Source organism: Dasypus novemcinctus, chromosome 15 (genome assembly GCF_030445035.2).
Source record: "Dasypus novemcinctus isolate mDasNov1 chromosome 15, mDasNov1.1.hap2, whole genome shotgun sequence".
NCBI lineage: Eukaryota > Metazoa > Chordata > Mammalia > Cingulata > Dasypodidae > Dasypus > Dasypus novemcinctus.
The window spans coordinates 1,872,677-2,016,855 of record NC_080687.1 but is presented as its reverse complement, the minus strand read 5'-3'; the positions used below and the strand labels follow the sequence as shown (position 1 = coordinate 2,016,855).

General features: G+C 40.7%; 1 long non-coding RNA gene across 1 annotated transcript; it reads right to left on the bottom strand.

Moving 5' to 3' along the window:
• Positions 1-28,737: 28,737 nt before the first annotated feature.
• On the bottom strand, positions 28,738-101,083 carry LOC111764022 (uncharacterized). Its single transcript, XR_002796737.3, has 5 exons — positions 100,790-101,083; positions 53,021-53,115; positions 38,939-39,083; positions 31,908-32,031; positions 28,738-30,955 (listed from the first exon to the last, which is right to left on the bottom strand). It is a non-coding gene; the product is annotated as an uncharacterized lncRNA (long non-coding RNA).
• Between the last annotated feature and the right edge of the window lie 43,096 nt (positions 101,084-144,179).

The window sequence follows — 144,179 nt, the reverse complement described above, 5'->3', positions numbered from 1 at the left end:
AAATAAATGATGACAAAAAAAGTAAACACATGTATGGGGGCAACATACGTAAGAAAATAATGTATGCCATAACCTCAGGAAGGGGGTGAGGAAAACGAGGCACTGATCTAAGTGACCTTGGAAATGACTGGAAGCTCAGCTTTACAGCAATACAGAAGAATTCCAAGTAATTTCTCAAGGTGATGGAGCATAATTCCCACCTTCTAGGTGTGGGTTAAACTTAGTGGCTATCTTCCAAAGAATACAGTATTGAAAAGGAGTAGAAATAACCTGACAGGCAGAAACCTGGAGAGCACTGCCTGAGCTAGGTGACCAGGCCCAGTCCCATCAATTCTTTGTGGATGATGGCCAAGTGATGGGTGACATGGCGTGCCTCAGCTCTACTTCCCATAGGCTCTTCTGAGAGTGTGCGCACCTGTGCACTTTAACACAGAGCAACCCTTCCGGTATACACGTTTCCATGGTGTTTCTCAAGCTAAGGGATTTGGCTGGATTGGCTCGTTTCAAACCTTTCTTGCATCTTGGTGGTTCTCTGATCCATCTCCTGTGACGTCATCTGTAACCTTTACACACTTGGGGCTCTTGTTACAGAATTCTCACCTACCAGGGAGCTAATCCCAAAGCCTAGTAAATGGGAACACGGGATACTAGACACTGTCCACAACTAGGCCAAATGCTCTGTGTTTCGGCTCTGGTTCTACCACTGGCGAGCCACTGGCTTAAATGTCCTCACTAAGCAGAGATAATCTACTCCAGAGAACGTGGTAAATTACAAGAGAAAGATGTTAAATGTTAGGGAAATAGGACACAGTATCATTACCATAGCAAGGGCATTCTGTGCCACTGCATTTTCAGAAACTGGAGAATTGAATCTGTAAAAGGAAATGAGACTTTAAAGAAGGGTTTTATCCCCAGACAAAAATGGATTTGGTTTATCCCCAAACAAAATGCTAATAGAGCACTGAGAGAAATTCTGTAAAAAAAAAATCAAAATGATAAAGCTAATAACAGAGTAGGATCACTTAAAATACTAGAAAGGGGAAAAAAGAAAGTTTATCTACAATATTAATCGTCTCAGTTCAGATGGAAAGTAAAGCAATGTTTTCTCACACCCATAATAATTTATAAAATTTTGTTTTAAAACCTCCTTTCTGAAAGTAATTACTTCACTAAATGACATATAATGACATATAAAAAGCCCTGTGTTTCTAAAACAACCAAGAACATTGTATACTTAAAGTTACTAGATATACTGAAAAACGTAGGCACTCCCTCCTGTTTCCCTCAAGTTTCTGACTCAACTAATTACCTCAGCAGAGACGCCCAGCTCCCTCCTCAGAGGCACCTAAAGTCACTCCATGTCAGTCTAAGCTGCAGATCTGTTCCTTCTGCCCTTCCTACCCACCGCTAGTTCTTTCCCAAGCCATTTAGCTGCTCTTTTCCCTGTGAGGCCGAGTCTGGTGCCGCGGGAGGAACTGCTCTGCGAGGAGCGTGCCTGGCTCTTCCCATTTCCTCCCTTTTCTAGAAACTGAAGAAAGAAAATACCAGATGGCTTCTTTCTCACAGCCAAAATCCAAGACACCCTCTCATGCAGGCTCTATGGACTTAAAGCGAAATAGTTTGAAAAAGAAGCTTATCAAGCATAACTAACTCTAGAAGTTTGTAACACTGTGGAAATAATGCCTCAGCCTAATTAAATTCTACCCTGTACTTCCGTCAGGCGGAGGGGAAGGAAACCCATCTAGGAGCCTCCCTGGCCACCGTGGTGAGCAGGGGCTGTCACTTTCCTGAGGTCTGGATCACAGGAATTTGCCCAGTCAGTGCTGTGAGAACCTCAGGGGCAAAGCACTTGAATACATAGTTGAAAAACTAAGGTTCACACATTGCACTTCAGAACTACTGAACCAGGAATTCTGAAGACATGTTTGGGGCTTCAAATTTGTAAAAAGCAACTGTATTAGTCAGCCAAAGGCGTGCTGATGCAAAATACCAGAAATTGGTTGGTTTTTATAAAGGGTATTTATTTGGGGTAGGAGATTACAGATTCCAGGCCATAAAGCATAAGTTACTTCCCTCACCAAAGTCTATTTTCACATGTTGGAGCAAGACGGCTTCCCATGGCTGCAAGGGTTCAGGCTTCCTGGGTTCCTACGTTCCTGGGGCTTACTTTACTTGGGGTTCAAGGTTCCTTTCTTCCCAGGGCTTGCTTTTTCATGGGCTCAGGGTTCCTCTCTTCCAGGGTCTTGCTTCTTCCTGGGCTCAGGGTTCCTCCCTTCCTGGGGCTTGCTTCTTTTTTTTTTTTTTTTTTAAAGATTTATTTATTTATTTAATTTCCCCCCCTACCCTGGTTGTCTGTTCTTGGTGTCTATTTGCTGCGTCTTGTTTCTTTGTCGCTTCTTTGTCGCTTCTGTTGTCGTCAGCGGCACGGGAAGTGTGGGCGGCGCCATTCCTGGGCAGGCTGCACTTTCTTTTCACGCTGGGCGGCTCTCCTCACGGGCGCACTCCTTGCGCGTGGGGCTCCCCCACGCGGGGGACACCCTTGCGTGGCACGGCACTCCTTGCGCGCATCAGCACTGCGCACGGCCAGCTCCACACGGCTCAAGGAGGACCGGGGTTTGAACCGCGGACCTCCCATATGGTAGACGGACGCCCTAACTACTGGGCCAAAGTCCGTTTCCCGGGGCTTGCTTCTTTTCCTCTGTATGCTTACTTCCTGGAGCTCTTGCTTAAGGCCTCAGCATCAAACTCCAACATCAGGAACCCTCAACTCTGTCCTTTACCGTGCCTTTTATCTGTGGGTCCCCACCCACCAAGGGGCGGGGACTCAACACCCTAATCATAACTCAATCACGCCCAGGTACCGATCAGATTACAAGCATAATCCAAAATCTATTTTTGGAATTCATAACCAAATCAAACTGCTACAGCAGCCTCTGCCCCCTAAAGTGGGCCAGGAGTGCTGCTGGAGCACGGACCCCATGGGCTCTCAGTCCAGGGCCAGAGCAGCAGAGAGAGGTGCTCACCGCTGTTATTGTTCCAGACTCAGTGCAAAATACAGGAGGAAAACTGAGGCGATCAAAGTAACGTTTCCGGTGCCAGAGAGCCGGCGCAGCCTGACCTTGTTTTCATGAACAAGCGGTGACTTTACAACAGGCGAGTCTTCAGTGGAGCATGCACGACCGCCTGTCACCAACATCCGTGAATCGCAGAGACCACACGAAGGAGTCACCCTGGGTGAACCCGGCGGCCTTCACAGCGCCAGGCGCCGTGTGTTTACCTTGGGGTCAGGACTGGGGGGCGGGAGGCTGCGTGGCTCCCACGCTTTTCGGTTGTGGGGACCAGCACTTTCCTAACTGTAAACCCACGGGCATCAGCCTGAGTGGCCGCCCTCCTGCTCAGCGAGGCTCCAGCTAAGCGGGACTGGAGACCCCGGCGCGCGGGAGGCCGAGCCAGCGGCCCGGGTGCTCCTGCCCACGGGGTGCGGGAGCTGAGCCAGCGGCCTGGGTGCTCCTGCCCACGGGGCGCGGGAGGCCGAGCCAGCGGCCTGGGTGCTCCTGCCCAGGGGTGCGGGAGGCCGAGCCAGCGGCCTGGGTGCTCCTGCCCAGGGGTGCGGGAGGCCGAGCCAGCGGCCTGGGTGCTCCTGCCCGGGGCCTCCTGCCCACGGGGCACGGGGAGGCCGAGCCAGCGGCCTGGGAGCTCCTGCCCACGGGGCACGGGGAGGCCGAGCCAGCGGCCTGGGTGCTCCTGCCCGGGGCCTCCTGCCCACGGGGCATGGTGACAGGCTGTCTTCGGTCCTGCCATGCCTGCCCGCCTGGCCCCACGCAGCCCCTCCGGTCCGCTTTCCTCCGCGGGGGTCTGCTCTCAGTTGTCTCCCCCTTCCCCTCCCACCCCTGTGATGACCGTGGACTCCCAACTCCCCCTCAGCCTCTGCGTCCAAAACCCCACACAGCGGAGGAAGCGCACAAGCCGCTGTTCTCTAAGGCCCGTGGATGTGCTCCTTCCTCCCGCCAAGCCTTAAGGCACGCCTGCGCCACCACTGAGCACTGCCCTGTCTCCTGGAACACAGCGGCAAGCAAGCAGACCCTGGCTTCACAAAGCTCAACGTTTGGGCGGAGAGTCCCAAACGTGTGCTGTGACGCCAGGTAGCGACACGGCCACGGAGAGAAGCAGAGGCAGGTGTGGGCAGGGTGCTGGCTGAGGCAGGGGCAAGGAAGAGCCGTTACGTGAAGACCTGAACGAGGCAGGTGATTACTGGGAGACGACATTCCAGGCAGGAGCAGAACACGCAAAGAAGAGCGGAGTAATTAATTAAAAAGCAAATACTGTTAGTTGTTGAGGGTCTTATATGTGTCAGTCACTATGCTTGATATACTCTGCTTCATTTAAGCTTCCTAAAAGGTAAGCCTTATTATACCCATTTGCACATGAGATACATAGGATTCATAGTAGTCGTAATCCAGGATACAAATCCAAATTTTTCTTACTTGAAAATGTTCTCTCCCTAAACCCTACACCAACCTATTAGAAAATACAGAAATTAATGTGTATTAACTTGGAAACAGTAAGGGGAAACATTAACTTAGATTCGTATCTGATACCACAGAGTAAAAAGATAAAGAAATCCCACCTGGACTGAAGAATATCAAGAAATAAGCAAAATAGCTAAATTAATCATACCGGAGAGAAAAAGTATACATAAAAATTTCCAACCTCCAGAATAAGAGAGGTGACATCACTACAGAATCAAATGATATGAAAAGGTCACTAAGGGAATATTCTGTTTTCTTTTTACTAAGGGAATATCATGGCCAGCTTAATGCCAATAAATGTCATGAAGTTGATGAAACTGGGCAAATTCCTTGAAAAGCACACAGAAGCAGCACCCATTAAGAAAGACAGCAGGGCTGAAGTCCCCTGCCAGGCCAGCAGGTAGGCTCAAGTCTCACCTCAGACCCCCACCATGCCTGCGACCTAATAAACAGGAAGGGGAAGGGGAAAAGGGAAGGGGAGGGGAGGGGAGGGAGGGAAGGAGGGAGGAAGGAAGGAAAGGGGAGCCCGGCAGGTACAAAAGAAATGGAAGTGGGAGTTACAACCTCCCCACAAATCCAGACCCAGGTGTTTTCAGTGGAGAATTCTAACAAACATTTAAGTAAGAAACATACCAATTCCCAATAAAAATCCATCATGAAGAAAACAAGCAAGCCATTTTTTTAATGTGCAAAAGTTCTGAACAGATCTATCTTTACTAAAGAAGATACATGGATGACATATAAGCACAAGGAAAGATGTTCAATGTGATCTGTCATTAGGAAACCACAAATTAAAATTGGATATCATTGCCCCACTCTTACAATGGTGGATCTTAAGTTTTGGCAAGGATGTAGAGCAAATGCAACTTGCACGCGCTGCTGGAAGGAATAAAAAGTGGCGCGACTACTTTAAAAAGAGTTTGGCAGTTTTTTAAAAAGCTAAACACACACCAAGCACATGGTCCAGCGGTTCTACTCCTGGGTATTTACCCAAGGGAACGAAGCGCACACTCATGCAAGTGCTTTGTCTGGACTCTTCAGAGCAAATTGGTTTGCAAGAACCAAAACTTGGACACAGCCCAATTGAACATCCACAGGTGACTTGATAAACAAATTGTGGTTTATCCTTACAACGGAATTTTATGTGGTATTAAAAAGAAATGAGGTATTGATGCATGCAACCACAGGGATAAATATCAAAATACACTGAAGGAAGCAACATGAAAAAGTGTGCTATTATTTAATTCCATTTATGTAAAATCGTAGAAAATGCAAGCTAATCTACAGTGGCAGACAGTAGGTGAGTGGTTACCTAAAGATGAAGGCAGAAAGTGCTGGAGGAAGGAATCATGCCGGGGCACGGGGAGACATGGGGGTAACTGGTGTATTTGTTTTCTTGGTTGTAGTGATGTTTCCATATATCACACCTATATTGCACGTTTTAAATATGTACAGTTTGTTGGTGTATAAATTATATCTCAATACAGCCATTTATAAAGATGCATTTGAAGGAAAAGCAAGTAGTGTCTAAGGAAAAGTATAGATTGTGAGTTGAAGTAATAGCTACATATAGAAAAATTAAACAAAACAAAGGCAATAGCAGAATCTATCCTTTCACATGTTCCAGGAAATTTAATTGGAATTTTACATTCCTAGAAATTTAAATGAAAGAAGAAAAAAAAGCCTAGGAGTTTTCTGGAATTCAGGGGAAAGACCACAGTCATCTGAAGCAGATGGTCCTTGCCCGTCAGTATGAAGAGGAGAGGGATTAGACAGGCAGACATAGGCCAAGCCACATCATCTAACTGCGATTCTTATTTTGTTGTCGTTTCTTTTATATGTGACGCTTAGCAGTTTCCACTTAATATCTATTCTACTTGGTTCTTATAGGGCTGACAACCAAGACTTTTTTGTGTGACGCACCTCCTGGGATCCTCTAGAAATGAGTGTATCGCTAACAGATGTAAGTATAAGGTATTATTTCTGTCCAAAGCTAGGATGTTCAACCCATTATGCCTATGGTGTCTATTTATCATCCATCAATCCACCTTTCCACAGATCTGCCTATCAACCTACAGCTTTTTGTAAGATGCCAACTATATTTCAGACCTGAGCTAGTTGTTTTCAGCTATTTTTCATTCGAATCTCACAACAAGTTTACAAAACTGCAAAACTGTTACAAGTAAGCATTGCATGTGGCTTGGTGAAAGTTATAGGAAATTATAATATAAAGCAGTCTACAAAAATCATAAAAATTTGGACCCCTAAGAGACAAAGCAAAAAATTGAAAGTATCTAATCCTCCTTTCCTTGTTTACTGTCTTTACAAACTGAGCTCTCCTGGAGTTTAATGGTTGTCTGAAGTTGCACAGTCTGTTATTACCTGAGCCAAAGTTGTCTCTCAAGACCGAGAATTCCTCCCCAAGGCTCCTTCTGTTATATCATGTGCTCTTCCTCAAAGCAAATAAATGGCCCTCTACAAAAGAACTGTTCTAGAAGGTCAGAGGAAGGCGGCACTCCACGGCTGAAAGGAAGAGGCAGGGAACTCCGGTGTCCTCTAGTTACTCAGAGAGCAACCATTGTGAGTGCTGGACTTTGTTCACGTTTAGAAATACCCTAGAGATAAGAGGGCTTCCTTAATCTCTAGGGTCTGCATGGAACACTCCTATGGGGCTGTTCTGCAGTGCTCCCAAGGCCACTAGAATACATGGGGAAGTTGTCCCTTTTATTTTCCATTTTATTCACCACGCCCTCACACACTTGTCTTGAGTCCACTCTGCCCTCACACACTGTGCCTTGGGTCCACTCTGCCCTCACACACTTGTCTTGAGGCCACTCTGCCCTCACACACTGTGCCTTGGGTCCACTCTGCCCTCACACACTTGTCTTGAGGCCACAATGCCCGCACACACTGGCAAGTCACACCTGAAGGCCTTAGCAGGGCAGATGAAGAAGGGTCACTGTTAGTTTCCCACTGCTGCCATAACAAAATCACCACGAATTAGTGGCTGGATGCACAGATGTATTACCTTGTGATTCCCTAGGTCAGAAGTCCAAACACAGCACAGCTGGGCAGAAGTCCAGGGGCAGCAGAACGGCATTCCTCCTGGGGCTCAGCAGAGAGCCTTCCCTTTCCCCCTTTTCTAGCTTCCAGAGGCTCCCACCCTGGCTTGTGCCAGGCTGCTCCACAGCTGCTTGCACCGTTGCATCTCTTCCATCTCCAACCCGTTTCCTCCCTCTTTCAGGGACCCTTGTGGTCACCGTGGTCCTGTCTGGATGACCAGGGTCATCTCCCATCTCAGGGTCCTTAACTCCATCACCCCTGTAAAGTCCCTTCTGCCCAGAAGGTGACATATTCCCAGGCTCTGGGCACGAGAGCGTGGAAATCCTTGTTTCTGGCATGCACCATGTTTCTCAGCTCTGATAACTCCACATTTCTCCAGTTTGTCCTACACTGGGGAGGGCAACATGGCATCACACAGAAAAGACAAGAGGTGTTTTCACGTTGCAACAGCCTTGCTGAGAAGCGTGTTTAGGGTGCTGATGGCCATCCCCTCAAGGCGATGAGATCCTGGACCGCCGCTCTCACGGCCATCTGGTCCATCACAGTGGAAGTGGCCTTGAGGCCACAGGGCATGGACGCATCTGCTGCCTCTGGAGTCCTCTGGCATCACACCCACAAACTCCTAGTGCTCAGCAAGTGCCTCTACACAAAATTAAAGGTCAGTCTAAAAACTAGCCTGCATGTGGCTTTAAAAGGGAGAGCACGGTCAGTGGAAAAAGAAAAGGTAAAGGCGCCATTTATCTCACAGCTCTATTAAGACACAGTGTGTTTCCTATATTGAGATTTTTCCCAATTTATAGATTTTCCAAATATTAACTTTAATGAGACATTACCACTTGAAATATGAAAATGAATCTCACTTTATTTTTCAGCATCTAATGAGACATGCAGGTTTCAGAGATTATTTATAAAAATATCTGAGTACATCATGTAATAAAAGAAGATTTGGGTCTTATGGTGAATTAAGTCAATTTGGGACAGAGCTAAAGAGGGAGCACCAGTGAACATGCCACGTTCGAACAGGAGCGTGTTTGTCCACATACTCCTGGATTGGCACGTGGGGAACGCGGACACCCCAATACAGCGTGCGGAGTCGAGGAGCAGAGCCAGGGCCCGGGGCTCGTCCACTGCACTGGCTTTTGTCCCCTCCTTCCCTGGCCTCCCCCTGGCTGCCTTGTGAACTGTCACTTTCAGCGTCCTCTCCCAACAGCCCTCATAACAGCAATTCTGACCAACGTTTTCTGGCCAAGGACAGCACAGCACTGCTTTTTCAGTGTCACACCTAAGGGCCACTTTAGCCAGACTTCTGATAAGGTGACCCGAGCATCTCAGGTATCTAGACAAGAACCCTAAGAGTTCGCACACGGCCCAGGTTTCCTCTCCAACCCTGGACAAGGCAAAGCGTCACGTAATCGGCAAGGCTCCCTCTCCATGTGGCTGCCCCAGGAGACAAGGTGGATGTCCTTGGGCTCTTGTCACCCAAGGTGGGCTCTCTCATTTTCCCTAGGAGTGTGTGTGCACAGGTACACCTGGGTGGGTGTGTATCTGTGTGTATGTAGGGGTGTTGAGTGTGTACGTGTGTATGTATAGGTGTGTGTACATGTACACACATGGGTGAGTGTGTGTGTATGGGTGTGTGTGTACGTGTATGCATGGGCATGACTGTGTGGGGGTGTGCGGGTACGTATGTACATATAGGTGTGTGTCTGGATGGATGGATGAGTGTGAGTATATGTGTATGTGTAGATGTGTGTAAGTGTATGTGTGGGTGACTGCATGTATGTGTTTATGGGGGTGTTTGGGTGCTTGTGTGCATTCCAGTTGGTGAGTGCTGGGGAGAGGAAGGATTCCAGGGGTTTACAGTGCAAAGCCCCTCAATTTCTCCAAGAAGTCTCTGATTTCAGAAAGTGTCAGCACTCTCAGGGCCCCGTGAACCATCAGAGCACAGAAGCAGCTCTCTAAGTAAACCGCCAGGAATGGTCCAGTTCTCTCAGTTCGCCAGGACAAGTATTCAAATTTGCCTCTATTAATTTATGCAAATATGCATGCATGCATTCTAAAGAGGCCCTAACTATCAGCTGCCTAAAATGTCTGCTTAATATGTGCTTAAAATGAGAGTGAGCGTGGGTTATACAACTTCCTACTGCTATTTAAACATTGACATTAACCGCATCATTGGACAGCTGAGAGCTCACACCTGGAGGAGGGGATACTCTGCCCCTCCGCGCTCCCGGCCCTGCCACTCAAATCTCCTGCCGGCACCTCCCACTGGACAAACTCAACTTCAGGTCTTCAGGTAAAGAAACAAGCCCTCAAGGTCAGGCTCCCTGAGAGGCCAGAAGGACAGACAAGGACGGATGGGGCAGATGGGAGTGAAGTGAGGACCAAGGAGGCTCCTTGCCTTGCCTGCAGCCCACGTCGCTCCCCAGAGGCAACCTCGGGAAGCCCTTTACTGATTCTTTCCATAGGTACCTCCACGCTGCTATTAAACTCACTTAGCTTACTAGTCCTTAGTTCTCCAGTGTAGACAGTATTTCTTGACCTTCCAATTTTAACCTGCCCATCCAATCTCATACAAACACACAAGCAAACACACACATTTAATCTTTTTATTCACCCAACATTGTTACTGGTAAGTTTGGTTAAATCAATATTCTGTGTTTGCATTACAATGTGTATGTAAATGCTATTCACAGCAGAGCTATATATTGAACCATGATCAGTTATCCTTTCTTGGACAATTCCCCCTTCCCCCAGGTCTAATAATGTTGTTTTCCATTTTGCTCAGTTCACTAAAACTTCTTAGTTAATTCAAACCCTGACTTTCCACCACTCATCTAAGTTTCCTGTCAGGCATTCGGATGCATTAGGCATTGCTTCTGTTGTTGGGAACCTTTCCAGAGCTGCTGGCGTGCTCCAACTCTGTCTGCCGCTCTTGGAGTCAGGTGTGTAACTGCTTTCCTGGGATCTCCCTCCACCACGATCCACAATCAGCCCATAAACAGCCCTATTGTAACCCCTGTTGTGTATCTCTTAAGTCTTTTTCATTTTTTATTTACTCCCTTATTTTGGCAGAATATGAATTCCAGTAGATTTCCAAGAAGGAACATAAAGAAAGTAAAGTTTCTGAGACATTATATATATGAAATTCTCATCATTGTACCCCCACAAACTACTAGCATAGATTCATACAGTATTCTAGGTTGGAAATAATTTTGCCTCAGACTTTTGAAGACATGTCTCCCTCCCTTCAGTGACAGAAATGCTGCAGAAACAGAAATTTTTCTTCTGAAACTAGGAAAAAAATAGAACTTGTTTTATTTATAATTGTTCTTAAATAGTAAATCAAACATCAATGAAAAAGAGGTATGCCATCAAGAAGTCAAATTGGAAAAAACAGTTCCTTTGAACCAAAGTATAAGTTTAAGCTGACTTCTTATATTAGATCTGAAGATTCTTCTGGATGCTGCATGGATGTAGAATAACTGGTTGCTTGTTTTAATTCAAGTTTATCCTCTTCAACTTTGCTGCCCTTTTGAGATGCCCTATAAAAATGACAACTATCCCTTTCTGAGTGCCGTTCACATATTATTTCTTCCTGAATTAATTACTTCTGGATTGATAGTAAGCAGCTTCTACAAATCACGTGGAAACCCCAGCTGGAAAAGGGTTAGACATTAACGGATCATTCTCAGTGCAGGGCTCAATCATACCTCCCCTGACTTGGCACTTCCTATCGCTAATCTTCCTGTTGTCGACTAACTTCAATTAAATAATCTATCATGGGTAACCTTTTGCATACTGAAGCAGTTTGACATGGTCATGAATTTCAAAATAGATACTGGATTGTGTTTGTAATCTGGTCTGTCCCTGGACATGACTGAGTTATGATTAGGGCTTGATTGGGCCACATCATTAGGGCTTAGAGTCCCCGCCCCTTGGTGGGTGGGGACTCACAGATAAAAGGCAAAGGACAGAGTTGAGGGTTCTTAATATTGGAGTTTTGATGTTGGAGTTTGATGCTGAAGTCTTAAGCTGGAGCCCCAGGGAAAGAGACAGAACCATTTACCTGATAGTCTACAGCTGACCTTGTGGGAAAAACAGAGGAGCTGAGCCCAGAGGAACCCAGGAAGCCTGAACCCTCGCAGACGTCGGCAGCCATCTCGCTCCAACATGTGAAAACAGACTTTTGTGAGGAAAGTAACTTATGCTTTATGGCCTGGTATCTGTAAGCTCCTACCCCTTTATAAATACCATTTATAAAAACCAACCGATTTCTGGTATTTTGCATCAGCACCCCTTTGGCTGATTAATACAGAATTTGGTACTGAGGAGGGGGGAAGTGTTTTTGCAATTACCGAAATGCTGGAACCATTTTATAAATAGGTAAAGGGTATTTTTTGGAGGAATTGTGAGATGCTTGATGGAAAAGGCCTAGATTGCTTTGAAGAGACTGTTGATAGCAACAGAGATGCTAAAGAGACTTTTTATGATGCCTTAGAAGTAAATGATGAAATTATTATTGGAAACTGGAGGAAAGGTGATCCATGTTTTAAAGTTGCAGAGACCTTAGCAAGATTAACTCTTGGTATTATATGGAAGGCAGAATTTGAAAATGGTGAGCCTGGGCATTTAGCTAAAGACATTTCCAAGGTAAACCTGGAGAATGCAGCTTGGCTTCTGCTTGCAGCTTGTAGCAATATGCTAGACGAGAGAGATACTGAGGACTGAACTGTCAGGCACAAAGGAAACAGAAACTAACTCTGGAAATTCCAAGCCTTTGAAAATCAAGCTCCCAGATGAAAGTACCCCATTGGAGGACTTAACTAAACTTGGAACTTGTAAAACAGGATTGAAGATGTAGTTATCTTGGAAAGACTTGTGGTTTGGTATCGTAAGCTCCTACTCCAAATAAATACCCTTTATAAAAACCAACCAAATTCTGGTATTTTGCATCAGCACCCTTTTGGCTAATACACATACTAAACATTTTGTGTGCTAAAGTTATATCTTATTGTAATGGTTTTGAAAATATTTTAAGAAACAGTGATACAAATTTAAGCTAAAATTCAAGATGGTGCATTACTTGCAATGAATACAATTCAACAAAGGAAAGAGGGGATAAACAAAATACCTTCTATTCAACCTCAGTTTAAAGGCTTGGTTTCTTTCCCAAGTTTGGATTTCTAGATCTCATCCCCTCCAGTGGCCCATAAACCAATTTGTGAGAATTAGAAAAAGCCATTGCTTCCAGGCAACTGCAGCCCCAGGTACCCAGAGCACCATGCATGCTGCACAGGGTCTCCTCACACCCTCCATGAGGCACCTTGACAGGATACACCCTATACAACGGTGGCAGTAAATCTACTTGGAACCTGTATCTGTTCCAATCTGATGAAAGTCATTACAGTTACCACATTCAAAGGGAGGGCCAAAGCAACATCAGACCTTCAAGTGCTGTTTCTTCTGTGCTAGCATTGCTTAACTTTGGCCATGGTAACAATCAAAATAGAATGAAAGGGACTCAACACACCATAACTAGTAGAGATTAACTCAGTCATCAAAAACCTCCCAAAAAAAAGCCGCCCAGCGTGAAAAGAAAGAGCAGCCTGCCCAGGAATGGCGCCGCCCACACTTCCCGTGCCGCTGACGACAACAGAAGTGGACAAAGAAACAAGACGCAACAAATAGACACCAAGAACAGACAACCAGGGGAGGGGGGAAATTAAATAAATAAATAAATCTTTAAAAAAAAAACTCCCAAAAAGAAAAGCCCAGGACCAGATGGCTTCACAGGGGAATTCTGCCAAACATTCCAAGAAGTAACACATGTCCTGCTCAAACTTCTCCAAAACAGGAGGGAACCCTCCCTAATTCATTCTACGCAACCAACATCACCCTCATACCAAAGCCAGAAAACATGAGAAAAGAAAGTTACAGACCAATATCTCTTTTGAGTCCAGATGCAAATATCCTCAACAAAATACAGCACATTAAAAGAATTACATGCTATGATCAAGTAGGACTGACCCCAGGTATGGAAAGGTGGTTGAACATAAGAAAATCAATTCATGTAATACACCACATTAACAGAAGGAAACAAAAAAACAACAACATGAATATCTCAATTGATGCAGAAAAGGCATCTGACAAAGTCCAGCATCCTTTCCTGATAAAAACATTTAGAAAACTAGGAATAGAAAGAAACTTCCTCAAGGGTATATATGAAAAACCCACAGCTAACATCCAACTTAATGGTGAAAGATTGAAAGCTTTCCCTCTAAAATCAGGAGTAAGACAAGGATGCCCACTGTCACCACTGTTATTCAACATTGTACTAGAAGTTCTAGCCAGAGCAATTAGGCAAGACTAAGAAATAACAGGCATCCATACTGGAAAGGAAGAAGTAAAACCTTCCCTATCAACTGATAGCATGATCATATATCCAGAAAATCCTGAAAAATCCACAACAAAGCCCCAAGAACTAAAAATGAATTCAGCAAAATTTCAGGGTACAAGATCAACACCCAAAGATCAGTAGTGTTTCTATACAATTGGAAGAAGAAATTAAGAAAAAAAATTCATTCACAATAGCAACTAAAAGAATCATATATCTAGGAATAAATCTAACCAAGAATGTAGATAGCTTGTACACAGTAATCCACAAAGCACTGCCAAAATAAATAAAAGAAGATCCAAATAAATGAATGGACATTCTGTGTTCATAGGTTGGAAAACAAAGTATTATTGATGCCAATTTTACCCAAAGCAATTTACAGATTCAAAGTAATCACAATCAAAATTCCTACAGACTTCTTCGCATAAATGGAAAAGGCAATCACCAAATTTTTATGGAAGGGCATGGGGTTGCGAATAGCCAAAGCCACTGGAAGGGAAGAATGAGGTTGGAGGATCCATACTTTCCAATATTACAAAGTCACAGTAAACAAACAGCATGATATGGGCACACAGATAGACATATAAATCAATGGAATCAAATTGAGAGTTCAGAAATCAACTCTCATAATTATGGCCAACTGATTTTTGACACAGAGGCAGAGACCACTCAATTGTGAAAGAACAGTCTCTTCAATAAATGGTGTGGGGTAAATTGAATATTCATATGCAAAAGAATGCAGGATGACCCCCTACCTTACACCATGTACAAAAATCAACCAAAAATGAATTAAAAACCTAAATATAAGAGCCAGAACTATAAAACTCCTGGATGAAAAAGTAAGCAAGCATCTTCAGGACCTTGTGTTAGGCAAGGGTTTCTTAGACTTTATAGCCAAAGCCTAAGCAACAAAAAATAGATACATGGGACTTCATCAAAATTAAAAAATTTTCTGACACAAAGGATTTTATCATTAAAGTAATATAGCCTATACAATGGCTGAACATATTTGGAAACCACATATTCAGTAAGAGTTTAAAATTCAGAACATCTAAAGAGATACTTCAATAGCAAAAAGATAAACAACCTAATTAAAAAATGGGCAAAGATTTGAAAAGACATTTCTCCAAAGGAAATACACAAATGGCCAAATGAAAAGATGCAAGACATCATTAGCCATTAGGGAAATGCAAATCTAAACACACTAAGATACCATTTCACACCAACAAAATGGATACTATTTTTAAAAAACAAAAAACAGAAAATTACAAGTTGTAAGTGGTGCTGATGCAAAATACCAGAAATCAGTTGGTTTTCATAAAGAGTATTTATTAGGGTAGGAGCTTACAGATACCGGGCCATAAAGCATAAGTTACTTCCCTCACCAACATCTATCTTCACATGTTACAGCAAGATGGCTGCCGACATCTGACAGGGTTCAGGCTTTCTGGGTTCCTCTCTTCCCAGATCATCTTCTTTCTGGGCTTAGGGTTCCTCTCTTCCCAGGGTTCCAGCTTAAGACTTCAGCCATCAAACCCCAATATCAAAACTCCAACATTTAAAACCCTCAACTTGGGAGAGCTGAATTCCTAGCCAGGGGAGCTCTATCACATTCCCCAATGGAAAAGCAACAATCCCCTAAGGGCAATGGCAAAGACAAATAAAGAAGGATGGTTCAACAACGAGCCCTTGATACTGATGACTATGCTTATGAGCCTGTGTGCCTGAAATATGAACTAGGCCTAGAGCTGCAGGGTGCCTAAGAGCTACCTCCTGAGAGCCTCCATGTTGCTTATATGTGGCCACTCTCTAAGCCAAACTCAGCATGTAAATGAATTACCTTCCCCCCAGCATGGGACACGACTCCTGGGCATGAGCTTCCCTGGGGCTGAGGAATTACTACCGAACACCAGCTGATGATGTAACTAGAAAAAGACCTTGAATAAAAGAGTCAACTCAGACCAGCAGAATATCTCAGGCTACATGTAATATCAGGTGTTAAAAACTGCTTTTTGACCTTGAATAAAAGGGGGAAATGGAAAAGACAAATTAATTTATATGGCTATGAGTCTCCAAGAAAGAGTCGGTAGGTTATCAGAGGAGTTGCGCTTATGCACACCTCAGCAGGGTCTCAGAGACAGCCAAAGTAGATACAATTCCAGGTAGTGGTTCTCCTGAGGGCTACAGAGACCCACAGGTTCTATAGTCATAGCAGATGGCTCTGAAGTTCAGTGCCATGTCAGTTGGCCCTACTTTGGAGTTTGTGTTCCTCAGTGTGATGGAGTTGGACACTCAGTTGAGCACTCAGTTGTGCCTTTCTACACATGCCTCTTCTGTCATTTTACTGAACCTGTGGTTGGCGCTGGGGTTGGTGTATACTCAGACCTGAATCTCTGGATTGTACATGTGACAGCCAGGCCCTGAAGCTCAGCAGATTTGCAACTCCTACCCTCCAGTTTATTGGATTTACCCCGGCCAGCTAACAAGGAGGTGAAGAAGGTCAACCACACCAGGGAACCAAGAGTGCCTACAACTGCAAGCAGGAGAATTGCATCCATCATCCATGTGGAATCTAAGCCCCCTCTCGATATGGAGGTGGAGTAGACGTCACCATCCCAGGGTCCACAGGATGGAGGAATAGAGTATGGATTAGAGTAGACTTACTGATATTCTACTATGAAACTATTGTAATTAGTAATGGAAGAAATTGTGGCATTGATGTGGAGAAAGTTGCCACAGTAGCTGCTGATGGTAGGGAGAGGGAAGAAGAGATACGATGTGGGGACATTTTCAGTACTTAAAAGTTGTCCTGGGTGGTACTACAGGGACAGATGCTGGACATTGTATGTCCTGCCATGGCCCACTGGGTGGACTGGGGAAGAGTGTAAACTACAATGTAAACCATTATCCTATGGTGCAGCAGTGCTCCAAACTGTATTCACCAAATGCAATGAATATGCTACGATGATGAAAGAGCTTGTTGATGTGGGAGAAGTGGGGTGAGGGGGGTGGGGGATATATGGGGACCCCTTATATTTTCTAATGTAACATTTAAAAAATAAATAAATAGAGAAAAAACAAAACAAAACCCTCAACTCTGTCCTTCGCCATGCCTTTTGTCTGTGAGCCCCCACCCACCAAGGGTGGGGCTCAAGGCCCTACTGGCACAAGAGGTTTACCTGAGTACTTAATCAAGTAAAACTCTAAATCCAATATAATCTAATAATATGCCAGAGGAAAAGATCAGTGTATAAGCATAATCCAGTATTTCTTTTTGGAAAGTATCAATAATATCAAACTGCTACACAAGTGTTGGAGAGGATGTGGAGAAATTAGAACACTTATTTGCTGGTGGGAGTAAAATGGTACAGACACTGTGGAAGACAGGTGGTTCCTCACAAAGTAAAGTACAGAATTACCATATGACCTAGCAATCCCACTTCTAGACACATACCCAAAACAATTGAAAGAAGGGACTTGGACAAATATTTGTACACTGATGTTCATAGCAGCATTATTCCACGATTGCCAAAAGATAGAAGCAACCCAAGTGTCCATTAACCAGTCAGTAGATAAACAAAATGTGAGATATACAGATAAAGGACTGAAGGCTGGGACCTTACCTGGAAGGAACTGAGGGGTTCATGAAGAGATATGACAATATCAATGAACCTTGATGACTTCACCTTGAGAGGAATACCTCAGATACAAAAGGGCAGATACTGAATAAAATCACTAAGTACCTATAAGAAGCAAACTAGAGAGAGACAGTACTTTATAGGTTACCAGAGGTGAAAGGGTAGGGTAGGAAGAAAGAATTATAGTTTAATGGGTAAAGAGTTTCTATTGAGGTGATGAAAAAGTACAGGTAAAGGATAATGGTGATGGTAGCACAATACTGTGAATGTAATTAACAGCAAGAATTACATATTTGAATGTGATTTAAAGAGGAAATTTAGGGGTATATAAATGTCATTAGAATTATTTTTTTAAAAAAACAGAGACTTCAACAACACAATGAACCCTAATATAAACTATGCACTATAGTTAATAGTATAATTATAATAATATTGTTTCATTAATGGTAGCAAAGTTACCACAGTAATGTATACTGTAAAAAAATAGGGAAAACTATGTTGATGGAGGATATATGAGAACTCTGCATTTTCTGCATTTTTTTGGTAAACCTATACCTTCTCTTTAAAATATCTTTATATTATATATGACTTTAACAGGAGAGTAGACATGATAGAAGTCAGAATTAATAATGTGGAAAATACATCAATAGAAAATTTCAAAACTGAAATATAAAATGAATAAAGACTGAAAAATACTGAAAAAGGCAACAGAGGTATTCAGAACCCAATCAAAAGTTCTAATGGAAACGTAATGATAGCCCCATACTGAAAAGGGCAATAAAAAGGGGCAAAAGCAATCACTGGAGAAGCAATGGCTGGGAATTTTGTAAAAAGGTTGAAATGCATCAACCAAGTTTCAAGAAGGGCAAATCAGAATAAATATAAAGACAGTTGACCTAGGTAAGTCACAGTTAAAGTCTTGAAAAAAACCAATGAAAACAGAATAAAATCTTTTAAACTTGCTGGAACAAGATACATTACTTTCAAAGACCAACAATAAGACTGAAGTGGCTTTCTAACATCAGATGGAATCCAGAAAGTAGAAAGCAAGGGATGTAATCCTGGAAGTTCTGAAAGAGACCAGCTGCTCACCTCTAACTCTCCACCCAGCAAGTGTGTCCTCGTAAACGAAAGAAAAACTTTCTTCTCAGCCAGACAGAAGCTTGTTGCCAGCATATTTTCACCAAGAGAAATACAGTAAGGATTTTTTCATACCGAAGAAAAATGATTTCAGACAAAAATAGTACTGCAGAAAGGAACAAAGAGCATTAGAAAGAATAAATATGTGGGTACATATTAAAAAAACATGAATTGTACACAAGTGAATAATGTCTTATAAAGTTTAAAATACTTTTACAATTAAAAGACATGTAAAAAATGGTCTGAAAGAATAGATTGATTGACATATCCTAAATCCTAACATCAGAGGGAAATTGTGGAAGTGATCATTTTAATTATTAATATAATGTAATAAGTCAACAGTACATGTTGTAAACCCATTGTTAACTGCTTAAAACATAGTAAAAAATGTATATATTACAAGGTATATATAGCAGAATATATAACTTAGAAATATTAATATATATATAATAGAGAATAATTAGAAAAATAAGTTTAATAATATAAAATGTCCAAAAGGAAAGGGAAATGAACAAAAACATTAGGATAACTGTAAGCAAATTGTAAAACTGTCGTGTAAAATCAAGCTACATCTTTAATTACAACAAATGTAAAGGGAATTTCTTGATTAAAGACTGTTGTTTACATAGGTTTAAAATAATGCTGCTTTCCATGGGACTGTATAACACCAGGAATCTAGTGGTGGAAGACGGACTGTAGTTAACAACAACTACAAGAATGTTCCCTCACGAACTATAACAAATGTATACTGCTAATACAGGGTGTTAATAACTGGGTGGGTTATGTGAAAAATAAGTGTAAAGATATGGGCTACAGTTAGCAGTAATATTTTGACAATGCTCTTTCATAGGTTGTAACAAATGTTTCACAACAATGCAAGGTGGTGGTGGTGGGGTGATACGTGGGACTATGTATGATGATATGCATGTTTTGTAAGTTCACAGCTTTTACTATACACTTGTTTATGTATGTTCATGTTTGAATGATAACTTCAACGAAATTTTATTTTTAAATGCTGCTTTCACTATATACATTGAACTATAAGGAAAAGAGCATTTTATTTCTCATGCTTTCCATGACCCTCTCACTTTCCAGAACCCACCCTAATTTTCCTCTCTTCTGTGGACTTTGATCTCACTTTGCTATTACCTCAATCTGGAAAGGCTGCTCTTAATATTTTCTGCTTCTAGATTTTGGAGAGATGGAGAATGCTTTAAAGTTTTAATTTATTTTAAGCCACAAATGCTCATTCCCTACCCACCATGGATGCTGTATTTCAAGAGTAAACTACAGGTTAAACCAGGTTTTTGGTCAGTGCCTTCAAAGAGGTTTTATTTATTTATATCTAATCTTTTGTTTAGCTCCTTAATTGTCACCTGTGGGAATTATGTAATTGTATGTGTCAACTTGGCTATGTAATAGTGTCCAGTTGTTTGGTCAAGCAAAGCTGTGGGGTATTTTGTAGGTGGGTTTAACATCTACAATCTATTGTCTCTGAGAAAAGAGTGCCCTCGATGACGAGGGTGGGCTGGAGACCATACCTGGAAGGGGCTGAGGGTTCATGTAGAAGGAATTCTGCCTCAGCGCACGCTCCACTCCTTCCTGAGTCTCCAGCTAGCAGTTCACACTCAGGACTTAAATTCTCTGAATCCAGAATTTCCAGCCTCTTGTCCGCCCTCTGGAATTGGATTGCAAGCTCCTTGGGTCATGAGCCAATGCTTCCTAATAAATCTCTTATATTTATGCATATTTAGATATCCTATTGGTTCTGTTGCTTTAGATAACCCTGACTAGACAGGAGGTTCTCATGACAAGGATATGCCACCACCTTTACTCCATGTAGAGAATTCTGAATTAATAATTTTTAAAAATCTATTTTTTGAGAAAAAAAACTACTAAAACCCCTTACTTTAAGCTTTTCTTCATATACAACACTTTGTTCCTTCTGTGAATTGTCTAATATGCTCTCAGTTGCACTTTTAGATATGGTTTTCCTTATTTATTTCTAAGACATGGAAAATACTTAACCTTTGTCATATTTGTTTTGAATATTAATCTCCATTTAACCTCTATTTCACATTCAATTATTTTAATGAGAATAAATTTTATTTTTGGTTAAGTTGCATTAACAAATTTTACCATTATCTCCTCCATCTAATGCCTAAATTTTATAATCTACTGATTCAGCCCCAGAATAAGTGCATATTATGTTTTCTTTTGTTACAAATGGGTCAACATTTTAGCATTTAACAATCATATTAGTAATAATTTAGGATTTAAACTACATTTTTCTGGTGTGTTTTATCACTTCAATTTTTAAATGAAATTTTCTTTCTGTATTGAGTTATTTTAAATATCTTTGACTGACTAAGGTACTTTTTAAGTAATTTTTTTCAACACAGTATATATGTGAAAGAGCTGTTGTTGCATATCTGATTATTTTATTTTATTTTAATACCCATGCTACAAGCTCTTCCGGTAACACAGGCAATACCTCCCATCACGGGAGCTGCTTTGGCCGTGGGTCCACTCCCCGCCTGGGTTGCTCCCGCCTCGGGCTTGAGGGGTTTGGGACGATGTTGCTCTGCCTGCCTCAGCTGAGGGGACTCAGGCACTGAGGGGCAGGGGGAAGGAACGGTTTCTTGCAGTGCAGATGCTCCTGTTTGGGGTGGGGCTCGTCCACCTCGTCATTCTGGGTTATCCAGGGAAGCCCGAGGACGGAGGGCAGCGCTGCTGCAGCTTCGCTGGGGCTCAGGGCTGAACGTCACAGGAACAATCCAGGGAGTTGAGCCTCAGATATTTAAAGAGCACATTGAAAACTGTGGTTCAAATTGAAGGAGTAGAAGAATCATGACAGGGAGCTGTAAGCGAGCCCACCTCCGTTGTGGTGGGAGTGAGGTGTTCACCTATCCCCACGCGGCCTGCGCGGGTGCGGCTCCCGGAGGCCTGCGCCACGCCCGGGTGTCTGGATGGCCAGGCCCTGGGGAGCACCTCTGAGGCTCTGTTCACGGGGCAGCTGTGGAGGCCGCTGGGACCTGCAGCGCGTGACCTCCAGAACGACCTCCCAACTCACTTTGAAATCTTAATCATAACAACGGTTTTATTTAATATTTCCCCCTTTCGGTGAAGGTCTTTTTCCAAACGAATCACTGACGGACGCTTGGTAATAAGCCCTCAGTGCTAGGGAGGCTCACCTGGAGGCGCGTCCCGCGTCAGGGAGGGCGGTGAGCTGACTTAGAGCAGGGGCTCCCAACCTTTCTAGTTCCACGGACCCCTTTACCAGCCAGGTGAAACCACAGGCCCCTTCTCCAAACGCAGTGGCAAATAGTTTTATGACATTCAACTAGTGTCGGGTATAACAACTACCGTAATTTCAAAGTACAGAGGCACATAAGTGATTTTTCAAGATATGCAACAACTGTCATGTGATATGAAATGAACACTGCTGTGATTTATTACATACATTCAGAAATGAAAGAAATGCTAGATTTCAGTTAGAGGTCAGAAAAAATAAAGATAATAAGTTTTTTTTTTTCAATTCAAGCTCACAGACTTCCTGAAGTCTTTCCATGGACCCCTGCTTAAGAACCCCTGGCATAAAGAGGCCAATTTAGAGTAATGGGGTTTTCAGGAGGCAACGCTTAGGTATTATTTACAATTACACTTGGTTTCATTATTACAGGAATAAGATACATAAGTGCAAGCATTAAGATCAATGGCAACTTATATATAATAGAGATTTTTGCCATCTTATTTGAAAAAATAACAGGACTTCCCCAGGATAGAAGTTTAATATTTTGTTATCTACTATGTAGGCCTCCATCAATCCAGATAACATACCTATGACAACAATACATTTCTACCTCAACAATGTATGTTTTAGGTACATTTTCCCCATATACCACACCCTGTTATTTCCTGAAAGAACTTTCTTATATTTGTCTTATTAACCACAATCCTTGGTCACCCCAGAGTTCACTGTTACACAGTCCCCCATTTTTCCCTCTAGCTTTCCTTCTGGCAGCATGTAAAACCCAAAACTTCCCCTTTCAAACATGTTCACGCTCACTTCAGCACTGTTAGTTATACTCACCATCACAGCACCACCATCACCTCTGTCCATTTCCAAGTCATTACAATCAAACCAATTATAAACTGTGCACAGATTAGGCATCTCACCACTCTCTGCTCCCATTCTATCTCCTGGTACCCTATCTTCCAGACTCTGCCCACATGAGTCTACTCATTACCCTCACTTCACATCAGTGAGATCATGCGATATTTGTCTGGCTTACTTCACTCCACATAAGGCTGTCGAAGTTCACTCATGTTGCACGCATCAGTACTTCATTCTTTCTTACCGCTGAAAACATCCCATTGTTGGATATACCACATTTTGTTTATCCATTCATCTGTAGATGGACACTTGGGTTGTTTTCATTTTGGTAATGTGAATAATGCTACTATGAACACTGGTGTACATATATCTGTTTGTGTCCCTGCTTTCAGTTCTTCCGGGTATACATCTAGTAGTAGGAGTGCTGGAGCATATGGCAGTTCAGTACTTAGCTTCCTGAGGAAATGCCAAACTGTTCTCCACAGTGGCTGTACCAGTCTACATTCCCACCAGCAATGAACAAGTGTTCCAGTTTCTCCACATCCTCTCCAACACTTGAAGTTTTCTGTTTTTTCTTTTAATAGCAGCCAGTCTAGTAGTATGAAACATCACATGATAGTTTTGATTTGCATTTCTCTAATTGCTAGTGATGATGAACATCTTTTCATGTGCTTTTTAATTATTTGTATTTCCTCTTTGAAACAAAATGTCTTTTCAACTCTCTTCCCCATTTTTCAAATGGGTTGTTTTTTTTATTATCAAGTGGTAGGATTTTTTAAAAAATATATTCTGGATATTGGACCCTTATCAGATGTGTGGTTTCCAAATATTTTCTCCCATTGAGTAGGCTGCCTTTTCATATTCTTGACAAATGCCTTTGAAGCACAAAAGTTTTTAATTTTGAAGAGGTCCCTTTTGTCTATTTTTTTCTTTCATTTCTCATGCTTTGGGTGTAAAGTTTATGAAACCATTGCCTACCCCAAGATCTCATAGATGCTACATTATCTTCTAGGAGTTTTTTGGTCCTGGCTCTTATATTTAGGTCTTTGGTGCAACTTGAATTAATTTTTGTATAGGGTGTGAGACAGGGATCCTCTTTCATCTTTTGGATATGGATATCCAGTTGTCCCAACACCATTTGTTGAAGAAACTATTCTTTTCCAATTGAATGGAGGTGGTGGTTCTGCCAAATATGAGTTGGTCAGAGATGTGCAGATCTATTTTTAAACTCTCAATTCAGTTCCATTGGTCAATATGTCTATCTGTGTGCTAGTACCATCCAGTTTTAACCACTGTATCTTTGAAATATGATTTTAAGTCAGATATTCTGAGTACTTTAATTTTGTTTTTCCTTTCCAAAATGATTTTGCCTATTTGGAGCTCCTTAGTCTTCCAAAGAAATTTGATCATTGTTTTTTCCATTTCTGGAAAAAAATGCTGGCATAATTTTTATTGAGATTGCTTTGACTCTGTAAATCAATTTGGGTAGCACTGACATCTTAATGATATTTAGTCTTCCAATCCATGAACATGGAATGCCCTTTCATTTACTTAGGCCTTCTTTGATTCATTTTAGTAATGTTGTGTAGTTTTCTGTATACAAGTCCATTATATCTTCGGTTAAATTTATTCCTAGATATTTGATTATTTTAACTGCTATTGTAAATGAAATTTTTTCTTGATTTCCTTCCCAGATTGTTCATTATTAGTGTATAGGAACACTACTGATTTTTGTGTGTCAATCCCGTATCCCACCACTTTGCTGAATTCATTTATTACCTCTAGTAGCTTTGTTGTAGATTTTTCTAGATTTTCTATATATAGGCTCATGCTGTCTGCAAATAATGAGAGTTTTATATCTTACTTTCCTATTTGGCTGTCTTTTATTTCTTTTTCTTGCCTAATTTCTCTAGCAGGAACTTCTAACACAATGTTGAATAAGAGTGGTGACAGTGAGCATCTTTGTCTTCTGGATCTTTGCTTTTAGCCTTTCACCATTGAGTATGAGGTTAGCTATGAGTTTTCCAAATATGCCCTATATCGTGTTGAGGAAGTTTCCTTCTATTCCTATATTTCAGAGTGTTTTTTTCCAGGAAGTACCGGGGACTGAAACTGGGAATTTGTATATAAGAAGGAGGTGCTCAACCACTGAGCTACACCTGCTCCACTCAAAGTACTTTTAGCTAGAAAGGATGCTGAATTTTGTCAATTGTCTTTTCTGCATTGATAGAGATGATCGATAGATTTTTCTCCTTTGATCTATTAATGCAGTATATTACATTAATTGATTTTCTTATATTGACCCATCCTTGCATACCTGGGATAAAACCCACTTGATCATGGTGTATAATTCATTTGCTGTGTTTGTTGGATTTGATCTGCAAGTATTTCATTGAAAATTTTTGCAACTAAGTTCATTAGAGAGATTGGTCTGTAATTTTGTTTTCTTGTAGCTTTGGTATTAGGGTGATATTGGCTTCACAGAATAAGTTGAGAAATGGTCCCTCATCTTCAATGTTTTGGAAGAGTTTGAGTAGGATGGGTATGTCTTTTCAGTTTGATTTGTAAAATTCACCTGTGAAGCTATCTGATGCTGGACTTTTGTTTGTTGGGAGGTTTGTGATGACTGATTCAATCTCATTACTTGTACTTGGTCTGTTAAGTTATTCTATTCGGGAAGCAGACTTGGCCCAATGGATAGGGCATCCGCCTACCATATGGGAGGTCTATGGTTCAAACTCCGGGCCTCCTTGACCCATGTGCAGCTGGCCCATGTGCAGTGCTGATGTGCGCAAGGAGTGCCGTGCCACACAGGGGTATCCCCCACATAGGGGAGCCCCCCACACAAGGAATGCTTTCTGTGAGGCGAGTCGGCCAGCATGAAAGAAAGTGCAGCCAGCCCAAGAATGGCGCCGCACACATGGAGAGCTGACAGCAAGATGATGCAACAAAAAGAAACGCAGATTACCGGTGCTGCTAATAAGGATAGAAGTAGTCACAGAAGTACACACAGTGAATGGACACAAAGAGCAGACAACTCGGGGCGGGGGGGAAGGGGAGAGGAAAAAAAAAGTTATTCTATTCCTTCTTTCATCAGTATTGGTTGTTCATGTGATTCTAGAAATTTGTCCATTTCATCAAATTTACTAATTCTTTCCTCTGCCTGTTCAAATGTGTTGTGTGATTCTAGTTTATTTTTCTATTTTTTCTATTGTGCCTTTCATTACTATAAGATGTTATTTTTTATGTACATTTACAATTTTTCCTGTTCGTTCACCCAGTGTTTTCTTGATATCCTTTATCTCTTATTTCACCTCATTGAATTGATTTAGAAGATTTGTGTGGACTTCTCTGATTATTGTTTCAAATTCTGCATCTCCTCTGACTTTTTAGTTTGTTCATTTGACTGGGCCATACCTTCCTGTTTCCTGGAGTGGCTTATAATGATATGCTGATGTCTAAGCATCTGTTTATCATGATGTGTTTACTCCGATGGTCAGTTTCTTTCTCTTGCCTAGGGTTTTATTTTTATTTGGCTCTGTGTTAAGGCTTTTCTTTGACACTTGCTTCTACTTATTCTAAATCTTTAGAACGGCCCATGTTTAACTGAAAAAATAAAAAGACAAAAAGAGAGGAAAAAGAGAAAAGAAAAAAGAGGAAAAGGAACAAAAACAGGAAAAGGAGAAAAGAAAAAAAATGTGCCTCCCTCTCAGGCCACTAGCATCTGGCTAGGCTCTACCTCCTTGGCCACACGCACTTTTCTATCACCTGGCTATGCTGCTCCCCAAGAATTCTGAAGAGGAGATAAAAAAAAGACGGGCCTCCCTCTCAAGCCACCGGTTTTCCACTAGGCCCTCCTTGCTGGCCATCTATGCCAGCCACCCTTCAGACCCACTGCTCCCCTGTGCCCTGTGGGTCCCCCTTGCTGGCCACCCAAGCCAGCCGCCCCACAGCCCTGCTGCTTCCCCAGTGTTGGGCAAGCCAGTCCATCTTCCCACCACTTCCAGAGGATGAGCACAGCCTTCGGCTCCCTGCTCCACCATCTTGGATCTCAGTGACACACTTGTATATCTAAAAATGTTTCATTCAATTTCAGCATGAATGAAATACTTACCTAGAAATTAAATTCTGTAGCCACAATACTTTCCCCTCAGAAAGTCTCTTGACTTACTAACTTGCTATTTAAATTTACAAGGAAGATGTCTTTTTTTTTGTTTGAATGTTTGTCTTTCCTGTTCAATATTTCCAAGATTATTTTTTTAACTTTTTTCTTAAAAGGCAAATAAGTAGTCCAGCTATGTTCAGATTTCTGTGCATTTTTCATATTTAGTGAACTTTTTCAATGTACGTATTTGCCCACACCTAGTAAAAATTCAAAACAACCAAAAAAACCTCACTAATGACCTCTTAACATATAGAGATGAAAATAATCAGAAATGATGAGTAACACAGTTGAACAGGAAATGACAAGTAAATTGGTTTCAGAAAAATCAAGCCAGGTTTCACATCCTGTTAAAGAGGCAATTAGCACAAAACTGTGAACCTGTCAAAGGGAAGTCATATAATGGAGGTATTTATCACATAAAGGTCAACAAAGCAGAGCACAGCTCCAGTAACTAGCAGAACATTCGAAGACATGTAATAAATTTTTTTTCCATTCCCCCCTTTTGGTTATTTTCATTGAAATTTTGTGTTTAGAAACTCAAGGAATGTGCTGCTTAATAAAAAGCTTGAGCACATTCTTATAAGTAGTGGAATTTAGACTTGGGCTTTATTTGCAAACCACAATAGCACACAGAACTGAAAACATGATTGGTATATTCAATGATTTTATTCCATTGATTAAGTTTCCAATACCAGGAAATATTTTCCAGTTAAAATCCCAACTCAATAAGTTTAAGTGGCAGCTATTTCTTGTGAATTATGAATTTTTATTGTGCATATTTTGAATATTTACTTAATTTTATTAAAAAAGTGTTAATAAACTCATTCAAACTATCTCGTTGCTTAGTTAACAAATTCAAAACCATACAGTGCTGATGGTTTATAAACAAGAACATTGTTTATAACATAAATATGTAAACAAACACAATATAAACAAGAACATTGACTATTATTGGAGATGAGCACAGGAATGTGGGGCAGTTCTCCACGGCTGTTCAGGATTTTAGTTTACTACTCCATAGCAATGCATGGAGTCCAGATAGGGAGTCAAAAGGAAGTCTGTCTCCAGGAGGCTTTATCTGCAATACCTATTATGTGGGGTAGTCCTCCTTTCTCAACATGAGGAGAAAGAGGACATGGAGATCTAGCAGGATGAGCATGACTCTCTTACATATTCATGTATGTACAACCATCACCTGTGCTGGCTCTATCGCTGACAAAGAATCCACAGGTTCACCCAACACAAGGGAAGGGGTTCCCCAGGAACACCAGGAGGTGTGGAGCATGCAGCCTTCTAGAGTCGGTCACCACTGGTTCAAGCAGGAAATTATTCTAAGGATTCTATATCTTTGCTCTCCAAAGTTGGAGTCTGATTTCCACTATCACTGTTTCCATGAAATTAAAGAGATCTTTTGGAATACCGTGCCACTGAAAATATTTATTCTGGTTTGCATAATTATGTCTTACTTATTTAAAGATCAGCAAAGGAGCAACAAAAACTCTGAATAAAATGCCACGCAAAATAGTACACAGTTAAATGATAGAAACAACTTTTGTATTGATGTGGGCTATGGGTGGAAGGCTCTTTGTCTCTTCAGAGATAACCTAAGCTGAAGGCTGTGGGTGTGGAACAGTAAGAGGCTGCAGTCCTGCCCTTAGGGACAATGGCAACAGGCTCCAGTCCCAGGAAACAGTTTAACAATGCAAGGGCTATAAACTTTAAGTATTTAGGGGAAATGCAAAAACCAAATATGCTAAAAGCTTATCTAGAATGTCTGGAGTCCATGCTAAAAGCTTACCTAAGATGTGGAAGAGATATATGCTAATTGAAGCCTATTGAGAACTGAAACAAAGGGACCATTTGGCCTTTCCTCTCTGTATAAAAGACATTTGAAAATCTTGTTCAGGGCTCGGGATTCAAACAGAAAGCTGCCGAGTCCAGCCGGCCGTCAATAAACCATTTTTCCTTCTCAAAATCATTCCTGAGTCCTGGCCTCTCTATACTCAAATAATTGAACTTCTCTCAAATTCTACAACAGTATCTCATCATGGATTTTGATAATTTTCTGCTGGAAGCATATAAAACATGGAAATATGCTCCCAATAAAGGAAAAATATTTTCTGACCTCCACAGGGAATTGTTAAATTAGATAATATTAATAATTCAATCCATTAATAAATTATAAAATCCATTCAATCTAATTACAAATTAATTCTCTTTGGAGGTAAGTATATATCTTTCTTTTATCAGTATTATTTTCAAATTATTTTTAATTTAATAGAACAGTGGCTATGTTGTCCTTTAAAGGCAAAAAAATGATCTTTAACATTACTTATTACTGGGAATATTAAAGGTCATTTTAAATGACATTTGTCACATGTAATAGAAGTAATAATAACCTATCTGACCACTAAACTACTAAAGGAAAATTTCGAAGTTAAAATTTACAAGGCTTTCTATGAGAAAATTAATCCAAGTTTCACATAAACCGTGTTATGCTTGCATTATATTCCAGACCATGATAAAAACCAAGGGAAAATAGTATAACTGTCTTTTAAGCTAAACTGAATAAAGTAATCTAATTTGTTCAAGGATTCATCTTGATTTGGAATATTCACTAATTAGGATCTCTATTCTTCAGTATGCTATTAGTATTAAAACACTTCAAATCCTTTCATGTCTTTCTTGAAACTCTTTTACTGCCTTTTATGTATAGTATTTGCTAGCAGCTAGACTGAGAAGATTTGCATTTCTTTGCTCCTCATCATAAATCTAGCAAATGGCCTTAACCAATTCACAGCTTGATTCTCTAAGAGTTTTATCTATTGGCATAGGAGAGGTTTTCTTGAAAATTCCGTCTTATTTTGGATTGAATATTTTTGACAATGAAATATTATGCCTTTTGGAAGCATTTTAATTATACTCTCCTTGTTTTGTCTTTAATACAGATTGCTTTAGGGTATACAGTGGCCATCGTTAGTCAACTTGGACCGGTTTACCTTCAAGTACTATTATATCGCGCCACTTAAAACACAAGAACCATTCAACAGCATACTCCTATTTTCCTTTTCCCGGATTTTGCGCTTTTCTTGTTGGACATTTTTCTTCTAGGCATATTATTAATGTCATAGTGCATTTTATTATTTTTGCTTTAAAAAGTCAATTCTCTTTTAAAGAGATATTTTTTAAAAATATGAAAAGGAAGTATCTCTGCTCCACATATGCCATCTCCAGTGCATTTCCTCGCTGTGCCGGATGAATGCTTCCACCTGGGGTCGCTTCCTGGCCACTCCTCGCACGGGAGGTCGGCTGGCAGCAATTCTTTTCCTTTCTTTTTGTGCTGAAACTGCCTTCACTCCACCTTTGTTTTTGAAAGATATTTTCAATATACTGTGTATAAAAGTCTGCTGTCATCCTTAGCAATATTTCTCTGTACAAAGTGCCTTTTTTCTCTGATTTTAAGATTTTCTTTTGATTCCTAATTTTAAGCAATTTAATTATGATTTGCTTTAATGTCATTATCTTGTTATTTACTCTGCTTAGGATTATTGAGCTTCTTAGTTCTGTGTAGAGTTTTGATCAAATTTGAAAAAATCTTGGTCATTTTATTTCTTCAACTATCTCGTCTGTCTTTCCCTTCATTTCTCTCAATGATACTCTGTTCACTTTTTCCAGTCCTTATATTTTATTTTGAATAGTCTCTCTGTCTTCAAGATGTTAATCCCATTCAGTGTGTTTTTAATCCCAGATTTGTTTTTATTTTTAGAACTTCAGTTTGTTTCTTTTTTAAAGCAGTGTTTTCCATGCCTCTCTCCAGCTCATTAGAGGATGATGCTGACAAACAGCAGCGAAGTGGAAGGGTCTCCCTCCAGGGCGCTCTTTTCTTAGAACCTCACGGGAAGTCACCTGGCAATGGGAAATCGGTGGTTTTGAGAGTCCAGCCCCAGGGTCTCAAAGCAGGTGACCAGGGCGTCATGGGCTGCTGGGGACGCACTGTGCACTTCAGCAGCTGGGGTGCTGCCCCGGTCTCGGTCTGAGAGCTCCTTGGGGGCTTAGCAAGTGTGGGGGCCCAGTGGACCCTAAGAGAAGCAGCCCCTGCAGGCCGCCGCCTCAGGCCCTGGACGCAGGTCGAAAGGCAGCAGAGCTCCCCACAGGACACTGCGACGGCTTCTAGACTGTAGCTTTCTGTGGGCCGCCCCTCCTCCCTGCAGTGACATCACCACACCCCACTCGCGGGCCTGATGGACCTAGCAGAAGCTCCCTGGGAAAGGTCTTGTTCGGAGACCTCGTTTCCCACCTCACCATGGAGCGCCATCTCCCTTCTCCGGCCTGCAGCCCTGGAGAACCTGTCGGGAGTCCGGATAAAGCGCGGGCCTGAAGCTGTGCCGCGGGCTTGCGGCTGCGCTGACCAGGAACCGCGCTCTCCAGGAGCCGGGCTGGAGCAGCGAGGCCGCCAGGCTCTCGAGCCGCAGCCTGCTCCTCCAGGACACCCACAGCCCGGCCGTTACACCCCCATGGAACCACCCCATGGGCTGTGCCCACCCCAGAGCGCTGGTGGGACTGGGTGGCCCTGGTCAGTCCTGCATGTCAGGTTTTGCTGTCCACCTTCTCCTTGTGCCCACCTGCCCACCACCCTGCTTCCGGGACGAATGCCCTGCTCGCCTGCTCTGTTTCAGCGTCACCTGAAGCCCAGCTAGGGAGGTGGGTTTGCAGTAAGACAACTGCGTGTGCACAGCAGAGCCCACCACCCTTCCGACTGCTGAGCGCCCACCTAAACGCACTTGAAAGCCCTTGGGACAACACTTTCGACTAACAGATCCACCTCCCAACTGTCCTTTGGACAAATGGAAAAACTCACCTCTCCACACAAACGGGGCAGAATCCCGACAGCCCCTGCCTTCCCTCGTAGGTGCCGTTCCAGGGATACAAGCCTTGGAAGTGCTAATTACTCCCCACACTGTCCTACTTCAATGTTCTATAACCTAAAAATAAAATTATAAAGTTAGCTGCCACCAAAACCCCGATATATATGATAAATGACAGGAGAGAAAAAGGGAAATATTATGCAATATAAGCAATATATATACATAAAATAGAATAAAACATCCATAGCTGCCCCTCTCCTGATCACTCTAACTCGTCCTTAGTCGACAAGGGTTATACGCAACTTGCCACCCCACGTCTTCTCCAGTCTCAGTTAAGGACCTCGGCTTGTCTTGTGGGTAGCTCCAACCTTCCTTTTGAAATGTCTGACTCCACAGTAATCCTGCTTTATTTGATTGCCACAGCTTTCCATTAGCTCTCACCACTGAGCATGAAGGTCATAAGAGGCACCCTGAAAATACCCGAGGCTCTCGCATCTCAAGGGCAGCCCAATTTCTCCTTGTGTTTAGGATGACTCGCCCCAGCTGGTAGAATAAACCTCTTCTTTAGACACTGCCTCAGTGTCCTGAGAACAGCCGGGCAGGCAGTGAGCTCAGCTCTCAGTTCAGTAGAAACACTGCCGGGCCCCGTGGTGGGAACATTTCCTCTTGGTAAGTAAGAACCCCAAACCAAGAGAACTCAAATTGGTTGGGACAGAAACCAAAAATTCTGTGAAGAAGCGCCCCCACTTCCACTCCTTGATTCCAGTCCCACGTATTCCGGCTGTGGTGAAGGCCAACATGAATCTGCTCTGCAGGCCTGGGCCCCACCTGTGGAGCACCTCCGCGCCACTGTCACAGCTGCAGAGGCTCTTCTGTGGACGTGAAGGCATTTCCCACAGCGGTTTGAAAACTGCTGCTCTATGCGGCTCAGAAAGTGCACTCCACAGGACAGAAACCCTCGTTTCAAAGTCTGTCTCCAGACTAATGTCATAGCGGTGGTTTCCCAAGTCCATTCCACGGTACTGTCAGTCCAGCCCGCAGAGAAGAAACAGAATCCACGGAACACCATCCCTAGCCTTCTAAAGAAGAACGACGAGGAGGGGTTAGGAGCAGGAGAGCACAGCTTATTAGCAGGGCAGCACCCTGGCAGGAAAGCCCACGTGCCTACACAACAGCCCTGTGGGTCCCAGGAAGACCTGAACTTACTCTAAGTGTTATATGAGAAAATTTGAGTAGGGCAAGGGCACAATCCAATTTGCCTTGAGAAAGATCAGTCTGGTACTCTATGAGGAAGAGATGCTGTGTGTGTGTGTTGAGATGGAGAACGTGGCAGATGCTGGTGGTGAGGCACCACTAACCATCCAAGAGGAGATGTTGAGTACATGGTTGAATCGCGTGTGCTCAGTGAAGCGGCTGCATAACTCATAAATCTGGAAGTCATCGATGTAGAGAGGATATGAGTTGGGCCAGGGAAATGATTGCCCAGGGGTAAAGCATGGCAGGAGAAGCGGAATGAATCGAAGACTGAGGCCTGGAGTGGATAGGAATGGGGGCTTCTTGATTTGGTGGAGACCTTGGAGGCCAGCTGCTCTAGAACATTGCTCCCCAGAGCCTATACAAAATAGTCCCCAAACATGCCATCTGGTGAGGATGGTAGGCTGGCGCTTGGTGCCTGCCTCTGTGGCACTCATCTCACCACCAGCTCCCCTGACACTTAGGTAGACGAGCCATCTGCAGAAAGCTGTGTGAAAATGAGCATCTAAGAGAAGTGTACGTCCGACCCCTTGTGTGGAATGGGCACTGGTCTCACACAATAATCGTGATGGCATGAACACTACTCAGATCTCATCCATACATGTGGGAGCCCCAGAGTCACTCATTTTAAGGACTTTTGCCTGTTCCCCTCCCTCTTTCCTTCAAATATTCCAAAATGGCATATAATTTAAGCTGAGATAAGAAGCAAATTATTAGGAGATGAAATTTCCCTCTGAGGATCAATGAAGCAGAGTAATTAAAGATATCAGGTCATAAGGAATCTTTCATTTGCAGCATATTCTGGCAAATTCTAATGATCATCTGAATAAAAAAACTGTTCTCTGAGAGTTTTTGCAGTTGGTTCTGATTCAGAGCAGCTGGAGCAGCGCCAGGAATTAGTGTTTTTCAGAAACGCCACAGATGATTCTGGAGATGCGCCACATTTGCCAACAACAAATCTAAATTTCCCTAAAAAGGACCTTAATGGCAGCGTATGACAGTGCCTTCCAGTTGAATTATTGGGCCACTGGAAGAGCTGGAGTGCAGGGTCACAGAGAAGGTAGCGCCATAATTATTTTCATGTTGAGGCTTTCCGTCAGACTAAAGATCAAAGCTAGAACCATTTAATTAGCACTGAAGCAGCCAGCTAGTCACGCCCACCACCCCCGGGCCCAGGGCACCGAGAAAGCTCTTCCCTTCTCAGCCAGAGCAGCCGGGTCCCTCCAAGGTCCCCATCCGGAATGCCCGAGTGTTTGGGACCGACTGAGGGCAGATTCTTACGACTTCTGAGATGAGAGGCTGAATCTGCAGGAGCTTTCAGGGTGAGGAGTGCAGCACAATCCTTTCCCGGGACCTGTATCATTCCCCCTTAGCACCTAGACAACTCATTATAAACAAAACCTCAGGATGGTTCTTATGGAAATTTAACTAACAAGATACTTGGTAAACGTTTCCATGTAGACCCCCACCCCGCTGTGAGCAATTCAGCTAAATGAAGAAAGAGGTTCCACAAACGCAAGTTCCCACAGGTATATGCACCTGTTATTTAAATCCAACAGGTGCCCATTTAGCTTGCATCCATGTTTCCGCATGAAGCTACCCTCTCTGGAAGAGCAGATGTTCTAAGCCCACCCACTGCTTGGGTGCTGATGAATGAAACCGGGATGCACCAGCACCCCTGCAGAGGGGCCAGTGCCCCTGCGAATCCTCAGAATAGACAGATCTGGTGATGCCACATTAGAAGGGCATCAGAGTGACGAGTGACGATACAGGAAATTACTAGTTATAGAGCACCTCCCCAAGCGGCCCCGTGGCCCTCAAACATGCCTCTCCCACCCCCGAAACCCCCGAGGAAGGACAGTGTGACACGCTGCAGGTCTTACTGATGTTAACACATGCAGACCAGGCTGGGGCGTCCACGTCCCTCTCGGTCGGGATGAAGTTCTGGGGAACGGGGGAGCAGGAATCTGACTCTCAAAAAACGACGGCAAAAGCCACATCAAGATGACAGCAATAACGTCGCCACCGTCAGTGGCAGCGGCATTCATCCCCAGAATGTCAGGCAGTGTGACGCTTGCAGTCCTCTCCAGGTTGTAAATGGCATTGAATTATTCCACCGACGCCGCGAAGCGGGTGACGGCGCCCGTTTAACTGAGGGCGCTGGACGTGGAACGGGCCGTGTGCCTGAGGCCACACGCAAGGAGGGGAGGGGTCCAGGCCCGCCCCACAGAGGGCCAGCTGGGGGCGACCACGGGCTTTCACCTGGATGTGTTTAGGAAGCACTCATCTCTCAGTCTGCTCCCCCCACGCCGTTTTCTTTTTCCGGGCTCCTTTTCTCCCTTAGGTCCTTTCCTCCATCTCTCTCATTCTGAAGCTGATTCTTCCTCAGCTTTCCCCTTTCCCTTTCCGATGGAGCATCGGGATAGATTTTCAACCGCTGAATTACATTTTATAGGAGGGAGAGAGGAAGTAATCGACCATAGTTTCACCTTTACTCTTTGGACACAGGCATATGTTGACTCCTACAGATGCCACTTAGGAATTAATCTCCATGTCTTGCAAGCCAGGGATGTGTCTGGAAACCTGACACAGTCCTGTACAATGCTCAGGCTGTCACTCCCCTCCTGGGGGACAGGCAGCTGGAGCACTTGGAGCGAAGTCTTCCAACTTGAGGTCCTCCTCTCCTCAGCCCTGGGCTGTTTATGTCATTGATGGCATCGAAGTTCTTTCCCTCGTTCTTTCTCAGGATGTGCTGCAGATACCAACTAGTCATTTTTAAATATGTGTTTAACAAAACTATTGAAGAACCGACCTTTTTAATTTATATTTTTTACTCCATGGGTTTGGTTTTCTTTCACCCTGCTCTTTGAGGAAACTGGGCCCCTCTGAATGTGGCTGAATGCACGTCATTGCGTCTTCTTGAACAGTATCTTCCCGTTATCTGCACTGCAGTTCTCACATTACTCACCAGCACCAATTCATAAGGATGCACATACACGTGCATGTGTCAGCTACACCCTCCCTGAAGTACTTTTTTTTCTTGGTTTCCATAACATTGTTCTCTTGAGTCTTTTCCTAACTTTTAAACACTTCTTCATCACCTTCTTTAGCATGTCCTTATAAACAGACATTTCCTCCAATCTCATTCTCAGTTCTTTTGTATTTAATAAACACTCAGTACACAAGAACCTATTCTGGGGAACATTCATTTACTTTGCAATACAACTTTACTCTTTAATCCCATACCCTAACCTCCATCCTACTTTGCCAAGCTCTGTGAGTGGAATTCTATAATGCCAGTGGAGGGTCTAAGCTTCCAGATCAATATTCAGACATGAAAACGAGGCAGACCAGAGACACCGCTGCCCTTCGGCCAGTGGCGGCTGTGGTCCCACTCCTGGAAACAGCCCGCCAGCACGCAATGTACTCTCCTACGTCTGGAATTCTTTTAGGTGCTTTCCTCATATTGTTTTAACTAATACTCTCACCAATACTACTGCTCTAGGCACTATTAAAATGATCATTTTTCAGAAAGAAAATAAAGGAAACTGACAAGAGTCACCTGCCTAAGTTCCACAGTAGAGTGCTAGTGTCAAGATTCTAACGCAAGCAGGACTGATACCAAAACTTTACATTTTAAACATGGCACCTCAGTAATATTTCTGAGAAGCATCTCCTTAATTTAGAGCAGTAGATACTGCCATACATTCACTTATAGAATCCCTAATGGTGTGTAAAAAGCGTCCACGTGGGAACCCCAGAGTGACTTTTCCCATGTTAGGGTAAGGGCAGAGGAGGCAGGTCAGGCAACAAATCTGCACCTCCTAGAGTTGGGCCAATGTCTCCCAGGATGTCTTCTCTGTTAGTATGGAATCCAACAGAAACAGTCCTTGAAGCATGTATTCTACAGAGAACACCAATAGGGAAGGGGACAATAAAAGGTGCTTCTGAAGTCAGCAATCCCATTGGGTAACTATAACTTAATTCCATGAGGGAAACTCTGAAAAACGGTATAAAACCTACACCTTAGAATGACCTCAGCCAAGGGTCAAGATTTGTAGGTTATTTACAAACCTCCTCCAAAGTGTCACTGACTAAGGACTGTTCTTGGCAGATGTTGTAGGTATTTAAGGCTCTTTGGGCATGTGTTACTATATATGCAGGGTATACTGGATAAAGTAAGGGCTAGCTGAAAGCCAAGACTTGCCGTTTTGTTTTTCAATTCTGCCTCAAGTCATTGAAGATCACAACCAACCTTTGCACGAGTTTCCACATCTAATGAACATAACAAACGGTCTCTTGACCAATTCAAAGAGTTCCTCCAAAGTTTTAGAAGACATATAGCAGGGGATATGAATGGTGCTTTCTTCCCCATAATTATCTACAAAAAAAATCTTTCAAACATCAACCAAGAGTCTTCTGTTAAAATTCCAGCTCCTCCCAAAACCAAACACGACTATCCAGAAATATCATAGCTCAACTGAGCTCTCGAAACCTAAGCAGATGTCCAGGCCACCCTCTAGCAGTTGAAAATCTGGTAAAAACAAACAGCAAGAGGATGTTTCAGCCTTCTCATAGATTCTATCGCACAGGCTAAATCTTTGAGGTTCTAATTTATATCTGACTTTCATGCCAGTTTCTGTGGCATTATCATTGTCTTCCTGGTAGTTGTATTCATCTGAGCTATTAGGCTAGTCATCGATCTACATTCTTGGTGAGTTACTCTCTCAAAGTAATAATTTCAATTTTGTATGGAAGTATCCTAGAAAGAATATATTTTGAAGCTAACTTTTACTTCTGATTTAACTCACCAGCCTGCTGGCAACACTGTATTATTCTACCCTGGGGTCCATTTGGTTACCGTCATCTCATCCCAGAGTGAGAGAGCTCTGCAAGTGGCTCCATACTACTGGCTACAGTCAAATTCTTGGAACATTTATACAAATGTCAGTGAAGTTTCTCTTACTCCACATCATTTGAAGTCTGACAGATTTGGGGGAATTCACCAGAACAGAGCAATCAATATAAAAAAGGCATCACAAACTCAAATGCCTACAAAGTCAAGGAAAGATGATAAGTGAAACTGACTAGGAGTAAAATAACAGGGAGTGACGGAACTAGACACTCACCTGCCAGCCAGTGGTTGTGATGTGGCTCCAGTGTCACCACATCTTCTGGGTATTCAAAAGAAACTAGAAATTCAGATTTTAACGGGACTTTATGAGTCTCTTTTTCATTTGGTTAATGTAGTAAATTGCACAGATTGTTTCTGAATGTAAACCAACTTTGCATTACTGAGGAAAAAACATGTTATTTGTAACAGATTATTTTGCTTTCAGAATTTTATTCTGAATCATTGTAGATTCACATGCAGTTGTAAGAAATAATGCAGAGACCCCATGTACCCTTCACCCAGCTTCCTTCGATGGTGGCATCTTGCATAACTAGAGCAACAAAGCACAACCAAGAAACTGATGTCAATACAATCCACTGACCGTCCTCAGCCCAAGTTTCATACGCACTCATTTGTATGTGTGTGTGTTTAGTTCTACATGTACACTTGTGTAAATTTACAGGAGTTCTACTAGTCAGGATAGATGAGATTTCCAGCATGAGGATCCCTCCTGCAACCCCTTTATAGAAATAATACCCTTCCTCCTTTCCCCATTTGCCTAACACCTGGAGACCACTAACCTGTCCTCCAGAGCTATCATTTCCAGAATGTCACACAAATGGGATCATACATTTTGGGGTTGGCTTTTTCACTTACCATATTACCTTTGAAATCCAGCCAAGTTGCTACGCTCATCAGTCCTCTCCTTTGTATTGCCCAGTAGTATTCCGTGTTATGTTGGAGACTATTTGTCCAACCATTCCCCATTCAAGGATGTATGCATTGTTTCCTGCATGGGTACCTTAAAAAAAAAAAAGCAACTATGGACATTTGCATACAGATACCTGTGTGATATTAATTTTCATTTCTCTGGGATAAACTAATGTCGAAGAGCAAAATTGCTGGATCATATGAGAACATGTTTTATAAGAAATGACCACACGTTTTTTTCACAGTGACTGTAATATTTTATATCCCCACTACCAATGTGGCAGTGATCCAGCTTCTCTGCATCCTTGCCAGGATTCAGCATTCTCACTATTTTAAATTTTAGCCATTTGGAATAGTTGTGTACAGATACCTCATTGTGGTTTTAAATTCCATTTCTCTATTAGCTAATGATATTGAACATCATTTTACGAGTTTATTTGTTATAAAAGTGTATCTCTTTGGTAAAACCATCTCTTAATATTCTTGCCTAATTTTTTTAATTAGATTGTTTTATTTTTGTTTTTAAGTTTGAGTTTTGAAAGTTCTTTATTATTCTTGATACGAGTTCTTTGTCAGATATGGGATTATAAATAGCTTCTTCCAGTCTATAACTTGACTTTTCAACTTAATAGTGTCAACTGCCGAGCAAACAATTTTAAATTTCACGAGGTCAAATTTTATCACCTTTTCATTCTATGGATCTTACTTTTGATGTCAAATGTAAGAATTGTTTGCCTAGCCCAAGATCCAGAAAATGTTCTCCTACATTATTTCTAAAAGTGGTAAAGCTTTACATTTTATACTAAGTCTGTAATCCATTTGGGGCTAATTCTGTGTATAAGGTGTGCAGTTTTGGCTGAAATTCGTCTTGCTATTGATTTCCAGTGGCTCCAGCACCATTTGTTGAAATGACTGTCCTTCCTCCATGGAATTACTTGTTCTCATTTGTCAAAATCAGTGGGGCACATCTGTGTGGGCTCTACTGACAGAGTCCCTGTCCTGTTCCATGTCTCTGCTCCTTGCCAACACCACACAGTCTCCATTACTGTAGTTCTGTAATAAGTTTGAAATCTGTTAGACTGATTCCACCTGCTTTATTCTTCTTTGTCAAATTATTTTAATACTCTAGGGTCTGTGTCTTTTCATATAAATTTTAAAATAAGTTTGTCTATGTCTGCAAAAACCACTGCTGGAATTTTTGTAGAAACTGCATTAAACCTACAGGTCATTTTGGGGAGAATTGACATCTTCCTTTTTTGTACCTTCCAATCCATGAGCATGATATATCTCTCCATTTGTTGTGGAATTTAAGAGAAGTTCAATTATTTGAGTATAGAGAGGCCAGGACTCAGGAATGATTTTGAGAAGGAAAAATGGTTTATTGACGGCTGGCCGGACTCGGGAGCTTTCAGTTTGAATCCCGAGCCCTCAACAAGATTTTCAAACAACTTTTATACAGAGAGGAAAGGCCAAATGGTCCCTTTGTTTCAGTTCTCAATAGGCTTCAATTAGCATATATCTTCCACATCTTAGGTAAGCTTTTAGCATGGACTCCAGACATTCTAGATAAGCCTTTAGCGTATTTGGTAAAGTTTATAGCCCTTGCATTGTTAAACATTTCCTGGGACTGGAGCCGCTGCCAGTCCCTAAGGGCAGGACTGCAGCCTCTTACCGTTCCACACCCACAAGTCAAACAACTTAGTTATCTCTGAAGAGACAAAGAGCCTTCCACCCATAGCCCACATCATTCCCCCCCTTTTGCCAAAGTTTACTTGCTAAGCTTTGGCATAATTATTGTTGGAGCTATGAGGTGGATGGCTGTTTGTTGTCTTGATTGATTATTTATCAGTCTTTAGTACAGCATCCAGGACTGTTTTTAGAAGTTTAGAACTTTTCATTCTGGACAGCAGAATCTTGGGCAGGGGCCTCCCGCAGTTATTCTGCTGCCACTGGCACTCACGTGGATTTCCAGTCAGGTTCCAGATCCATCTATTACTTTTATTTTACTCTTAAAGAGTTTACACCTTTAATTTAAAAAAGGGGTGCTGAAGGGAGATGATCTCTTTTCTGTAACTGCTTCCTGCTGGCCATGGGCTGTAGTCATTGCCTAATAAGGTGTAAAACTCTTTAATTTATTCTAACTGGAGGAAGATGGATCTGGCATTCTGTACGAAGTTGGATGAATTTTTCATATGGTTAATAAGATGTTCACTCTGAAAGAAACAAACTTAATTAAAAATTTGGAATACCTGTTTTTAAAAGAGGACACATTGGATTACAGAGGTAGACAAGGTTAGGTGCCTATAAAGATGGCATTCCTTAAAAGCTGGTGGAAACAGCATATATATTCTTTTTTTAAGTTATCCATCTTTAGAGAGAAATTGCAACAGACACTTAGCTTTGTCTGAAGACACATTCCAAGCTGTTCAATGATTGACACTCATTCGCTCTGTCAGATGCTCCTGGTGAACTAGCACTCCTTGGGCAACTGGCTTCACTCAGGATTAGAACACTAATTTGGAAATACTCTTAGTTTTCACCTGTGGGAGTGATCAGAACTACAGAATAAAGATTTTTACACCTTGGTTTTCATTGTACAATTTCTAGCAATTTTGACTTGTTCAATAGGTGACTCACCATCAGCAAGCAAGCCTCACTTTTGCTACACAGCAGAATACAGCAGAATATAGAAGTTGACTGAGACTGGCTGAGACTGCCACCTTATTCTATAGACATGTTATTAACTGTTTAGAAAATGATTTTACCAGGAATTTAACATGTCTAATATACTTCTGCACTTGATCCAAAATAGAAAAGATAACATTACAATTATTAGGCATATATTTAGTACAGGATAAAAGTGCAGCACTTAATATTAACTAATGTATTACTTAATGCATAAGGATTCAGAGTTGCAATTATTAGTTTTGAGTTTCAGGTTTGTAATACTTTACATATTATCTCTCCATGAGAGCAGGCCATAATGCCAATTGTGTTTAAGTTTTACTTACAGTATCCTGGTATCATGGCTCCACTTAGCATGTTCTTCAACGCAGTGAGCAAGTTGCAGCATCCTTCATCTTAGAGAGATTTTCCAGTATTCTACTAGCCTGGTGCATAGTGCTCTCTGGCACCATGGAACAGTGCCAGTCTGGAAGCGATATCCATTGTACACTTGGCTGTACCGAGTCATTATTGGCTGCAGGAGCTTGAAACTGCAATATAGTTTCCACCAACTTCAGGAGCAGAACCAGAGACTGATATAGCACATATTTTTAATTGAGGGGTCAGTGACCAGCCTAGCCAATAACTCACATGGAGAGGCCACCTGTAATGTATACAAGGCCTGGTTCGAATGCACAAGAGTTTGACAATGTTAAAGTTTATTCCTTGTTTTATATATATTTTAAACAACTTAACGCAATACATATATCAAATGACTATTTACTTACACAATTTTACTATGAAGATAACAGTAAGTACTTTACTTTAGTAATAGAGGAAAAATATTATTTTTCATTGTTAGAATGAAAACAGAATATTTCCAATAGAACCAAGACAACTTTTTATTACCATTTACTTAAATGTGTATTTTGCAGTGGCCTTCAGACAGGTTTATTATCATGAAGTTATTTCTGCTACCAATACCAATCTAAGTTTCTTTAGTTAACAATGACTTCTACAACTAGAACTATTTAAACATTTTCAGTTTGGAAGATGTTTTACAAACTCTTTATAATTGACTATAACCACATTGACTAGCCACCTCATGTTTAAATAAACTTACTAAATTACAATTACCAATGAAAGAAATTTACTCTTTATTTAAGAGAGCATATCTACAATCTTTTTCCTTTAGCCTAATTTCACCAATGTGAACTTACAATTTTCATTACTGTAAAGATTTTGTACATATAATGTTAATTTAGTTTATAAATTAACTATGGGAGATTACACTCAAGTTAAATAAAATTGAAACCATAATAGTTTATGCAAGGAATGTTCTCTTTTTCCCTTACAGGAAGCTAAAAACTTCTTTAAGTTATGAAAATTATTAAATTAAAAGCATACTGACTACCAGGTTTTAAAACACATGCATACTGACTACCAGGTTTTAAAACACATTACACAATTAATTTTTTTTAAATCATAACCCAGGAAAGATCTCTCCATAGTTTTTATGGACTTTCCTTTACTTACTGAAATTTGCTAATAGAGCCACTAGTTACCTTTATTTCGTTGGAAAGAAATCTTCTGGAAGAAATTAAGGCTCACCAGATTGTGGGGAAGAAAATAATTTATTCTCAATCTTGCAAGAAGGGGTGCAGAGCCAGATATGGCTGGTGCCACGAACAAAGAAAAATGACACAATTTATACCCCTAAGCCTAGCATGCAAGCTCTTCCTGTTTTTCCATAGATTGGATACTTCAGAAGTTACAGTTTATCTGAGATTTAACTTTCCCACGCAAAAGTTTGATTTAACTGCTTCCTCTATCACATTCCAACCATTTTAGTTTTTACCTGCTCCCCCCTTTTTCAAATAAGGAATAGAATTTAGTGCTGAAATGGCACCGACTTAGTTAGCTCCTTCTTGGGCATCCTTCCACTGCCCATAGGACTGGCCTAAACTGGTCTCCTCCACTGCTGTCCAACCCGGGAGTGGGAGACTGAGGCAGCAGGCCGCCAGGTTACATCAACATTTTTCTTATGTGAAAATTAACCTAATCTTTGTTTTTTTGTTTTTTTTTTGCAATTTATGGCTGACAAAGGTTTAAACTGGGAAATTACCAGGCAAACTGATTCTTAATTCCCTAGCCTAGTAGATAGGTTTAATCTGCCACACCTAGTCTTGCCTTAAAAGCTCTTGCAAAGAGGAGGCCCTTTCCCAATTGTTTCCATAATCAGATTTCTATGACTTTTTCATCCTGCTTAGTTCAATTTGGGCTTTAAGAATATTTATAAATATAACTGCATATTTAATTTTTAACAATTTGAATAGACCTCTTTTAAGAATTTTTATTTGTTAATTTGATATTATCCTGATGTATGAAGACATACATTGAGCTTTTTTTTTTAAATGGGCAGACACAAAGAGTTAGACACAAACACAACTCATTGATATTACTTGTAATTTGCATTATTTTATATACTGTTTAGCTTAATTAATTAGGGGTCCAGAAATGCATATTACTTATATAACTGCATATTTAACCTCAACAATTTGAGCAAATAGGCAGACATGAATAGTTTGACACAACAACATGACTTTAGTTACTTTAAACTTTTCAAAGACTTTTGAAACTCTTCTTAATTTGCACTATGACCATGCAGTTTACCACAAGAATTTTCTTTCTTACTTAATGGATTGTAATAACCAAAATGTTCTCAATGCCTTAGCACCATTTTGTTTTAGAACTTTATATTTTACTTTGAAATTAGCAGAATTTTGGATAAGCAACAAGATTAATTTTATATATATTTACTGAGGCTATTTGAAGCCTCAGGGAGACAGACTGCTTTCTCTCATGAATTGCCACTCTTAGGAACACTGACCGTCAAGGCAGGAGACTTCTCCCCCTCCACCCCCCTTTTTGATTTTGGAGATAATAAAACTCCAGTGGCCATTTAACCTTATTCTATCAGGCAGCAATTTATTTAGTTTACACTTGAATTCATGAGAGAAAGGGTTACTAATACCAGGAGAGGAGACAGTGATGTCCCATCTCTTCTCAATTATGAAATAACCATAGGCAAAGGCAAAGGGTGAGGTTAGGCTTGAAGTAACCATAAACAAAGTTAAGGTTAGTGTAGAATTTACACTTAAATAATAGTTTCAGGCTAAAGTCACCCAGCTATAATCTCAGTTATTGTCTTTCCACTGTTTTATAATATAAATGCATTTATAAATGATTTTAACTCTTAGTTACAGTTTTTATTAATTTTTTTAAAACCTATTAATTTTATAACACCTTTAAATACCTTTCATTCAACTTATAACATATTAAATGAACTTAACCATTACTTTAATTTTTCCTTTAAAGTAAAAGAATAAATCTCTTGCAGTTAGTTTGAAATAAAAGGCTACTTTTCAGGATTTGATTTCTAGAACATAAAATGTTCTTTTAAAAGAGGTAAGACTCTTCTTCAAACATTGAGGATATGATGAGGTTAAAGCACAAGAAGCTATTGATAAAAGATTTTCTTTGTATATTGATCTTACTCAATTTAATCATAAAAATTTTCCTTCCACAAACCTTCTACACTTTCAGTATTCATTCAGGTTCTGTCCCACACTCTACTCTTTCCAATAATCAATCATTTTATCTTAGGACAAAATCATCTTCTGTTTCCTTAACAATAACACACTCCATATATCCCACATACTAAGTTACCAGGCAAACTTCTTACAACATATAATTGCCATTAATACTAAACAAGTTTGTTAAAATAATGAACTTTTCTTCACTTTAAATACTTAGTAGCATGTAATACCAGAAACAGTTTTTTGGAAGCAAGTTGGCAGGTGAGATTGGCTGCCGAATAAGTTTGTTATAAAATTGCCTTTTATTATTATTATTATCAATTCAGTTTTGTTAAATAATGACTTTCTGCAATTAGCCACTTAAATACCTTAAACAATGCTTTGTAGAACTTTTATAATTATTTATACCCTTAAGACAGATTTTACCTTCACAGAACACATTCTCTTACTTAAGGTTACTACAATACTTTCTAAGAACCTGAGCAGAATGCAAATGTATTTTGGCTTTGACACCCTAAGGAGGGAACTTTACCGCATTTATTCTGATTCTGCTTTTCACCCTCTTCACTTCCCCCTCCTTCCAGGCAGTCAGGCGCACAACAAACAGGAATGCGGCTTATGAATAGAAGGGTGGACTCACTGGAAAGGGGCAAGCCGCTCCCCCCTTTCCAGCTTTCAGCCAAAATGGGCAGACAGAACCTACTCAAATTTGGCAACTCTCCCAGGGACCCAGCCACCCTGACTGGGACATCCCCAACAAACTTGGGTGCGTGGCGCGGACACAGATGGCCTCCAAGCCCCGGCAAAGGGCCAGAACAGAGACAAGACAGCAGAGCATGCACAAACATCTAGACTCCACAAACAGCCAGACTCCTCAGCTTTTGCCCCAGAATCATTTCACTCCCTTGCCAATGGCAAGGGAGGGCTCCAGCTCAGCTGTAATTCCACTTTACATAAGGACACAACTCCAACACTAGCCTTGAGCTGACACAGACAGAAGCACAAAGGTCACTAATCTGACCCACAAGTTTATATATTTATTTTCACCATGGCTGCCCCCACAGCCATCACAAACCTCAGAACACTTAACATTTGGTATAAAGCGAATTCATTCACAAATTAGCACCATAACAAAAGATTTCAGCTAGACTTTTCCACTGTTTAAACTTTACACCCAGACCAAGCTCCACCAGAAAAGCCGATCCATTTTCCTGTAACCAAGTTTTGTTTCCCTTAATCTAGACCAATTTCCAGGACATTAGGACTTGAACCTATAAATAGCCCTTCCTATTAAAATCGAGACTCCACTCCTTTAGTGGATATAAGACCAGTACCAGATTCTAACATGCAGTTAGACAAACCCAAAACACCAGGGCTTTTCCCCGGTTTTCCTCCAAGCCTAGAGAGAACGGCTTCCCCCCAGCCTTCTGGGGCTACTAGGGTTCTCTCGGGAGGTGATCAGCCTCCCCTTCCTAGCAATTAAAGCTAGGGCCTTCCAGACTGTGCTCACCCGGGGAGTCTTACCTTCTTCCATGTTCGGAGTTCTTTTTCGTTCCCAGAATCTTTCTCTTCAGACCTTCCATTGCCCTCGATTTTTGTCGGGAAGATTCTGGTGGAGCCCACATCTTTTCTGGATTAAATTTAATCCAGGGGCGCCCAGATTTGGGGTTCACCCGAGTCCTCCCGGCTTCCTCGGGGATTTGGAAGGGGCAGCAAAATGCTACCGTCTCTGGCCTTCATTTGTAGTCCCACCAGAGTAGCCAAAAAAGTTGTGGAATTTAAGAGAAGTTCAATTATTTGAGTATAGAGAGGCCAGGACTCAGGAATGATTTTGAGAAGGAAAAATGGTTTATTGACGGCCGGCCGGACTCAGGAGCTTTCAGTTTGAATCCCGAGCCCTGAACAAGATTTTCAAACGTCTTTTATACAGAGAGGAAAGGCCAAATGGTCCCTTTGTTTCAGTTCTCAATAGGCTTCAATTAGCATATATCTTCCACATCTTAGGTAAGCTTTTAGCATGGACTCCAGACATTCTAGATAAGCCTTTAGCGTATTTGGTTTTTGCATTTCCCTTAAATACTTAAAGTTTATAGCCCTTGCATTGTTAAACATTTCCTGGGACTGGAGCCGCTGCCAGTCCCTAAGGGCAGGACTGCAGCCTCTTACCGTTCCACACCCACAAGTCAAACAACTTAGTTATCTCTGAAGAGACAAAGAGCCTTCCACCCATAGCCCACATCACATTTATTTAAGTTGTCTTTGGTTTCTTTGATCTGCTTTTTAAATGTTCAGCATAGAGATTTAGCATATTTTATTAAATGTATTCTTAAGTACTTCATTTTCTTTCTATTTATTGTAAATGGTATTGTGGTTTTCTTTTCAGTTTCTGCATGTTTCTTTTTAGTATGTAAAAAATGCGTTTTTTTGTGTGTTGATCTTGAAGTCTACAAACTAACTTATTAGTTCAAGGAGATGTTTTTGCACTTAGATTAGCTGGGATTTGCATATGTGCCATCTGCAAATAGGGGCAGTTCTTTTTCTTCCTCTCCATTGTGTCTGTCCTTTACGTCTTTTACCTGCCTTACTGCAGTGACTAGAACTTCCACTATTATGTTGAGTGAGAGCGATGAGAGCAGACTTCCTCATGTTTTTTAGGGGGAAGCACTCCATTTTTCACCATATATGTGTGAAATTAGCTGTAGGTTTCCTGTATTTGCTTTTTTATCAATTTGAGGAAGTTCCCCTCTATTCCCAGTTTAAGATTTTAAATAATTATTCTGAGCAAATTTGAAATAGTAAGAACCTCCTTGCCTAATATTTATTAAAACCTGAAGCAAACAATAAGCTTAATGGCTAAAACACTCTCAGTTTCAATTTGTTCTGAAATCCTTGCTAATATATTAAGTCAAATAGAAATGAACAAAAAGTTCAGGATAGAACAACTTTTTCTATGAAGAATAAAACAAATTAATACAAATTCCTGACTTTCTTCTTTAGAATTTTGTGGGTTTTTTTAAAAAGAGTGAGCCAGCTTCTCTGAAAGCTTGACTACCTTAAAAGAATTACAAATAAAATGAATGAATGAATAAAACTCATTATTCAATGGTCAAAAAAAAAAAAGTTTAAAATTTTGTAAGGAAAAGAACAAATTGTCCTTATATGAAGATAGCAGCACTCTCTACAAAGAAAATCCAAGAGGTATGAAAGATGAATTCTTAGAACTAATAACAGAATGAGGTTTTCAAACAAGATCTTTATACAAAAATCAAAGGGAGCAGATGTGGCTCAAGCAGGTAGGTGCCTGCTTCCCACATGAGAGGTCCCGGGTTGCGTTTCCAGTGCCTCCTAGAAAAAACAAAAACAAGCAACAAATTAAAAAAATGAGGAAACCAACTCAGGGAAGCCAGCATGGCTCAGTGTTGAGTGCTGGCTTCCCTCAAATGAGGTCCTAGGTTCAATCCCCAGCCCCCAGTACCTAAAAAAAGAAAAAAAATCAACAGTATTCTTTTACACTAACAGCAATCAATAAGAATACAGAATTTTAAAAAGATATCATTTCCAACAGTAACAGAATTTGTTAGAAACCTAGGAAAATATCTTTTTAAGAAAATGAAATGTTATAGGAACAAAAGGAAAATAGAAATCCTATTCTAAAATACATTGGAAATTTTGCATGCACATGCAACAGACATATAAATCAGTTGAGAATATCTGTTCATTATTAAAGTACGGGCACTTATCAGCAACATGAGAAAAAGCAGATATTTTAGCTTACATTAACAGAAGTCCATTCCAAATATAAGAAGATATTAAGGTTATAAAGCAATCTTCAACACTTTCAGGGGAAAAATATTTTTAGGACAGTATTTTTAGGACAGTAGGAAATTTTTCTTGATCCAAATTTTAAAAGCAAGATAAGAGATGAAAAACAAAGCCACTATAACAAAAAGTTAATTGCTCAAGCTGATGCAGAACTTGTATGAATCTTAACTGTTTATCATCAATTCTATGGAGAAAATTAAGAAATACAAAGAAATAATTAGGGTAAAAATGATTTTAGTTCATTTGAAAATGCTGATATTTTTAAAAGGTTAACAATAATATCAGATGATTTCTTAACCTTCACAAGCCCTGATCACAAAATAATGTTGGTTGGCAGTTTTTACTAATTCTATGTGTAAATTTTTCTTTAAGAAATTAACACTAAGCATCACAAAAATAATTACCAATATTATTTTAGCATGAGTCACAAAATTCTTAATAGAACCATAGAATATTACAGAATAGATTATATATGCAAAATTTCAAAAATGTTTCAAATAGTTTAAGACCTATTTTTATTCTTAAAATAATAAGTAATATAACAAACACCATTTGATTCTACTATATTTTGTCCAACTGATTTGTTCCCTTAAAAAACAGAAAATGAGGCAATTATCCAGAAGAAAATGAAGCTTCTAAAACTGAGCATATATAACACAGAATAACTAAAAATGTACCCCTAGCTTTTACTCTGTAACTGAAGAGAGTAACAGAAAACACTGCTTACAAACTAATTACATACTTTTCTACGATACCATTTTTTTAAAAATGTAAGTCCCATCTGGCCTAACATCTGCAAAATCCCTATAATTAAAGGAGAAAGAAATAAACATAGTTGAAGTTATTCAAAGATTTTGCACGCGTCACTAAAAATGTTATAAGCTTCAAATCTGACTGTAACTGGGGAGTCTATAGGAATTATGCATTGTTGAAAATGGAGTTACAAAATTTTGTGGTTAAAATTATGCATACTTGATTTTTAGCTCACAAACAAAACTTTTGGTTTCTTTCATTGCTTATTATAAACTTGATTGTGTAACTATCGCCTGCATCTTTCTATTGGCCTGATGAGTCAAGCACGGCTAACATAAAATACTAGGTTTCTAACAACTGAACTGACAAAAGAAACTATTCAGCTAGCTGATGTGATGAAACGCATTCATTTTTTTCACACATTTTAAGTATATTTTATTTGGCACAACACATTTTTCAGGACTATTCTGGATTCTGGTGAGCAGCTGTGAAGAAGACATTAGGGTCCCTGCTTACGTGACGCTTATTGTTTATTTTAAAGTTTTAGCTCCAAGCTGTGAAAGAGTCAGACTCTAGGATCATGCCAACTAGCAGGTATCACAATCCCTTCCTTCTGTCCTGCAGTGAAAAGGAATATCATCCACCCCCAGGTTTCCATTTGCTTTAACCCCTCAAAGAGCTGAAATGGTTGGGACAGAGTGACACCACGTCCTCACTGACACAGGCATTAAAAGAATGAAGAGCAGGCCAAAGAAGTGTGTCTGATTCTGGCAAATTGTGTGGAAACCTGTGTGTGCAGTTTTGGGTCCCTCAATAACATTATTCCATTTTGTGTTTTAGGTAAAAATTCTCATGCATTTCCTATATAAGCTAAGCAAGAATCCCAGGCACATTGAAATCCTCTTGAAATTAGAGGGGAATTAAATAATTTAATCCTCTTTATTTTTTTTAAAGATTTATTTTTTATTTCTTTTCCTGCCCTCCCACCCCCCAGTTGTCTGCTCTCTGTGTCCATTCACTATGTGTTCATCTGTGTCCACTTGCATTCTTGTCAGCAGTACTGGGAATCTGTGTCTCTTTTTGTTGCATCATCTTGCTGCATCAGCTCTCCGTGTGTGCGGTGCCACTCCTGCGCAGACCACGCTTTTTTGCACAGGGCGGCTCTCCTCATGGGGCACACTCCTTGCAGGTGCGACTCCCGTACGTGGGGGACACCCCTGTTTGGCACGGCACTCCTTGTGCACATCAGCACTGCACATAGGCCAGCTCACCACACAGGCCAGGAGGCCCTGGGTTTGAACCCTGGACCTCCCATATGGTAAGTGGATGCTCTATCAGTTGATCCAAATCCACTTCCCCATTTAATCCTCTATAAAACACCACAAGGTGAATATGATTATTATCAGAACTTTGTATATAAAAAACTGAGGCAAAGAGAAGCTGGCATTTGGCTGAACCATGATTTGAATCTAGACTGTCACGCTCTAGAGCTCAAGGTCTCGACCACCAAACCCTCAGCCTTTCACAAACTCAAGGAGATGTGTGTCCTGGCACTTCAGTGGACTTCATGGGAGATACCAAAGACATTTCTTTTTTTTCTGCTCCTGGTAAAATTTTTTTAAAAACATAAAACTTTGTTATAATATTCAAACTTTGCTAAGCTTATGGTCAAACAATTTTTAGAAGTAATAGTGGGTGAGCAAAATAAATTCTGCAACTCTAGTTTCTAACTGAAAAAAAAACCTTGTGACTTTTTTCTTCTCCCAGTCATGGGAAATCTGTTTGATGGTTTACTGAGTTTCAAAATATCTTGAAGACTGTCAAATGCACATTTGACTTCCAGAAGGGTGGAGTGAGGAACTCATAAATAAGTCCCTACATAAAAGCAACAAAAACATCAGGAAAATTTGTCAATGTCTACTTTCTGGAACTCGAAATTAACCAAAGGCTTTCAACAGTCTGAAGAGCATTTATTCAAGAAAAACTGCTGGGCCTAGGTGAGAACAGTGGGGTATGGGGCATTATAATTTGATCTATTTCCATCCCCAACTCCTCACATCTAGAGTAGCCATGAAATCTGGCAGCCCTGCAACAACTAAGCTGTGAAAACAGCAGCCTTCCTGCCACACAGGGGAAATCAGTTTGGGCTCCTAAGAAAGCCCTATCCTCAGAACACTGCCACTGTTCAACCTTTCTCACAGTTCCCTGGGAAAGCCCTATTTACAGGACGTGGATGATATTTGACCTAACTTTCAGCTGACTCTATGGGGAAAACCCTAGCCTCAGGAAAACTGCTGGAAAAAATTCAAAGACAAATGTTTAATATCACAACTCAGTGTGGCTGTAATACCAGTTGGGGCAAACAAGAGACTGGCCTGGAAGATCTGGAGAACAAAATGTCCACAGGGGTCTCTGGAAAGCTCTGACATATTCCTAGTCACCCGGAGGACTGCATATATGTGCAGAGAGGGGGACATGCCAGGAAAGACTTGGGGAGGCCTCAATCTGCCACTGTTGGCTGATCTTGTGCCCCTTCACAAACTGGAAGGAAAGTCAAAGGCAGAGTTTTAAACTGCCTGAGTGTAGATGGTGTGGCCCAATACAAACACACAGAGCCTCTCAAGGAAAAGAGAAAGGCATATTGCCTCCCAGCATTCGGTGCAATCTCTGACCAATCATTACACGATCACTAAACTAGCTTGGCAGATACTTCAGCATCACACACTAGAGTAATACAGTTCTTACAGAATTGATCTAGGAAAGATCTAAGAGAGACCCTAAACGTATGGACAGGAACAGCAACAAAAATCACAACAAAAATGGCAAAAGACAATAATCCTGGGGAATGGGAGTGGGGAATCTGATTTTCAGTTTCCATACTCTATTATCAAAAAATATTTAGTTTTCAACAAAAAATTACAAGACAGCCAAAAGAAAAAGAAATTGTGGCCCCCCAATTTAAAAAAGTAGTTGATAGAAACTCTCCCTGACAGGGCCCAGATGTTGGGCTTACTAGACAAAAAACTTAAATCAATTATTACAGATATGTTCAAAACTAAAGGAAGTAATATCTGAAGTATTAAAGGCAAATATGACAATATGTCTTACCAAACAGATAATATCAATCAAGTGAAAGGAAATATGAAAAAAAAAAAAAAAATAACAACTCTGGAGTTAAAGAGTACAATACCTGAAATGGACTCAACATTGGCAGGACACAATGGCAGATTTCAGTGGGTAGAATGAAGAATCAGCAAACTTGAAGACAGGTCAATTGAAATGAGTCTAAGGAACAGAAAAGAAAAAATTAATGAGTAAATGAACAGAGCCTCAGAGACCTATGTGGCACCAGTAAGCATACCAATATCTATATATATTATGTGAATCCAAGAAAAAGAGGAGCAAGTGAAAAGATCAGGAAGAATATTTGAAGAAAATATGATTGAAAACATCCCAAATGTGATGAAAAATATTAACATACATGTCCAAGAATCTCAATGAACTCCAAGTAGGATTAATTCAAGGAAATATGCACTTAGGCACATTGTAGTCAAACTGTCAAAAGCCAAAGATAGAGAATCTGGAAAGCAGCAAGACAAAAATGCCTCATCATGTGCAAGCAGTCTTCAATAAAATAAACAGCAGACTTCTAATCAGAAGACAAGAAGGCCAGGAGACGGGGGGATGACAAATTCTAAGTGCTGAAAGAGAAGTTTATTAACCAATAATTCTATATCCAAAATGTATTTCCCAAAAATGAAAAAGAAATGAAGACATTCCCAGATAAGCAAAACCTAAGAAAATGCGATCACTAAGCTGACCTGTTCTAAAAGAAATACTATAAGGAGTTCTTCAGGCTGAAATGAAAGGATACTACATGGAAATTGAAATTCACAGTAAAAAACAAACAGCACAAGTAATTATAGCTATTAGTTTGGTGCAAAAGGAATTGCAGTTTTGGACCGTGAATTTTAAATCATTGTAACTAGGCTCAAACACATCTTTATTAATCAAAATAGGAACCATTACAATCAACACATTTTTGCCAATAAGAAATAAGTTTGTTAATTCCTATAGCATAAAAATTCATGCTTCAGAATTCAATGAACTCTTGGAAAGCATTTTCTGCATTCTGCTGGTTGTGGAAGTGTTTTCCCTGAGAAAAGTTTTCAAAATGCTTGAAGACGTGGTAGTTGGTTGGCAAGAAGTCAGGTGAATACGGCAGATAAAGCAAGACTTCGTAACCTAATTCGTTCAACTTTTGAAGTGTTAGTTGTGTGACATGCAGTCTGGCATTGCTGTGGAGAAGAATTGGACCATTACTGTTGACCAATGCACGTGCAGGCATTGCAGTTTTCAGTGCATCTTACTGATTTGCTGAGCATACTTCTCAGATGTAATGGTTTTGCCAGGATTCAGAAAGCTGTAGTGGATCAGACCAGCAGCAGACCACCAAACAGTGACCATGGCCATCTTTTGGTGCAAGTTTGGCTTTGGGGAGTGCTTGGAACTTCTTCTCAGTCCAATCACTGAGCTAGTCATCACTCGTTGTCATATAAAATCCACTTTTTGTCACACGTCACAACCTGATCAAGAAATGGTTCTGGGAAGCGGATATGGCTCAACTGACAGAGCGTCCATCTACCATATGGAGGGTCCAGGGTTCATTCCCCAGGGCCTCCTGACCCATGTGGTAAGCTGGCCCACGTGCAGTGCTGATGCGCACAAGGAGTGCCGTGCCATGCAGGGGCACGCCTGCGTAGGGGAGCCCCACACACAAGGAGTGCACCCCACAAAGAGAGCTGCCCCACGTGAAAAAAGCGCAGCCTGCCCTGGCACCGCGTACATGGAAAGCTGATGCAGCAAGATGACACAACAAAAAAAGAGACACAACTTTCCAGTGCTGACGGATAAAGCAAGTGCACACAGAAGAACACATGGCGAATGGACACAGAGAGCAGAAAACGGTAGGGGGGGGGCGGAGATAAATAAATAAATCTTAAGAAATGGTTCATTGTTGTTGCAGAGAATAAAAGATGACGACACTTCAAAACAATGATTTTTTAATTTTCAGTCAGCTCATGAGGCATCCACTTATTGAGCCTTTTTACCTTTCCAATTTGCTTCAAATGCTAAACAACCATAGAATGGTCAACATTGAGTTATTTGGCAACTTCTCATGTAGTTGTAACAGGATCAGTTTTGATGATTGCTCTTAATTGGTCATTGTCAACGTCAGATGGCTAGCCACTGTGCTCCTCAACTTCAACTCCTTTGAAAAATTCCTTTGCAAAAACTTCTTGAACCACCATCGCTTTGTATGTTTGTTAGCAGTTTCTGGCCAAATGCATTGTTGATGTGAATTGTCTCCACTGCTTTTCGACTGTTTTTGAACTCAAATAAGAAAATCACTAGAATTTGCTTTTTGTCTAACATCATTTCCATAGTCTAAAATAAATATAAAATAAACAGAAAGTAATGTCATTGCAAAAAAACATAAAGTGAGAAATGCACATTAAAATGATGTATAACATAACCACATTTATTTAAGAATGTATGTCAATACCAAATGGCAGATTTCAACAATGCAAAACCACAATTACATTTGCACCAACTTAAGGTATGTATAATACTAATACATTATAAATGCATTTTTATTTTTTTTCTCCTATCTGGTTTAAAAGGCAGCTGCCTAAAGTAATGGCAATTAACTATATTGATAGGCTTATTTGTATGGCAATAATAGCACAAAGGGGGGGGCAAAGATTAACTGGACCAAATTTGGTATACATCTGGTATTAAGTTTGGAATTAATCCAGACTTAGATTGTTTTAAGTTACCATGTTCATTCTAATTCCCAAAGTGGCCACTAAGAAAATAACTATATAGTAAAAGAAATAATAATATAGGCAGTAAAGTGGTACATTAAAAAATAGCTAATTAACACAACAGAAGAAAGAAATGGAAGAAGTATAAAGACATAATATAAATAAAGCAAGTAGCAAGATGGCAGATAGATATCACACTTTATTTGTAATTACATAAATATAACTGGATTAAACACACCAATTAAAAGGCAGAGATTTGCAGAATACATAAAAAATCAATGCAACTAACTGCTGTCTACAAGAGATATATTTTATATTGAAAGAAACCAAAAAACTGGATATAAATCAACTCAAATTATATGATAGACTTAAATGTGGAAGCTAAAATTATGCCCATTAAAGGAAAATATAGGAATAAATCTTCATGGCCTTTGATAAGGCAATAGTTTCTTATTTATGACATCAAAAGCACAAGCAAAAGAAAAAGAAAAGAAAAGCAGCAGAAAAAAAGAAATATTAAAAAAAGAAAAAGCACAAGCAACTAAAGAATAAATCAATAAATTGGACTTCATCAAAATTAAAAACTTCTGTGCTTCAAACAACATTATCAAGAAAGTGAATAGACAATGGACAGAATGGGAAAAAAATATTTGCAATCTTGCAATTGATAAGGAATTTGTTTCCAAAACATACAAAGAACACTTACAACTCAGTAACAAAAACACAAATAATCCAACTTTAAAAATGGTCAAAGCATTTGAATAGATATTACTCCAAAGTAGATATAGGAATGCCAATGAACACATTAAAAGATATACCACATTATTAGTCATTAGGGAAATTCAAATCTAAACCACATTGACATACCACTTTATACCATTCAGATTGCTGAAATCAATGAGACAGACAATAACAAGCATTGATAAGGATGTGCAATATTCAGGACCCTCATACATTGTTGGCAAGAATGTAAATTGGTGCACTCACTTGGGAAAAAATTTCACAGATCCTCAAAATGTAAATCACAGAGTTACCCTATGTTCCAGCAATTCTACTGATAAGTACATACCCAAGAGAATTGAAACTCATGTCCATGCAGAAATATATATGTGAATTTTCATAGCAGCAATATTTATTTATTTTTTTTTAAAGATTTATTTATTTACTTATCCCCCCCCCCACTCCGGTTGTCTGTTCTCTGTGTCTATTTGCTGCGTCTTCTTTGTCCACTTCTGTTGTTGTCAGTGGCATGGGAATCTGTGTCTCTTTTTGTTGCATCATCTTGTTGTGTCAGCTTTCCATGTGGGTGGTGCCATTCTTAGGCAGGCTGCACTTTCTTTTGCACTGGGCGGCTCTCCTTATGGGGCACACTCCTAGCACATGGGGCTCCCCTACGCGGGGGACACCCCTGCGTGGCAGGGCACTCCTTGCGCGCATCAGCACTGTGCATGGGCCAGCTCCACACAGGTCAAGGAGACCCGGGGTTTGAACCGCGGACCTTCCATGTGGTAGACGGACGCCCTAACCACTGGGCCAAGTCTGCTTTGCTGTAGCAGCAATATTTATAATAACCAAGAATAGAGTCCCAGAAAATAAACACACAGAGATGCAGATATGTGAGAAAGGAGAAAAGGCCCCATTAGACATGGCAGAGCCCTGGGAAGAGAGATGAGCCATTAGCCTGATCATCTACAGCTGGCCTTATGGAACGACTACAGTAGCTGAGCCCAGAGAGAAATAAGACCTGGGAGAGAGACGAGACTTATCCCAGCCTACAGTTGATATTGGAAAAAGCTGGCACCACAGAGCCTTAAGCGGAGGAGAAGCCTGAACCCTTAAAGACTTCAGCAGCCATCTTGCCCCAACAAGTGGTTAACAGACTGGTAAGGGGAGTAACTTATGCTTTATGGCCTGGTAACTGAAAGATTCCACCCCAAATAAATACCCTTCATAGAACTGAGCAGATTTCTAGTACTTTCCATTAGCGCCTCTTTGGCTGACTAATACAGAATTTGGTACCAGAGAGTGGAGTAGTGCTTGTGCAATTACCAAAATGCTGAACAGTTTTATAAATGAGAGGGAAATTTTTTGGAGGAATTGTGAGATGTTTGATAGAAAAGGCCTAGTGTGCTCTGAAGAGCTTTTTATGAGGACTTAGAAGTAAATGATGAAACTATTATTGGACACTGGAGGAAAGGCAAGCTGTGTTTTAAAGTTGCAGAGAACTTAGCAAGATTAACTCCTGATGTTGTATGAAAGATATAAAACTAAAAGGCCTTGGCATTTAGCTGAAGAACTTTCCAAAGTAAACTCAGAGAATACAGTCTGGCTTCTCCTTGCAGCTTATAGCAATATGCTAGACAAGAAAGATGAATGGAGGACTGAACTGCTGGGCACAAAGAAAACAAACTGATTCCAGAAATTCCGAGCCTCTGGGAATCCAGCTCCCAGATGATAGTGCCCCATTTGAGGACTTAACTAAACTTGGGCCTTGTAAATTGGGATTGAAATTACAGGTATGTTGGAAAGACTTGTGGAAAGTCTTACTCTCTGATGGCTTGGACCTCTGCTTCCTGCATGCTAAACCAACAAGTTTTTTGAGAGAGCCGTATGAACAAAACCACTGTCAGCGTGGACTAAAAGGAACATGAAAGGGAGAGACTGAAGGGGAAACAACTTTAAGAGAAAAACCATGGAAGCTGAGATCTGGAATTAAGACATCTCCTAGGGCCAAGAGAGGTAACGCCTTGTCCTTTTCTCTGTGAGTCCCCACCCACCAAGGGGGTGAAGACTCAACATCCTACTGAGTGGCCCAACCAAAGCCCTAGTCATAATTTAATCAAGTAAAAGTGATTTCCATACAATTTAAGGGTATCTGTAGCCCAGAGGAATGGACCAATATACAAACATAATCAGTATTTCTTTTTGGAATTCATCAATATCAAACTGCCACACTCCATCCTCTGAATTCTAAAAAGGCATTGCACTATTTAAAAAAAAAACAAACCCTAAATCAGTAACAGTGCTAAGTCCAAAATCATATCACAGTCAGTTTCAAGAAACAGTTTGTCTAGGGGCAAAGCCCCACCTGGCTGTAGACCTCTGAAACTTACAAAACCATTTATCTGCTTCCAGTACACAAATGGGCAGACAATGGATAAACATTTGCATTACCAAAGGAGAAACTGGGAGAGAAACATGAGCCATGGGTCCCCTGCAATTCCTTAAACCTGCAGGGCATACGTCAATAAATGTCATAATCTGAGAGTCATTCTTAAGATGATGGTTTCTTCTCCTTGGGGTCACATGGGGACCCACCCTTTCCACAGGCTTGCCTAAAGGCCATTTTCTTGGTTCCACCCTCATCAAGCATCTGGGTGGCAACCAAGCTCCAGACCTAACCTTCCAAGTGTTGGGGTGATGGCCACACTTTACCCAATCTTTGGGTTAGAGTTTTAAACCCCCTAGTACAGTGAAGTGAAGACAACATCCTCCCTAATCTTTGCTATACAGGTCCAACACCCTCAGAGCAATGAGTTGGTGACCTGGTCTTCCATAATCCGTGGGGGACAGGTCCACTCTTCTCAGTCCTTTGGGGTGGTGACCTTAACCTCCCTAATCCTTGGGAAACGTGCTCTACCCTCTCTGTACCCTGCAGCGGCAAAACTCTCCCTGCACAGTGGGCGGGAACACCCACCCTCTTCAGTTGCTGGGGCAAACTCTCCCTCTCTTTATGGCTGGTAACTGTAAGCTTACACTCCAAATAAATATCCTTTATAAAACCCAGCAGATTTCTGGTACTTTGTATCAGCACCCCTTTGACTTACTGATACACATATATTCTATGCTTTCTAAGTTTCTAAACTTTTTCTCTGCAATCTGCTAGGCTTAGCATGTTTTCTGTGGCTTCTGCAAACCACCCCCCCCCCCCCTCCGCCAGCCAATTCCCATTTAATTGCTTATGCCAACTCATGATTTATGAAAACTGCAATGGGGGAAAGTCGTGACATGGAAGGGATAACTATTTACATTATATGATCTTTGTTCAGGAAGAATTTATAAAGTCGCCATCTTTTTATAACCTTTCTCATAACTATTACAAATATTGACTTTTCCTTCCAAATTCAGCACAAAGTGTTTTCACCTCCTCTAAAACATCTATTTTAATCCTTTTCTTATATCAGAAAATTTTCACCAACTATTTTCTGGTTTGTCTTAGGTTGGAGACATACTACAAAATGCATTTCAGGGAGAACATGACAAATATTGAATATATTTTGAAATCTGCATTTTGTTTTATTTAGCCATAAAAAGGAATGAAGTCTAATACATGCTACCAAATGGATGAACCTTGAAGACATCACGGTGAGTGAAATAAACAAGACACAAAATAGCAAAGACCATATGATCCCACTCATATGAAATAAAAGGAATAAGCAAACTCAGAGTCGGGATCTAGAATAAAGTTCTCCAGGGGATGGGTTCGGGGTAGGGAATCAGGAGTTAAGGCTTAAAATGTAGACTTTCTATTTGGAATGAGAGGAAGTTTTAGAAATGGATGGTGGTGATGTCAGCATAACACTGTGAACGTAATTAACAACATTGAATTATATATTGAATGTAGCTAAAATGGGAAATGCTAGGCTGTACATATGGTACTAGAATAAATATTTATTAACCATGGAACAGCAACACAAACAATGAACCCTAAATTAAACCATGGGCCACGGTTACTAGTACAATTATAAAACTGTGCTTCCATCAATTGTAACACATACACCACACAGTGCAAGGTCTTAACAATAGGGAGGTAGGTTGGGTTCCTGTATTTTATGCATGATTGTTCTGTAAATCCACAACTTCTCTAACAAAAAATCAGATATGTTTCTGAATTGTTACAACCGTGTAAGTGTGTATGGATTTGTTTTGTCTTCCACTTACAACTTCCAATTCTCATTTTTTAAATTCCCAATTTGCAGTATATTTTATTCTTGTAAAGTAGCTGCAAAGAAGTAGTCACTCTGAAATTCCATTTTCTATATAATCTAGTCACTTCCCTAAAGTGGCTTTTAATTTTTAATTCCTTCTGCCTGAGGCTGCCACCTCCCTAGGTGTCTGCTCCCGACTTCATGAACATGCTCACAAACCCACTCCTCGGGTCACACTTGGCATTTAGCTCCCAGAGCTCCGGCAGAAACTAATGAGATGAAGGTTCCAGGGCACTCTGAGACCTGCACTGTAGAAGAGCCGTACCAAAATCTCAAAAGATTTGTACTGTGAATTGTCAAGAGACCTGAATTCTATGGTCTTTTGTAAATGTTGCGAGCACTGGGCCCAGCAGGAGAGGCGTGAAAGTCCTAATGAAAGCAGCAGGGTGCTCCCTGCTAGAACCCTAGACATGAGGGGGGGTCGGTGCAGAGAGCCAGCCAGAACATGTAAAGGCATCCCTGTTCAAAACAGGCCGACGCTGCCACCTATAACACGTTAGAAAAGCAAAACGGAAATGATACACGGGTGATAACTCCAGGGCCACAGAAAATCACCGCATTATAATACTACCTAGTCATTCTTAGACTATTTTTAAAACATAGCTACTAAGAAAAGAAAAATGCCCATAGTTCCACAACAGAGTTCTACCAACACTGCGCCATGACTTCCTTTGATTTGCTGGATATATATTTTTAATAATGTAGGATAAATGCTATATTCCAAGTGATATGTGCTAATTTTAAAGGCAATTTTTCTTTACATCATACTTTCTTGTAGAGATATGGGATCTAAAGGTAACATACAGGTGAAATTACCCAGATTTCCACCACTTTTAATATTTTGATATAGTCCAATAAGACATTTTTCATGCATTTCAAATTTTTCAGTTTTTAACATGGTTGTCTACTCTAATAACTTTTATTACATGAGAAGGAATGTTTGTTATACAAAAATCAGGTAATGAAGATTTGTGCGGCGGCTTGCTCAGTCGGTAGAGGTGGGGTCTGGCTGCGGACGAGGGGTCGGTCCAGCTCTGGACGAGGGGTCGGTCCCGCTTGGGACAAGGGGTCGGTCCCACCTGGGACGAGGGGTCGGTCCGGTAGCAGACGAGGGATCGGTCTCACAAGGGGTTGCGCGGTTCGGCTGACGGGGTCGCCCGGCGAAGCCGGCGACGAGGGGGTCGCCCGGAGAAGCAGGCAACAAACTGGGGACAAGGGAGGCCAGGCCCTTGTCGGGGGCTCTCAGGACTGGAGGGCGCACGGCAGAAGAACTACCGCGGAGACAAGGTAAACACGCAAGTCCACTTTACTGAGGGAGAGGCAACAGTTTTATAGGGGCTGGGGAAGGCTGATTGGTCGAAGCCACGCCCTGTTCTGATTGGTTGCCGGCGAAAGGTCAGTGGGCGGTACTGGACGGGGGAGGGGTGGTGGTTAGGGATTGGCTGTCGCTGTTGCTGGGGGAAGGGGCAGGGTTTAGGGATTGGTGGCTGCTGTTGCTGGGGTAGAGGGCAGACTTGAGTTTCCCGCCCACGCCTGGCTGTTGCTGCTGTCGGGGGAGGGAAAAGGGCAGACTGGAATTTTCCACCCTGTGCCTGCGCAGGGAGAAAGAAGAAGAAGGGTGCCGCCCCACAGGCATCGTGTGGCGCCATCCGGGAGGAGGGGCGGCCGCGGAAGCATGGCTGCCGAGAAGGGGAGACCCGAGGGCACTCTGCGCCCATGCCGAGCTTCCTTCAGGGGTGGCGGTGGGCCCGACCAGCCACCCTATTATGGGGGCAGCGGCTTGGCCTGCCGCGGCTGCTCCCCCGCCAGGCCAGCAAACCACACTTCAGCCCGAGGGGTGACCGCAGATTTGTAAAAAGAAAAAAATTAAAAATTATGACAAATCCCACCGTATAGAGATGATTGCTAACACATTATAGTTTCTCCCTCTCTAACATACAGATACACAAACATAAATGGAGATGTACAGATATACACACTGCGTGATAATCATGTTCTCATATTAGTAAGTAAATGACCTTGACAGCATCTCATTATGATGAATTAAAGCAATCTCTTTGTTAAACATTTGCTCCCAATTTTTCATCACTTTCAATCATGCTGATTATTGTCATTATGATCATACAATATTAGCACTTTTAATTATTTCCTCACAGTGAGACTGGAGAAAAAGAATCCCTTAGTTGAAGGGGAGCTACCTTTTAGGATCCTGCAGTGAATTTCCAAGACCTACTCCAAAAATATTCTGTTAATTTTCTCTCCTTCCAAATGTATACCAGGATAAATGGGGTCTCCTTTCCACCAAAACCAGAAACTATTTTTTTAAAGATTTATTTATTTATTTCTCTCCCCTTCCCGCCCCCCTGTCCCCGTATCCTCCTACCCCCCCAAGTGTCTGTTCTCTGTGTCTATCTGCTGTGTCTTCTTTGTCTACTTCCACTTCTGTTGTTGTCAATGGCACGGAAATCTGTGTTTCTTTTTGTTGCGTTATCTTGCTGTGTCAGCTCTCCATGTGTGTGGCGCCATACTTGGGTAGGCTATACTTTCTTTCGCGCTAGGCGGCTCTCCTTACGGGGCGCACTCCTTGCACATGGGGCTCCCCTACATGGGTACACCCCTGCGTGGCACGGCACTCCTTACGCACATCAGCACTGTGCCTGGGCCAATTCCACATGGGTCAAGGAGGCCCGGGGTTTGAACCGTGGACCTCTCATGTGGTAGCCAGATGCCCTAACCACTGGGCCAAGTCCACTTCCCTAAAACTAGAAACTATTATTTTTAATATATGCCAACTTGAAATAAAAACTTTTAAAGTGTATTAACCACTAATTTTGAACATTTTTACAGATGTTATAAAATTTGTTCTTTTTGGAATTGCCTCTGCAATTTCTGTTTGATAATTATTTTCCTATTATGATGTTCATCTTTTTCCTACTATTCTGTGCACTTATAAAACTCTTTCATTAATCCTTCCTTAAAATTTCCATTTGTTTTCTTTCTGCTATTATCACCTATGTATTCTTTTTTTAAAGTAAACTTTATCTCAACTTCAAAGAATGAAAAAAAAAACAGACAAAAGGACAGCTTAACAAATTATGGAAGCATTACTTTAAAAATCATGTTGAAGCACATTTACCTCATTTAATACTAAAAATAAACTCAATTGTATCTCATGTTCAGAAAGATATAAAATGAACAGACTGGTTAAATGACATGATCAAGGTTATAAAGAAATGAAAAAAAATCATATTCTTATCTCAAAACTAAACTTTTTTTAACCTTTAGGACTGATATAGTACCTTCTTTGCCTTTGATTTTAAAAAGTTACAATATTACAAAATGTAGTTTACATTAGCTGTGTTTTTCCCACATATCACCATACTCATAATACCTTGTAGTAGAACATGATTCATGCATTTATATTATTAATCACAATCCTCATCTATAAACAAAATCACTATATTATACAGTCCTTAGATTATCCTCTGGCTGTCTTTCAATTAACATTAGCCTCCCTAGACTACCCCTTTCAGCCACAGTCACATTTATAAATCAGCAGTGTTTGTTATACTCATTATAATGCGGTACCATCACCTCTACTCATGTCCAAACATTTACAATCAACCTTATTAAAAATTCTGCACAAATAAAGCTTCAGGTCACCATTCTCTACCCTCATTCTATCTCTTGGTAACCTATGCTCTAGATTTTAGCTCTTAAATTTGCTGATTATAATTAGTTCATATTATGAATGATGTGGGCTATGGGTGGAAGGCTCTTTGTCTCTTCAGAGATAACTAAGTTGTTTGACTTGTGGGTGTGAAACGGTAAGAGGCTGCAGTCCTGCTCTTAGGGACCAGCAGGCGCCAGTCCCAGGAAATGTTTAACAAAGCAAGGGCTATAAACTTTAAGTATTTAGGGGAAATGCAAAAACCAAGGCTTATCTAAAATGTCTGGAGTCCTTGCTAAAAGCTTACCTAAGATGTGAAAGAGATATATGCTAATTGAAGCCTACTGAGAACTGAAACAAAGGGACCATTTGGCCTTTCCTCTCTGTATAAAAGACGTTTGAAAATCTTGTTCCGGGCTCGGGATTCAAACAGAAAGCTCCCGAGTCCGGCCGGCCGTCAATAAACCATTTTTCCTTCTCGAAATCATTCCTGAGTCCTGGCCTCTCTATACTCGAATAATTGAACTTCTCTTAAATTCCACAACATTAATGGCGACCACGAAGGGACAAAAATGAAGGCCAGAGACGGTAGCATTTTGCTGCCCCTTCCAAATCCCCGAAGAAGCCGGGAGGACTCGGGTGAACCCCAAATCTGGGCGCCCCTGGATTAAATTTAATCCAGAAAAGATGTGGGCTCCACCAGAGTCTTCCCGACAAAATCGAGGGGCAATGGAAGGTCTGAAGAGAAAGATTCTGGGAACGAAAAAGAACTCCGAACATGGAAGAAGGTAAGACTCCCCGGGTGAGCACAGTCTGGAAGGCCCTAGCTTTAATTGCTAGGAAGGGGAGGCTGATCACCTCCCGAGAGAACCCTAGTAGCCCCAGAAGGCTGGGGGGAAGCCGTTCTCTCTAGGCTTGGGAAAAGGAGGAAAACCGGGGAAAAGCCCTGGTGTTTTGGGTTTGTCTAACTGCATGTTAGAATCTGGTACTGGTCTTATATCCACTAAAGGAGTGGAGTCTCGATTTTAATAGGAAGGGTATTTATAGGTTCGAGTCCTAATATCCTGGAAATTGGTCTAGATTAAGGAAAACAAAACTTGGTTACAGGAAAATGGATCGGCTTGTGGAGCTTGGTCTGGGTGTAAAGTTTAAACAGTGGAAAAGTCTAGCTGAAATCTTTTGTTATGGTGCTAATTTGTGAATGAATTTGCTTTATACCAAATGTTAAGTGTTCTGAGGTTTGTGATGGCTGTGGGGGCAGCCGTGGTGAAAATAAATATATAAACTTGTGAGTCAGATTAGTGACCTTTGTGCTTCTGTCTGTGTCAGCTCAATGTTAGTGTTGGAGTTGTGTCCTTACATGAAGTAGAATTACAGCTGAGCTGGAGCCCTCCCTTGCCATTGGCAAGGGGGTGAAATGATTCTGGGGCAAAAGCTGAGGAGTCTAGATGTTTGTGCATGTTCTGGTGTCTTGTCTCTGGTCTGGCCCTTTACCGGGGCTTGGAGGCCATCTGTGTCCGCGCCAAGCACCCAAGTCTGTTGGGAATGTCCCAGTCAGGGCGGCTGGGTTCCTGGGAGAGTTGCCAAATTTGAGTAGGTTCTGTCTGCCCATTTTGGCTGAAAGCTGGAAAGGGGGGAGCGGCTTGCCCCTTTCCAGTGAGTCCACCCTTCTATTCATAAGCCGAATTCCTGTTTGTTGTGCACCCGACTGCCTGGAAGGGGGGGAAGTGAAGGAGGTGAAAAGCAGAATCAGAATAAATGCAGTAAAGTTCCCTCCTTAGGGTGTCAAAGCCAAAATACATTTGCATTCTGCTCAGGTTCTTAGAAGGTATTGTAGTAACCTTAAGTAAGAGAATGTGTTCTGTGAAGAAGGTAAAATTTGTGTTAAGGGTATAAATATAAAAGTTTTACAAAGCATTGTTTAAGGTATTTAAGTGGCTAATTGCAGAAAGTCATTATTTAACAAAACTGAATTGATAATAATAATAATAAAAGGCAATTTTATAACAAACTTATTCAGCAGCCAATCTCCCCTGCCAACTTACTTCCAAAAAAAACTGTTTCTGGTATTACATGCTACTAAGTATTTAAAGTGAAGAAAAGTTCATTATTTTAACAAACTTGTTTAGTATTAATGGCAATTATATGTTGTAAGAAGTTTGCCTGGTAACTCAGTATGTGGGATATATGGAATGTGTTTTTATTGTTAAGGAAACAGAAAATGATTTTGTCCTAAGATAAAATGATTGATTATTGGAAAGAGTAGAGTGTGGGACAGAACCTGAATGAATACTGAAAGTGTAGAAGGTTTGTGGAAGGGAAATTTTTATGATTAAATTGAGTAAGATCAATATATAAAGAAAATCATTTATCAATAGCTTCTTGTGCTTTAACCTCATCATATCCTCAATGTTTGAAGAAGAGTCTTACCTCTTTTAAAAGAACATTTTATGTTCTAGAAATCAAATCCTGAAAAGTAGCCTTTTATTTCAAACTAACTGCAAGAGATTTATTCTTTCACTTTAAAAGAAAAATTAAAATAATAGTTAAGTTCATTTAATATGTTATAAGTTGAATGAAAGGTATTTAAAAGTGTTATAAAATTAATAAGTTTTAAAAATTAATAAAAACTGTAACTAAGAGTTAAAATCATTTATAAATGCATTTATATTGTAAAACAGTGGAAAGACAATAACTGAGATTATAGCTGGGTGAATTTAGCCTGAAACTATTATTTAAGTGTAAATTCTACACTAACCTTTCCTTTGTTTATGGTTGCTTCAGGCCTAACCTCGCCCTTTGCCTTTGCCTGTGGTTATTTCATAATTGAGAAGAGCTGGGACATCACTGTCTCCTCTTCTGGTATTAGTAACCCTTTCTCTCATGAATTCAAGTGTAAACTAAATAAATTGCTGCCTGATAGAATAAGGTTAAATAGCCACTGGAGTTTTATTATCTCCAAAATCAGAAAGGGGGGTGGAGGGGGAGAAGTCTCCTGCCTTGACGGTCAGTGTTCCTAAGAGTGGCAATTCATGAGAGAAAGCAGTCTGTCTCCCTGAGGCTTCAAATAGCCTCAGTAAATATATATAAAGTTAATCTTGTGGCTTATCCAAAATTCTGCTAATTTCAAAGTAAAATATAAAGTTCTAAAACAAAATGGTGCTAAGGCATTGAGAACATTTTAGTTATTACAATCCATTAAGTAAGAAAGAAAATTCTTGTGGTAAACTGCATGGTCATAGTGCAAATTAAGAAGAGTTTCAAAAGTCTTTGAAAAGTTTAAAGTAACTAAAGTCGTGTTGTTGTGTCAAACTATTCATGTCTGCCTATTTGCTCAAATTGTTAAAAAATATGCAGTTATATTTATAAATATTCTTAAAGCCCAAATTGAACTAAGCAGGATGAAAAAGTCATAGAAATCTGATTATAGAAACAATTGGGAAAGGGCCTCCTCTTTGCAAGAGCTTTTAAGGCAAGACTAGGTGTGGCAGATTAAACCTATCTACTAGGCTAGGGAATTAAGAATCAGTTTGCCTGGTAATTTCCCAGTTTAAACCTTTGTCAGCCATAAATTGGAAAAAAAAAAACAAAGATTAGGTTAATTTTCACAGAAGAAAAATGTTGATGTAACCCGGCGGCCTGCTGCCTCAGTCTCCCACTCCCGAGTTAGACAGCAGTAAAAGAGACCAGTTTAGGCCAGTCCTATGGGCAGTAGAAGGATGCCCAAGAAGGAGCTAACTAAGTCGGTGCCATTTCAGCACTAAATTCTATTCCTTATTTGACAAAGGGGAGAGCAGGTAAAAACTAAAATAGTTAAAATGTGATAGAAGAAGCAGTTAAATCAAACTTTTGCGTGGGAAAGTTAAATCTCAGATAAGCTGTAACTTCTGAAGTATCCAATCTATGGAAAAACAGGAAGAGCTTGCATGCTAGGCTTAGGGGTATAAATTGTGTCATTTTTCTTTGTTCGGGGCACCAGCCATATCTGGCTCTGCGCCCCTTCTTGCAAGATTGAGAATAAAGTATTTTCTTCTCCACAATCTGGTGAGCCTTATTTTCTTCCAGAAGATTTCTTTCCAACAAAATAAGGTAATTAGTGGCTCTATTAACAAATTTCAGTAAGAAAAGGAAAGTCCATAAAAACTATGGAGAGATCTTTCCTGGGTTATGATTTTAAAAAATTAAGTAATTGTGTAATGTGTTTTGAAACCTGGAAGTCAGTATGCACGTGTTTTAAAACCTGGTAGTCAGTTATGCTTTTAAATTAATAATTTTCATAACTTAAAGAAAAGAAGTTTTTAGCTTCCTGTAAGGGAAAAAGAGAACATTCCTTGCATAAACTATTATGGTTTCAATTTTATTTAACTTGAGTGTAATCTCCCATAGTTAATTTATAAACTAAATTAACATATGTACAAATCTTTACGGTAATGAAAATTGTAAGTGAAAATTGTAAGTTCACATTGGTGAAATTAGGCTAAAGGGAAAAGATTGTAGATATGCTCTCTTAAATAAAGAGTAAATTTCTTTCATTGGTAATTGTAATTTAGTAAGTTTATTTAAACATGAGGTGTCTAGTCAATGCGGTTATAGTCAATTATAAAGAGTTTGTAAAACATCTTCCAAACTGAAAATGTTTAAATAATTCTAGTTGTAGAAGTCATTGTTAACTAAAGAAACTTAGATTGGTATTGGTAGCAGAAATAATTTCATGATAATAAACCTGTCTGAAGGCCACTGCAAAATACACATTTAAGTAAATGGTAATAAAAAGTTGTCTTGATTCTATTGGAAATATTCTGTTTTCATTCTAACAATGAAAAGTATTTTTCCTCTATTACTAAAGTAAAGTACCTACTGTTATCTTCATAGTAAAATTGTGTAAATAAATAGTCATTTGATATATGTATTGCGTTAAGTTGTTTAAAATATATATAAAACAAGGAATAAACTTTAACATTGTCAAACTCTTGTGCATTCGAACCAGGCCTTGTATACATTACAGGTGGCCTCTCCATGTGAGTTATTGGCTAGGCTGGTCACTGACCCCTCAATTAAAAATATGTGCTATATCAGTCTCTGGTTCTGCTCCTGAAGTCGATGGAAACTATATTGCAGTTTCAAGCTCCTGCAGCCAATAATGACTCGGTACAGCCAAGTGTACAATGGATATCGCCTCCAGACTGGCACTGTTCCATGGTGCCAGAGAGCACTATGCACCAGGCTAGTAGAATACTGGAAAATCTCTGGAATACTAAAAGGATGCTGCAACTTGCTCACTGCGTTGAAGAACATGCTAAGTAGAGCCATGATACCAGGAGACTGTAAGTAAAACTTAAACACAATTGGCATTATGGCCTGCTCTCATGGAGAGATAACATGTAAAGTATTACAAACCTGAAACTCAAAACTAATAATGGCAACTCTGAATCCTTATGCATTAAGTAATACATTAGTTAATATTAAGTGCTGTACTTTTATCCTGTACTAAATATATGCCTAATAATTGTAATGTTATCTTTTCTATTTTAGATCAAGTGCAGAAGTATATTAGACATGTTAAATTCCTGGTAAAATCATTTTCTAAACAGTTAATAACATGTCTATAGAATAAGGTGGCAGTCTCAGCCAGTCTCAAGTTAGCAAAAGTGAGGCTTGCTTGCTGATGGTGAGTCACCTATTGAACAAGTCAAAATTGCTAGAAATTGTACAATGAAAACCAAGGTGTAAAAATCTTTCTTCTGTAGTTCTGATCACTCCCACAGGTGAAAACTAAGAGTATTTCCAAATTAGTGTTCTAATCCTGAGTGAAGCCAGTTGCCCAAGGAGTGCCAGTTCACCAGGAGCATCTGACAGAGCGAATGAGTGTCAATCATTGAACAGCTTGGAATGTGTCTTCAGACAAAGCTAAGTGTCTGTTGCAATTTCTCTCTAAAGATAGATAACTTAAAAAAGAATATATGCTGTTCCCACCAGCTTTTAAGGAGTGCCATCTTTATAGGCACCTAACCTTGTCTACCTCTGTAATCCAATGTGTCCTCTTTTAAAAAAACGGGTATTCCAAATTTTTAATTAAGTTTGTTTCTTTCAGAGTGAACATCTTATTAACCATATGAAAACTTCATCCAACTTCGTACAGAATGCCAGATCCATCTTCCTCCAGTTAGAATAAATTAAGAGTTTTACACCTTATTAAGCAATGACTACAGCCCATGGCCAGCAGGAAGCAGTTACAGAAAAGAGATCGTCTCCCTTCAGCACCCCTTTTAAATTAAAGGTGTAAACTCTTTAAGAGTAAAAGAAAAGTAATAGATGGATCTGGAACCTGACTGGAAATCCACGTGAGTGCCAGTGGCAGCAGAATAACTGCGGGAGGCCCCTGCCCAAGATTCTGCTGTCCAGAATGAAAAGTTCTAAACTTCTAAAAACGGTCCTTGATGCTGTACTAAAGACTGATAAATAATCAGTCAAGACAACAAACAGTCATCCACCTCATAGCTACAACAATAATTATGCCAAAGCTTAGCAAGTAAACTTTGACAAAGGGGGGGAATGATGTGGGCTATGGGTGGAAGGCTCTTTGTCTCTTCAGAGATAACTAAGTTGTTTGACTTGTGGGTGTGAAACGGTAAGAGGCTGCAGTCCTGCTCTTAGGGACCAGCAGGCTCCAGTCCCAGGAAATGTTTAACAAAGCAAGGGCTATAAACTTTAAGTATTTAGGGGAAATGCAAAAACCAAGGCTTATCTAAAATGTCTGGAGTCCTTGCTAAAAGCTTACCTAAGATGTGAAAGAGATATATGCTAATTGAAGCCTACTGAGAACTGAAACAAAGGGACCATTTGGCCTTTCCTCTCTGTATAAAAGACGTTTGAAAATCTTGTTCCGGGCTCGGGATTCAAACAGAAAGCTCCCGAGTCCGGCCGGCCGTCAATAAACCATTTTTCCTTCTCGAAATCATTCCTGAGTCCTGGCCTCTCTATACTCGAATAATTGAACTTCTCTTAAATTCCACAACATTTACACCATACAATATTTGTCCTTTGGTGTCTGGGTTGCTTCACTCAATATAAGGTTTATCCATATTGCAGCATGCATCAGGACTTCATTCCTTCTTACAGTTGAATAACAGTCCATCATTTGTATTCAACACATTTTGCTTATTAAATTCACTGCTTGATGGACACAAGGATTGTTTCTACCTTTTCGCAATTGTGAATAGTATCACTTTGAACACTGGTGTGAAATGTCCAATTGTGTGCCTACTTCCTGTTCTCCTGAGTATGTATCTAATAGTAGAATTGCTGGATCATATGGCAAATCTATACCTAGCTTCTTGAGGAACCACAAAACTGTCTTCCACTGTGGCTGCAGCATTCTACATTGCCACCAGCACTTAATATGCATTCCTATTTCTCCACATCCTCTCCAACACTTGTAGTTTTCTGTTGTTTAATAGTGGCCCTTCTAGTAGGTGTGAAATGCTCTCATTGTGTTTTCTGATTTGCATTTCTTTAATAGTGATATTGGGCATCTTTTTATGTGCCTTTTAGCTATTTGTATATCTTCTTTGGAAAAGCATCTATTCAAGGCTTTTGCCCAATTATTTGTGGGTGTTTGTCTTTTCATTGTTGAGTCGTAGGATTTCTTTATATATTCTGGATAATAAACCCCTATTGGATATGTGGTTTCTGAGTATTTTCTCCCATTGAGTAGGCTATCTTTTCACTTTCTTGACAAAGTCCTTTGAAATCCAAAGGTATTTAATTCTGGGGAGGTTCCATTACCTATTATTTCTTTGGGTGTTTTTGATTTGGGTATAAAAAAACCATCACCTACCATGAGATCTTGAAAATGCTTTCCTACGTTTTCTTCTGGGAGTTTTATGGTCCTGGCAATTATTATATTTAGGTCTTTGATCCCTTTTGAGTTAATTTTTGTATAAGGCATGAGATAGGGGTCCTCTTTCTTTCTTTTGGTTATGGATATCCAGCTCTCCTAGCACCATTTGCTGAAGACACGGTTCTGTCCCAACTGAGTGGATTCGGCAGCCTTGGCAATAATGAACTGACCATAGATGTGATGGTCTATTTCTGAAGTCTCAATTCAATTTCACTGATCAATATCTTTATGCCACTACCATGCTGTTTTGACCACTGAGGTTTTGTAAGGCGCGGTAAAGTCAGAAAAGTGAGAGTCCTCCAACTTTGTCCTTTCCCAAGAAGTTTTTAAGAAAGAAATTTGATAATTGGCTTTTCCATTCTGCAAAGTAGGGTGTTGGAATTTTGATCAGGATTGTGCTGAATCTTTAAATCTATTTGGGTAGTATTGACATCTTAACGATATTTAGTCTTTCAATCCATGAACACGGAATGTCTTTCCATTTATGTAGGTCTTCTTTGATTTCTTTCAGCAATGTTTTGTAGTTATTTTGTGTACATGTCCTTTTCATCCTTAAATTTATTCCTAGATATTTGATTCTTTTAGTTGCTACTGTACATGGATTTTTTTTCTTGATTTCTTCCTCGGATTGCTCATTTCTAATGTATAGAAACACTACTGATTTTTGTGGGTTGATCTTGTATTCTACCATTTTGCTGAACTTATTAGCTCTAGTAGCTTTGTTGTAGATTTTTCTGGACTTTCTAAAAATAGGATTATGTTATCAGCAAATAGTGAAGGTTTTACTTCTTCTTTTCCAATTTGGATGCCTTTTATTGGTTTTTATTGCCTAACTGCTCTAGTTAGAACCTCTAGCAAAATGTTAAATAATTGTGGTGACAGTGGGCATCCTTGTCTTGTTCCAAAGCATAGATGGAAAGCTTTCGATCTTTCATGACTGAGTACAATGTTAGCTGTGGGTTTTTCATAGCTGCACTTTAACAAGATGAGAAAGTTTCTTTCTAGTCTTATTTTTCAGAGTGTTTTTATGTAGAAAGGATGCTGGATTTTGTCAAATGCCTTTCCTCTATCAGTCACAATGATCATGTGGTTTTTCCTCTTCAATTTGTTAATAGGGTGTATTACATTAATTCATTTTCTTATGTTGAAACATCCTTGCATACCTGGGATAAATACCACTTGATCATGCTGTATAATTCTTTCAGTGTGATGTTGGATTTGATTTGCTATTATTTTATTGAGTAATTTTACATCTATATTCATAAGAGAAAGTGATGTACAATTTTCTTTTCTTGTGACATCTTTATCTGACTTTGGTATTAGGGTGATGTTGGCTTCGGAGAATAAGTTAGGTAGTGTTTCCTCCTCTTCAATTTCTTGGACAAGCTTGAGCAGGATTGATATTAATTCTTCTTGGAATGCTTGGTAAAATTCATCTGTGAAGCCATAAGGTGCTGGGATTTTCTTTGGAGAATTTTGATGACTGATTCTATATATTTAGGTTTTCAATAGTTTAAAGTCATATTTAGACAAAAGATTTTGTTACTATTGAACAAATATCCCCCTTGGGCCACATTGGTTGTGTGATGATACTAAGATTCCTAACAACATTTCAGAATTCAAAATAATTTCTGATACCCCAAATCTCTTCTGTTATGAACACAGCCTTAGGTGAGGCAGGGGTTTGACCCTGGCCTCCATTAGCTTGTGGTAGATTTGGGTTCAGAATGCTTTCAGATTTTTTAGAGAATGTTTCCAGTCAGACAAAGACAACTTATGTTTAGAACAAAGCAATGTTCTTAGAAGCTGCCCCTTGGTTGCACTGGCCCTTGTGGAAAGAATGTGGAAATCTCTGCTACCTCAACTCTCTGCTCAAAATCCAGGAGATTTCTCAGATTCAGAGTAAGCAGCTCAAGGTGACTTAACCCCAGCCCTGGTCTTTCAGAATTGAAACCCAGAGCCTCCTTGAAGACCATGCCAGAGCTGTCAAGAAAAGAGTGACAGGAACCACGGGTACACAGCACACCTTCCGCTTTCCTTTTGGATGCCCTCCCTTTCCTTCCCCCTGCACCTCTCTTAGGCTGCACCACCCTGAGGTCCTTTACAAATAATGGCTTGTTCTCAGGCACAGGTCAATCCTTTCTCACTAATATAGCCAGTAACAGTTAAATGTATCCCTTGTGAAAAGGGCACTCTGAAAAACCAGAAAGACTTTCAAGCTTAAAGACAGCAAACACTAATCCAGTGGTTTCCGGTGCCATAATAGACTGTTGGAGTAGATAGTTTCAGATGTGAAAAAAGTTCCCGAAAACTCTTCTCATTCCTTGTGACATGGAGAGTTGGTCACTTCCTGTGCCATTTCATAGAATTTTGTTCTGAGACATTTAGAACATTTTGTGACAATTTAAGGTTTGAAGTAAAATCGTGACTCCAAAATTATAGGTATAAATTCTTTGATTCTAAGAGAATTTTCATAACATCAGTTACTGAATTGCCTGCATCTTAAATTAACTTCTGTTTGATACTAATTTACATACTAATTAGGTACTACAGTAAAATGTTAGTTTATTGGTGTTTATTCTGTTTTATGACAACTCTAGTTCAATTTCAATAATTTATTTCATTATTGCTTCTGGTTATTTTACCATTACATCAAGGTTTAAGCTTTGAAACTGAGATATCCTGACTATTGGGTACAAAATGAAACCCCTGATGGCTTTTAACTGAAATTCAACTGACGCAGGAAGACCTAACAGGAGGATGCTAGCACTATAAATCGCATTATAGATGTACAGATGGGAAAAGAACAACATCATTAAGCTTTGGAAAGATACTGATTTGCTGCTCTGAGAAAAACAACCACATTAAATTGGAACATTTTAGAGAGAGATTCCGTGGAACTTCAAGACCCAGTTGGCAAGGTTTTCCATTCCTCAAAATTTGCTGCTACCTCAACAATAAAATGAAGTCTTCCATTAGCGCTCACTGTTAATTTTGCATCATTATTCATAAATTGTGATTAAAAATAAATCCCTTTGTATCATCTGTTTTCCTTGTAATCCTATTCTCATTTTACCCTTTCTCGCATATGCATTAGACTGACTTCCTTCTTTGACTCAGATGATCAAATCGATTCATAAAATGCTAGTTCAATCTCTTCATTTTATAGATGAGAAAACTGAGGCCCAGAAAGGTGGCTAAGACACAAAAAAATTAGGGCTGGAACAGAGAACTCACATCCTGATCATTGCTTTTTTTGCTTGTGATTTTCAAATAACCAATTTTACCTTTAAAAAATGGTAAGGAACAAAACTGTCAAAGAGATCCTACTTTGTTTTATATGTTTTTCATAAAAAATATCATTCTTTTGTTTCTGTAAACTTTCTATTATTAAGCCAAATCATGAGATTTGCAGATAAGGGATAAGTGGATCACCCTAGAGATAAGAAATCTATAGAGCAAGGAATAAAGAGGCAATGAGGTAAGTACTTTCCATAAATAGAAAGGAGAATTAGAAAGCACTTCTGATATTTGGAGAATTAAAGGTAAGAAAGGAAAAAGGAGTAAAGGGGGATGATGGGACTTGTGAGTTGTCTTAATTTCCTAGCTGCTAAATAAATACCATACAATGGGATTTATTGCTCATGGTTTTGAGAGTAGGAAAAGTACAAATGGAAACATCAGCAAGGCAATGCTTTCTCTCCATAGACTGGCGTTCTGGGGCTGGCTGCTGGAAAGCCTTGGTCCTTGGCTTTTCTGTCACATGGCAAGGTACATGGCAGTGTCTTTTGTCCCCTGGGATCCACTGACTTCCATCTTTTGGCTGCTGCCTGTGGCATTCTCTATGTCCGAATTTCATTTTGCTTAAAAAGGACTCCAGTAATCCTGACAAAAACACAACCTGGTTCAGTTGGGCCACACCCTAACTTAAGTAACACACACAAGAGATCCTATTTGCAACGGGCCCAGGCCTAGAGGAATGGGCGTGTTTTTCTGGGGTACATAATTCAATCCCCAACATGACTGCCCTCCAATTCCCCTCCATCTATCCTTACTTAAGGGGACAGGAGGGTTAAGGTTGATGGAAACCCTCAGAAAGGTGGAACATCAGGTCTCCTAGAGCTCACCCTGGGAAAATTACCAACACTAAATGCTGAAAACTCAGTATAGTGTCAGACCCGCATACTCAGTCCTGGGCGGAATACTAGACATGGTAGAACAAAAGGTAGAGGATGATGGCCCTAGTATATCGCCCATCCCCTCCATTTTTCACAGCTGGTTTCTGATGCCTGGGGATAAGAAAGGCAGTTATTTACAGGTAGGAGTGGGGAAGCTTTGGGACAAGTGGACACAAAGAGTCTGAGGGTCAAGGAGCTCCTAACTGAAAGCAACAGCAGGGTTGAGCCAAAGATTTGAGCAGAAAGTGCCGGAATAAGAGGAAATGGAGAGGCCGCTCTGTGGCAGACACACTGAAAGCCCAAGTGAGGACAACAGACAGCAGGATGGGGAGCAGGCCTGGGAGCATGGCGGTAAAGAGAGGGCTTTGAAGAAGAGGGGCCTGATGAAGAGTTTATTTATTGAATGGACAGAATATGTATCACAAAGAATATTTTAAATCAGAAGGAACGTAAGTCTCTTTAATTGGAAAAGGTTATGTGATTTTTTACAAATTCCATGGGAATAAATGCATGAGAGTATATTTATATGATAAGCAATGTCTAATAACTTAGCATATGTTGTCTGATTCATATTTAATGAGACTTTTGTTTGTTTTATGATGAGGACACTAAGGCATAGATATATTAAAGCACTTACTTACAGACACAGTCTGATCAAGCAAATGTGCTACGGCTCTCATCATATGTCTACCACCAACAGAGATCAATGTGAAAACAGTTATATAAAATAAAGGATGTTATATATATATACATGTCCATACATATTTTAACTTTCTACTGTAGTAACATATATACAACTCAAAATGTTCCATTTTAACCACTTACAAGTATAAGTTCAATGGTATTAGTTACACTCACAATGTTTGTGCTACCATCACCACCATCTATCCCCAGAACTTTTTAATAACTTTATAGAGAAACTTGGACCCTATTACCCCTCTACACCCAGGCCCTGGTAAACAGTAATCTATTTTCTATCTCTAATAATTTGCTTGTTTAATATGAACCATTTAGGTATTATGAGTGTGGTAATAAAATATTTGTCCCTTTGTGTGACTTATTTCACCCAGCATGATGTCTTCAAGGTACATCCAAGCAGTGACATATTTTAGGACTTCATTGCTTTAAGTAATAAACTTCAATTTTAGAGCAGTTTTAGGTTTACAGAAAAATAGTTCAGGAAGTACAGAGACCCCATATATGCTCCCCCAAATACACATTGTTTCCTGTATTATTAACATCTTGCAGTTACTGTAGTACATTTGTTACAACTGAAAAACCAATATTAATGCAGTTTTTAATAACTGATGTCCACAGTTTATATTAGAGCTCAACCGTGTATATAGTTCTATATTTTTAAACTATAAAAGTCATTCAGAAAATCCAGAGTTCCTACATAACCCTTCTCATATACAGTTTTCCTATTATTAACAATTTCTGTTACTATGGTATTTTTCTGACAATTGATGAAAAAAAATTATTGCAATCATACTATTAACCATAGTCCATAGTTTACATTAGGGTTCACTATCTGTGTTATATAGTCCTATGTATGTTTGTCTAATTTTTGTTTTAGTAACATATAAACCTAAAATGTTCTCCTTTTTCATATTTAAATATAATTCAGTGTACTAATTATATTCACAATGTTGCACTACCATCATAAGCACCCAGTACCAAAATTTCCCATCACCCTGAACAGAAACTCCAGCCATTAAACATTAACTCATCATTCTTAGTACTCTTGTATCTCACTATGAATTTGCTTATTCTAATTAATTTTTATCAGTGAGGTCACATAATATCTGTCCTTTTGTGTCTGGCTTATTCCACTCAACATGATGTCTTCAAGGTTCATCCACATTGTCACATAAATCAGAACTTCATCCCTTTTATGACAAAATAATATACCCCATTTTGTTTATCCATTCTTCTGTTGATGGGTACTTGGGTGTCCTCTACCTTTAGGCACTCGTGAATAATGCTGCTATGATATTTATGTGTATAAATATCAGTTTGATTCCCTGCTTCCAATTCTCTTGTGTATATTCCTACTAGTGAGATCACCAGATCATAAGGCAATTCTATATTTAACTCTCTGATGAATCACCAAACTGTTTACTAGAACAACTGCACTGTTTTACATTCCCACCAACAATGTATGTGTGTTACTATTTCTCTACATTCTCTCCAACACTTATTTTCCAATGGTTTTTTTTTGAAGGTTTTATTTATTTCTCTCCCCTTCCCCCCTGGCCCAGTTGTCTGTTCTCTGTGTTTATTTTGCTGCATATTCTTCTTTGTTCGCTTCTGTTATTGTCAGCGGCATGGGAATCTGTGTTTCTTTTTGTTGCGTCATCTTGTGTGTCAGCTCTCCATGTGTGTGGCGCCATTCTTGGGCAGGCTGAACTTTCTTTCGCACTGGGCGGCTCTCCTTACAGGGTGCACTCCTTGCACGTGGGGCTCCCCTATGCGGGTACACCCTTGCGTGGCAGGGCACTCCTTGCGTGCATCAGCACTGTGCGTGGGCCAGCTCCACATGGGTCAAGGAGGCCCAGGGTTTGAACCACGGACCTCCCATGTGGTAGACGGACGCCCTATCCACTGGGCCAAGTCCACTTCCCTTTCCAATGTTTTTAATACTAGCCATCCTAAGGATGTGAAACAGTGTCTCATTGTGGTTGAGATTTGCATTTCCATAAAGGCTAATGATATTGAGCATCTTTTCCTATGCTTGTTGGCCATTTGTGTATCTTCTCTGGAGAACTGTCTATTCCAGTCTTTTTTCCTTCTGACCATATTTTATTGGACCATTTATCTTTCATTACTGCGTTGCAGGAGTTCTTTTGCCCATTTTTAAACTTGAGAGCTTGTCTTTTTCTTCATCAGTTGTAGGATTTTAAAAACATATCCTGAATATTAAACCATTATCAGATATGGGGTTCCAAATATTTTCTCCCCTTCTGTAGTTTGTCTTCGTTCAAGTCCTTTGATGTCCAAAAGTTTTTAAGTTTGAGAAAGTCCCATCTATTTTTCTTTTGTTGCTCACTCTTTTTGGTTTAAAGTCTAAGGAATCATTGCCTACCACAAAGTCCTGAAGATGCTTCCATATTTGTTGTTCCTCTAGGTTTTTTATAGTTCTTGTTTTTATATTTAGGTCTTTCATGCATTTTATGAGAATTTTTCTATGTGGTATGAAATAGGGATCCACTTTCATTTTTTGTATATGGATATACAATTTTCACAGCACCATTTGCTAAAGAGACTATTTTTTCCCCATTGAACAGATTTGGCACCTTTATCAAAAATCATTTGGCCACAGACATGGTGGTTTGTCTCTCAACTCTCAATTCAATTCCAATGGGCTATACCTGTCTTTGGGCCAGTACCATGGAGTATTGCTTACTGTAGCTTTGTGGGTTTTTGTTTTGTTTTGTTTTGTTTTTTATTTATTTTTATTTTTTATTTTTTATTTTTTTAATTGATTTTGTAAAAATATTACATTAAAAAAAATATATGAGGACACTTTCAACCCCACCACCCCCACCCCACCACTCCCCCCCCCCAGCAACACTCATTCCCATCATCATGACACATCCATTGCATTTGGTAAGTACGTCTCTGGGCACCTCTGCACCTCATGGTCAATGGTCCACATCATGGCCCATACTCTCCCCCATTCCATCCAGTGGGCCCTGTGAGGATTTACAATGTCCGGTGATTGCCCCTGAAGCACCATCCAGGGCAGCTCCAAGTCCCTAAGACACCTCCACATCTCGTCTCTTCCTGCCATTCCCCATACCCATTAGCCACCATGTCCACTTTTCCCACTCCAATGCCACCTTTTCTCTGTGGACATTGGATTGGTTGTGTCCATTGCACCTCTATGTCAAGAGGAGGCTCAGATTCCTCATGGATACTGGATGCAATCCTCTCGCTTTCAGTTGTAGGCACTCTAGGCTCCATGTTGTGGTGGTTGTCCTTCTTCAACTCCATCTTAGCTGAGTGAGGAGAGTCCAATAAATCAGATTGTAGGTGCTGGAGTCTGTTGAGGCTCCACAGGGCCTGGCTATCACATTATCAGTCCAGAGATTCAGATCCCCTAAATATATCTTAAACCCTGACACCAACTACAACTCCAGCACAGTAGCATGAAAGTCTTAAGAAGAGAGGTCCCATCTGAGTCCAGATTCATCACACATAAACACCATTTCCAAAGAGGGGCCATCTGACATGGCAGTTAACCCCATCTGCCATGACCATAGCACCCATGGGCCTCTTTAGCCCTCAAAGGAACCAATACCTGGGGATTGTATCTACTTTATCTGTCTCTTAGACTCTGCTCAGTTGTGCATAAGGGCAATCCTTCTGACAGCCTCCAGACTCTTTTTTAGAGACTCATAGCCATATAAACTCATTTCTCCTTTCCATTTCCCCCTTAGATTAGGTCAAACAGCATTTTAAAGTCATGTTATTTTATGTAGACAGGGATATTCTGCTGATCCGCATTGAACCTTCCATTCAAGGTCATTCTCCAGTTGCATCATCAGTTGGTAGTTGATAGTGATCCCTCGGTGCCAGGGAGGCTCATCCCCGGGTGTCATGTCCCACGCTGGGGGGAAGGCATTGCACTTACATGCTGAGTTTGGCTTCGAGTCTGGCCACATTTGAGTATTACTGTAGCTTTGTAATAATTTTTTAAAATGGGACAAGTGAGTCAATTTTATTCTTCTTTTTCAAAATGGTGTTGGCCACTTGGGGTCACTTACCCTTCCGTAAAAAGCTGATGATTGGCTTTTCCACTTCTACAAAGAAGCATATTAAAATTTTGTGTGTGATTGTATTAGGTAGAATTATCATCTTAAAGATAACTATCCTCCAATCCATGAACATGAAATGTCCTTCCACTTAATTAGGTCATTTTCTTTAACAATGTTTTGCAGTTTTCCATGTATAAATCTGCTTAAATTTATTCCTAGATATTTGATTCTTGTAGCTGCCATTGTAAAAAGAATTTATTTTCTTGATTTGCTCTTTAGATTGTTCATTGGTGTATAAGAACAAAACTGATATTTGAGTGTTGATCTAGTGCCCCGTCACTTTACTGAATTTATTAATTAAATCTAGTAGCTTTCTAACAGATGTTTTAGGATTTTCTATATATAGAATATATTCTATATATAGAATATAAATATAAATAGGGAAAGTTTCACTTCTTCCTTTCTCAATTCAGATGCTTTCATTTCTTTTTTTTTTTTTTTTTTGTATAATTACTCTTGTTGGAACTTCCAGACAATGCTAAATAATAGTGGCGAAAGTGGTCATCCTTGCTTGTCTTGTTCCACATCTTAGAAGGAAAGCTTTAAGTCTTTCACCATTGAGTATGAAGTTAGCTGTGGGTTATTCATATATGCTCTTTACCATGTTAAGTTTCCTTCTATTCCTAGTTTTCTAAATATTTATATCAATAATGGCATTGGATTCTGAAGGATGACTTTTCTGCATCAACTGAGATAATCAGGTGCTTTTCCTTTGTGTTAATGTGGAGTTGTTACGTGAATTGATTTTCTTAGAACTATTTCTCACTTCAAATCTGTCAATATTTGCTTCATATACCTTGGGGTTCTTCCATTAGGTGCATATATAATTGTTCTGTCTTCTTGGTGAATTGACTCCTTTTGCAGTATATAGTGACCTTCTTTGTCTCTTGTAACTGTTTTTAATTAAAGTCTATTTTATCCAATATTAGTATAATTACCCCTACTCTCTTTTGGTTACTGTTTGTGATGTATATCTTTTCCCTCCTTTTGTGCACAACCTAATTGTATCTTTGAATTTAAGGTTCCTTCTGAGCAGCATATAGCTGGGTTAAGCTATTTTACCCATTCTGCCAATATCTGCCCTTTGTGAGGAGAGTTTAATACATTTATATGCAAAGTAACTACAATAATTCATTTTGCTGACATTTTGCTATTTGACCTTTGTAAGTATTATACGTTTCATGCAATTGTATTTTTCCATCAATGCCTACTCTCATATTTACTTGTTTTTTTTGTAGTGTACCATTTTAAGTCCTTTCTCATTTCTTTGTGGATATATTTTTTATATCTTGGCTGTTACAAAAAATCTTGAACTTACTATATTAAACCTTTAATAATCAGGATAACACAGCTTAACTTGAATAGCATTCTCACACACCCTTCATACACTTCTCCATCGCCGTTTTTATTGTACTTGTTACAAATTATATCTTTATACATTCTATGTCCAAAAGTATAGATTTATCATTGCTTTTTATGCATATGTGCTTTAGAACCTGTAATATGTAAAAAGTGGAGTTATATACTAAAAATGATGATTCAATAGTAGGGGCACTTATAATTACACATATGACTACCTTTACCAGAGATCTTTATTTCTTTATGCAACTTCAATCCACATGTCCTTTTTTTCAATCTGAAGACCTCACCTTAGCATTGCTTATAGAGCCAGTCTGCTGGTGACAAAACCTCTCAAGTTTTATTTATCTGTGAATGTCTTAATCTCACCTTTGGTTCTTTTATACCCATTTTTAATATTTATTTTTTATTAGAGAACTTGTGGGTTTACAGAAAAATCAAGTATAAAATACATTTTTGAAAGACGGTCTTGCTGAATATAAAATTCTTGTTTGACAAATGCTTTCTTTCAGCCCTTTAAAAATTTATCCCATTGTATTCATGCTTCCATGGTTTCTGATGAGAAAAGTACTTAATCTTCTTGGGCACCTTTGTACATTAAGATTTTGATTTTTCTCTTGCAGCCTTCAGAACTCTCTCCTTGTCCTTCAAACCCAACAGTTTGTCTATTATGTGCCTAAGCATGGCTTTCTTTGAGTTTCTTTGAGTTTCTTGCTTGGGTTCACTAGGCTGCTTGAAAGTACATGTTCATGTCTTTCATCATATTTGAAGTTTTCCAGCATAATTTCTTTGAATATTTCTTGAGTCCCTTTTTCTCTTTCTTTTCCTTCTGGGTCTCCCATATGTATATTTTGATACACTTGGTGGTATCTCACAGGTATCTTTGGCACTGTTCACGTTTTTTAATTCTTTCTTCTTCCTACTCCTCAGCGTGAATAATTTGAATTGGCTTGTCTTTGAATTCACTACTTCTTTCTTCTGCCAGCTCCAATCTGCTGTTGAAACCCTCTAGGAAACTTCTCATTTCAGGTATTATGGTCATCAACTCCAGTATTTGTTTGATTCCTTTAAAAATTACTATCTCTTTACTGACATTCTCATATTGTCAAGTATTTTTTTCCCTGATATCCTTTAGTTCTTTCTCCATGCTTTCCTTTATCTCCTTCAGCATATGGAGGATTATTTTTTAAAGTCTTTCTTTTGTCCAAAGTCTGGTTTTCTTGATGATGTTCTCTGGGTTTTTATCTTGTTTCTTCACTTAGTCATCATTTTCTTTGTTTGCCTGTCTTGTAAACTTTTGTTGTATAGTGTGCATTTTAATATTTTAAAGTGTTAACCATGGGATCTAGTCATTGAGCTCTGTTTGTTAAGTTTCTATTCAGCTGGTGATATGACAGAGATTTCCTTGAGTTTTGGGATTTAGTAAAAAGCAAACAAAGCAACCTTCACAGTCTTTGCAAATCGGCTCTGCATTGTCTGGTGCTCTCCTTTATAACCTAGCCCTCCTATCAAGATCAGCCTGCCAAGACTGTGCAGTGCAAACTTCTTCCATCTTTTCTGAGCCTGTGTATCATCATGGGCTTGTGTTTGTTTATGGCTTAGAAATTTCCCTAATTACAGCAAATCAAAAGCCCCCTCTAATCATTATAAAAGACTTTGTCCCCCTCCCAGTTTCTCTATTGTATGACTTAAAGTGGGTAGTCCTTTGTCTCAGTCTGCTTTGACCTAATTGCTCCTGCTTTAGCTATCTGCAAGCTGCTTCTGCCTGCAGGGTCTGTTCTGGGAGTTGAGCCAGATGTGAGTTTCCTGGTTCAGTCCTTCTGTCTACCACCTTATCAACTGTCACCTAAACGCAGGCACCTCAGTATGTGCATAGGGCTTACTCTGCAACCTTCGGAACAGGGCCAGGAACCCACATGGGGAAGGCAGGCTGCCTCCACACCAAGCCAGGGAGGGCTGGGTGTGTGCCTAGCAAGGAACCACAAGCTTCTCCTGCCATTTTTTCAAGTTGTGTTCCTAATTTCCTTTATGATATTTCTTTGACCCAATTGTTGCTTAAGAGCATATTATTAAATTTCCACGTTATTTGTGAATTTAAAGTTATCCCTCTGTTGATTTCTCTTCATTCCATTGTGATCAGAGTAGATACTTTGAATGATTTCAATCTCTTTATATTTACTCAGTCTTTTTTGTGACAAGACATACGTTCTGTCCTAGAAAAGGATTCATGTGCACTTGAGAAGAATATGTTTTCTACTACATAGATGAAGTTGGAATGAAGCACCTATATATATCTATAAGGTCTAGTTGATTTGTAGTCTTGTTCAAGTCCAATATTTCCTTATTGATCTTATGTCTAGATGTTCTATCCATTATTGAAAATGGTGAGAAGATATCTCCTAGAGTTAATATACAACTATCTAATTATTTCTTCAAATATGCCAATGTTTGCTTTATATAATTTGGGGCGCTGGAGTTAGGTACATTGTTTATATCATCATTATATCTTCTTGATGAATTGACATGCTTTTAACAATATATAATGCTCTTCCTTATTTCTTCTAACAGTTCTTTGACTTAAAGTTTATTTTGTATAACCATTCCTGCCCTCTTTTGGTTAATATTTGCTTGGAATATTTTTTCCATCCTTTCACTTTCAAGCTTCCTGTCTTTGAACTTAAGGTGAGAGTCTTATAAACAGCACAGAGCTGGGTATGATCATTAAGCTAATGTGCAACTCGGCCAGGTAACGGTGCCCAGCTGTTTGGTCAGGCAAGCACTGGGCTAACTGTAATACAAGGACATTTCATGGACTTTAATCGTTAGTGAGTTGACTGCATAGTTGGCTGGTTGTATCTACTATCAACTGAAGAGACTGCTGTCAGTAATGAGTGATGCCTCATCCAAGTATTTAAAGGCCATAAAAGGGAAAGTGACATCAGCACTCAGGGAGAGAATTTCCATCTCTACTTCAGGCATCCAGTGTTTCCTGGGGAACTCATCAAAGACCTTCATAGGAGCTCCTGGTTTGCAGCCTGCACTGCAGAATTTGGACTTGTGCATTCCCACAGTTGCATTAAACAAGTTATAAAATTTCAGACTATTTACAGATACTTCCTATTGTCTCCCTAGAGAACCCCGACTAATACAGTTGGGTCATGTTTTTTTCAATCCATTCTGCCAATCTCTGCCATTCACATTTAATGTAACAAATGAAAATGCAGGATTTTATCCTCCTACTAATTTACTCCACAGTTTTTTATATGTCATATCTTTTTTTGTCTCTTGATTCTTTCACACTGAACTTCAAAAAAAAATTAGTTGATATTCTCTAGTGACCCTTTAAAATATTTGTGCATATTTTTCTTACATTCTTTCTAGTTACCAAGGGACTTAAACACCGTAAAGCTATTGTTCAGATACCAACTTAATTTCAATGGTATATATAAATTATATTCCTTATTCTCTGTTCCCCTACCCTTATGTAGTTCTCATCATAAATTATCTTTTACATAATGAGTCCTAAACCATTACTCTACACATTTGTACTCAAGATCCTATATGAAGTAAAAACTGGAGTTACAAACCAAAAATACAACACTACTATTGTTCCAACCCAGTTGAAGGGCCAGGTTGGGGCAATCATGAGACCAAAGAATGCACACAATACTGGGTCAGACATGAGCTGACATGAGCTATTGGAACTTAAATACAGGAGAGAAACTTTGTGCCAAGCTGGATTTGTCCAAGTCTTTCTTTGGTCTGATGCATCCCTCTCAGTTTGGTGGGAAGCTGTCATTTTATATGGTTCCCTACTATACTTGGACCACTGGCATTATAATAACCCATGTTATTACTCTTACTAGAGATCTTTATTTCTTCAAGTAGCTTTTATCTATTATCACATGTCCTTTCCTTTCAACCTGAAGAACACCCTTTAGCATGTTTTGTAGAGCTTGTAATGGTGGTGACCAACTCCTTCAGCTTTTCTTTACCTGGGAATGTCTTAAATCTTTCTCTCATTTTTATTTATTTATTTATTTATTTTATTTATTTCTCTCCCCTTCCCCCCCACCCCACCCCAGTTTTCTGTTCTCTGTGTCTATTTGCTGCGTCGTCTTCTTTGTCCACGTCTGTTGTTGTCAGCGGCACGGGAATCTGTGTTTCTTTTTGTTGCATCATCTTGCGGCATCAGCTCTCCGTGTGAGCAGTGCCATTCTTAGGCAGGCAGCACTTTCTTTCAGGCTGGGCAGCTCTCCTTACGGGGTGCACTCCTTGCGCGTGGGGCTCCCCTACGTGGGGGACACCCCTGCGGGGCGCGGCACTCCTTGCGCGCATCAGCACTGCACATGGGCCAGCTCCACACGGGTCAAGGAGGCCCGGGGTTTGAACTGCGAACCTCCCATGTGGTAGATGGACGCCCTAACCACTGGGCCAAGTCCGCTTCCCCTTTCTCTCATTTTTAGAAACAATTTTGCAAGATATAGAATTCTTGATTGGCAATGTCTTCCTTTCAGTACTAAAAAATGCCACTCCACAATCATCTTGCCTCCATTGTTTCCAATGCAAAATCAGCGTTTAATCTTTTTGAGGATCCCTTGTACATGACACATTGCTTCTCTTTTGTTGTGGCTTTCAGGAGTCTCTCTTTATCTTTGGCACTTATCAATTTGATTATTACATGTTTTAGTGTGGTTCTATTTGAGTTTATTCTGTTTGGAGTTCACTGAGCTTCTTGAATGTGCATATTCATGTTTTTTATTAAATTTGGGAATTTTTCAGCCATTATTCCTTTGAATAACCAGTCTGCCACTTTCTCTCTTTTTCTCTCCTTCTGAAATTTCTATAATAAATATATACTGGTGTGCTTGATATTGTCCCATGAGTCTCTCAGTCTATGTTCATATTTCTTTATACTCCTCAGATTGAATGATTTTGTCTTATCTTCAAACTCTGATTCCTTCTTCTTCCACCTACAATCTGCTGTTGAACCCCTCTAGGAAATTTTTAATTTCTGTTACTCTGGTGTAGAAGTTTGATATTATTGATGAATTCCAAAAAGAAATATTGGATTTTGTTTGTAAACTGATCTTTTCCTCTGGCCATATCAGATTATATTGGATTCATAGGTTTACTTGATTAAATAATTATGGACACCTCTTATGCCAGTAAGGCGCTGAGTCCCCACCCTTTGGTGAGTGGTGACTCATAGATAAAAGTTATGGCAAAGGACAAAGTTAAGGGTTTTTGATGTTGAAATTTGATGCTGAAGCCTTAAGCTGGAGCCCCAGGAAGGACACAGAGAAAAGAGAAGCCAGCCCCAGGAAGGGAGGAACCCAGGAAGCCTGAGCCCTTGCAGACGTTGGCAGTCATCTTGCCCCAACACGTGAAAACAGACTTTGGTGAGGGAAGTAACTTATGGTTTTTGGCCTGGGATCTCTAAGCTCCTACCCCAAATAAATACTCTCTATAAAAACCAACCAATTTCTGGCATTTTGCATCAGCACCCTTTTGGCTAATACCTCTGGTCTTCACATCTGTTTGGTACCTTTTCAAAATTTCTGTCTCTTTACTGACACTCTGTTTTTGTTCATCTATTATTTTCCTGTTTTCCTTTAGTTCTTTGTCCAGTTTTCCTTTAGCATATTTAGAACCATTTTTAAAAGCCATTGATATGTTCCTTGCCTGATCATTCTCATGATGAGTTATAATGTTTTATACTGTTATTTTCATAGACCAATATTTCCTTTCTTTGCATGGTTTATAATATTTTTATAACCTGCATACTTTGATATTTTAATGTATCTATTTAGATAATGAAGGTTCTGTTCATCAATTTTTTATCCAGCTAGTACTATGCCAGAGATTTCTTTGACTCACAAAAATAAAGAAGGCGGCGGCAGACTTGGCCCAGTGGTTAAGGCGTCTGTCTACCACATGGGAGGTCCGCGGTTCAAACCCTGGGCCTCCTTGACCCATGTGGAGCTGGCCCATGCGCAATGCTGATGTGTGCAAGGAGTGCCCTGCCACGCAGGGGTGTCCCCTGCGTAGGGGAGGCCCACGCGCAAGGAGTGCGCCCTGTAAGGAGAGTCGCCCAGCGTGAAAGAAACTCCAGCCTCCCCAGGAATGGTGCTGCACACATGGAGAACTGACACAACAAGGTGACACAACAAAAAGAAACACAGATTCTCGTGCCGCTGACAACAACAGAAGCACACAAAGAAGACGCAGCAAATAGACACAGAGAACAGACAACCGGGGTGGGAGGGGGAAGGGGAGAGAAATAAATACATAAATAAACCTTAAAAAAAAAATAAGAAAATAAAAGAGAGAAAGAAGGAAAGGAATACAAGAAAAGAAAAAAGAACAGAAAAGAAAACCTTTCCAGACTTAGCTGGTTTGAGTGTTTTCCTACAGAGCATGTCCAAACAAAGAATGTAGAGAATAGCCCAAGGCAAAAGCTTGGGACTTCCAGTCTTCTGTGCAAGTAACTTGTCCTGGCCTGTGTGCACAGCCTTAAAAAGAATTCTGCTTGAATGGACCCAGATGCTCCCTTTTCCTTAGGAAACTGTCCTTCCTCACAGTCCTGGGTGCCACACTGTGTGTCCCACAGCCAGGAGTCCTTTGTCCCTGGCTACTGTGATTTCTCTGGTCTCCAGTGCATTCTGTAGGAGAGTTCTATAAGGCACCTCTATACACTGGGCCAGTTCTGAGACAGTAAGCCCATAACCAGTGTCCTGATTCAGGCTTGTACCACACAGGTAGGCCAGTGACCCAATGTGCGCATGAAGGTTACTCTGTTCCCTCCAGAAATGGGGCCAAGGACCACAATAGGAGCATGAGCTGCCTCCATGTGAAGCCATCAAGGAAACAGAGGCAGGGCCAACAGGAGCACCAGGAGATCCTATCATTTGCAAGGTGCTATTTTAGTCAGCTACTTTGATGGAATACAATGTACCAGAAATGGGTTGTCTTTTAAAATGGAGACTTATTAACTTATAAGCTTACAGTTCTGAGGCCATGGCAATGTCTAGATCAAGCCATCATTGGGCAATGCTATCTCCCTGAGGACGCCTCTCTTAAGACTGGGGTAGCAGCACTTATAGGTTTTGTTGCTTTCAGCCTCTGGCTTCTGGGGCTTTCTCTCCTAGCTTCTGTAAGTTTCTCTCTTTTTCTGTAGCTTTTCCATATGCTGCTTTCTCCCTATTCTTCTAGTTTATAAAGGACAGCAGTAAGAGGATTAAGACCCAACCTGGGTCATGCCTTACTGAAGTAATCTAATCAAAAGGCCCTTAACTAAGGTAAGTTAATCAGAAGGTCTCATCTATAATCAGTTCACAACCACAGGAATGGATTAGCTCTCAGGACATGATTTTTCTGGGGTCCATAAAAGCCTCAGACTACCATTGTTTCCTTTTTCTTGATTTTATGCTTGCCCTGATACTGCTTGCCTTTCAAGAATTCCAATATTTTGTCATTGGGGACTGCAGTTTTATCATTCCCATGAAATTGCCTGCCATTCTCCAACATGAATGAGTTATAGGTTATGTGAAACAGAAATGAGCATCCTGGGTATTCAGGGAGACAACAGATAGGCTGCAGCAGACACATCTGTACACTGAATCTGTAAATAACCTGAGTTCTTCTCTCTGGACCCATACTGGGAATGTAGGCTACTGCCATCCAGGGTTGGGGAGTTGGACAAGATCAAGGCAAGTTAGCATTTACTTGGGTAAATATATTAGTCAGCCAAAGAGGTGCTAATACAAAGAACCAGAAATCTGTTGGCTTTTATAAAGGCTATTTATTTTGGGTAAAATCTTACAGTTACAAGACCCTAAAGAATCCAACTCAAGGCTGCTCTCTCACCAAAGGTGTTGCCATGTGTTGAAGCAAGATGGTGGGTGATCTCTGCCTGTCTCTCCTTCCTTCTTCCTCTTAAGGATCTGTGGTCCAAGCTTCTTCTGATCTCAGCTGTAGGTGGGCATGGGGCTTGTTTTTTTCTGGGCCTTCTCAAGTGAATGGCTCATCTCTTTTCCTGGGGCCACAGGATCAAAGTTCTCTCCTCTACTGTGTCTATGGAGCTCTTTCTCTTCCTGTCTTCTTGAGAGAATGCCCATTTTTATCAGCCCATCAAGGGAGCAGGATTTAACCAGAGTTACAACTTTACTGACATAGTTGGATCAAAGGCCCTAATTTGATTTAATCAAGTGAACTTGAAACCCATGAATTTAATACAACCAAAGGGTATCCATACCCAGAGGAACAGAAGAGTTTACAAACGTAAGCTTTCTCTTTTTGGGGTTCATAAAAAATCTCAAACTGCCAAGCATGTATAGCTGAAGATGACTTAAGAACAATTTACATACAAGTTTTAGGTCCATTTTCTGTAATTCCCTTCTCCTCAGAATTCTGTTACTTAAATTTCATCCAACCTGAAGCCCCAAACCCCAAGCCCTTTTCTTCAGCTTAACAGGTCCACTGAGAAGTGGCTGATCTCCATTCTCCCATAGGACAAACTGAAAATTGCCCTCAGGGAAATAGCTGGGGTAGATATGGCAATGACATGTTAGGCTTTCCTTGTGTCAGGGGCTACGAGCTTTCAAATCATACTTGGGTTGCCTGCCCTCTAGCGCAGCTACTGTTCTTTTAAAAACACAGTTTGCCTCTTTTTATAATTATTTTCTGGAGAAAGGATAGTACAATATTTGCTACTCTATCACAACCAAAAGCAGAATATCCCTCTTGCTTAAATTTGATTTGTTACTAAAAATAACCATAATTGTTATGTTTGTAGTAGCCACTCATTAAATACAATCTAATGTCAGATGCTACACATATTATAAGGTTAGCAATATTGTCTTTATTTTATGGATAAAGGCTGGAGCATAATGAGATTAAGTAACTGACAAGGTAATGTAGAAAGAGTCTATGTGTGCAATCAGACTGGAGTCTGTTTCTTTTTTTAATTTTTCTTTTATCTTTTTTTGCTTGGAGTCTATTTCTTTACAAATACTCTTTTTCCCTGTGTCATATCTGGCCTAACATGATGTAGGCCTGCTACCAGTGGGCCCTGATATTTTGTTCACTCTCTTTTGTTGTTATGATAATGAAGGCATGGATTATTAATTCTGGAATCCAACATTATGAGGAGTAAATAAGACCACAGAAAATAAGAATTGATAATGCAAAAATGTGGGTCAGGTATCACTGTAGAAAATTAATGGGAGATCCTAAAGGAAACAGAATGGAATGGGATGGGACAAAAATGAAAACTAGAAGAATATTAGCCTCAGCAAAGAGGATAAAACTTAGTCCTCAGGTATAGAAATAAAGAAAGAGAATGGGATTCAAAGGGAATTTGAAGGACGTGAAGTCGGGTGCTGAGAGTAAGATGGGTCAGTGTAGAACTGAAGGACTGAGAACAGTGGAACGGACTGGGATTAACCGCAGTAAGGAAAACAAGAAAATGAGTTTGACTGTATATTGATCACTCAAGCATATTAAGAGTCTATCTTAGAATTGACATCATAGAATGACACTCACAAGCCTGGCACAAATTTTGATTCCAGGAATGGATTGAAATCTGAGAGAGCACAAACAGCAAAAGAGAAGTCAAGGGGAAACGCAGGCCTAGCACATTTTAAGGTCAAGGGAAGAAGGAGTTCTGGGATTTTAGTAAAAGCCAAAATGACATTGCTTATTGTGGCAGTTTGGCATTGTTTATGAATTCCAAAAATAGATATTGGATTATGTTTGTAAACTGATCTCTTCCTCTGGGTGTGATTAAATTATGATGAGGGTTTTGACTGGGTCACATCAGTAGGATGTTGAGTCCCCGCGCCCTTGGTGAGACCCTGCACTGCAGAGAAGGGAGGTTGGAGTTTTGAGCTGGAGCCTGCTAAGTAAACAAACGGTGCAGAGCAGCTGAGCCTGGAGAGAACTAAGTCCTGTATAGAAAGGGAAAGCCTAGAGAGCCTGCGAGTCTATAGGTGACCTTGTGGGGAAAACAGAGCAGCTAAGCCCAGAGAGAAATGAGCCCCAGGAGAGAGAAGTGACTCGTCCCAGCCCACAGCTGAGACTGGAAGAAGCTGGGACAATGGAGCCTTAGGAGAAAGAGGAAGGCTGAACATCAGCAGCCATCTTGCTCCAACATGTGGCAAGTGTTGTAAAGGGAAGTAACTTAGCCTTTTTGGCCTGGTAAATGTAAGCTTCTACCCCAAATAAATACCCTTTATAAAAGCCAACAGATTTCTGCACCCTTTGGCAGACCAAAACACTTATCAACACTGATTATATCATATTCTACATTTAGAAAATAATTAAAATTTCAAAAAATACTAGCTGAGTAGAAAAATGAAACCAACCTGGGAAATACATGGCGACTTTAAGTGAGATTTATTAGGAAAGAAAAGAAGGGGTTAGAAAGAGGGAAATCTGAAGGCCATGTGGCCAGAGATTGATCACTTTCAAATGGCTAATACTTTCCCTTAACCACACTAGCAGGTAACTGAAATGTAGAGGGGAAGAAGAAGTGATAAAGCCAAGTATCTATGAGGAAAGACTTTTTCATTTAATAAAATAAAATGTTATTCCATAAACAGCATTATCTTCAAAAGAAGAGCATTGATAATCCATCATAATTCCTGACTTATATTTAAAAATCAGTGTGCAAACAGTTTAAAATTAGTAAAAAGGAATTAATGGTGACACTATCTTGAGCATCTGTAGTATAAGTATTATGCCATTAACATGATGCCCTGATTCAATTTTATTAAAGATCTATATATTTCAGACACAATATTCATTTCAGATATTCGATGCAATGTATATGCTATCATTGTTCACATGTAATTCTAATTTATATTCCTCACCTCAGAATGTTTCACAAATGCAAATTACCCCAAAATGCATTCTTCTAAATTCAGGATGAAGTAGCTACCCACTTTACGAAACACTAGGCATACAGATTTCTTTAGTAAAATAGTCACAAACAATTTAAACGTCATCTTCTAGGTATCAGTCTAGTTCCAGGGAACCAATACAGCTCTCCACATTGATGATTTTCGGTTCTTCGAGTTCAGTCCTATTTTTTCACATTCTATTCTCCAACTGTAGTTGCTAGATTGTTCACTGGGATTCCTGAGAGCAATGAAAACTTTGCTTTCTGTGTCTGTTGAGTGTCCCAGCAAGGTCATTAAATAGGCACTAGCAAGTTGCAGAGATGATCACTTAAATATGCACTGAATTTGGTTTCCCTTGCCTGGTTGCTAGGTATGGAGGGTACAGGGCCCTATTTGACAAAGGGACAAAAGAGAATTTTCGGGAAGGTGATGGAATTGCTGTATATCTGGATAGTGATGGTGGTTAGCCAGCTTCTAGAATTGGTCAAAATTCATAAAACTGTACACTAAAAATTGTTGATTTTACTGTATCTGAATTATACACCAGTAAAACTGACTAAAAGATGAAAGAAAACTTCCAGGACACAATATCATAGCTGTGGTTTTCTTTCCTAGAAAACCCATTTCATGAGAAAACACTGACAAGCCCATCTGGGATGGATGCAAAACGTGCATCAGGAGGATGAGTGGTAAAATTCAAGGGTGCTCTGCAGGGCCATCAGTAATAACATACCAAGGCCATTTACTGGTTATTTTACTGTGGTTATGGAGCTGTTAACTTTAGAGAAATCTGGGTGAAGGGGAGGGGAAGTAGGTATCATTTGTTCAATGACGTGTAAGTCTAAACTTATTTTAAATAAAAAGAACTTCAAATGTAAATGGTTTATAATTTCTGTTTCTCAGTAGGATGTTCTAGGTAGTGACAAGCCTTTTCATTTGTAATAACAAATGTATATAAAACTTGTATATATTAAAAATAGTGTTTTATCACCATCAGGGAGCTATGGAATATCAAAGCACTAGATGAACTAAAATACCAGACAGAGAAAATACTTCCCCATAAGAGCTGATGGCGGCCACCCTTTCGCTGCCTGGAGGAATCGGCAGTGCCCAGGTGTGAGCGGAGGATCAAGCTCGCCGCAGTCAGAGAAGTGCTCTAGGAAGCAGCTCGCAGCTGCGACTTGGTCCCCACAAGGCTGACGGCTGGACCTGAATGCACGGCCCATTTTACCAAGGCAGGCGCTCACTTCGGGGAGCTGGCCCGGGAGGCTGAGGGATGGGCTGTGTAAGGCGGGGTCAACTCCATCCCACAGTCTCTTAATTTATTTTTATTTTTTGTTAGAGAAGTTGTAGGTTTACAGAAAAATCATGTGGAAAATACAGAGTTCTCGTTTATGCCCCACCACTGTTAACACTTGCAGTGTACTGCATTTATCACAACTGATGAAAGAATATTATTACAACGACATTATAACTATAGTTCATAGTTTACATTAGGGGTCCTGTACAGTCCTATGGGTTTTTTTACAAAAATTATTCTAGTTACATAATTACAACCTAAAATGCCCCCTTTCAACTACACTTAAAATACATAAGTCAGAGCTGCTCTGCCGTTCACGAGGTTCTGCTCCCAGCACCACCGTCCATCACCAGAGCAATCCCATCGCCCCACAGAAGCTCGGAGCCAAGAAGCTTACTCGGTTCCCTGCCCCACCAGCCGCTGGCCTGAGTTCTGGATTCGGGCTCTAGGAGTTTGCTCATTCTAACTGTTTCACAGCTGGAGGCTGGCCTTTCTCCAGGCTTCTTGGTGTTACGCTGCAACTCTCCCCCAGGCCTTTCCAGAGAGTCTAACTTCACATCTTATTAATCTACCATCGATATCCCTAACACCACGGAATCTTCCAGGCCTCATGGCTAGAAAGGCAGGTCCTCTGGTAACAGTGACATGAGACAGTGACATGAGAGGGAGGGAAATGCAACAAACCCACGGGTCACGTCTCCAACAAGACACCCATCAGGCTGAGCCTGCGTGCATGGCCAAGAGCTCAGCTCAGAGCAGCCGAAGGTGAGAACTGTGGGGCAGAGGCGGCGCGGCGTCCCCGTCAAGGCCCGCGCCGGCTCAAGGGGGCTGCTCAGGAACAGCAGAGCACAACTTACAACAACCACGGCCTCCTCCCTGGGAGCCCAGCACACGAGGCACAGAGACACAGCAGCAGGCATCCCTTTAAACCAGCAGTGGGGAGTCTACCTGAGGCTGCCCCGGATTAATTGCTGGTGACGCCCGCAGAGTCAAAGACACCTAAAAGAGGAAAGTGTGAGCCAGCTCTCAGGAAGAATGACACTGACTTCCACCTCGAGGATGCCTTAAACAAAATGAATGAAACAGAATGAAAAAAAGTCTATCAGACAAGTGAAGGGGCAGGAAAAGCTGAAATGCCAGCAGTAGCAGACCCACAAAAACAAAATGCTACTGCAGAAAGACTAGCGTGTTGAAAATAACTGTGTTTAGTACATTAAGGGAATAGAGTAAGGGGTGGACAAAATGAACAGAAAAACAGAACAAATCATAAGAGTATCAAATTGATCATCTAAAACCATAAATAATGTCTGAAATTAAAAATTCATAAAAAGCAGATCAGACACAGCAGGATGTAAAATAAGCTAACTTGAATTCCAGTTAACAGAAAATACAACAGAAAGGAGAGGACAGAACAAGAGTCAAAAAGTCTAGTATATAAATATCTGGAGTCTTACAAAGAAAGACATAGGGTGGTGCAGAGGCGATACCTGAGTACACAATGGTCCCTAATTTCCCCAAGTTGAAGAAAGACATCAAGGCACAGGTCCAGAAACCTCAGTGAACGCACAGGGCGGCACCGCGGGGTGTGCCGCTGCCTAAGTGCATGAAACAAAGACCAGGGGAAAGTCACCTGCACCACAAAGAAAAGACATCACCTTTCCGAAGTAGTAAAATTAAAGCTTATGCTGGCTTAAAATTAAAACTGTGAAAACCAGGGGAAAATGGAAAATCTTTAAACAAGCAGACATCTAAAAACAGAAAGGAAACAACAAACAAAACTACCAACCTAGACTCCAAAACCCAGTGAAGACAGTTTCGAAAATAAGGAAAAATAAAGTTTTAAACAAAGGAAATATAATTGATTGAGTGCAGACCTTTAGAAATACTTGAGAATACTTAAGCTGGAAGAAAATGGCCCAGAATATTCCACTCCAAAATAAATATCAAGCAAAACAAAATGAATAAATACATTCCCCTAAAAACACACATAGCAAAGTTCATTACCATACTGTTCCTTGTAGTCACACACTACGATGGGATTTGGAAACAACCCAAATCCCGCCAACAGTAGCCTACATTAGTAAATTGTGGAACAGTCATGCAGTGGAGTACTCTGGAGCCATGAGAAGGCATGAGTCTCAGCTATGCAGAACAGGGATGGATCCCACAAATAATTCTTAAGAAAAAATCAGGCATACAAGGGTACTTACTATATATAAAGGAAAAAATCCAAAAAACTAACTATATTTCGGTGTTACTGCATTGAAACTAAAGTTTTAAAGACATTTAAGTTAAATAGTACTTAAATATCTAAAGTGCTAGCGTTCTTTTGATTCCCAGCTGTGGCGCTTGTCTCAGTGGTGTCATGACAGCCGTTTAAAGCCTCCCTGTTTTATTTCCTCTTGCACGCGTATGATATATTCCACAATTACAAAGGTTGAATAATCTCGCACAGTCATACTTTAGACAGTTTCGAAGTAAAAATTACTCATCAGGGGCATGTGAAAGAAAATGTTAAGTTCCTACAAAGCTCCTACTCTGAGACGAGGCCGGGCCGAGCCTCTCCTCCAAACCTCTGCAGCAATCGTCGAAGCCCTCTTCCCACCGCCTTCCTGGGAGCAGGGCTGTGCTGCAGGTTTGGCAAGAATGTATACCGATTTTCTAGCCAGCGACGCAACCAAGACTCCCAGGGGAATGACCAGCTCTGCGCCCCCACAGGGCGCTTCGTGGCAGCGCCCCGCGCCCCGCCACCATGCCACCACGCCCTGGGAGGTGCTGCAGGGGTGCAGACAGCAGGTGGGTGACGGGCGAGGACGCCAGAGGGGGCCGCAGGGCCAGGACTGCCGGCAGGAGCTGAAATTCCCGCCACGGGCCCTGCAGCCCCGGTCCTTCCGGCAGGGACCTGGCTTGGCCCGTGTGCGTTTAGGTGGGCATTTCAGGTGGCCTGGAGGCCCAAGTAGGAGATGCTAAAGGGCAACAGCATGGCAGGCCCTTCCTCATTCTGGAGGGGCCTGCCAATTCTAGGTGATCCTTGACTTTTATGTTTGAATCTCGGTGTGTTTTGATTTTTAAAAACTCGCCATTGCCAAGAGAAAAACATTCCAAAGATCTTTGTCGCCACTCAAACTCCTGCATTCTTTTCCCTGGTCGTTGCCAGGCAGGGTTCCTGCAGGTGGGAGCTCTCAGCACCCCTGAAGTCCACCCCTCGTGCACTGAGACTACTTACCTCTGAGCCCACCACCAGGTACTTCCTTATTCCACCGAATCAATCGCCGTTTCCCTGCTGCGACCACAATTTTGTCTGAACCTCTATGGTGTGCCTAGTCCATCCTGTTGAACTCATACTCAGTGCTGATGCATGAGCCTCGCTCTCACGGATGACACGCTCAGTGCTGATGCACGAACCTCGCTCTCACAGATGACACGCTCAGTGCTGATACACGAGCCTCGCTCTCACGGATGACACACTCAGTGCTGATGCTCCAGCCTTGCTCACACGTCTGATGTCACTCACACTCAGTGCTGACGCTCCAGACTCACAAAATTTTAAGCTTCATGTCGGTATTTCTGCATTAGTGTCTGCATCCCTGCCACCCATCTCTGATATTTTAAACAGTAAGTATTCAGTAATTCTCTAATGAATAAATGTCTACTCATTTGCATTTGAAATGAGGATTTTCTTCCACCAAGAGAATGTTTTGAACATCAGTTGGGATGTCTCCTAACATATATCTGTATATAGAGACACACACACATATGGACACAAACAATACATCAGACCTCCTTCCAGACCAAACTGGTGTGGCAATATTTCCCCAAAGAGGCAAAAATTTGGTCTCTGGGGGGAAGTGAAATCTTAGAATTGCAAGGTATGTAGCCCTCCAAAGGGCTGTGGTTTTAAACCCCTGGGATGAGGCAATTCCAGAACAATGGCTCTAGAACTGCGGTAGAGGGCAGACAGATGAGACACCTGCTCCAGTGGAGCATATATTCTGAACGGAAAAGACAAACACATGGACTTACAAGACATATGAGTGTGAAGACTGTCCTGAATAAAACAGGATTCTGTGATAGATTAAAAGGGGGAGGCTATGATTGGTCTCTATAATATTTAAAATTATCTCTAAATTATAACAAAGAGTCAAGCACTCAAACATTTAGGGGAAGGGAATTTAAGCAGAGGAAACAATTAGTGCAAAGTCCCTAAATTAAAGACTGTCTCGCATTGGATAGTCACATGAAAAAGAACGAAGGTGGACCCCTGCCTCACACCATACACAAAACTTAAAATGGATCAAAGAACTAAATATAAGAATAAAGGCTATAGAACTCCTGAAAGAAAACATAAAGAAACATCTTCAGGACCTTAGGTTAGGCAATGGTTTCTTAGACTTTACACCAAAAGCACAAGCAACAAAAGAAAAAAAGCAGATAAGTGGAATTTCATCAAAATTAACTTTTGTGCATTAAAATACTTCACAAAAAAAAGGAAAAAGACAACCTATAGACTAGGAGAAAATACTTGAAAACCACACATCCAAAAAGCATTTAATAGCATGATATGTACACACCATATTCTGTATATTCATTTGTCTGTTGATGGATACTTGGTTTGCTTCCTTCTTTTGGCAATTGTGAATAATGCCACTATGAACACTGGTGTGCAAATATCTGTTCATGTCCCTTTTTCAATTCTTTGGGTATATACCTAGAAGTGGCATTGCAGGGTCATATGGTAACTCTAAACCTAACTTCCCAAGGAACTGCCAAACTGTCTTACAGCAGCTGTAAGAAGGTTCTTTTTAACACGGGACAGGTAACAGTATGTTGTTTACAAATGGAACTAATCTCATAAGAGCGTGTTGTATAGGAAGGGAACTAATCTACTAACAGCATGTTGTATACGAAGGGGACTAATCTAATGATAGCATGTCGTGTGTGAAGGGGACTCATCTACTAACAGCATGTTGTATACGAAAGAGACTAATCTACTAACTGTGTTGTGTACAAAGGAGACTAATCTACTGTGTTACACAGAAAGGGGACTCATCTACTAACTGCGTTGTATACAAAGGGGACTAATCCAATAACAGCATGTTGTGTGTGAAGGGGACTAATCTAGAGAGTGAATTTTAGGACAGAGAATTGCTGGGACATCCTGGGATGCAGTAGATTAGATCCTGGTGCACAAGTGTGAAGAGTGGTTCTAAACAGGAGTATGAATAGTTGACCTAAAGCACAATAGGCAGAAGTTCACAGTGTGTGTGCACGCTTATCAGTGGGTGTTCTTCTGGTTTTCTGAGCGCCTTGGGAAGCAAGATCATCAGTTGAGCCTGCAGCCTGGGGAGGTGGGAGGGCAAGCACTTCAATGGACTGGGGATGCATCAGGACTGCCTGGGGCTCCAAGGACCAGGTCATGGATTTAAATGGAGAATGGCCCTGTGGTTGTGTGATTTTTCTCCAGCCACATTCAGTTTCACCAATGCAAACGCAGAATAACAGACATCTGCTTTCAACCAGGGCTGTGGTTGTGCCGAGCAATTATGATGAGAAGAGGAAAGGTCAGGGGCACTGAGCATGAATGCACTGGAATGATGATGATAACTGACTGCATTTTAAGAAGGATAATGAAGGCAATGAAGGTATCAAAGGGGGAGAGAAATGACAAGGTGACAACATCCATGGCCCTTTTGGGTTAAAGGACTGGAGAGGTTGGAGACTGTGGGGAATAGTACTAGAAAAAGAGGGAATGGTCAGATAATAGGATAATGAAATTTGATATTCTAAAGCAGCTGCAGTTACTTGTAATGACAAGTCTAGGTTTACAGCTGCTGACTTGGGTAATTTAACAGCTGCTGACTTGGGTAAATATATTAGCCGAAAAGGTACTGATGCAAAGTACCAGGAATCTGTTGGCTTTTATAAAGGGTATTTATTTGGGGTAAAAGCTTATAGTTACAAGGCCCTAAAGAGTCCAACCAATGTACCATACCATAAGAGGTAGTTTCTTACCAAAATCTGATGCCACGTGTTGAAGCACGATGGTTGCCGTCTCCGCGAGGGCTCAGCCTTCTCCTCCTCTTCAGGCTCCCTGGGCCCAGCTTCTTCTGACCTCGGCTGCAGGCTGGAGGCTCCTTTCTTTCTGGGCCTTCTCAGCTGCTCAGGGCTCTTGTTTCTTTCAGCTACAAATTTTCAGGTGAAAAGCTCTTCCTGGGGCTACAGGATCAAAGCTGACAAAGTTCTCTTCTCTGGCATCTATGTAACTTCTCTCTTTCTTTTGTATCTTCTGTGTGTCTTCTTGACTGAGCTTCTATCAATCAAGAAGATATATATATATATAGGGAAGCGGATTTGGCCCAATGGATAGGGCGTCCGCCTACCATATGGGAGGTCCAAGGTTCAAACCCAGGGCCTCCTTGACCCATGTGATGAGCTGGCCCATGCACACTGCTGATGTGCACAAGGAGTGCCGTGCCATGCAAGGGTGTCCCCCATGTAGGGGAGCCCCACACGCAAGGAGTGCACCCCATAAGGAGAGCCACCCAGCACAAAAAAAGTGCAGCCTACCCAGGAATGGCACGGCACACACAGAGAGCTGATGCAGCAAGATGATGCAACAAAATAAGACACAGCTTCTGGGTGCCGCTGACAAGAATACAAGTGGACACAGAAGAACACACAGCGAATGGACACAGAGAGCAGACAACGGGGGAGGGGGGGAGGGGGAAGGGGAGAGAAATAACTCTTTAAAAAAAAAAAGGAAGATATATAACCCACAAAGATACATAGCCACACAGGGGCAGGGACTCAACCCTGAGCCACAGCCTACTGACATGGTTGAATCAAAGGTCCTGAATTGATTTAGACAAGTAAACATAAAACCTTTGAATTTAATATAATCAAAGGGTAAAATGCCCAGAGGATCAGATAAGTTTACAAACATAATCAATATCTTTTTTTTGGAATTCATAAATAATATCAAACTGCTACAGTGAAATATGTAGAAATGTTCAAGTGTTACTATGTCATAGACTGCTATTGGCTCTGTAATAACCATTCTTTCTTTCTCAATGGTAGTAAGTATAGCTGGAATTATTATTACCCTATTAAATATTTAAATTTCCAGAGTGACTTCGGCAAAAATGTCAGCGTAGGGACCCCCAAAATCCCTCTTCTCCATAAAAGCAATGAGAACACTGTCAAAAAATCATCAAAATTAACTTTGTCAGAATGCTGCAAAGTGGTTAAAGGCTTTCAACAATCTAGGGAGTGTTTATTCAAGAAAAACAGGTGAGTGTCGGGAAGAATAGTGAATGTGGCATTTTAATTTGCCCCATCTCTACACCCCTGCTTTCTAGCTTAATGGTAATCTTGAAGATCAGCCATAGTACGAAGCCACTGGAGGGGGCAAAATGGGGCTGGAGCACCTGCAAAGCCCCTTCCCAGGTTGACTGCCATTCTCTGAGCTATCTGGCAGCTCCCTAGTAACCCCAGTCCACAGCCTACCTCTGGTGCATGCACTGACTAGTCCACAATCACACAAAGATTAGAGGAAGTGGAAGGAGCACATTCCTTCTTCCCGCCATAGCCAGGAGTCCACTTCGAAGCCTCCACGGGGGACTCTCGGCCCACATGTAGCCTTGTGGGAGGCGGTGAGTTACATGTCCATGTAACTTCCATGGTCTTCCCAGGGGTCAGAGGAAAATAAAACCCCAAATATTAAGTAAAACTGGAAGATAATCCATATTTTCCCTAATTCCCTATGCAGCACTGCCGTATTTCTTCCTCTGTTTCCAACACTCAGCAATGCCACATGTCCATAGTTCTGTTGTTCAGCACAACAGAAGTGGAATGAATATTCTCCCTGTCTTCATCATGGATTATCTTGGGCCCCCCTCATGGGAAAATATATTTGTGATGGTTAGGCTAATGTGTCAACTTGGCCAAGTAATTGTGCCCAGTTGTTTGGTCAAGCAAACACTGGACTAAGTGTAACACAAGGACATTTATGGACATTAGTCATCAGTGAGTTTACTGCAAAGATGGTTGATTATTCATCTATATCAACCTGGGAGATCGCCCTCAGCAATGAGTGATGCTTTATCCAATCAGTTGAATGCCTTAGAGAGGAAGTAATTTCAGCATTCAGAGAGAATTTCCCAGCTCATCTTTGAACAGCCAACGTCTCCTAGAAACTCATCAAGAACCTTCACTGGACTTTCATCAGAGCTCCTGGTTTGCAGCCTGCCCAGAACCTGGACTTGTGCATCCCCAGGGTCATGTGAGAGACTTTATAAAATCTTATACTATATACAGGTATCTCCTGTTGATTCTGTTTCCCTAAAGAACAGTCTTCATCATGGATTATCTTGGGCCCCCACTCATGGGAAAATACATTGATCCCCCCACCTACCCTATACACAAATATAAGGAATAAGAAGAAAAAGACAAGTGCTTTTTTCTAACGGCTTCATGGTGTAAAGAGAATTCTAGAACCAAAGACTCAAGTTTGCCTCACCTTTAGGTGAGCCCTTCATTGACAGTTTAGTGTCTTTCATGGTGGGAAATGGTCCCAACAGAGGAAAGCAGGACCTATAGGTTGGTGTTTCAAGTTACTGGCCCTGTTAAACACTTCACAGACCACTCAATTTTATGGACAAGGTAGTGACTGAGGGTGTGGCAGTTTAAGATTATTTATGAATTCCAAAAAGAGAGATTAGGTTTATAAACTGGTCTTTTCCTCTGGGTGTGATACTCTTTGATTGTGTTAGATTCAGCTGAAATGCCTTTGATTAAATTACATTGATTAGGGCTTTGATTCAACCACAGCAGCAGGGTGTAATTCAGGGTACAGTACCCACTCCCTTGTTGGGCTGATAGAAACAGGTACTCACACAAGAAAACACACAGAAGAAGATACAAGAGAAAAGAGAAAGAGCTCCATATATGTCAGAGGAGAGAACTTTGTCATGACACAGAAGAGGAGAGAACCTGGTCGTTTAGGTTCTGCCATGTAACAGAAAGGAGAAGGTGCAAACAGTTAAGGCCCTGAGGAGGGAAGCAGAAGTGGCTCAACTGATAAGAGCGACCGTCTGTCATATGGAGGGTCCAGGGTTTGATTCCCAGTGTCTCCTGACCCGTGTGGAGCTGGCCCACGTGCAGTGCTAACACGCGCAAGGAGTGCCATGCCATGCAGGGGCACCCTCGCTTAGGGGTGCCCCACATGCAAGGAGTGTGCCCCGTAAGAAGAGCCGCCCCATGTGAAAAAAGCGCAGCATACCGAGCAGTGGCACTGCACACACAGAGCACTGACACAGCAAAATGATGCAACAAAAAAGAGACGCAGTTTCCCAGTGTCTCCAGATAATCCAAGTGGACACAGAAAAATACACAGTGAATGGACACAGAGAGCAGACAATGGGGGGGAGGGGAAGAAATAAAATAAATCTTTAAAGAAAAAAAAAAGGCCCTGAGGAGAGCCATTCACCTGAGAGTTTGCAGCTGAAGAGTCCAGAGCCCTGAGCAGTGGAGAAGGCCTGGAAAGAAGCGTGTCCTCCCGCTTAGAGCTGAGGTTGGAAGAAACTGGGCCCACAGAGCCTTAAGAGAAAGAGGAAGGTTGAACTTTCACAGAGATCAGCAACTATTTTGCTTCAACAAGTGGCAACAGGCTTTGGTGAGAAAATACCTCTTATGGTACCATGAGTTGGACTCTTTAGGGCCTTGTAACTGTAAGTTTTTAGCCCAAATAAATACCTTTATAAAAGCCAACAGATTTCTGGTAGTTTGCCTCAGCACCCCTTTGGCTGATTAATACAGACAGTAAAACAGCAAAGTTAAAGGAAACAATTAGAAGGTTTTAAAAGCTAAAATGTAGCAAATCAGATTTGCGTTCTTCTTATATTTAAAGAAATATATTTCCCAAGTCATTACTGTCAAACTTTTGAAAGTTACATCCATTTTTCCCCAGAACCTCGTTTCAATGAATATTCTAAGAAATGCGTATGCTTTAACCTTTTGTTTAAATTTATCCTCATGTGAGTTTGAGTGTTCTCAGTGTGCAATAATGAACAAAAATAGTAACAAGATCGCTGTAGTATATGTGCTCTGAAAACGTATTCACAGATGTTCAAAACAGTGGCAAACAATTTTCTGTAGATTAGATTAGCTCTCTGGGAAAACTACTATTTCCCACACCTCTAAAGAATGGGCACTGAGAGAAGTGCAAGCTCAGTTTCATGTGTCAACTGTAAAAGCAGGTGAGAACCATATGCCATTATCAAAGTTAAGAAGGTACTCTAGAAATAAAGTGCACTTCCTTCAGACTTCACTGACTTTGAGAGAAGGATCACCAATAAAGGTCATAAAAGACCTAAAGCAAAGGTAAGGATCTTCAGGGCATTGAAGTGAAGGGAGGAAAAGGCAGAGGCTCTGGAATGATCAACACTAAAGGACAAGCCAAAAAAAAACAATCACTGTTGTTAACAAAGCACCTAAGGATAGAATATTAGATAATTTACAGCATTTGTACATGCCCAACCTCATGGTTTTAAGTGCTGTGTATATTGTCATGAATCCCAAATACATTTTCTAATCCAGCTGCTTTCTCAAGGATTCCAGAGAGATGTACTCGAGAGCCCATTGCACATTTCTAATTGCAGTTCTCTCAGGAATTCAGGATCTCAAGCCTGACATCCTTTAGGTCTTCCTTGCCCAGTCTCCCCGCCCTCATGTGTGCCACCTGCAGGTCTTCGGTTTTGGGCCCCCCTGGCCAGCTCCCCACTCTGCTGCAGTGACAGTCACCTAACTGGTCTCCTTGGCTCCCAGTGTACATACCTTGGTCCCGTGGGCCTTGGCCTTGACTGGAATCGTGGAACTCTTTCTTTGGTGAGGGTAATGAGCACTTGCGAAAATGCACATACGCCTGTCCATAGGGCCCTTTACCTACAATTTCGAAAGAACCATGTATCCATGACTCTCCTTAAACCCCCGGGCAGTTCCTGGAGCCCAGGTTAATAGTTCTTGCACTAAACCCTTCTCAAAACCTCTGCCAGAGCATCCTGTGAAGATGTACATCTGTGGTGACCGTTTGCTGTCACTGGCATGTAAGGCCTATCGTGATGTCAGCACTGGCCACACCTGCAGCCTCTCCACTGCCACTCCCGTCACCTCTTTCCTCTCTGGTCCCAGCTCCTTTAAGCTCCTGGAAAGCAATGCCACGAGAGCTGCACTGCTGTGCTCATCTTGTTCCCCTGCCGGGCACGCCCTTCTCCTAGAGGCAGCTTGGGCATCACATTCGGCAGGCTCTTAGCTTCCTGCTTCCACCTCCAGCCTCTGGAATCCGCGGGCACTGTGGCTCCTCCTAGCACCCTCTGATCCAGAGAGGACCTACACATTTGCCCATGCACACTTTACTGCCCCTGAGCCTCCACCACGCTGTAATGGGTAGCTGGAAAGGCCCTCTGCGCACATGGCTGGGTGGGCACACCAGGAGCGGTCACAGGTAGAAGCAGCCTTCCCTTTTCCCCTCCCTGGGAGGACAGGGAACATTGCTGCCAGAGGTTGACTCCCTTCTTTCCTCCTCCAAGTCTCTTTATGGAGTCCAGGAAAAAGGGCTCACTGGGCTAGTTCTGCTACCTCATGCTAAGTCCTCCAAGAGAAGCTTCCGCCAATTCTTTAAAGCTGCAGTCTTTCGCATGTGGGGTACCAGAGCCTCTGTCTCCAGCCCTCTGTCATCTGTGTCTACCTTAGTCCCTTGTTAAAGAAGAGCCTTTCCCCCGTGCCAAGTCTCTCGGGAAGGCTCACATCGAAAGCACACCGGGCCGCCCCACTCCACTGCCCCTTTCTTCCCTATGGGTACCTACACACAAGCATTTCCAGGACCCCTATGTCCAAATGCAAACGCTGTGAGGAAAATCTACTTCTGTCCCATTTGTGCTGGTTCTCCAACCTTTCCAAACATTTCTGAACTTGAGAGACCTCATCCTCAGATTCGCGCTTCAGGACTATCAGCATCTGCCACTCTTAATGTAATCCTGTATCTGCCTCCAGAGTGTGGACACATGAGACTCACAACTTTATGCATGGACTCACTATGCCAAGCCTCCAGCACAGGCAGGGCACAGAGGACTCCGGGAGAAACTTTGTCGTGTAAATGGCCTGAGGTGCTGTTCAAAGGCCAGTGCCTGGAACACAGCCTTAGCAAGCAGTACCTCTCCATTACCATTTGCCTACTGTAATGACTAAACGTCTGCTGATTAGCAAGTATAAACTGCAAGAAAAGCCTTAAAATATCTTTCATCTCATACAATTATTATATAACTTTAACAATATCCAAAACTTATTTTTTTCAGTTCCAGTTCCCAGATTTCTTTTTGAGACTCCAGGTGTCCATGTGTCTTAAACAAAGACATTTCTCGGCAGGCATTTTTGTAAAATAGAAGAGTCTCACTGAGAATCACAAAACTGTAATAGCCTACACCTTTTTACAGCTGGGCACAATTTCCTGAGGCTATACAGACTGAACTGGAGAGAGGAAAAGAAATAAAGCTGACATTCTTAAAATTATATCACTAAAAACATTAACTGCCTCAGGCAAAGGCACAAATGGAAATTTATAATGCATCTAAGAAATACAGTGGATTGGAGACTTAAGGAACAATAATTATAAAATCATGAGCACTGTAGACCAATTTAGCACATATTCACTTATCTGATGCAATGAACAATTTAGACAATTATAATTTCTTTGATTTTCCCATGTACACATGGGGATAGAAGTTATATTTGGATAGACGAATTGGTATTTTCTGGTACTTTCCTATATAATGCCCAAAGACCAGAATTGTGAATTTCTGACTTGTTTTTCCTTAGCAGTATAACCTTTTTTTTTAATATATAAAAACTTAAATACAGCCCCATTATAGAAAACAGCTAAGTGGGCAGGTCCCTCCAGGCTCTTTCTGCTTCTTAAGAACCCAGCTCCTCCTAAGCCCCTTGCCCCGCCAACAGCCTGCACAGCATGGTTCCCGACAGCATCGCCAACTCATCTCCCGCCCGACCCAACCTCCTCAAGCCACGACACCTGGACTGGCTTCTCGGTCCTGCCAAGCTCAAAACCTTGTTCAGGCTTTGGCACTGGCTCTTTCACCCACTGCTCTGTGCACAGCTGGCTTAGCCTTGCCAGGCCATTCTTGATGCACAGGTCACCTCTCAGAGAAGCCTGTCCAGGCCACCAAGGTAACGGAGTCTCCCACTCCGAGTCACAGAGCCCTAGTTTAACTCTCCAAAGCTGTATTCTCCTTCTTAAACCGTGTTTATAGTTCATCTTCCCCCACTACAATGGACATTCTGTGAGCATCTGAACCTTCTCCCTCTTGTCCACCAGCCCAGCAGCAGTGGCTTGAACCGCTCCTGGCAGAGAATGTACTGAGTGCACCCAGGAGGAAGGAGTGGGCCTCTCTTGCCTCTGCACATCTACCTCTTGCTCTCCTTGCTTTTATTTTCCTACCACTAAGTTCTGTCAGACCAATTCTTTCAAGTCCTCTGAAGAATTTGATAAATGCACCTCTTTGAAATTCTGTCATATTCTCAGAGAGAGGCATGCTCATCCTGTAGATAAATTCTAAGTTTGTGTGTTGAGAAGAACCAGTTTCCATATTAAGATACAGCATTCTACAACCATGCATGCCATTCCTTTCTTCCCTAGGAAAACATTCTCTGTTATGTAGACACAAGTTTTCAGCCATCCAGCATGCATGTCGGGCATCTCATCTTCACACATAAGGATAATGAGGAATTGATTTGTTGCCAGCATATCAGGGTGTTCCTTTAGCTTTACTGAGATAGCAAGATGTAGAAGGAGGGACAGTTCTGGAAAATATTCATCAATGCAAATTTTGTGAGAAATATCGTATTTGCAGATGATGTTTTCACTCCAATCTCTAGTTCTACAAATTTTCAAGATAAACAGGATAAGTCTGCTATTACCACATTTTTAAACTATTATCCTGAACACATAGTGGGATTTTATTCGAAAAAAGTACAAAGCACTTTACTGAGTGCTGTATACTTCTATTTTCCAATGTGAATGTAAAGCAGAAAGGAAGTAGAATCAAGCAAACATGGATTTGAAGTCTCCCTGGGTCCCCTTCCCAGCCCTGGGGCCTTGGGTAACTTAGTGCTTTATTTTTTTCACCCATAAAACAAAGACATTAGTATCTCTCCTATATGTTTTTTGTAAGCTGCAAATAAACCAAAATAAACATCTGGCTATAGCCAAGTTCTAGCACTTGGAAGGTGCCAAAGAGATCCTGCTATTGAGACATGGAGAAGAGACACAGATTTCAAATTTCTTGACTTCCTTCTCTTTCCTTAAGAGGGGAAAGGAAGGGAAGAAACAAAAAAGAAAAGAAACAAAGGAAAAGGAGAAAAAGGAAATAAACCACAACTCTAGCCCTGGGTGGGTCTTGCGGGGCAACACGTTCCATGCTTAGGAATATTTCTCCAGTCCATAAACCAGGTGGTAGAAAATTGCCAGCCCTGAGTGGAACCTGGGGCAGGAAAAGGCCTGGCAGTTGGTCTGGGGCCCTGCCTCTCAGGCCTATAAACCAGTCGAATCCCTAACACAGGAAGTGTCAGAGGGAAAAGTTTACGGCATGACCCAGAGGTAGACTCGTCATGCAGGCCCTCGGGGTTCTGAAACAAGAGGAATTTCACTCCTGATGTGCCACTGGGCCCAGCAGAGATGGAGCACGTAACTGAGAGGCCCTGGGCAGCCAGGCCTTTCACATGGAGAGATGGGTTCTACCAGACCATGAGGTCATCATTTGGGCAGACCTGGCAGTGGCCCAGCTACAGATGGAAATGGCATCCATGAGCGGGAGTCTGAGCCATCCAGGAGCTGCAGGACTCTGTCACCCACATGGGTGCACAGGCTCACCCTGAAGTACTAGGGGGAATCCCATGTGACCAGCTGAAAGATGGTGTAGAAGTTTGATATTATTGATGAATTCAAAAAAGAAATATTGGAATATGTTTGTAAACTGATCTTTTTCCTCCAGGAATACGAGATTATATTGGATTGATTACTTGATTACTTAATCAAGTAAACCTCTTGGGTCAGTAGGGTGTTGAGTCCCCACCCTTTGGTGGGTGGGAACTCGCAGATAAAAGGCATGGCAAAGGGCAGAGTTGGGGGTTCTTGATGTTGGAGTTTTGATGTTGGAGTGTGATGCTGAAGCCTTAAGCTGGAGCCCTGGGGATAAAGACAGAGCTGTTCACCTGAAAGTCTACAGTTGACCTCGTGAAGAGAGGCAAAGCCTGGAGAGCCTCATAGTCTACAACTGACCTTGTGGAGAAAACAGAGGAGCTGAGCCCAGAGGAACCCAGGAAGCCTGAACCCTCGCAGCCTTCAGCAGCCATCTTGCTCCAACACATGAAAATAGACTTTGGTGAAGAAAGTAACTTATGCTTTATGGCCTGGTATCTGTAAGCTCCTACCCCAAAAAAATACCCTTCATAAAAACCAACCAATTTCTGGTATTTTGCATCAGCACCCCTTTGGCTGACTAATACAGATGGGGAAGGAGACAAGCTTGCTTTACAAATGAGTAAGGATGGCATGTGGGTACAAGCCGACGGGGGTGCTAGCTACATTAAACTCAGGGTTCCACAGTCAGGGATGACCTTGAAAAACAGTGGTGAGGGAAAACCTTTCCAGTGGGTGAAGCTTCAGGCAGCACGCCTGCTCCATTGTCTGTGGACCATTTTGTGTGGCCTGGGGTGAGAATATATATGGACTCATGGGCTAGGGCAGATGGTCAAAGACTTAAAAGAAAAATGACTGAAGAGCAGAGATGGAATAATGGAAGTGGACTCAAAGTGGTTTTATATCACATGTTAATACCCACCACAAAGCATCTACCATGATAGAGGAAAACCACCAGCTAGACAGAGAGACCTGGCTGGTTGACATCAGCTGCCCTACAATGAGCAGGATAGGCACAAGAACGAGTGACCACAGTGGCAGAGCTGGAGACCCAACAGCAAGGATTCCCAGGCTCAGTCCTGTTACTCCTGCCTCTGCATGTGGAGTGCTATGCTCCTAATAGGACACTAGCCCTTCAGGGGACCAAATAGTTGCTTGGTGGGAAGTTGACTGTAGTACACCCCTTTCATATTAGAAGGGCCAAATTCATTCCCAGAAGAAGAGAAAACTATTCCAAGCGTGGGTTTGCTTTTCCTACCTGTAGACACAGCTAGCACCACTAGCCAGGACCACATGCATACAGACCCACACAACAAAGTACCCAACCAGACCAGTCTCACAGGGAAGGGGTACAGGAGGGAATCTATGGTCATGCATAGCAGCAGCGTGAAGGTGGCAACCTGGCAGGCAGGGACACCTTGCTGAAGGTGCAGATGAAGTGCCACTTGGAGGAAATACTCACAAGGATTTTGGTTCTACCCTCCAGGATGCATGAATCGGTGACCTCTATGTGCCACTTTCCCCCTATCTGGAAGAATGTATAGGTCTGGGAGCCAAGCATGGAAGTCATGGTGTCCCTTCTTACCCTCTCTTCCATGACCTTCAACCCTCCATGACCCACAGGAAGACGTGGAGCCTTTCATCCTTCCACCCCTGCGCTGCTACAGGAGTGGAGGTCCTGGTCCTCGGAGTGGGCAGCAAGGCTCCTGCTGAACTACAAGGTATGGTGCCACCTGGGCACTGGGGCTCCTGAGGCCCAGGTGACAACAGGAGAGGAGTTGCCTTCAGGCTCCTGTTAGACAATGAGGAAGGGAGGAGAATGCATAGAACTCGGGTGTTCTCTGGCACTCCCTTGCCCAGGTATGACAATGAATGGACAAGTTCAGCAACACTGGCCTAGAAGGGTGTAGTTTCCAGCAGTCCCTCCATCTGGGTAAGCCATCAGGACCTACAGAGGTAACAGGTAAAGGTAAGGAGAAAGGACAGTGGAAAAGGAGACACGGAGTACCAGTAGTAGCCCCAAAAGCAGAGGGGGCTATTGCTCTTCCCACAAGTCTCCCTCTTCTCAATTTTTCTTCAGAAAGTGAGATACACAGGAACAAGGAAGAGCTGCTTCCCAAACATGTATGGAGGTAGATCTGCATAGTACAATGTAATTTTGCCACTCTAATTTCCACCCAAGTGAGAACCTGCCACGAGACAGGAGTTAGGTGATAGCATCTAGCTGCAGTGCCTTTGGGATCTGTCACAGCATTTGAGCAGAGACTATGCTCTTTGGGGGCAGCTCCCAGACAATGAGTGCAAAGAGTGGACACTGTAAGCCTTTGGCCTTTCTGCCCCACACAGGTCCACTCTGTAGATGGTCTTTGTGCTGGAGCTCCCTGTGACCTGGCTGAGAAATTCACAGAGCTATACTGCAGCCTGCAGCTCCTTCTATCTAGTCCTCCTTCCCACCCTCTCTGTTCACAGAGAGGCCCCCATTACCCTGTGAAGGTTTTCCTTGCCTACTCCTGTTCCCTCTTCCTATAATCTTTCATAGGCATTATCCCTAACAAATCTTTTGCCTCTACCTTGGAATCTGCTTCCTGGAATACCTGAACAGAAAGATATAGAAGATTTGGAGCATTCTTCGAGAGGCTCATTGAGCAACAATGCCAGGTAGATAAATGAATACTAGACACAACAATGTTTATTAGGATGAGAACATGGTCATCCCTCCATTTTAAGACGTGAGTAGAGCATCCAAACAGCAATCAAAGAAATAGTTATACCAACTGAGGTAGCACTCGCCTCATTTATGGGCAAACATTTTAGAGAGATGACTCCTTGTTTAAGTTTAAGTAAACAGATGATGCTGTTTTCAAAAATTCATCACCATCAACCAGCACAATATCATAAAGTCATTACTGAATCATTGAATTAATTATGAAAAATACTATGCAACTATGAGTACTCTGTTATCTAAGAGGATCAGAACTTTACAAATACAAGGTTGAAAAATTCATTGCAGAAACTATGTAATTTTACATAGCACCTGATTATCACTCTTAAAAAAAGGAAGCCTAACTCTATGAAACTATAAATTACAGATGAGGTGTGACAACATCACAGTGCAATAAAAGGGGAATTGGAGAATAAGAGGCAAAGGGGAAAAAAAAGGTAATTGATGGATAAAAATAGGATCAATAAAAATCTTAGAATGGAATTATGAAATAAAAGCCATTTTGAAGACGTTTTTAACATCAAAGAGGATGAAAATTTCCTATAAGCATCTGAGGCTTGGGTGATGGGAAGGATAATTAGAAATGGAAATCAGGCAAGCCTTATACTTCTATTCCATTAAATTCAAAAATAACAAAAATGCAATAATATCTATTTGGTGTGCCTGATTTTCTTAGGGAAAAGATTCTGGCCCAAACAAGAGGAAAAGAATTTTAGAATTCAGAAAATAATATAAAAAGAACTTACACTGGTTGGAAGAAAAGCTCAGATACATGAAAGAAGAAGTTATGGAATAAAAAGCTAGATGAGGAGAGCAGTTTGATATTGGTTATGAATTTCAAAAATAATATTGGATTATGTTTGTAAACTGGTTTGTTCCTCTGGGCATATTAGATTATACTGGATTCAGAAGTTTCACTCTCATTTGATTAAATAATGATTGAGGCTATGATTGGGCCATGTCAGTAGGATGCTGAGTCCTGCCCCCCTGGTGAGTGGGGAGAAACTGCACCGCAGAGAAACTGCACCGCACAGTTCTCGCACAGAGAAACTGCACCGCAGAGAAGGGAGTTCGGAGTTTTGATATTGGAGCCTGGGAAGTAAACACACAAAGAAGCAGATGTGTAAGGAAGTAGAGGAGACTCATTTGGACACACCAGAGGCCCCAGGAAAAGAGTCTACAGCTGGCCTTGTGGAGAGAACAGAGCAGCTGAGCCCAGAGAGGAAAGAGCCTGGGGAAGAGAGGAACCAGGAAGCCCGAACCCTGGCAGACATCAGCAGCCATCTTGCTCTAACACGCGGCAACAGATTTTCACAAGAGAAGTTAACACACTTTAAGTTACTTTAACTGCGGGCTTCTACCCCAAATAAATACCTTTTATAAAAGCCAACAGATTTCTGGTATTTTGCATTGCACCCCTTTGGCTGACTAATACAATGAGCAATGAAGTTAGTGCAGTATATAGTTACTCCTAAATAACTAATGCAATTATTTAAGATGATAATGAACATGATTAATAAAATATAAAATTTAACAGTTTTGGTTAAAATGTCAGATTATATGTATAAAATCTTGAAGTCGAAGGAGAAAGAATGGAATTAAAAGCATATTAATCATTACCTTACAAATGGAAAGACAAGGCATTGCTTCATTCTTGATGTTGAAAGTTTAACATTCATTCTTATTAAAAATATAGTGAAGACCACTGGTAGAAATAGAATGTTTTGCATAATTCCAAATATTTGGAGTAATAAAATAAAAAGTTATAGAATAAATATTAATAGTAAAAGAGGAAAACGTCAAAGGTATTTAGTAAAAAGTAAACTATTATGCCTGAGTTTTAAATCTTGTCAAACTATAATTCCTATTATAGAAGTATGCTTCTTTTCAACTTTTGTAAATAAATGTCTTTGTTGTATTTAAATAGAACATTCAGGCAGAGAAGTGTAGAAATCTTTAGTGTAGAGCTCAAGGTACTATCAGAGTGAGCACGCCAGTGCAACGCTCCCCCAAGGCCTGGAAATAGGGCCCAGCACATGCCCACATACCCAGCAGCCATCTTCACCCTCCTCCCCAAAGGCACAACTTTCCAAGCTTAAAACACCAAAGATTTGCTTTGCAGGTTTCTGAACTGTCACATCTAGCTTTTTTCACCCATGATGTCTGTGAGATCCCCCAGGCTGTGGCAGATTACAGCAGCGTGTCTAAATTCACTGCTGTAAAATATCCACATCTTGTCCATTCTCCTGCTGAGCATCATCTAGCTGGTTTCTGGGGTGTTTTTTGTTTTGTTTTGTTTTGTTTTTGCCATTGTGAATAATGCTGCTACATTCTGACATGGCTCTTGGTGCACATATGTACCAACTTCTGTAGGGTTTATACCCAGGTGTGGAATTACTGACCATGGAGCACACTCTGTTCAGCTTTAGTGGAGCTGCTGGATAGCTTCCCACCTTCTCTGGACTAACTGGCAATCTCTAAAGGTTCCAGTTGCTCCATATCAGTACCAACAGCTAGTAAGCCTAGATTTTTTTAATCTGCACATTAATGTGTGGGAAGAGATACCTCACTTTTTTATCCTGAAATTTGGGCACTTTTCCACATGTTTATTGGCAACTTGGTTATCCTCCTTTAGAAAGAGTTTGGTCAGAACTCTAGCCCACTTTTCTATAACACATATAATGATACCTGCTTTTTAAATCTTGATTTTGATTATTCATTCTTTCTTCTATTTTTCTATTTACTAGTCAGTCTTGCCAGAAGATAATCACTTTTGTATTTTCAAAGAAACAACTTTCAGGTTTGTACATTTTCTTCCTTTTTCATTGATCTCTCCTCTTCATTTCTTCCTTCTACTTTCATTGGGTGTAATCTGCTGTTCATTTTCTAACATCTTAAAATGGACACTAAGATGAATAATTTTCAACCTTCCTTCTTTTCTAATACATGCATTTAGGACTATGCCCTTTTATCTAAGCATGATTTAAGTTGAATTGCATTGTTTTTATGTCTCTCAAGTTTTTATTATCATTCAATTCAATATGTTTTCTAATATCCACTGTGATTTCTCCTTTAATTCATAGGTTATTCAGAAGCGTGTTGCTTGATTTTCAAACAGTAAGGAATATTCTAATTATTTTTGTTGTTCTTTATTCCTAGCTCAATTGCACTGTGGCTAGATAAAATATTAGGTTTAATTTCAACCTTATAAAAATGTTCAGATTTTCTTTTTGGTTCAGTCTACTGTCAGTTTTGATAAGCATATAATGTTTGTTAATTAATTAGCAAATGTTTAAATACATTCTTTGAATTTTCTATATCTTTACTGATTTTTGTCTACCATTTCTATCAAATACTAATATATGTGTTATACTATCTAACTGTAATTATGTATTTGTCTGTTTTTCCCTTACTGTTGGCAATTTGGCTCTATCTATCTATCTTCTATCATGCTTTCTGCTTCAAATATATTTTGCCTGATAGTCATAGAAAACATTTTCCAATATGCTTACTTTCATTCTTCAGGTACATTTAAGTTTAAGGTATGTCTCTTGTAAGCAGTACATATTTAGACTTTGATTTTTAACCTGTCTGACAATCTCTGTCCTTAACTTGGAGGATTTAGTCCATTTATATTTAAAATAATTAGTAATTCATTTGAGTTTAAATCTATTTGTTTTACACAGTGTCATCTACTCTATGCTCCTCTGTATTGTGAATTGGTGTTGGATACTGTCAAATGCTTTATTTGCATCTACAGAAATAACCATATGGAACTTAGCAAGGGGAGAGTTAAAAAAGAAAAAAGAAAAAAGAAAAGTAAACAATCAACCAACCAATAGCTAGGTACCAATAGCTAGGACAGGCTGGCTTATGCTGCATCAACAAACAACTCCCAAATCACAATGGTTTGAAATAAAAGTCTCTTTTTTGCCAACATTCCATATCATTTTGGGGTTAACAGAAGTCTGTGCTTCATATATACTCACTCCAGGGTGAAGGCACCACCATTTGCAATGCAACTGATTAAAACGACCACATGAAAAGAGTCCGGATAATTGTACACTAGCTCTTAAATATTTCTGCCTGGAAGTGATACATTCAACTTACACTATAATCTCTTAAGCCAGAGCAAGTAATATGGTCTTACAGGGTAAAAAAAAGTTAAACTCCCAAATACTTGGGAAATGAGGGGAACTGAATGTGGTAAACAGTAGTAACATCTTCCACAACATCCAACCAGAGTTCTTTATTGTAATACCGTAAATGAACGTGAAGATAATACACCAAAAAACAAGGTTGAAGCATTTGGGCTAAATCTCATAAACACCCACCAACAAGTGGATCCCTTTTATCCTTTTATTAAGGAGTCTACAATCACATGTTCTCATTGTAAATGTATTTTTACTTACCCATAATAACGGAAAGAATAAGAAAAGTGAAAATATCACTGAAAGTCCCATTAAATAATTTTTTATTATGAAACATTTGCAATGTATCTGTGACCAATCTTTAAGCAGAAACAACTTTGATGGATAGATAATAGGAAGGGCTTAAATTTACCCTGAATTACATCTATTTGTTTTGCTTCTTTATTCAATTCAATCTAATTAATGTACTTTAATATTTGAGGCTAGGACTTGCTTTTTAAAGAATGAACCTCAGTCATGCATTCATTTCATAAATATTGGGAAACGGACTTTGGCCCAGTGGTTAGGGCGTCCGTCTACCATATGGGAGGTCCGCGGTTCAAACCCCGGGCCTCCTTGACCCGTGTGCAGCTGGCCATGCGCAGTGCTGATGCGCGCAAGGAGTGCTGTGCCACGCAAGGGTGTCCCCTGCGTGGGGGAGCGCCACGCGCAAGGAGTGCGCCCGTGAGGAAAGCCGCCCAGCGTGAAAAGAAAGAGCAGCCTGCCCAGGAATGGTGCCGCCCACACTTCCCGAGCCGCTGACGACAACAGAAGTGGACAAAGAAACAAGACGCAGCAAATAGACACCAAGAACAGACAACCAGGGGAGAGGGGGAAATTAAATAAATAAATAAATCTTTTTTTAAAAAATAAATAAATAAATAAATATTGGCTGAGTTCCTCCAATGTACAAAGCATTGCTATAGGTTGGGGATCGGGTGAACGCAAAAGAGATTTCCACTTCAGGAATCATATATTCGCAAGTTTTAGGTTTTAACATCAGTTTGTTTACCTTGCAAATTCCAGTGGTCATTTTGTTACTGCTTGTATATAATATATAAGACATACATTAAAAATTTGAGAAAGATTTGTCAAAATCTCTACTTTTCCTTTAAAAATTAACTTTCTAAGCATAACTCAGAGTCTAAAAATATGTCATCAATTCTTTCTCAAGATGAAAAGGAGAGCAAACTAAAATTAAAAAGTGGTAATTTTAGTAATCTTTAAAAAACTAGCCCACAGTGGCTTTGCTTAATCATTTATAATTAACAAAGGCATTTTAGAGAAGCAGATGTGGCTTAACTGATAGAGCATCCACCTGCCATATAGGAGGTCCAGGGTTCACACCCAGGGCCTCCTTGCCCACGTGGTGAGCTGGCCCACGTGCAGTGCTGCCGTGCACAAGGAGCACCATGCCACGCAAGGATGCCCCCCGTGTAGGGGAGCCCCACACACAAGGAGTGCGCCCCGCATTGAGCCACCCCACACGATAAAAGCACAGCCCACCCAGGAGTGGCACTGCACACACGGGGAGCTGATGCAGCAAGATGATACAACAAAAAAGAGGCACAGACTCCTGGTGCCACCGAGAATGCAAGCAGATACAAAAGAACACACAGCGAATGGACAGAGAGAGCAGGCAACTGGGGGGGGGGGAGAGGAAATAAATAAATAAATCTTTAAAAGAAAAAAAAACACAAAGGCATTTTAAAACATTCATTCTGTCAAATGCATGTAATAAAAAAAGTAACAAATCTACTTCATAGTCTGTTGATGTATGATGTTCTTTTATAAATTTTGACTAAAAAATTAATAGCAAGCAATCTAAAATATGCCTTGGTAACAAGTCACTCAAAATAAAATCACAGACTAAATCAAAAGCCAGGGATAAAGTAAACTAAGTTACAATTCAGTTCAGCTCTACTACATCATATGGGAACATTTAGACATATTTTAGACTTTAAGTCCAAGCAAACTCATCTCTGAGGGTAGTGAGGAAAAGGGTGGGGATCCTGTCCAGTATAAGGGCCAGGGGGAAGCACCTGTCCAAATGTCAACATTCAGAGGGTGGTTTTTGTTGGTTTCTAAGGGAATCTGATCAATATTGGCCATAACAGTAGGGATCTATGAGCAGAGTCAATAATTCTGTAGCCAAATGAGTAAACTTGTCCTGTCTCCAAGGACCTGTCTAGGTTGGAAAGTGCCCTGGGCATCCTCTGGGGGTGATGTGATCAAGGAAGATGCCAAATGGACAGGGCCCACCTAAATGGCTGGTCCCAGGGGAATGACTTGAGGACTTTTGAGTATGCATCAGGAACCGATGCACAAGTCTGGTCATAGGCATAGGAGAGGGTGGAAGGAGCTCTGAAGAAATCTCTGAACAGAATGAAAGGCTCCAGGTCCTACGACAGGCATTTAGGACAAGAAACACTGCTAGCTGGGTTTAATCGCATGGTCACGTGAGGTGGGCACCTCAGGAGCACGTGTTAGAAGCAGTTCAGTTCACTCTGAGAGGTCCATGAAGCAGAGAGAGAGCCAGGAGCTGGGGAGATGAGGGGCTGGCCGTGGCGACAGCCTCACTCTGCCACTGCCAGGAGGACAGGTGTGAGGAGCAGGGATGGTCTGTAGTGGGAAGCCACGATGGACGGAGAGAGAACAGACATTGCGGGTCAATCCAGGGCATGATCTAGGGGACAGCAGACACAAGAGACCACTTCAGGTGATGGCCGTGGGTGCAAGGTAGTTTGGCTCCTGTTCGGCAACTGTGTTATTCTCTTTGGATAAGCACTTACTAAAAGCCCATGGATTTCACCCTATTCAGAAACCCTTCAGGCCCCCCTCTCACAATCATAGAGGAAGTATTGGAATGACATCCACCTAAGCCCTCAGTTCCCTCACCTTTCTCAGGTTGGTAAGGATTAGGACCAAGTGATGAATGAGTGAAAGTACTCAACAGAGGGCACTGGAGAGGTAGCAAAAATGTTCTAAAGTCAATTTTCTAATATCGTGCCTTTCTAGTTGGCAAAGTATTGCATCATTCCAGGTGCTGGCAGGAGTGTAAGACAGTTCTCATTTCATATTCCGGTCCACTGAAAACAGCATCAGTGTCGGGGCTGGAGGCAGTGCTAGATGGAGCCTGGGGTTATGGCAGGTCAGGATGAGAAGGACGGATGAAAGAGAAAGCTAGCATGATTTGGAATATCTAGGACAGTTCATTAGCTGTGAAACCAAGAAAAAATCCAAGCAATAGTTCTCAAATTTGGTAAGGTGGGTGAAAATGATGTATTGAAATGTGAACAAGGCAGAGTTAACCAGTTATAAGGTTTCACTCAGAAATCAACCACATGTCAGAAATTTATTTATACTGAGCATCTCCTGAAGTAGGCCTGAGCCACCTAGAATTAATTAATGTAAACAACGATTTACTCATTAAATAAAGGGTGATGCGGCCCATGGATTACCACAGACAGAGTTTACAAGGGTTGGGAAAAGGACTTTGGCCCAGTGGTTAGGGCGTCCGTCTACCATATGGGAGGTCCGCGGTTCAAACCCGGGGCCTCCTTGACCCGTGTGGAGCTGGCCATGCGCAGTGCTGATGCGCGCAAGGAGTGCCGGGCCACGCAAGGGTGTCCCCCGCGTGGGGGAGCCCCACGCGCAAGGAGTGCGCCTGTGAGGAAAGCCGCCCAGCGTGAAAAGAAAGTGCAGACTGCCGAGGAATGGCGCCGCCCACACTTCCCGTGCCGCTGACGACAACAGAAGCGGACAAAGAAATAAGACGCAGCAAATAGACACCAAGAACAGACAACCAGGGAAGGGGGGGGAATTAAATAAATAAATAAATCTTTAAAAAAAAAAACAAGGGAAAGATGAGTCATAGGCTATCAACTGCATCTCCACTTTGTGTTAAGATGATGCTCTTAGAATTGACACAAAACCTGCATAATTAGAAGACATGCTGTACCAGTCATAACATATGCCAGGAAACCACATGATGGGTGATGACACCACAGTCCAGGAGCCCTCAAAGAGGCTGTATCCATCAGCCTTTGAAGATAAACTACCCCAAAACCTAGCGGCTTAAAGTAACAGCTAGTTACTTGCCTCACAGACCTGTGCTTTAAGCTGAGGCTCGGTCCACTTGAGTGGTTCTTCTGCTTTCACTTAAGTTCACGCCTGATTCTCTCCTTGCTTGGGGCCAGGTACCAGATCCAAAGCAGGCAGGCTGGCCAAGGGAGGCTCGTCTCTGCTTCACGGGGCTTCTTGTCCTCTAGCAGGTTAACAAATGGCTCTCCTGGGCTTTGTGCATGGCAGTAGCAGTACTTGTTTCTGGCAAACAAGCTCAAGTATACAAAATCGCTGTGAACCCCAGACCCAGAATTCACACATCCTCACTCCTGCCACATTCTATTGCCCAAAGCAAGCCACATGGCCATCCAGACTCAAGGTATTGGGGAAAGAGATTCCACCCCAATAGGTGAAGCAGCAAATAATTAGTGGTCATTTTTGGCAATCTAGCACAGAAGTTAAAAACTGCTAGACGTCTATGCATGAACTTAAAAGACTGGCAGGCATGACCAGGTGTGTATGTATCCTGGAAACCAGCAGGTAAGCAAAATGGCCAAATGAATTGATGATAGATAAATGATAGACAGATAAACAGATAGATTAGACAGATATAATGGATGGATGAGATAGAAAGGTAGATAGATAGATAGGTTTTCTACTCAACAAATCAGAGGATTAAAACTAAATTTAGGCCACTTCAAGTGCTCACCTCCAACCTATGTGGTTGGTCGGGTCCTGCACCCAGGGATGGTGCTGGCTCCATGGCAGCAAAGTCCCAGTAATCTGTTCTGTATTAAATTTCTCACTGACCGGTCTTCTCAATCCAATGTTATTCTTTTCATAAAAATTATATTTTGGGATTTACATATTAAAAGGCAGTCCAGGTGGCGGACTTGGCTCAGTGGTTAGGGCGTCTGTCTACCACATGGGAGGTCCGCGGTTCAAACCCTGGGCCTCCTTGACCCGTGTGGAGCTGGCCCATGCGCAGTGCTGATGCACACAAGGAGGGCCGTGCCACGCAGGGGTTCCCGCATAGGGGAGCCCCACGTGCAAGGAGTGCGCCTTGTGGAGAGCCACCCAGCGAGAAAGAAAATGCAGCCTGCTCAAGAATGGTGCCGCCCACACGGAGAGCTGACACAAGATGACTCAACAAAAAGAAACACAGATTTCCGCGCCGCTGACGACAACAGAGGCGGACAAAGAAGAACACGCAGCAAATAGACACAGAGAACAGACAACCGGGTGGAGGGGGGGGGGGCGGGAGAGAAATAAATAAATAAATCTTAAAAAAAAAAAAACAAGCATGAAAAAAATAAATAAATAAAAGGCAGTCCAAATGACAATGGCTTTAGATAAATCACCCATGTATCAGGCAGATTTTGAGTACATTTTTCTTATTAAAATGCATTATCTTCTAACTGTACAAATCCTCTTTATTTACTCTAGACTAGAGGAAGAAATACCTGGATTATACAGTAAAACTCAAAGAGGAACTTAACTTAAAAATTGGGATTTTTCAACACATGTAGCCATGTAAACACAAAAAATCAAAATGAAAGGGATGTCCAACATGATGTTCCTCTGTCAAAGCCACCTCAGCAGTCCATGTTCATATCATATTCACTTCTCAGATTATTTATGGCAGCAGCATAACCCTGATACCAAGACCTGACAAGAACATACAAGAGCAGAAAATTACCAGCCAGTTTAATATGTAAACAAGGATTCAATTATCTTCAATAAAATGTTAGCAAATTGAACCCAGCAAAATGTAAATTACATACTAAATCAAGATCAAGTGGGTTTCTCCCATAGGAATGAAAAGTTGATTTGACATTAGAAAATTAATCAACGTAATTTACCACATTAGCAAAATAAAAGAAAAAAATCATACCATCTTAATGGATGCAGAAAAGCATTTGTCTAGAATTAACACTTTTTCAAGGAAAAGGAAAAGTTCTTGAACAACAAAACACAAAACAGAAAAAACTAGGAATAGAAGGGAACTACCCCATTCTGATGAAATTTATCTACAAAATGCTTGTATCAATATTAATGGAGAAATACTGAATGTTTTTCTTTTAAGATTAGCAAGAAGGTGAGAATGTCCACCATTACTACTTTTACTGAACAATTACTAGAAGTCTTAGCCAGTACAAGAAGTCAAGAAAAAGAAAAAAGAAAAAAAAAAGATATAAAATCATAAAGGAAGAAAAAGAAGAAATAAAAAATCATTATTCACAAAAACATGACTGTTTATATTGAAACCCTAAGAAATCTACAAAACCCCTACTAGAACTAAATAAATTTGTCAAGGTCAGAGTATACAAAGTCATTACATGCAAAAATATATTTTTTATTAACAACAACAATTCCAACAAATTTCCAACAAATAATTGGAAATTATATTTAAATAATAAAATGCAAAATATCATCAAAAAACTTAAAATATTTAAAAATAAATATAATGCAAGGTATGGGTGGTAGGGTGAAGTATGGGAGCCCTGTATGATGTTATGCATTTTTGTTTAGTAAGTTTCCAACTTTTGCTATACACTTATTGTTTATGTATGTTCGTGTATGAATGTCAATTAAAAATTTAAATGAGAAAAAGAATAGATATAACAAAAAATGTGCAAGATCTCTGGAATGAAAATAAAATATTTCTGAGGGAAATTTTTAAATAACTAAACAAATGGAAAAATGTACCATGTCCTTGGATTGGAAGACTCAAAATTATTAAGATGCCACTCCTCACAGATTGCTCTAAAGAGTCTATGCAATCCCAGTTAAAATCCCAGTGTTATTTTTCACTTAAATTTCTAAGCTAACTTAAAAATGTATGTGGAAATTGAAAGGACTTAGAATAGCCAGCCCTGTTTCTCACAAAACATCATTTCTCAAATCATTGCAAAGTTGGGCTAATGGAGCAGGCCGAGTTGCACACTGCGGGTGTGGTGGAGGCGGCGCAAGGCCTTTCGTGGCCAGCTGCTCTTCAACCAGGAGGCACAGCAGTACAAGGGAAAGGGCACACTTCCCTTCATTTTATTTTGATGTTAACAAAGGGTGCTAGAACAATGGGATTCCTCTATGGTCAAATTTTAACCTTGAACCTAGCCTGGCACCACCCACAAATAGTGCTTTGAGACGGTTATGAACCTAAATGTAAAAGCTAAACTATTAGGTTTTTAAGAGGGAATATGAAAGAACATGTTCATGACTTCAAGTCAGACAAAGATTTCTTAACCAGATAAAGAAAAAAGTACTAGCCATAAGAGAAAAAATAAAAATTTGACTCCAACAAAATAAAACATGCATGATTTTTAAAACACACTGAAGAAAAATGAAAAGGCAAGCAAAAACTGTGAGAAAATGTTTGCAATGCATATTCTTACAACTTGATAACAAGAATACAAATAGGGAAGCGACATGGCTCAATTGATAGAGCATCCGCCTACCAGACAGGAGGTCCAGGGTTCAAACCCAGGGCTCCTGACCCATGTGGTGAGCTGGCCCAAGCGTGGCGCTGCCGTGCGCAAGGAGTGCTGTGCAATGCAGGGATGTCCCCTGTAGGGGAGCCCCGTGCACAAGGAGTGCGACCTGCATTGAGTTGCCCCATTCGGGGAAAAAAGCACAGCCTGCCCAGGAGTGGCGCCGCACAAACAGATAGCTGATGCAGCAAGATGACGCAGCAAAAAGAGACACAGATTCCCGGGGTCACTGAGAAGGCAAGCAGACACAGAAGAACACACAACAAATGGACACAGAGAGCAGACAACAGTGGGCGGGGGGGGGGGGGGCGTGAATAAATAATAGAGTAAATCTTTAAAAAAAAGAATACAAATAACCTATAAGAAAATGGGCAAAAGATTTGAACAGACACTTCACTAAAGTAGTTACATAATTATATAATTATATAATTGGCCTATAAGCACATGAAAAAATGTTCCACACCCTTAAGTCATCCTGGAAATGCAAATTAAAATCACCATGGATTACCACAACCCTAGAATGACAAAATTAATACTTTTTTTTCTGAAAATAACAAGTTTAGACAATCCCATTACTGATGGGATTATAAAATGATACCACCTCTTTGGAAATTTCTTTGGCAGTTTCTTTTTAAGTTAAACATACACCCTCCCTAGGATGCAGTAATTTCAGTACTAGGAATGTAACGGAGATATAGATATATATATAGATATATATATATATATAGCCAAATCGGCTTGTATTAAAAAGTTCATTGCAGCCTTATTCATAGTACGTTTCAAACACCTGGAAGTCACCCAAATGTCCATCAGTCCGAGAATGGATAAATCAACTAATTTTATCAACACAATGGAAAACAACTCAGCAATGAAAAAGAACTAAGTGCTGACAAAATGCACAACAAAAATAAATGATTATGCTGAGCAACAGAGGGGACGCAAACAATTCCATTTATAAGAAGTTCTATAACAGCAAAAGCTGAGCTCTGTGGAAGAAATGACATTAGCAGTTGCCTCTGGCTAAGATGAACTACTACTAGAAAGAACACAGGAAATTTCTGGGGTAATGGGAATATCCATGTGTTATGGGGTGTCAGTATCATGGAGGCACATATTTATCAAAACTAACTGAATTATACATTTAAAATCTATGCATTTTATATGCAAGTTATACATCAATAAATTAAATTAACTTTATCTTGCCTATGTTTAAATGTATTCCTTTGTTATGTAATGTGTTGAGAAGCACATATAATACAATAGCATAAAATTGTTTTTTAAAATACTGTTTATCTCTATTTCATTATAATTAATTTATTTTGTAAATTTTTTTAAAGATTTATTTATTTAATTCCCTCCCCTCCCCCGGTTGTCTGTTCTCTGTGTCTATTTGCTGCGTCTTGTTTCTTTGTCCGCTTCTGTTGTCATCAGCAGCACGGGAAGTGTGGGCGGCGCCATTCCTGGGCAGGCTGCACTTTCTTTCGCGCTGGGCAGCTCTCCTTACGGGGCACACTCCTTGCGCGTGGGGCTCCCCTATGCGGGGGACACCCCTGCGTGGCAGGGCACTCCTTGCGCGCATCAGCACTGCGCATGGGCCAGCTCCACACGGGTCAAGGAGGCCCGGGGTTTGAACCGCGGACCTCCCATGTGGTAGATGGACGCCCTAACCACTGGGCCAAGTCCGTTTCCCCATATTTTGTAATTTTATATATTTATTTTACACATACAAACATATTATTCTTAGGTTTCATTTTACTGCTACTTTTGAAAACCCTTATGCTAGAGAAAGGACTTGGTAATTAGCTGTCTGGCTCCAAAAGCTGTACCCTTATTCATTACAATGTGAAAAAAATATTCTATAGCCTATATTCTCTAAGTCAGGTATAGCTAAACATTAAAACAAACCCAGAACCTGCAAGCCACAATTTGCCATTTGCTGAAAGAATAGTAAGAGTGTTTTCAGAAGATAAACATTCTCTAGCTATTATATCTTATTAGCAGTAAGGAAAAAGTGAATAATTTCATGACAGTTACTATAAATTTTATGATAAATCTATTTGTATTTTATATCTTGTCATAATAAAGATGACTTTCTGTCAGATGAAGAATAATCCACACTCTGTTTAGTTATTGTCTTCTTTAATCTGAAATTGTCAGAAGCACTCTAATAAAATTTCGAGATATGACAAATCCCAGCAACCATCTAAAAGATTAAAAGTTGTTCAAGCTTTGCTAGCACATCTAGACAGAAGAGCAAAACAGAAACACAAAGTTGAACGATACTCTAAACCAAATAGACTTTCAGACATGTATAGAACACATCACTGAAAAAAAAATAGAACACACATTCTTCTCGAGTATACATGGGTCATTCTCCAGGATAGACCATATCTTAATTCACAAAACAAGTCTCAATAAATTTTTAAAAAATTGAAGTCATAAAATGCATCATCTCAAAATACAATGGAGTGAAGCTAGAAATCAATAACAGGAAGAAATGGAAAATTTACAAATATGTGGACATTGACACTTTTTGCCTTCTTGTACACCAGTGGGTTAAAGAGGAAACCACAAAGGAAGTTACACAAATGAAAATGGATATACATCACACCAAAACTTATGGGATGAAGCAAAGTCAGTGCTCACAGGGCAATGTATAACTCTAAATGCTTACATTAAGAAGGAAGAAAGGTTTCAAATCAGAAACCTAAGGTCAAAACTGGAAGAACTAGAGGAAGAATAACAAACTAAACCCAAAGTGAGCATAAGGAAGGTAATAACCAAGATAGATGAAACAGAATTTTGAAAAGAAAAAAAGAAAACAATTAACAAAACTGAAAGTTCTTTGAAAAGATCAATAAAATTGACAAATCTTTAGCTAGACTGAAGAAAGAAACAAGAGAAAGGATACAAAGAGTTGAAATCAGAAATGAAACAGAGGACATTACCACTGATCTCACTGAAACAAAGAGGGCATATTATAAACACATGTACAACAACCAATTAATAACCTAGATGAAATGAACAAATTCCTAGAAACACACAAACTACCTACACTGACTGAAGAAGAAATAAAAGGTCTTGACAAACTAATAACTAATAAGGAGACGGAATCAGTAATCAAAAACCTCCCAAAAAAGAAAAGCCCAAGACCAGATAGTTTCACAGGGGAATTTTTACCAAACTCTCCAAGAATTGACACCAATCCTGCTCAAACTCTCCAAAAACTGAAGAGGAGGTAACATTCTGTAATTCATTCTACAAAACAAACATCACCTTCATACCAAAGCCAGATAAAGATAAAAAAAGAAGAAAATTACAGACCAACTCTCTTATGAATATAGATGCAAAAATCCTCAAAAAAATATTAGCAAACAGAGCCCAATAGCATATTTAAAGAATTATACACCATGATTGAATGGGATTTACCCCTGGTATGCAAGGCTGGATCAACATATGAAAATCGATTAATGTAATACAACACATTAAGAGAAGAAAGGGAAAAAAAACTACGATCACCTCAACTGATGCAGAAAAGACTTCTGACAAAACCCAGCACCCTTCTTGATAAAAACCTTTAGAAAACTAGAAATGAAGGAAACCTCCTCCACATGATAAAGCATATATATGAAAACCCATCGCTAATATCATGTTCAGTGGTGAAAGACTGAAAGTTTATCCTCTAATATTAGGAACAGGACAAGGATGCCCACTGACACCACTGCTATTCAACATTATACTAGACGTTGCAGGCAGGGGAATGACACAAGCAAAATAAATAAAAGACATCCAAATTGGAAAGGAAGAAGTGAAACGTTCCCTATTTGCAGATGACATGGTCCTATATGCAGAAAATCCTGAAAAATCCACAACAAAGATGCCAGAACTAACAAATGAATTCAGCAAAGTAGCAGAGTGTAAGAGCAACACCCTCAAATCAATAGTATTTCTATACAGGAGTAATGAGCCTAAATCATATTTATGGCCAACTGATTTTTGAAAAGGGAACAAAGTCCACTCAGTTTGGAAGGAATAGCTTCTTCAGCAAATGGTGCTGGAATTCTGTAACCACCAAGAGAAACTCTTGCATATGTGCTGCAGTAGATGTACAAGAGACTGTTCACAGTAACTGTTACAGCAAAATTCTAAAACCAACCTAAATGTTGTGAATCTGACTGAACTATACTTAATTTACATGGATAAGTTACAAAAAAACCATGTTGAGTGAATAAAATGTAAGTGTCAAAAGAATATATATAGGGAAGCAGATGTGGCTCAAGTGATAAGACCTCTGTCTACCATATGGGAGGACCTGGGTTCAATCCCTGAGGTTTTCTGGTGAAAAAGAAGAGAAAGCATGCCTATGTGGCAAGCCAGTGCCTGCATGGTGAGTCAAGTGCCTGTGCAGCGAGACGAGTGTTCGTGTGGTGAGCCAAGTGCCCGTGTGAATGCCCGCATGGCGAGCTGAGTGCCCATGCAGTGAGCCAGTGCCCACACAAGTGAGTCAGGCAGCAAGATGATGACACAATAAAAGAAAGACAAAGGGGAGAATCAAAGCAAAGCACAGCTGAGACCAGGAACTGAGGTGGCGCAATTGACAGGGAACCTCTCTTCACTTCAGAGGTCCCTGGGATCGAATCACGGTGAATCTCAGAGGAGAAATGAGATGAGAAGACAAAAAAAAGGGAAATAGATACAGAAGATCACACAGCGAATGGATAGAGACAGCAAAAACAGCAGAGGGGAGGGGGAGGGGAAGAAAGAAAAAATATATATAGGGAAGTGGATGTGGCTTAAGCAGTTGGGCAACTGCCTACCACAAGGGAGGTCCCAGGTTCAGTACCAAGTGCCTAAGAAGATGAGCAAGACAGCAACCTGACAAAACAGGCTGGCATGGCAAGCTGATGCAACGAGATGATGCAACAAAGAGACATAGCAACGAAACATGATAGAGACACAACAAGCAGGGAGCGGAGGTGGCTCAAGTGATTGTGTGCCTCCCTCCCACATAGGAAGTCCTGGGTTCAGTCCCCAGTGCCTCCTAAAAAGACGGAGAGCAGACAGCAAGCACAAACACAGGGTGGGGTGGGAATAAATAAAGTAAATCTTAAAAAAAAAATGGTGCTGGGAAAATTAGATCTCCACTTGCAAAAGAATGAAGGAGAACCCCTATCTCACACCTTATATAAAAATTAACTCAAAATTAATCAAATACCTAAACATAAGACCCAGAACTATCAAACTCCTATACAAAAATGTAGGGAAGCATCTTTTGGACCTGGTGATAGGCAATGGTTTCTTGGACTTTACATGCAAAGCACAAGCAACAAAAGAAAAAACTAAGTGAATGGGATCTCATCAGAACTAAAAACTTTTTTGCACCTCAAAGGACTTTATCATGAAAGTAAAATGACAACCAGCACAATGGGAGAAACTATTTGGGAACAACACGACTGATAAGAGTTTCATACCAAAATGTATAAAGAAATCCTTCAACCCAACAACAAAAAAACAATTAAAAAATGGGCAAAAAAATTTGAATAGACATTTCTCCAAAGAAGATATATAAATAGTGAAAAAAATAAAGCAGAGATGCTCAACATCATTAACTGTTATGGCAATGTAAATCAAAACCACAAAGAGATACCATTTTATACCACTAGAACGGGTACTTTATTAGTCAGCCAAAGGGGTGCAATGCAAAATACCAGAAATCTGTTGGCTTTTATAAAGGGTACTTATTTGGGGTAGAAGCTTTCAGTTACCAGGCCATAAAGCATAAGTTACTTCTCTCACCAAAGTCTGCTGGTACGTGCTGGGGCAAGATGGCCGCCGACGTCTGCCAAGGGCTCAGGCTTCCTGGTTCCTCTCTCCCCAGGGCTTCTCTCTGGGCTCAGCTGCTCTGCTCCTCTGTGCGCTTACTTCCCAGGTTCCAGCTCCTTTCTCTGTGGTGCAGTTTCTCTGTGAGTCCCCGCCCACCAACGGGACAGGGATGCAATGTCCTATTGATGTGGCTCAATCAAAGCCTTAATCATTATTTAACCAAGTAAAAGTGAAACCTCTGAATCCAATATAATCTAATATGCCTGGAGGGACATACCAGTTTACTAACATAATTCAATACCTATTTTTGGAATTCACTAACAGTATCAAACTGCCACAGTTACCATTAAAAAATGCAAAATTACAAGTGTTGGAGAGGATGTGGAGAAATAGGAAAACTATTTCATTGCTGGTGCTTATTTAAAATGATGCAGCCATCATGGAATACAGTTTGGCAATTCCTCACAAAGCTAAATATAGAATTACCATATGAGCTGGAAATCCCTCTTCTAGGGATTGAAAGAATTGAAAAGAATTGAAAGAGGGGGCTTGAACAATATTCACACACCAATGTTCATAGCAACATTATTCACAATTTCCAAAACATGGAAGCAACCCCAGTGTCTGTCAAACGATAAATGGATAAATACAATGCAGTACACCCATAGAGTAGAATATTATACAGCCATGAAAGGGGATAATATTCTGATACACATGACAACCTGGGTTGAATGAAATAAGCCAGACCCAAAAGGACCTATATTGTATGATTGCACCGATGTGAGATACTTAGAGTATGCAAACTCATACAGTTAAAACCTGGAACACAGGTTAACAGGGGATGGAGTGGGGTTAGGGAATAGAGAGTTTAAGGCTTAAAATGTACAGGGTCTATTTTGGACAATGGAAAAGTCTTCTTAATGGATGGTGGTAATGGTAGCACAACACTGTGAATGTAATTTACAGCACTGAAGTAAATACTTAGAATTAAAACAAACAAGAAACTCCATTGAACACATCAGTACAAACAGTGAACCCTAAGTTGGAACCATGGTGTTTAGTTAATGGTATAATTATCAAAATGTGCTATCATCAATTGTAACAAATGTACCACACCAAGGCAAGGTGTTAATATTAGGATGGTAAATGGGAACCTTATACTGTAGGCATGATTGTTCTGTAACCCACAAGTGCTCTAATTTAAAGGAAAAGAAACAACTATGCAACAGGGTTGGCCTTCAGCTTTCGCACATTTCCATGCACTTAGGCAGTGCTGCAAGGTTTTGTTAATTAATTGAATGGAGTTTATCAAATATTGTTTAAAAAGTTGTTCTAGTTTCTTACAGGTTTTGAAGAACAAACAAAGAAGTGAAAACTGCATGGCTGACGTCATTCACATGAGTGGAAACACCAGGCATGTGTTTCACAAACTGAGGCTGCTTGCTCTTTTATGTTTTATTATTCCAAGCAACTGATCAAATTCAGAGATAAGAGGTTATATATCAGGTAACTAAAAAAACAGGCTAGGTAGTAAAAGTATTTGACAACGTAACTATCTCTTCACATGGTTATCGCTTTACCCTGAAGGAAGCTGAAAGAAATGAATCCAGACAGAAAGGGAGATTTGCAGTTGGAATCTGGAAGAAATGCATATTTAAATTTACTCTTGGGAAACAGACTTGGCCCAGTGGTTAGGGCATCCACCTACCACATGGGAGGTCCACGGTTCAAACCCCGGGCCTCCTTGACCCGTGTGGAGCTGGCCCATGCACAGCAGTGATGCGCTCAAGGAGTGCCCTGCCACGCAGGGGTGTCCCCCCGTGTAGGGGAGTCCCATGTGCAAAGAGTGCACCCCGTAAGGAGAGCCGCCCAGTGTGAAAGAAAGTGCAGCCTGCCCAGGAATGGCACCGCACACACGGAGAGAGGACACTACAAGATGAAGCAACAAGAAACACAAGATTCCCGGTGCCGCTGATAAGGATAGAAGCGGTCACAGAAGAACACACAGCGAGTGGACACAGAGAGCAGACAAATGGGGGAAGGTGGGGAGAGAAATAAATAAAAAGTAAATCTTTAAAAAAAAAATTTACTCTTACAGAGACTTTACTTCACAGATGATTAATCGGCTCTCAAAGTCCTTCATTTGGATTTTAGTTTCCTTTCTATCAAGGTGGTGAAAAATGAGACGTGCCTGTAGAATTAATTTTTTGCTTTTGTAATAAAGACAGACATATTTATGTATACATATATATGCATGTAATTATATATATATTTGAAGTTCATATGTCTAAGTCTGCTTACCAAGTCAAAGAGTTTTCTGTAATACAGTTTGCAATAAAAGTTCCAAGAACTGCTACTTGTAAATAAAAATATTTGCTGTAAGAATCTGTATGTTAGAATATTTATTGCAGAAAACCAAGTTTATTACTCAGAATGAAATAGCATGTTTTTCTTTAGACTGATTTTACCCAAAACCTTTGTGATTATTAACTCATAATGGTATGGCTCCAATTAGCTCAATCAAGAAAAAAGCATGGCAGATTTTCTTAAAACTAAGAACACAGTTAAAGGCAACTTGTAAAATTTACATGTCAAATAAAATTAACTCAAACAAAATCATTTCATAGCACGCCAAGCCTGGCTCTACCTACAGCCCAGGCATGCTGTGTGTCCTAGAGATGCAGGAAAGCTATCTCTACAAGGGCAGGGACACGCTTTGTGGATGTGTGATTACAGCCCCTATTTAGTGGCTGGCAAAAAATAGGGGATCCAAAAAACTTTAACGTTAACTATGACGGGTATTAATTAAAGAAGAAACAACTGTTAAAGGCTTGAACAAGTCCTGAATTCTAGTCTCATTCCCCTGGAAATTACAGGATATTAAAATGGAGAAAAACAAAATTTTAGGAAATGAAAATCTGGAATTGCAATTACATCCCTATTGGAAATTTTCAGGACAGATGAATGATTAAGAAGTTGTTTAATTTTGAAATGATCAGGAAAAATGAGTGAAAGAAATGCAAATAAGAAGTGAGAAAGCAAAGCAGGTCAAATCTTTGTTACCAGAGAATTTTTTTTACACTTTTTTTAATTAAAGTTAATAGATCACAAAGAATGTTACATTAAAAAACATTTTTAGAAAAACATAAAAAATATAAGAGATTCCCATACACCCCACTCCCCATCTCCCCACCCCATCATTTTTGTAAATTGTATTTTTTTGAAGATACATACATCACACACAAAAAAAAGTTACATTAAAAATTTTAAGAGATACCTGTATACCCCTCCCCCCAGTCCCACTCCTCCCACACCAACAACCTCCCCCATCATTGTGGCACACTCATCGCACTCAATGAACACATTTTGGAGCACTGCTGCACCACATAGATAATAGCTTGCCCTGCAGTTACACTCTCCCCAATACATTCAGTATGTTAAGGCATTTAGGACAACTCAAAGTCCCAAAAATGGCCCCTCACCTCATCTCTTCTTCCCTCTCCCTGCCCTCAGCAAATACTGTGGCCACTTTCTCCACCTCAGTGCTACAATTTCTTCTATTACTAGTCACAATAGTTTTATAGAATATCAGTAAGTCTACTCTAATCCATATTTTATTCCTCCATTCTGTAGACCCTGGGATGGTGATGTCCACTCCACCTCTAGATCAAGAGGGGGCTTAGATTCCACGCGGATGATGGATGCAATTCCTCTGCTTGCAGTTGTAGGCATTCTTGATTCCCTGGTGTGGTGTTTGACCATCTTCCCTTCCCTGTTAGCTGACCTGGGTAAGACCAACGAACCAGAGAGTAGGAGTCACAACTCTGGGGGCTCAGGACCCAGCTGGCACATGGGCAGTCCAGAGATTCAAGTCTCCTGAGTATGGACCATCCCTAGAACCAACCACAGGTTCAATAGAAGTGACAAGAGGCATGTGTAGGAAGGTCACATCTGAATCCAGCTCCATCACCCTTAGGAGCACCAATTCCAAAGTAGGACCCTCTGACATGGCAAAGAATTCCAAATTCATCTGCCATGGCCATATACCCTGTGGATCTCTGTAGCCTTCAGGAGAACCAGCCCCTAGGGTTGTACCTACTTTGAATAATAGATTTGGCACATTCCTGATTTCAGATTGCAAGACCACACTAAAAAATGAAATGATCTGTGTCTTTTAAATATTTACCATATAGTCACGATTTCTGGCACTTTTCATTCCTTTGCATAGATCCAAACTTTATCCCAGCATCTGGCATCATTTTACTTCTGCCATAAGAAAGTCCTTTGATATTTCTTGTAATGCAAGGCTGTTAAACAGGAAATCTCTTAGCTTTTGTTTGTCTGGACCAGACTTTATTTCACCTTTATTTTTTCAAGTTATTTTTTTCTGGAAGTAGAATTCTGAATGGACGGCTTTTCCCTCAAAGATGCCACTCTGTTATCTTCTTTTTTTTTTTTTTAAGATTTATTTTTTATTTATTTAATTCCCCTCCCCTCCCCCGGTTGTCTGTTTTCTGTGTCTTTTTGCTGCGTCTTGTTTCTTTGTCCGCTTCTGTTGTCCTCAGCAGCACAGGAAGTGTGGGCGGCGCCATTCCTCGGCAGGCTGCTCCCTCCTTCATGCTGGGGGCTCTCCTTATGGGTGCACTCCTTGCGCGTGGGGCTCCCCCACGCGGGGGACACCCCTGTGTGGCACGGCACTCCCTGCGCGCATCAGCACTGTGCATGGGCCAGCTCCACACGGATCAAGGAGGCCCAGGGCTTGAACGGCCGACCTCCCATGTGGTAGATGGACGCCCTAACCACTGGGCCAAAGTCCGTTTCCCACTCTGTTATCTTCTGGCTTGAAAACTTTCCACAAGAAGTTTGCTGTCTTTCTTACCCTTTTTCTTCTGTATATTACATGCCTTTTTTCTCTGCTTTATAGTTATCTCTTTTTTAAACGTTTCCAACAATTATATTTTTTGAGTCTTGGGTTAGATTGGTTTTATAGATTTCAAGGCTTATAATTTTCACTAAAGTAGAAATTTTTCAGCTACTATTTCTTCAAATATGCTTTTGCCCCAACCCTTTCTGGATCTCCATATATGTGTGTGTGCGTGTGCTTTATATCTTCCCACAGGCAACATTGTTTCCTCTCCGTTTCTTTGGGGGAGTTTTCATTGCTAAATTTTCTGTAGTGTCTTGTCTTTTGTTAAGCTCAACCATTAAAATTTTCATTTTAGATAATGTAGTTTTCATCTGTACAAGATACAATTAGGTCTTTTTTATACATTCCATTTTACTTGTCATGTTCATATTGTCTTCTATCTTCTGGTAAATACAAAGCATGTTTGTAACAGCTATTTTACATTATGCTACGCTAATTCATTATCCCAGTCAATTTGGTCTGTGTCCATTGCTTGGTTTTTGCCCGTGCTTCCTTGAATGCCTGTTAATTTTTCAATGGATGTTAAACTTTTTGGGCAATACGTTTTTTTGTATACCTTAAATACTATTGGATGCTGTTCTAGCATGTAGTTATTTGGAATCAGCTTGATCCCTTTGAGGCTTGTTTCTACACTTTGTTGGTGCCTAGTATTCAATAATCTAAAACTGCTTCTGGGACAGTTTTAGTTTCTTGGCTGCTAAAAACCAATACTACGGGTGGCTGAAACAATGGGGACGTGCTGGCTCGCGGCTTTTGAAGCCGCGAAACGGACAAATCAAGGCCCCAGCAGGGAGACGCCTTCTCCCAGAAGACTGGCGCTCTGGGGCTCGCTGCCGGCGCTCCTCGGTCCTGGGATGCTCCGTCACGTGGCAGTGCCCAAGGTGGCCTCTTCTCCTTTCTCTTTCAGTTCCCTTGACTTCCAGCTTCTGGCTGCTCCCTGAGGCTTCTCTCGGTGACCTTCCCTACAAACTCTTCATTGGTAGGATTAAGACCCACCCTGATTCAACTGGGCCACCCGTTAGCAAAGAACTTAGTCAGAAGATCCCATGGACCGGGGTCCATGCCTCTGACTGGACAGGGTTGAGGACCGTAGCTCCACGCCCCCACACCTTTTGAGGACCCTCTCTGACGACTCGTGTATTCCATTCCGAGGGCTTCCTCTTGGCTCTGGGTGGCCACCGGCAGTCATTAGGCCCATAGCCCCGGCCTCCAGCTCGTGGGGGAGAAAGCGTTTCCATGACGGGCAGGGAGCGGATGGTTAGTTTAGCGTCTGGGGAACTGCAATTGTTTATGTCTTTTTAAATGCCTTCATCCATGTTTTCATAGGAAATTTGAAGAGGCTGCAGTAGAGACTGCTTGCAGTTATACTCTCTTACCCCAGAAATCATTATGTAAATCTTACTAGATCACCAATGATGTTAATCCTTTACTAAGAGTGACACAAATCCGCTTGTTTAACAAATACAACTGCCTGTTTATTCTCTCCTGAGACATCAGTAGTCTGGCGATTAAGAAATATTCCAGAAAGATGGAAAACAGTAATATTCCTAGGACATTATAATCATTAGCATCTAAGCTAATCCTTTATTCTCTAGTATTACTTAATTTACAATGAAACACTCTATATTATGATTCCCATAAGGAAATTTTTTATGTATTATGAACAATATTTGAATTTTACATTATGAAAAAATATATTGAAGGGGTTTGCTTGATGGTAATTCCAAAGTAAAACCAAATAAGAAAGCTACAGGACTCTATTCATGAGCATTCTGGCTGAAGGGCCTGGGAATGAGCAGGAAAAAAATTAAATTATACAAAAATCTAGTAGACAGACAAATATTTCTTATAATAGGAACTTGAAATCCATATGAAAAATGCATCAGGACAAAAACAAAAGGCCAAGAAATACTAAATCTCTTTGGAGATAATGACTATTTTTTATGGCAGTAAGTATTTAACTTTATGGATAAATTTCTTTAGTAACAACAAAATAAATAGGACATAGATGGATCAATATTTCATATTCCTCTAAATGAAGTAGAGTACATTCCTACTTAAAGCTTCCAAAAAAAAAAAAAAAAAAAGAGGGGGGATGTCTCTTTAAGTAGTCTGTTAGCTTCTGGAAGAAATTGTTACCAATTCTAAGTTTGTGATCTGCTCATTTATCATTTTAAGTCCATATTTAAACCAGTAAATAAAAGAGCAATTAAAACTTTGTAAGATAGAAGTCATTTCAATACCTCAGAACACAAGGAAAAAATGACAAAAGAAGAAAAAAAACCAGGAAAGTTTAAAAGCAATTACTAGAGAGTTTAGATGGAACCTACTAAACTGATGTGACCAAAGCTACCTAAAAGTCATTTCTTTTGAAAGCGATTCCCTTTGTAACATTTGCAAATGATAACTTGAAACACTTAAATCCTGTGGCAGTTAACAGTGCTAGAAGTAGCTAGGTTTTCAAGGATATTTCTTTCTATCAGTCCCCACATTCTGCACGGATTCCTGTGGTGCTCGCAGCTAAGGGGCTTGCGACTACCAATACCTTCCCCAAAGCCTCACTTAGCACCGAGAGTCACGAGGGTCAGGAGAAGCACAAACGTCTGCCCCTGCTTGCCGCACCAAAGCCGGCCCTCACCAAGCTGCATCGCTCAGCACCTCCCTCAGCAGCAGGAAAGGGGACAGCCAGGGAGCCTTCTCCCAGGAAGTCCACAAACCCAGAAAGGTCCAAGATGAGTTTCCAGAGTCAGCATGTCACCGAATGTGAAGGGGAAGGGGCACAGGAGGATATGCACATATTTTTATTGAATGACTTTAATTAACCTTTACTAACCTCTGTGTTCACCAGTAAATTGAGAAGTCTTGTCCTTTGAATATTTAAGCCTTAGGGCAGCAAGATGCAAGAACTGAAGTGTTTGTCTCCAGCGTTAGCAGTGTTTATGACTGCAGTTCAGGGAACAGGAGAGCATGGCTGCACTGGAGAGCAGCACCCATCTGACATTTTTAAGCTAACATTAATCCACTCAGCAAGTCTGACTGAGAACCTGCTACATGCCAGGTCCTGTTTCATGTTTTGAGAATACCAACAGTAACTGCTCCCTCAGAAGGTCACTGAGCAAGTCTACCAATTCAACTGTTTAATCAGTAAGGATGGAATATAAACTCTGGAATCCAGTTAGGTAAATTGTGTAAAGAAACATCTATGCTTGATTTTTCACTGTTCTCTCACAAACCTCCTGTGTTACTTTAGGCCAGTAAGTAACTTCTTTATGCTCCTTTTCCATTTTTTAAAATAGAGGTAACAGTGCCCATTCTGAATGCTTTGTAAGTAATGTTGTGGAAGTAATATGAGGTAGTAAATACGAAAGCACTTCAAAACAAGGAAAATGCTATGTAAATACAATGGAATATTATCAATAGCTTTTCAGTGCCTTAGGCATGATGGAGAGTAATAAATGAAAAGAATTTTATATATCTAACACCAAAGGTAACAAATTGAAAATACTGTTAACACTTTAATGTGAATCAAGCAATGTATTTGAGTTCATCATACAATAACTTATGATTTAATTCTTCTATAAGTGGGATGTCACACTGGTTTTTAAGACTTTCAAAGGTTCTCAGAGACAAATCCACATCATGACAACCAAAAATAATTCATAACCACTGAAAACATTTTTTTGATGACCTGCTAATCTAATTCTTAAGGCAAAACACAAAAGAGTAACTATAGGAAAAAACAAACATATACTCCTTTGAGGAAAACTCAAATGTGTGTGTGTGTGTGTGTACGGTAGACAAATCTAGGACAATTCATAAAGTAGAATATTTTATCATAAACTAGTAAAATAAGAAGCTAAGGAAAAGGCAATTTCATTTTCTCTTGAAATCACGTTTTACCCTTAAATGACTAGTAAATTCATTCAATTTGCAAAAATTTTAAGTAAAAATTTCCCGGTCAATACAGAAACGATCCCCCACCCCCTTTTCAGTGACTGTCTTTATTCCTATGACAAACACCATACGACGTTTGCCTTAAACAATGGGGACTTGCTGGCTCACGGTTTTGAAGTCAGAAGTCCAAAATTGAGGAGCGCTCCCCCAAAGCGTGTAACTTCCGGGGCGGACTACCCTGGGTCCTCAGGGCTCGGGGTTCAGGGCTCCTTGGCTTGTGAGGGCCTCGCCTTTCTCTTCCGGTTCAGCTGACTTCCAGTTCCGGTGACCTCTGCTTTCTCTTCCGGTTCAGCTGACTTCCGGCTCCCCCCCACACCCACCCGCAGTTTTCTGTATGTCTGAAAGTGGTTTACTCTTAACGGACTCCAGAACCCAGATTAAGACCCACCCTCATTTTTCTTCTAACAGTCAGGAGAATGGCAAGATTGAAAGGAGAAAATCTGATTGCATCTCAGAGAAAATAGTGGTAGATTTTACCTCATGGGAGGAATGAAAATGTCCCTGAACCCATCTCACTAGTAAAACTATCCTTGCTGCTGTGATGTTATTAAAAAAAAAAAAAATCTCATTTCATTAACAGTAAAATTACTACATCATAGGAAGCACCAAAGCATGTATCAGTGTGAGGTAGAAAGAGAGCAGAGCAAGGAGCCAAGGCCTGTGTTGCCCCAAATTGGTTGCAAAATTTAGGGGACTTAAATTCCTTATTGTAAGTGTATCAGGATAATGTTTTCAAGTATTCATGCAGAGGTTGTGTTTTGCTGTTGTTGTTTTTACCTTTTCTTCCTCTTTGATTTTATCTTCAGTTCAAAGAAGACCCTGGACTCCAATATTTCAGAGAATGGAAAGTGAACAAAATAAGATAGTTCCTAGATTATGCATTGCAAAAGATATAATATATATTTGAAGGCATAATTTTTGAGCGAACCCTATCTTCCCCATGTTGTCTTCCCAGTCCTCTCCAGCTAGGATGTTCAAATATTCTGGGCTAGAAAGGAGAAGAAAATGAGAGAGGTACTATTGGGAAACATCCCTGAGAAATGACACCAGTGCCTGATCTCTAGGAAGGCAACCCCCCGGAGAGTTAAGGATCACAGAGAAGACGCCCAGCAGTGTTTGCTCCCAGCAGCAGCCAGGAAAACAAGGTTCCTTCCATGCTGGGAAGAGAAGCACAGCAGCATCGGTCAACTGCGCCTGAGCTCTACTGAGGGATGCAAGAGGGCAGTTCTCCTACATCTTTCATAGAGAACCAGAGGCCCTGAAAGAAGCCCTGCCAAAGAAAAACAAGACCAAATGACCAGACAATGACAGGATTGCAGTCGTCATCTCAGATGATGTCAGGGGATTCAGTGCCAGTGAGGTGGACAGGTGATGACGAAGGACCAGATGCCATAGCCCTCCAAATGCCAGCTCTACATTCACCCCAGGAGGATCACAGGGGAGGAACCATGAAGGCACCTAGAAATCCCTATTTGATGAATAAACTTTGATTTGACCAAGAAATGTCAGGTTCACTCTGTGCCATTAGGCAGAATTTGACTTGAGTCAGTCGGTTAGAGAAAAAGAGAGAGGAAAGAAAAAAGAATTATATTTTTAGCCCAACTGAGTTTGTGCCAAGAGAAGTTAGTCCATTACAAATGTAATGGATTACAAAAATCAGAGGTTCTCAATGCCTTCCTTTTTATTGTAAATATTTTAATGCTTGCTTATTTATCCTGAATATAGATCCCTAGATAAAGCAGGCTACCTACAGCATAATTTTTAAAAATCTATACTATGTTCTATCTGTAATATATGAGATAAAAGAGTAAATTATAATCAAGTGGCATTTCCAATATTCATTCATACCATGTCCACACAGCAGCCATGACAAAGTGGCAAGTGGCTGCGCCAATCATATAGGGCACTGGGAATAGGGAATATGGCACCCATAGTTAGTTATGTTAAACTGGAAATTCAAATGCCACAAGTGGGGTTGCTGTTAGTGCTATGATTTTTCAAATAGCTGAAGATGTTTTGGAAAGTTCTCCCAGGGAAAAAAAGATAGAATCTCTTCTAGACTCACATAGTATTTGCATACCTGGAAAATTCACCATTTTACTCTGTCCAACTCTTTGCAGTACATCTAGCCTCTCTGACCCCCTGACCAATAAAAATCCAATATCACCACCCCCAGTTAAAGTTGTTGTAATTGTTTCTTCTTCTATTTTTTGGAGGTATTTTTAGATAAATGTTTATTGAAATATAATGCACATTAATAAAAGAGCACAAGTCCTAGAATAAAGCTTGATGAATTTTCAGAGTGAACACACCAGTAAAATCAGGTCAAGAAAAAGGCGTTACCAACATCAAGCTCCTTTCGTCTTCACTCTGTCCCCAGCCACCATATCCCCCAAAACATAAACTCTCTCCTGACTTCTAACACCACAGATTAATCTTGCTGTTGAACATGTAAGTGAAAATCGTCCAACACGTATTCCTCTGTGTCTGGCTTCTTTTGCTCAACATTTTATTTTTGAAAGTTATCCCTATGTTGTAGGCTACATGGTAGACCATGGCATGAATACATGCCAGTGTATTTGCCCATGCTGTTGCTGATGGACATGGGAGTAATCCCCTGTTTGGGGTTATTCAGAAGACTGCTGCTAGGAACATGCCTGGACATGTCTTTTGACAAAATGTGCTTCCCTTTGGTTGCATACACATCACTGTGAGGAAACAAAGGGTCGTAGGGCGTATGTGTACATGCACTTTAGTAGATATTGCCACCATTTCCCAAGGTGGTTGCTCCAATCAGTACTCAGTCCTGTAGGTGAGAGCGTTCTGGTTGCTCTAAATCAGTACCTGTTACAAAATGCGCTGACAAATTTCCAAAGCACCTTCTGGGGGTGGTACTGTTCCTAGAGAGAGAGTTTACCGATTATCTAGGAAGAGTACATATCCTCACATCTGGCACAGTGTGAGGAGTCTAAATGACTTTGAAGCTAAAGGGAGAACACAGTCTCCATGGCATAAGCGAATGTCTACGAGCAGTTGCCTCATGGGTTCACAGCACAGCACGTTTAAGATGTGGACTGTGGGCCAGAATGCAGGGAGTTCATCCCAGCCCCGTAGCTTTTCCACTTGGGTGACCTTGAAAGTGACTCTGTCTGTGTGTGCTCAGCTCCCGTATCTGTGAGCAGGTATCACATCTGTCCCGCCCCTGGGCTGCTTATCACCAGCCAAGGATGAGACTGGATCCTTGACCTCCTTGGGGCTTAGCCCCAGGCTTTACTACCAGCCACCTGCCTTCAAATCTCATTTTAGCCGCTTACTTAAATTACAGTGTTATTTAACTTCGTCATGCCTATTTTAAGATTATATTAAATGGAATATTAAGATAACTGTTGTAAGGAATATTAATATTAATAATAGGAAATAGCAATAATAATGACCTAAGATAGCTGTTGTAAGGATAAAATGAGTAAATATCTATGTGGAAGAAACAAAATTCCTGTGTTTGGAATAGATCTGTCAGAGGCTACTTTAATTTTTCTAAAAAAGTAATGCTCCTGTTATACAAAGAACTCACAATATTGACAGAGAAAATTTAATTATGTAAGGTTGACAAATTCCAACTTTCTTACCATTTAAAAGGCCTTTTCGTAATAAAGGTATTTTATAAACTCTGTAGTTAAAATACTATAAGTCTTATGATAAAACCTCACATATACAAGCCTTGTACTCAAGGCCTGGCTTTTCTGGTAGATTTCAGCAAGCGTTAGGAAGGAAGGGCTCCCGCTGCTCCCACCTCCTCCAAGGGCTCTGCATCCCCAGTTTCACCTCGTGGGTGCCCAGGAATGCAAACACTCCCTGGCCTTCCAGTCCTCACCTTAAGGAAGCACAGGGCATTCACCTGTTCTGGAGAACTCTCCCCTGTTGGAGACCCGCGCCTCCGAGTCATAACTTACAGCCAAGGACAACCCAAGTTCACAGTCTGTACTTTGCGATTTCATGTCTGTAAAATGCTTAACATAAAACTTAGCAAAAACTAACTCTTGATAAATGTTGCCCTATTATTGTTGCTATTTTTAAATTTTCTCAGCAAAATGTCGTCTCTATCAACATTTGAAAACTGTGGAGGGGAAAGGTAATTTTTGAAAAGATCAAGTTAAATGGCTATAAAAATATTCACTTATTATGAACTAATCAGTCTGCAATTTCCTTTCGGTGATACAAAGAGTTTGGAATAGAAGATCCTAAGATTTATCCCAGTGTAAGACTTCCAGAAAAACAGTTGACTGTCAGGTGGCTTTAGTCATGATCATAAATACAATCAAGTTATAGGGAAAAGTTAGGAAGAGATTATTTTGACCAATAAATGCAGTGTTTCTATTTTCTTTTCTATCTTATTTAAAGCTGGCTGCAACAATAACCAGTGTCGCAGTTTGCCAAAGGAATGCTGATGCAAAGGACCAGAGATAGGTTGGCTTTTATAATGGGAATTTTCTTTGGGGTAACAGCTTGCAGCTCTGAGGCCATGCAATGACCTAATCAGGGCACCTGTAGTGCCGCTGTCTCACAAGTCAGCTACTGGTGATCCTGGCATCCTGCCACGTGGCGATCCGGCACATGGGTGGGCTCATCTCCTCAGCCTTGAGCTGCTGCTCCACGGGCCCGTACCTCAGGGGCCTCTTTCCATGCCACTGTGCTCTGCTGATTCCAGACTCTGGACCTCTCTTGGGGCTTCTCTGCCTTTCTGTAGCTGTAGGTGAACCTGGAGTACCTTTCTCAACCTTCTCCTTTCTCTCACACGGGAGGCTCGAAATGGCCGCTTCCTTTTTCTCTGTGTGCCTCTTCCTCTGTGTTTCCATTTATATAAGGCCCAACAAGAAGTGGAGACCCAACCCATGTCATAGCTCACTGATATAGTCCAATCAAAAGCCCTAAAGCAATCTAATCAAGTCATCTAATCAAATGCCCTTAACTGAATTTAATTTAATCAAGGGGCCCCACACCAACTAGAACGGATTAGTTCTAAAGCACAATATTTTTGGGGGATGCACCAAATTCAAATGGTCACAAGCAGTAAGATGAATTTTTATGACTGTGTAAGTAGATCTTTTTAGTCCTTATTTAAACTTCATTTTCCACAAATTCCTTTTCAATAATAGGAAATTTATGCGCTTTACAAATAGAAGATTGGTATGTTTCATTGACATTTAATGAGTTCTAATATGGTCACACTGTGCACTTCTACAGTCG